This window comes from Natator depressus, chromosome 7, assembly GCF_965152275.1.
Source record: "Natator depressus isolate rNatDep1 chromosome 7, rNatDep2.hap1, whole genome shotgun sequence".
Taxonomy (NCBI): domain Eukaryota; kingdom Metazoa; phylum Chordata; order Testudines; family Cheloniidae; genus Natator; species Natator depressus.
In genome coordinates, this window is record NC_134240.1 from 114,067,125 (window position 1) to 114,211,303 (window position 144,179).

The window sequence follows — 144,179 nt, forward strand, 5'->3', positions numbered from 1 at the left end:
ATCTCCAATATTTTCATGGCAGTCACTTCATGGCCAGTTCATTACCACACTGTAGTATTATTACCTTAGGAACAAGCCAATGCTGATGCTGTAAAACAAACTATTACTTTCCTTTAATGTTAGGCTGTTCAAAATTGGTGTCACAAAACAGCCAGTCCTTTTTTAGGTGCCAACAAGTTACCCTCAAGAAGGAACTTTATTTTTGTCAAGGATTTTATAATAAACAACTATTTACAGCAATGCAGACAAACAAATCTTTACGTGCAAAGGTCTCCGTGATCAACAAGAGCACATGGAATGGTGTCAGCATGTGGACACTGTGTGTTTAGAGTTCATCTCTAAATGCCTTCTGGCTTTCCATTGCTTTGCAAGTCATGGTGACTAATTTTAAAGTGAATTCATTATTCCCAACTGCCGCATAATTAAAAGTTCAACGTGAAATTGCATATTTACAAACATTTCAACTTGAGATAATGAAAACAAACTGCAGAACAACTACTAATTACTTTCTTCAATCATACTTAATTAGTATTATGCAAATTAACACATATCATTTGCCCTCTTGCGCATGGAGGCAGCGTAGTCTAGTGAACTGAACATGGGGCTAGGCGCCAGGAAGTTTTAATGCTAGCCAATGATTTCCTGTATGGCCTATGTTTCCTCTCCCCTTGTATACAACACTGAAAATAAACTTCCTCACAGAGAGGTTGTGAGGAATAATTATGTATTGTTTACACCGGGCTTTAAAGATATAAAGTGCTCTATAGTAAGTGTTGAATATTATTGTTTCTATTAGTCTATTAAGGTTTATTTGATTTTACCAACAAACTAGTGGAGTTATGTACCTTAGACTTTTAGATCAACATTTTCAGAAGTGACTAGTGATTTGGGGTGCCCCAGTTATTGAGTGCCCAAACTGAGGCCCCGTAAAGGGCTTGATTGTCAGAAAATATGGAGCATCCACCCTCTGAAAAACAGGTTGCTCTAAGGTATCAGTTGGGGAAGAAGGTTTCAGTCCTTCAGGCCCGCATTCAGCAAAGTACTTATGCATGTACCTAAGTATAAAGGAAATTTTCATCTAAGTTTTTTAAGTTTTCATCAAAAAATTGAATACCACATTGAAAAATGAAAAAATTCTATTTAAAATGGAAACATTTCAGTTTTCATTTGCCACAAACAGAAAGACTTCGTTTTTCAGCTTTTTGGTTTTTTTGACAAACCCCCAAAATGGTCACCAAAAAACTGATTTTCTTGTGAACATTTCCATTGAACTGAAACAATGTCTCAATAGGGAAAAGATTGGCTAGCTTTAGGATGAGCTAATTTTCTTCTCACAAATTTTACAGGTGGAATGGTTTTGCTCTTCCAGCTTTGTGAGCCATGAATCAAGGTAACTATCAAATCAAATAAAGCGGCAGCTCCCTCTGCTCTTTCACAGGGGCACCATCTTAGACTCTACATCAAGATGGAGCTGTTTTGAATAAGGCCTTTTCCTTGGGCCAAACTCACGACTGGCATAATATGGTGCGACAGCTGACTCTGGTGAAGGTAACATTGTTTATATCAGTGATTAATATGGCCCATAACTTCTGTGACATGCTTAGGAATACAAGATAGTAGTTTGAAAAACAAGAAAACCAATTTATGCTCATGTATATTCTGAGATTATGAGAGGATTGCTATGAGATCACTCGCAAGGGCTAGGAAGCAGGTCATTAAAGTAATTCACTGGGTATGGTTATGCTGAAGGTAATTCAGTTTTCAGCCATATAATAAGATCCCACATGGTTATTTCTTTGTTATATCACCAAAAATAATTAGGTTCATTTTTTTCACTTTATGTGAAAATATATGATGCCTCTTATCATCCTCAGATGAGTGGAATTAACATAGACGACATTTTTTCTTAATTATTTAGAAAAGGAGAAAATCTCAGTTAAGAGATGAGTTATGAAACATTATTATGATGAATTCCAATAGACCTTACAGTGATAGTTAAAACTTTTATTACTAGCAGGAAAAATAGATACCCAAAAGAGCCTTCTATATACCTCCCAGATGTTATTTCCTGGTAAAAGATGCTTGTCAGGTTCATTAGTTAGAAAAACATAAGACATTCCATCCACACTTTCAAATGAAATTTAGGGCAAGATGAAAACAGATCACAGCCCCATCTAATATAACTAAGTGTCTCTTGCAAGTGTACCTGACAAGCAATAGCTTTAGCCATGACTCAGATGAGAGGCTAAAAATCAGATGAAGTGACCATCAGTTTTGATGGGGGAGAAAGAACGACGGCTGGACTCCTAGTAATGATGTATTTGCAGAGAGCACAGTCAGCTTCACATCCAGAACCTATTATCCATTCTGCATTCACCATATAATTTAATGAGGACTTTTTCATTCTTATTTCAGCTGCATGACATAAAATATAGATCAGAGAGACAGAAGCTGCAGATCATTTTACTTTTGTTTTGTTTTCCCTCACATCACCTATTTGCAGCCATTCACTTTGGGTGTTCATAGAATCACTGAGCTGCAAGACAGGAAGAGGCCTCGAGATGGGCGGCAAGTCCAAACAAAAGGACTGGCCTGAAGAGACCCTGTGCAATTTGACACCTCCAAATGTAATGAAAGGTTGGAAGTTACAGAAGACAGAGACCATGATTTCTATGGTAACCTGTGAGGTGTGACACTGTCTGCAATTTGTCAAACACTTATACAGGATGTGATCCACGTGAAAGAAGAGAGAAACTGTGGAGATTTCAACCAGCACAGGGAAACAGCACACTAGCCCAAAATATGGGGGACTGGTTTTCCCTACATTATTCTCTGCCACGGGAGTCTGGCCTGCAGAATAACCCCGGCTAGAGCTTTAGAGTATCAGTCCATTACTGCAATGCTTCAAGCTCACCGCCCTCTTACAACCTTATAACATCTACCTGCGTTTTCCATTTATGTGAGGCTTCAGTGTTACTGTAGCACCACTGTTTGCGAGGCTCTGGTAAGGGTTTGGGCAGCATTTCCATTATGATCCCCTTGTATTTCAAGTCATTTTACAGCTCTGTTCTAAAAAATGGCTAAGATTGAATCTTAGCATGTTTAGCCCATTAATGGCATGTTAGTTCAGTGTCATGCACACAAACCTTTATTATTGTATAGTCTGCAACTAATTAGCCCCTAGCACACTCGGATATTTTGCTGAAGTCCCTCTTTGAGCATGTTAAATCACATTAACCCAGCCTCTATGGTTTGTACTATTTACTAGTGCTCATCACATTATTCATGACAAATAGGCTATCTGAAATAATTGGCATTATCCATTAAATAAACGATTCACTAATAATGGTTTTCATTATCAGACCAGCTGTATAGATGGTTTCATACCAACCCCCCTATCCAGTGGAGTGGTCAAAAAAACCCAACCAATTTAGCTCATTTCAGTGGAAGTTCAGAGCCTAAATACCTTTGTGAATCTGAGCCGAAGTGATTGTTCTTTTAGTACAAATGTTGAAAGAAACAATTACCATTTTGGATACTGGAAACAGTTTGGAGTCCTTTCAGTTACTCCTGTGGTGTTTGGAGAAGGGTCTGAATTATTATTTATTATTTCTATTGCAGTAACATCTAAGTGCCTTAGTTGTGGACCAAGACCCCATTGTGCTAGGTGCTGCATTCCCAGGTCTGAACTGACGTTTGATGATGAAGAGCTTGTTGACAGAAAGTTCTCCAGGAAGGTGGATTGCAGCAGCAGAAATGAGAATCACATGGAGTGGGCAAGAAGTGTTTCACACGAGGTCCTATTGGCCTAGGGAATCTGATTATGGAAGGTGGAAGATGCACCTCCATCAGCAGTGCTTCCATGGAGCCTCCAGTGGAACTTAAACCTGACTTCGCCAGTAGAAATTCCAAAAGAAGGTAGAAAGAAAAGGAGGACTTGTGGCACCTTAGAGACTAACAAATTTATTTGAGCATAAGCTTTCGTGAGCTACATCTCACTTCATCGGATGCATCGCTCACGAAAGCTTATGCTCAAATAAATTTGTTAATCTCTAAGGTGCCACAAGTCCTCCTTTTCTTTTTGCGGATACAGACTAACACGGCTGCTACTGTGAAACCTAAAAGAAGGTAGCAATAGCCAAGAGACCATTTTGCACAGTCATATTCAGATTGTATCTCCTGGTACTAATAGTGATTAATCTGTATACGTGAAGTTACCTGAATATGCAGCAAGAAAATAGTCTACTAATTTCATTGTACTGGATATTTTACATGACAATGATTCATTGTGCAGTAGATTCCTCATAAAGAATGCAAAGTAAATCTAGAGAGTCCCATTGACTTCCAAAGATCTGTGGGAATTTATACCAGCAGAGGATTTGGCACATTTTTTTTACACAGCATTAGCTTGTTTGGTATATTTCCCTAGCCCACACTACTGTCAAACATGAACACACTCTCTGCATGTCAGCTTAATTAGGCGTGGCTAATTTAATGAACGCGCTGTAATTAATGATCATTAAGCCATGTAAAGATCTTATTAAAAAAAAAAACAACTAGACAGAGGTTTTCTTTTTTCCTATAGCAACTACAGCCTGATTGTTTTTGATCAATATGATTTCCAGGTATGTCTACTGATGTGAGTAACCCTTACTTGAAAGCAGAAGTACTACTCATACTCATTTACCACTGCATCGTACTTCTCATGCAGCTAAGGGCTTGCAGGATGGGGTCTATGATATAGCAAGATGGCACATTTGGATCCAGAGTGGGCAGAGGGTTAATAATAAGTGAGAAAGAGAAAAATATGTGCACAGGTATTTTGAAGCTTGTTTGTGTGAAACCAGGGTGGCTGGGTGCCAGTGACTACTGAGTCAAGAGATTAGGGAAGGAGAGGCGATGTTTTGTATGATCTGAAATGAGGCCACCAGTAGAGGGAAAGCAGTAGAGTTATTTGCCCACCCACCTGGCTTCCAAGAGCAGAGCATAACAACGGTCACCTGATCAGTCACCACGCATCTTGCTCTTACTGGGAGAAATGCCAAAATGATGGTGGTTTCAAGGGTGTATCTGTGTTTGAGTGTACTCCCTCTTTTCTGTAATTCCACAGCAATCATTCTTCCTTCTGCCAAAACATATCCTCCTGGAAAATCAAATCAAATCACTCTTATATACACATTAATCAGTTGGGTGAAACGTTATATTGTGACTGGGCTTCTAGTCACCAGCTAGTCAGAAAGATCATGGCTCTTAGTGCTAATATTAATTAAACCATGAGCTTTTGGGGGCAGAGATTGTCTTTCTGCTTTGTGTTTGTACAATATCCAGCACAGGGGGGACTCAATACTGATTGGGGCCTATTGGCGATACTGAAATGCAAATAATAAAATCATCATAGTATGGGGAAATTAGATGTTCTGCTGACTGCTTTCCCTTGGGAATGGTTGAACCGGTTCTGATAAAATAGCTGTTTTAGGCTTTCATAATTCTGCCTTTTTTGTAGTATCTTAGCACGTTCCACAGAAAATCCATAGCAATAGCGAAGTCCATAGTGGACTTTATAGAGTCCAAAATATGACCTAACCCTGAGTCTTTTACCTAGCACTGTGAGCATAACCCAGACTAGAATGGCTCTTACTGTTCCAGCAACATTCAGGTAATTGTATTGTGACCTAAATGTTCAAAAGTGATCAGTGATTTTGGGTGCCTATTTTGAGAGCCCTTAAAAGAATGTAATTTGCAGAAAGTGCTAAGCACCTCTAAAATCACGAATAGCTTTTGAAAATGATGTAGGTTATTACTATTATTCAGTTTCGTGTGCCTCTGTCTGAGGCAGAAAATGAAAGTGGGATTTTTTAGAATTTCAACAACAAAAAAATCTCCAAAATGCTTAATCACTTTTGAACAATCTCTGCTTATAGCTGAGCCTTTTCTGCTCAGATTTCCAGCCAAACTTTGCAGATCAAAGAGGTTGGGATAAAATGTGAATAAATAACCATCCACAGGGCTAACAGCACCATTGACCCTCTGAGGTTCCTCAGTTTCTGCTCTTCACTGTCTAACTTCTAGCCTCATGACTTAACATGATGTCCCACATTGGCTATCATTCATCAATTGCTGCATCTGTAGCACCTTGCAGCATCTTCTGAATGAAGTGTCTCCTCCACATTTAACTGTAGGAAGGGAATCTGTCATTCTGAATTTTCCAAAGAGCTGGAGGAGTCTCATTCTCCCTGCAACTTTGAGGGGAAAGTTCAATTAAAAAGAGAGAGAGGTAAAGGTGGTGTGCTGTGGTCTGATCCAAATGCCATTTAAGTCATTGAAAGGCCTCCAGTTCTCTTCAGCAGGCTTTGGATAAGATTTCTAATGCTCTGTCCGCACTTTCCTTTCTTCTCATCATTACCCATTGTCCCTGATACTCATGAGCCAAACCAGTCACACTGAGAATTAGATTATTATTTTCTCCCAGTGATGGTTCCTTGATTTTTCAGCTGTTTTAACTGGATCCAGCATTCAGAGCTCTTTGAATTGCCTGGTGGCTCCACAGAGTAAGATTTCTGCCCTCTGTTTCTGAGGATAGCTCTGGCTGTTTTCTCATTATGCTCACAGCAAGAAACCTAGGAAACAGGTGATTGGTACTGCACTTTCACGTCTGATGGGATCTCTGATAAATAGTGAGCTACAGCTGTAGAGTTAAGTACATGCATTTTTGCAAGAAAGAAGGATGTGAAATGTCATGCCTCCAAACTCATCTTAGTTTATTGATAAATACATCACGTATAACTAGAGCATTCACTCTTAATTGTATTCTCTCTAATATATTTGTTCAGAATGCTCTTTGACTTGTGGGAATCCCATATATATGTTGTGACTGTTTCTAACACCCTACAAAAGCTAACACAGTCCAGGCTGCTCCTATTTAAGTCAACCCATGTTTTGCCATTGTCTTCCATAGAAAGTGGATTGGGCTTTAAATCTGTAAGGATGTCCTGTTGGTTCAATCAAGTGCAAACTTCTCTACAGCTAGATATATTCATCAGACTATGTTCCAGGATGTACAGTAGAACCTCTGAGTTACGAACACCTCGGGAATGGAGGTTGTTCGTGACTCTGAAATGTTTGTAATGCTGAACAAATCGTTATGGTGGTTCTTTCAAAACTTTACAGCTGAACATTGACTTAATACAGCTTTGAAACTTTATTATGCAGAAGAAAAATGCTGCTTTTCCTTTTTTTTAGTAGTTATATTTAATACAGTACTGTACTGCATTTGATATATTTTTTTTAAATCTCTGCTGCTGCCTGATTGTGTACTTCCTGTTCCAAATGAGGTCAGTTTGTAATTCTGGTGTTTGTAACTATGAGGTTCTACTGTAAGATATCTTGATGCTTTTCAAACTTATGCAAAGTAAAACAGCATTACAAACACACATTAGCTGTAGATGGGATACTTCACAAAGTTTATATTTGTAATTAAATTTGCATTGTTGTTGATGTTCTAGCAACCATTCGGATTTGTTGTTTCTTTAAGAAAATGAAAAGAAAGCAGATTATCTCTGGGAGGGCAAGAACACTGGAACCCTTGATAAAGCTCTCTCAATCCCATTCTTTTGGTTTGTGTCCACGGGGGAAATCCAACACTGGAGAATAGCAGCCATATGCCATAACAAAATCAAAAGCTTTAAGCATATGTGCCCCTAATCTTAACAGATTACTTTTACACGAATACAGCGAAAAAAAACCAGACACATATAATATTAAACAATACAAAGGTGTGAATAAGCACATCCCATCGACCTAATGCAAAATACCTGCCACCGACTTCTAACAGACAAGCTTATGCTGTCAAAATGCAATACACAGAAACTTCGGATTTTCATAGCCGCTCCGGTGCATTCAGCCTGTGGGAGCTGCTTCTCTACGTTTTTATTCATCCAAGCCTAAAATTAACAGCCGGGGTAGTTTTAGTTATTATTCATTATCTTGATGTATAATATTCATTTTACTCTCTCTCCCACTCTCATTTTTCACTTTTACAGTTCAGTTCTTTATCGCAAGATCTTTTGCTCTTTAGAATCATGTCATGATTTCTTTGCCTTCAACTTTTTCATTAGTATTTTATCATTTTTCTCTTATTCTCATAATGCAAATTTCCTCACTGCATCTGTGACCGGGGCCCTAGCGGGGAGCCAGCCATGGTCACTCTATTAGGGTGAACTGCAAAGAATGGGGCAGACAATCCCCATACAGCTGGTGGATATTCCAATACTTAGATTTACCAAGCCAACATAAAACAGCTTCTTTATTACCTCACTGGTTACTCAGAAGTCCAAACGACACAGTTCCCTTAAAGTGATCCAGCCTCAGGCCTCCATCCAGGTACCTAAGTCAAATATGATGATTTCTGAAAATCTTATTTCATCATATAAAAAAAAAGGTTCTACCAATCCCAAAGGATCAGACACATGACCTCCCAGGCTAATGAATATTTCAGCTCTTACCCAAATACACAGTTCAGCCAATTCTCATTAACGAAACTAAAATTTATTAAAAAACAAAAGAGAGAGAGTATGGTTAAAAGATCAATATATATACAGACATGAGTTCAATTCATTTAGCTGCAGATTCATAGCAGAGATCCATAACTGGGACCTCAGTCTTGTGACCCAAACTTCACCTGATGACGCTTAAGCAGATCTGAGATGACAGAATCAGGACCCAAGGATCTTTTATACAATTTCATGCCCTCTTTGACAAGTTGGGATTTCCTTGGAGAACAAAAGGTTATTAGGATGACTTTGAAGGAGGTCCATCACTGGTACTTAGCTATACGAATTAACATAAGGCCATTTGCTTTTTCCTCCACTATTCATGGTACATTTCAAAGAGAGATGAACACCAAGATATCCCATGTTTACAATTCATTTAAATGATATCAGAATACAGCATAGACAGGGACTGTTGATTACATTGTCGACCCTACTCATGCATATGTAACTACACAAAAACACAGACATTATCTCCCCATATGTCTTTTGAGGGTTATTTATTTTGCAGGATTTTTAACCCTTTCTAGCCATGTGTCACAGCATCATATGACCTCCATTATCATTTCATATTTCAGCCCTGCTAACAAAGCTGTTTGGTCTAGTGGACCATGATATGGCACTGAAAGACAGGTGGGTTGATACTTTTCTCACTCGCTTAAATTCTCACTTACTCCATGCAAATGCATTGACTCCAATGAAGCTACATCTGATTTACAATAGTCTAAGTGAGGGTAGAATAAGTCCCAGATGGGTTCTAATTCTACCTCTACTATGGAATGACCATGAGGACCTGGGAATGTCACATTGACCCAAGTCCTGTCCATCTTATGGTTCAAAAGTCAACAACATGGTGTAAAAAGAAAAGGAGTACTTGTGGCACCTTAGAGACTAACCAATTTATTTGCGCATGAGCTTTCGTGAGCTACAGCTCACTTCATCGGATGCATACTGTGGAAATTGCAGAAGACATTATATACACAGACACCATGAAACAATACCTCCTCCCACCCCACTCTCCTGCTGGTAATAGCTTATCTAAAGTGATCATCAAGATGGGCCATTTCCAGCACAAATCCAGGTTTTCTCACCCTCCGCCCCCCCACAGACAAACTCACTCTCTTGCTGGTAATAGCCCATCAAAAGTGACAAAGCTCCACTAGCCAAACCCTACCAAATAGGGATGGAGAGGCATAGAGATCTATGGACTGCACTAATGGGCAGAGAGCAATTCCAAGGCCTGCGGGAAAGATTCCATTCTTCACCAAACTTTGCAGAGTACCCCTGCTCCAAGTCTGTTCAGCTTTTCTGCTGGATGGAGGATGAACCTCTTTGCTTCTCAATTTCCCCAGATGTAGAATGGGTGTAATTATATTTACCTCCCTCAGAAGCATGGCATAAGAATTAGTCAGTGCTTGTACAGCACTAAGAGAAGGTAAAGCACTATACAAATGCTAGGTGCGGTGTGATTAATTTCCCCTATCTAGATTTCAAGTGACAGGCTGCCTGTTCTCTTAAGTGAACAACAGAAACATTTCTTTGATACTGATACTTTTGCTGTAGATCAGTAATGATCACCTGTTAAAATATGTTCCCAGAATTTCTTTGTCTTAGATCCTGCGTGACCTTTAACATCTTGGCCTGATTTGAATTTTTTGAGGTTGGGTGAACCTCAAAAGGTTTGGAGATCCATTTAGTTTATTGCTCAAACATCTTGATGCTTCTCAGAAGGGTGTCCAAGGTGAAGTACCTGAATCTACTGAGTGTAGAAATGTCAGCTGAAAGTCTCATGAGAACAGACTTGACTATGATATCCCTGGTACATTCTGCTTCCAGGGAGACTGGAAATGCCATGAGATCACCCTTTGGTACAATATTTGGCACACTCACAGTCCTGGCAGAGACCTGGAAGAGCATCTGCAGCAATTAAAAACAATGGGGGGTAGGGGGGGAGAAGAGAGTTATTTTAATTTTTTTTCCAGCCTCAGAAAAGGTTTGGTTTGGATACAGTTGAAGGTTCATGGGACTGGAATTTGGGAGATATGGGTTCAATTCCTGACTCTGCCAAGGTCCTGTGTCACCTGGGGCAAGTCACTTAATCTCTGTGTCTCACTTACACCTTCTATAAAATGGGGAAGATGCTAGTTATAAGACCTGCCTGATATGGATGTTGTGGGGCTTAATCACTAGTATCCATAGAATACTTGGAAGGCTTTGGATGAAAGTGCAATAGAATTCAACAAATTATTATTTTAATGAATGACTATTTGGTTCTGTTCTTATTTTATGCATAGTGGTTCTCCCATCCAATGCACCATCAAGGATCTACAACCTATCCTGAAGGACGACCCATCACTCTCACAGATCTTGGGAGACAGGCCAGTCCTTGCTTACAGACAGCCCCCCAACCTGAAGCAAATACTCACCAGCAACCACACACCACACAACAGAATCACTAACCCAGGAACCTATCCTTGCAACAAAGCCCGTTGCCAACTGTGTCCACATATCTATTCAGGGGACACCATCATAGGGCCTAATCACATCAGCCACACTATCAGAGGCTCATTCACCTGCACATCTACCAATTTGATATATGCCATCATGTGCCAGCAATGCCCCTCTGCCATGTACATTGGTCAAACTGGACAGTCTCTACGTAAAAGAATAAATGGACACAAATCAGACGTCAAGAATTATAACATTCAAAAACTAGTTGGAGAACACTTCAATCTCTTTGGTCACTCGATTACAGACCTAAAAGTGGCAATTCTTCAACAAAAAAACTTCAAAAACAGACTCCAATGAGAGACTGCTGAATTAGAATTAATTTGCAAACTGGATACAATTAATTTAGGCTTGAATAGAGACTGGGAGTGGATGGGTCATTACACAAAGTAAAACTATTTCCCCTTGTTTATTTCCCCCCCCCACACACACCCCACTGTTCCTCAGACATTCTTGTCAACTGCTGGAAATGACCCACTTTGATTATCACTACAGAAAGTTTCCCCCCCCCCCCCGTCCCTCCGCTCTCCTGCTGGTAATAGCTCACCTTAAGTGATCACTCTCATTACAGTGTGTATGGTAACACCCATTGTTTCATGTTCTCTATATATATAAATCTCCCCACTGTATTTTCCACTGAATGCATCCGATGAAGTGAGCTGTAGCTCACGAAAGCTTATGCTCAAATAAATTTGTTAGTCTCTCAGGTGCCACAAGTACTCCTTTTCTTTTGCGAATACAGACTAACACGGCTGCTACTCTGAAATCTATCCATTTAGATTCACTTGAGGGAACAGGCAGCCTGTCACTTGAAATCTAAACAGGGAAAATTAATTAATCTTTGATCTCTTGCATTATAAAATCATAGAAACGTAGGGCTGGAAGGGACCTCAGGAGATCATCTAGTCTATTCCCCCTTGCTGAGACAGGATTAAGTATATGTAGACAGTCCCTGACACGTGTTTGTCTAACCTGTTCTTAAAAGCCTCCAATGCCAGAGATTCCACAAGCTCCTTGGTTAACCTGTTCCGCTGCTTAACTTTCCTAGAAAGTTTCTCCTAACTAAATCTTCCTTACTGCCAACTAAACCCTTTGCTTCTTGTCCTACCCTCAGTGGATATGGTGAAATTGGTCACCGTCCTTTCTATAACAGCCTTCAATATATTTGAAGACTGTTACCAGGTCCCCCCTTCAGCCATCTCTTCTGTAGATTAAACATGCCCAAATCTTTCAACCTTTTCTCATAGTTCATAGTTTCTAAACCTCTTATCATTGTTGCTGCTCTTCTCTGGACTTTCTCCAATTTGTTCACATCTTTCTTAAACCGTGGCACCCAAAAGTGGACACATGGCTCCAGCTGAAGCCTCACCAGTGTCAAGTGGAGTAGAATAATTATTTCCCAGGCCCTCCATATGACCCTCCTGTTAATACATCCTAGAACAACATTTCCCTTTTTTTGTATTTCTATGACAGAGGACCGCCCATCATCATTTCATTTTCTTTGTGCTGGAGCTGTATAGAATGTAATTCATAATAAGAGCACAATATGAGTGTTATGGAGTTGGGGGGAGTCAGGGCCCTGCACCCCCCACTTCCTGTGATTCACCGTGACTCTCAGCCAACCAGTAAAACAGAAGGTTTATTAGACGACAGGAACACAGTCCAAAACAGAGCCTGTAGGTACAAACAACAGGACCCCCTCAGTCAGGTCCATCTTGGGGGGCGGGGGGCAGGGAGCCCAGACCCTGTTGCTGGGTCTCCCTCCATTTCCCCAGCCAGCTCCAAACTGAAACCCACTCTGGCAGTCTCACCCAGCCACACACCCCGGCTCCTCCTCCAGCCTTTGTCCAGTTTCCTGGGCAGAAGGTGTCACCTGGCCCCATCCCCATCCTGGGCTCAGGTTATGTGCTCAAGTATCATCCCTCAAGTGAAGTCACTCCCTTATATCCCACCACCATCTAGTATTGATGCAGACAGTAAGACAGTAAAACTCCCGTGCAAGATTACCAGGTTAATACTCCGTACTCCCTACTCCATCACAATGAGTCTATATAACAGCAAGAGATTAAGGAAAAAACAACTTTATTTTGCAGAACAAATTCAATAAGCAAAACAGATTCTGCCCTGAAGCTGCACAAACATGTGGGAGAGGGAATATTTATATGCAATATTTTATATTGCATCTGTCTATATTTATTTTTGGTCAGGTAGTATGTTCTCTCCAGAAGGCTTCTAGTTCTATGCAAGCAGCACACTCTTCCAAATCATCTTAAGGGCCAAGCAGTACTGAACCTGTCTTGCCACTGGCCAGACCACAGGAGAGGGAAGGATTTTATCACCTGCATCATCTAGAAGCAAGGAAAACGGCATTTTCATTTCAATTTCTCACACAGTGAAAAATCAGACTCTACCTCATTTTTTGGCACACAGTGAAAGCAGCTGATACCATTCAATGTGATGGTAGTGATGCATCCATGAGAGATTTGCCTGCCTGACAACTGAGTAAAAGCCAAGTGAGGACATCAATGTTTAGCCCTGAGTAACTGAGGGCAAGGCTGCGGGGGCTGGTGCACGGAGGTGAGTGAGGACACAAGAAGCTTTCCCCACCACAGTCCCACCACGTGTGACCTGCATTAGGGCTGCCAAGAATTCCTCTGATCTCAGGGGAGCACATTAGCTGCTACTGAGATGCTTCCTCCTGGGCGTAACCTGGTCAAAAAGGGGCGAGAAGTAGATGGTGCCTTAGCTCCACCCCCACATATGCACTAGCCAATGTAGTTAGCTGTAAAAGTGCATAGTAATTAGTGCACTCCTCCATGTATCAGGTAGATCCAGAGGCATGCTGGGAACATTTCTGAGTGCCCCTCCCCCAGGGTAGTATAGCTCCTCCTCATCCCTTATGGGTTGTGGCTAAATGCTGCAATCGTGCCCTAATTTACTTCAAAGGGGGAAGGGAAATTACAAGGAGACAAAGAAAGAAAAAAAAGATGAAGAGCAAATGAAATATTCTATGATTCTACAAAATACCTGGCGCAAACAAAATATGGCACGGGATGCTGCAAAGCTTTTATCTGGGAACACCACAGAGCCTGGTGAATGATCTGGCCAGGCCATTTTATGGCCATTAAAATCTATCCATCACTTCTCACCATCGGGGCTTGCCTCATTCACTGCATTTAATGAATGGAGTTAGCAGTGTTTCAGCAGGCTTTTTGCACATGCGTTCTGCATGCTGCACCTCCAGTGTATGTACCCAGGTTACAGGGAAAGCAAAGTAGTGTGGTTCGTGAGGGGAACACTGCTTCGGAGGTTCAGTACACAGATGCGTGACCGAATAGAATATGGTCATGAGAATTCCCTTTCAACCCTGGCAGGTTGGGGCTGTAGGTAATCTGTGTGGAGTTTGCTCTTTCTTAGATTATGACCACAGATATTTTAATAAATGTGCCGGTTCAGTGAATACTGTAAATAAAGCAGCTTAAGGCATTTCCTTAGCTAGCATTCTGAACAGCAGCTGTAAAATGAATGGTGAAATTAGCACGTGCTCCTGCTTTTGTTAGTTTGCCTGCTGCCTCAGTATTTTCTACCAAACTCTTCTTGATAAAGAGATTTGTGATCAGTAGATAATTGTATGGCTATTAAAATGATGTGATGATCTCTACCTACCCATTTAGGGCCTGTCCTCCTCTCCCTTCCACTAATGTTGTGCTTTTTTGTCCCCAGTAACTCACTCTTCATTTCCATCATGGTGAGATGAGCAGGACGTAGAAGAGGACCCTGGGAAGGTGAGAATATTCTGATGGTGATGATGAATTTTTGCATCTATGGCATCTTCGATTGAAGAGTCAAAAAGAACTGTACAAACATTCTTCATTGACTTTAAACCTCCTGCCACCCCTGTGTGCTAGTAAAGAGTTATTCTCTTCTACAGAAGGAAAAGCTGTAAAATGAAGCTTTGGTTCTGCAACCATTAGCAATAGGAGGCCTTGCACGATCTGGGTAATGGAGTCGGGTCCAGGAGATTTGGGTTCAATTTTTGGCTCTGCTGCAGACTTTCTATGTGCCTGTGGGCAAGTCATTAAATTTCTGTGTGTCTTTATTTTCCCATCTGTAAAATAGGATTATAACTCTGCTCCTTTCCCCTCTCCTGTGGTCTGCCTGGCCTGTTTAGATTATAAACTTTTCAGGGCAGGGACATTTTCTTAACATGTGTTTGTCCAGTGCCTAGCACAATGAAACCCCATTCTCAACCAAAGCTTGTAGGAAATATTTTAATATAAATAATAATACCAAATTTGCTTCTTATTTCAAACTTGGATTCATCAAAAAATTCAATTATTTTTCAGTTGCTCTGGCACTTTATTATTGATGGATTTGAAAAAAAACACCCTACAAATTGATCAAAACCAAAAATCAATTGTGGTCCATTGCCTTTGTAAGCAATTAAGTCAGGCACAAGAACCTACACCTGCCTTTTGAGACTTCTGTGTTTTGTTGGCGACTTTGTATATACAGCCTTTGATTAGATAATGTCCTTAATATTGCATTACCGCAGAATTACCTTTATTACAGTAGCCGTTTGCGGCAAGTGTGTTGACAAGACAAGCCTCCCATGTGAACATATTCTGGTCTTTCTAATCTCTTTAGCATCATCAGCAGGGCATTTTATTTGCAATTGATTTTTAAATTTAGGAGTAATTGAAGTTTAAGCGGAGTTACCGCCTTGCAACAGGGACAAGTTGATACTGTTTAAATCCTAATTAAACACTGATTAAAAGTGATTGCATTGCTAAAGTGAGCAGAGGCCACAATTTGCCTCATTCGTAAAGGCCTGCCACAGGGAATTGATTGCATTTCCAGTAAAATGGGTCAACATAAATAGGAAGCAATTAAGAGTTCATTGTTGCATCACAAATTTCCTAACAATTTTTGGAAGTTACTCATGGTCCCAAAAGCAGATATTTTCCAAATCAGACTCCAGTGGTGTCCTTAAAGTGGAGAGGATATTAGTCGTCTGAGGCTGCAATTAATAGTTTTCCCATCTGACTCTGCATTCTTTGCCCATACGAAACTCGCAGACACTTCAATGGGAGTTTTGCCTGAGTGTAGACTGCAGAAGTGGACGCATTATTGGCTTGTAAATATTCAGTATCGCAGTGCTCTAGGTTTTGTTTTTGTTTTCTAAATTTAATAATGAAGTGACAGCCTGCTGATAATTCTCGTGAAGTAGGAAAAACAAAACCTTTGGGTTTTTTCACATAAAAAATCCTCATTTCGTAACCTTAAAAAAACCCATAAAAATAGAACAGCAAAATGTGTTTATATTAATGACACTGAGAGATGAGCCTGAAGCAAATTCCTGCATCTGGACAGCTTAGAGTTCCAGGTCTGGATCTGTGCTTTCTGCTTGGCTCCAGCAACACCAAACTCCAGATTGAAATAATCTCAAACTTTGAGAACGTCCATATCCAGATCTGGACCTGAACTGGGGGAGCTCTCACCCATTTGTAAACACATTGTGTCAGATCCCGATTCCCATATTCACAGAGAAGTCCGCAGATATCATTTGGGTCTGCTTGATGCTCAGTGTTCATAAGAGTCTCAGGATCTGGCCCAGTGAGATTGTGACAAAACAGACAAAAGAGTTAGTGTTTCTCCTCTCACTTATACCAGTTTTGCATTCACTGAACAGGAGTTACTCTTGCTTTACAGCAGCATATGTGAAAGAAGAATCATGTCTGTGATACACACATGATACTTGACACCCTTTGGTGATTCTTCTAATGACCCATGAAAGAGGGATGTGTTAGCTATTAAAGATGAACTACAAAGCTCACCCCCCTCTTCCTCTTCAAGGTGGCAATAAAAACTTAGGGTTGTACTGGTAGGCTTCTGCTGACCTTTCCAGAGAAGTGCTGAAGTATGGAAGGTGGGGTTTGGAAGCTTCACAGCTGAGGTACTTATTCCCCGATGTAATATATTTACTTGCAGCATATGATTCTGTCACTAGATATCTCTGTGTGCTATATGTGTATAGAGTTACAGCCAAAGTGTGGTCCTGTGGTAAACAAAAGAGACATCGCTGTCACTCAAGCTGTGTGGAAGTCTGTGTAATTGTAGCTGTTTTGACAGACACCACTTGTTTGAGGTAGCCTGTGAGTCCATAAATCATGACACCCCCTTGTGGGTGGATTAGTGGTTATTGTTCGAGGAGGCAGATAGGGAAGTTGTGGGGAACAGCAGGTCAAGGGATGTAATGTGAATCTGGGGACTAGAGCTGCTCCTTAACCCACTCTGTTTTGCAGAATAAGAAGGCTGCAACCTAACTGCGGCACCATTTATTTGCCAGAGCAGTCAAAGGGAGGTGATTGGAATTTACTGAACTTGCCAGTCCTAAGGTCAGCCCAGCTGCTGCTGTTGGTTAAACAAAGCTGTGAATGTTGTTAACCAAAGAGGTGGGAGGAGCAAACCAATTCAGCTGAGGGGGTAAATAGCACTTCGGTTTCCTTCAGCTATTTTCCCCAGCCAACCACCATAACCTCTATCTTGTCTGGATTGAGTTTGAGCCAATTTTCCCTCAGGCCCAAAACTACAGAGAATACCAAGAGACTGGGTCTGATCAGAGAGACATTTATAGCTGAGTGCCATTAGCATCTAGACAGCAGTATTATTATTATCGTTGGAATACAGTATCAGTGTACCAGGAATTGTCACTACCTCTGAACTATTGTTGGTTGTCCCTGTGTATTGTGCAGGCGGCATAGGCAAAAGTCCTGGCTGGAGACAAAGTTTCTTTTCCTTCTGTTTTGTTTTTCTATACAAAAAGTGCTCAGCTGTTTTCACAGCTCCCACCAGCCCCCTATTCGGGAAAAAGGCTCCTGTCAAGTATAAAGACGGTTGGCAAGCTGGAGTCAACAGATATTTTCATGACTGAATGAGACATTTGGTGCAGTAGGCGGAACACACAAAAAGAGGAGGTTGGACTATATGACCTCCTGAGGTCTCTTCCAATCCTGATATTCTATGTTTAATACCTTTGAAACAGATACAGCAGACTGTAAATAAGAGAGGCTTCCTAAGGCACAGGGGTGGCTCATGAAAGGAAGGGACTGACGTTGTGGATCAGCAGGAGCGAGGAGCAGCCAAATCAACGTTCTTTATATGGCAATAAGGAAGCAGAGAGAGATTAATACGTAGAACTTTACATTGCTGTGATGTTCTTGCTTTTTTTTTTTTTTTTTGGCATGCATTTTTTTGGCATTATTCAGGTGCAGTGTCATCAGAGACCCTATCCAGAGCCGCAGCTCTCCTGATGCTTCCTGCATTGCTTATTTTATTTCGCTAACTTCCAGTGACGCTATGTTACTCCTGCTGGGGATTAATCCTGTCTCCTGCAATCCAGTGAAATCAATGGGAGTTTTGGGTGTGCAATGAATACAGGAAGTGGTTCCTACTGATTAGATTCTCTCTCTTTTGTTAAACTTTGTGTGTGGATCCAGTAATACAGTGCAAGTCACTGATGTGTTAGAACAACCCTGAGGCTCTCAAGTGTGGTCTACTAAGGAGGAGTAAGGGGTCAGAGGCCTGGGGCTGGCCTGGTTGCCTGATTAGCCCACCTCCGCACCTGAGGAAAGAAGTGGAACTTAATTAGCTGATCCTTATAAGATGAGTGGGAGGGGAAGGGGAAGAGAACATGAGACTGCAAAATCCTCCAGGAAGCAGAAGTGGCTGGGTAGTGCTCCCAAGGGTCTGCCACTGGAGTTATTGCTCCAGAAAATCAAATGGACAACAGAGGAGTCTGATTGGGAAGCCCTGGCGAATTCAGGCTCTGATGAAAGAGCCAGGAAATCTTGTTACAGAAATTACTGGTGCAAGAGACTGATGTGGGGAAGGGACTGCTGCACAAACTTTGAAGTAAGAGGCTGCAAGGGGTGCGATTGTTGAAGAAGGCTCAGATAAAGAAACTACCCCAGCTCATAGGTGCTGGGACTAGGGGTGCTGGGGTTGCTGCTGCACCCCCCTGGCTTGAAGTGATTTCCATCATGTACAGGGTTTACAGTTCAGTTCAATGGCTCTCAGCCCCATCACTGTACAAGTTGTTCCAGCTCCCCCTACCCCAGCCAGAGATGGATTCCTTGAGAAGCACAGACAATGGTTACCCCAGGGAGTGAACTGACACAGCAGAATAAAGCTTCTTCTGACAGGTGGAGGGTGTTGTAAGGGAACCCGAATCTATTATGTCCACAGAGAGCTGGCAGGTCACATGGTACTGGCTTTTGACACAAGTGTCTCTAATTTCTTTGTAATGTTTTAACGTTATTTTGTATGCTACTAATACCTAGAGGCCTCAGATGAGATCAGACCCCTATTGTGCTAGGCCTTTGTGTATACGCACAGCTAGAGATGGTCCCTCCCCCGAAGAGTTTACAATTTAAATAGTGGATCACCCAGACAAAGGGTGGGAGAAAGGCAGTATTATTCTTCCTCTCTTACAGATGAAGAAGCAATTTGCACAAAGTTACATAGGGAGCCCCTTGTGGAGCCAGGACTTTAGCACATAATTACTACTCAGTGCATCAGTGAGTGGTACTTAATTTATTCAGCTATTCTTCCTTTTAGAGTAATAAGATGTACATCCTCTTGAGCCCATATAAGGAGGAGGTGTCACTATTTACAGGTGCAGGACAGGAGTATAATCTTCTTTATACCATCTGGCCAACCTAAGTCAACTGGTGGTCTATACTCCCTACCACCCTTACCCTTCTTCTGTGACTGCCAACAAAGACAGCAATTAGCAGCAATTGCAATGTGGTGGTTTTATCTGGTTACCTGTGAATTAGTTGTTGGACTAAAATCACCAGTTTAAGGTCACTGGGAGTATTCCTGAGCAAGGACTGAGTAAAAATCTTAGAACTGGACCCAATAATAATGACAGTGTAACCTCAGAAAAATAAGCAATGACCAGACTGCAGCTCAGATTCAATGGGATTCTGATCTCAGTCATGCTGGCCTAAATCCAAAGTAATTCTACTGAAGTAAGTATCTGGGACAAACACAGAATGATATGATGTCAGTCACGGTTCCAAACACAATGTGCCATTTTCTGCTCTGTGTTGCCCCAGTTTTAAATCCAGGGTTACTCCAGTTTCATCCTGGTGTAACTGTTTGAGAGCAGAATTTGGTCTGATGGGTGTGAATTCTGAATTTGAATGGTTGGCCAACTGATTTCAGATTAGAATTCATTTTTTCTCCATAGCCGTTTTCTATCTCAATTAAAACATAGACTTTCCCGGTGGCACTACACAAATTGCTACACCATATCATTCCTTATTTGTTGTCAGTGATGGACTAATCTTCTCCAAAGCTATCTTTGAATAATAATGATCAGTTTGCGGGAGTAGTGTCTGTTATCTGGCCTGGGCTTTGCCTCAGGATGTTAATTAACAAATTGATCCTGCCAGGATGTTTTCTGTGTGCATTGTTTCTTAATTGTGTGATTTCTGTGATCCCTCGAGCTCAATTAATCCATTTGCGAAGATGCAAAAAAAGAGAAGGAGTAGTGCAGATGAAAGATGCAAGGAAACACAATAGGTTTCCTTGTAAAGGGGAACAGAGCTCAAAGTCATGAGAGATTCCTTTGTCTTGAAGAGTAGATTTTTCACAATTCAGGCTGAATGAGGACCGCTCCCAACTGGGGTTTTACATGGGGGTTTACAGCCATGCATTCAGATTGAGGGCAATGCAAGTTCCTTAGAAAGAAACTTCTTCAGATATAAGAGGACAAGTGGAATAACACATGTAAAATGCAAACTTTCTTTAGAAAAAAGTGACCTCTCTGACAGCTGGGAATCAGGTTTGTTTACCACTCATTTCAGTCTAATATGCTACCCCACCTTGAGTGTCTAAGGTGAAGACCTCACCAGTTAATATTCTGGTCATAAAAAGAAAAGGAGTACTTGTGGCACCTTAGAGACTAACCAATTTATTTGAGATGAAGTGAGCTGTAGCTCACGAAAGCTTATGCTCAAATAAATTGGTTAGTCTTTAAGGTGCCACAAGTACTCCTTTTCTTTTTGCGAATACAGACTAACACGGCTGTTACTCTGAAACCTGTTATTATGGTCATGTTAGTTTTAAGGCTCTGGGGAGTGAACTTGCTCCAGTTTCTGAATCTTCCGGTTCAGGGTATGACAATACTGGGATTGAGCTTGCCTGAGGAAGGTGACATGGTATCCTTTAGCCTGACCTTCTATCCTGGGAAATACTACAAGTGTGGATTCGCTCCCAGGACTCAGCCTTCCTGTGATTCCAGCACTTCTGGACGGCTCTGCTGATGTTCATATTGTTCAGAAGAGACGGTCAGGAGCAGCTGGCATATCTTATCTAGCTCACCCAGTGACCTTGTAGGAAGCATTCAAGGGCCTCCAGAGCAGGGGAAATTTACTAATAAAGTGGGGTTTTAAAAGGACCCTAAGGGATTTAGGCATAAACTCTCATTGACTTTCACTGGGATTTGGGCACCTATCTCCCTTAGGCACTCCCAAAAATCCAAGCCATATAGTTTTACCTTTGCTACACTAGCTCCTAAAGCCCTTTACAATCTATCAGTCTCCTACAGGTGTACACAAAGAGCACCACTTTGGCTAGCAGGATAGTCCTAGGTATTTTAAAGCCAAATACCCCTGTAATAGCTAAGCTCCCTGGCCCTTGGAATCCCAGGAGAAGTTTACCCAAAAGGAAGGCAGGTGGTGTTGCTGAAGCCTGTGTCCCACCTCCCCCAAGGTGTTTCAGCCAGATGAACAGAGCTTTAATTTCTTCTAGGAACTCCACAGGAACTCTACCATCATCAGATGCAGCTGAGCGATGCAGTGAACTTGTGCATCCCTGACCACAATCTCATGATGGTCAGCATCATGCACATTTTAGGCTCTGTTGGCTCCCCAGCAGAGAGGAAGTTGTGGCTGGTTTGTATATTCACAGTCTCTCCACCCTGGTTGAGTTTCCACTGCCAGAGGTCTCCAGGCTCTATACCAGCTTCTGCCAGTATTGACCCTGTCTGATATAAATGCCTGTGCTCATGTGCACACTCGCTCACCAATGGCCTCCTAAGCTCTCATTGGGCTATCCTGCAACTGCCATGTGGTCTAGTGTATGAAGTCCCAATGCGTTTAACAATAACACACATCAGGTGGCGAGATGGGAGGAGGGAGGCAGTGCTTGCCTCAGACTTTACGAATGCTCCCATTCAAGGTAGTGGTTGGTACTCCGTGTGCATAAAGGGAGTAATATGGAACCCATCATTAGTTCAGAGAAGGCTTGATCCAAAGTTCATTCAAATGAATGGGAATCTTTCCTTTGACTTCAATGAGCTTCTTATCAAGTCCAGAGCATATTTGAAAATCTCATGTTATTTTGGTTTGGAACCACAGAAATATTGATAGTTAGGACAGAGGGACTAATAGGTTGGAGGGTATAAACAAAAAAAAAGACAAGGCTAATGTTTGTCTGTATTCTCAGAATTAAGAGGATTCCAGCACTAATCAAAAGCCTTTCACACACTTCTTTTTTTTCCCACAATCGCAAATGGACCAAAAAACTGAAAATACAATTCCAAGGTTATTATGTCTGCATTAAGATTTTACAATCTATAAACAAGACCTTTGCTTTGTAAGCAATTTCTGCATGGAAAAAAAAACTGTTTCCCATGAAGAGCTTCACTTGAACAGCATGTTCAAAAGCCACTTTCTATTTATTGCACCTCAGAAGCAAGTCTGACCGACTTCCTTTTAATGAAGAAGGATAAATGAAAACACATGCTTGGACATTTTGAGCGTGGCAAGCGATATGTTTTCACGTCTTAAACAGGGAATGGGAGGACAACCTTTGAATCTTTGTAACCGTGCCCGACATAGAGGAACTTCAAATTCAATTTCAGTTTAGATAAGCATCCAATGTTTTGTATTGTCATCCACAGATTTTCCAAACCTTTTGAATCTGTGAAACTGGTCTGAAAGTCTTGTAACAACAGAATTTCTTGTAGGCTTTCCTGAACTTCTCTTTCTAGTTCTGGTTAGACACAGAAAATAGTGAAACACAAACTAGTATCCAGATTATTGATGGTCTGAAGAGAACCACCTCACCAGCTGTGAGATTTTTTTTCATACTCAAGAGTGGTTTGGAGCCAAGTATCATTTGAACTACCAAAATTCTGTATTGGAGAATACACACACACACGCACACACATCAATTCTAAGGCCACAAGGAACCATTAGGTACCATATGCTCTCATAATTACCACAGGCTGTAGCATTTCATCACTAATTCCAATAGCCTGTCTTTGTACTGTAGTATATTTGTGTGTTCATACAGTGCTTAGCACAATGGGTTCCTAGTCCCTGATTGGGCCTCCTGGGCATTACCACAACATAAATAACAGAAAGACTGCCAGTTTTCATGTAAATATTCTCGATGATCGGAGAATCCACCACATCCTTTGAAAAGGTGGCTCCGTGATGAACTATTCTCTCTGTCTAAAAAAAAAAAATGCCTCTTATTTCCAGTTTGAACTGGTCCAGCTTCAACTTCCAGTTGTTGGATCTTGATATGTCATTGTCAAGTAGATTAAAGAGCCCTCTAGCATCAGATGTCCTCTTCCAATGTAGCTATTAGGAGATGTGTTTAGACAAAAAAAACTTTATCTGTGGCCCATCTTCAATCCAAAAATGCCAGACACACACACACAAAAAAATTGCTTCAGGAAATGGATGAAGATTCAGGGAAGGCAAGAGAGTCCTTATTTTCTTCCAGCCATCTTGCCCACCCTTAATCCCTGTGTTCTTCTAAGGACAGCTGCAAAGAGGGGGGTTGCTTTTTGAATGTTCTGTAGCTTTTACACCACATTCTTGAGTAGCCCCATTCTCTCAGTATCTTCACTTTCCTCCCTTCAGTTCCTCTCTCTCTTTCTTCTCCCTTTCCCTCTCCCCCAGTCAGCTGATCAAAGTACAGCAGATCCCAGAGTTTCCCGTTATTTTGAGGACTGGCCCACAAACCTGGGGCACTGCAAGTTTAATGGGTCTAAATGTTGACTTTGCAAGCAACTGAGCATCACCTTCCCCTGTTCTAGAGATAACCGCAGTCACGATGTTGGGGTCTGCCTGCTGCATTTCATGGGTGATGCTTTTTGCCTCTGCAGTGGGGACTTATCTAAAATATGAGGTTGACACTCACACCGGATGAATATATAAAAAGGATCCACAGTAATTTTGTAAACTAAAATACCATTTTGTGACTAAGTAGTTCTGATTTACTGTGGCGGTTATGGGCATTATGCTGATAGTGATCTGATAGTCAGATTTTGTGCTCCTCTTATGAAATCACTCTTCCTGAGCAGTCTTTGGCTGCTCTGTACAGAGAATCTGTTTTACGTTAGAACAGTTGAGAAAGCAACTTCAGTCCCCTTGGACTGCCACCAAAACTTCTCAGAAACCCTTGACTACATGCTTCCCAAAGCATTCCTGAACCGATGATGGGCTGTAATCATGTCCATGCAGTACTTAAAATGTGGACGGGAAGAGGTCACAAGGAATCACAAACCTGAAAAAAAAAAATGTAAATCGAGCCTGGTTGCTGGGGAGCTGGAGGGAGGGATGGACTTTAGGCACTGTCTGACCAAAGTTGCTGCTTCCAGAATATGAGAGACCCCCCACCCCACACCATTACACTTTTTTCAGATCACTTTCAGCAATTGTTTCCACCTAAGTCCATGTAGCATAAAAAGGCAGCTGAACTTGGACACACATGGCCAAATTTTCAACCATTGCTCTCAAATGCAAACACACACTGGTAGGTTGGGTGGAGGTGTCTTTGGAAATATGGCCAAAAGGGTGTTTTCTTTTGAAAAAACAATGAAATAGTCAAAATGCTGCTCCCTTGAAGTGTATGTTCAATCTCATCACAGCATCCAGGATTGAGTGAACTCATTACTGTACCTAGAGCTGTTCAACTATCTGGTTCTGATGGACCTGGCTCAGACTATATGGGATGCAGTGTGGAGAACAAACTTCTATTGTATAGACAATATGGCCCAGAATAACAGGATCCCTTAAAGGTCTTATTTTGCAGTTCTTGAGTTAAATCAGGTAAAGATTTCCGTCTGTGCCTTCAGGGTTTCCCCTCATTCTCAGAGCTGGTTTAGCTGTAATTAACAGTTTGTTCAACAACTATAAAACGGTTGAACAGTTTTACTGATATAATTATTATTCATAGTTGTTCAATAACTTTTGGTGCCACCAAACCTCAGCCTATGGGATGTTTGGAAACAGTTTGCTTTGGCAACTTGCTAGTCAATGTATACAGTGTGAGAATAGTTGACAAAATAAAATATGGCAGAAACCATTCACAGACATTTCTTTGAATACTAGACCATCTCTATGCACCGCTTTATTCTCTGCTTGTGAAATGTCACACGAACACTGTTTGCAGTGATGTTGGGAGAATGCATGTTCTTTGGCTGAATACCTGCATTTGTCTCTGCACAAGAATATTTGTGTGAGGAAAAAGTCTATTTGCTATTCTTTACTCACTATACATTGCTCATTATTATGTTTAAAAACTTTCCATCATCCAGTTAGGGAATAGAAACAATATCATGTGACTTAAGTGATCAGTCACACACCAGGGGTAATGAATAACAACTAGTCAATGTGAACAATTCACAGACAGCCCATCGACAGACTTTGGAGGAACAATTTTCAATGCTGAAGACTTACCACCAAAGAAAATTTGCAAAAAGGGGGGGAAAACTCCCTATATTCATTGGTTACCTTATTCTCAACAAATAGTAAAACTAGTACTCCTGACTGGCCTTTTTGTGGTATGGTATTTTTTTCTACTTGCTGCTTGGATAACTCAAAGTTTATAAACTGGAAAATAACAAATAGTGCATAACATGTCCTCTTGTCTCAGGGAAAATATGAGTGTTAGTATGTAAAAACTACCATTCCCAAAGTGTTCATGAGAACAAAAGTTTAGATGTGCATATGTTAATGAAAAGATGCTTTTCACCCCTGTGCAGAGATCCAACACAAGGCCTGTGCACCTCTTCTGTCCCACCCACGAGGGGTTAATTGGGGCATAGGCTGTGTGTTTTCTTTCTACAAATAACACGGGAAATGAGCATGTTCCAATCAAACTTCTGTATGGAATTCAAACAAATATTTACACACGTCATTTTGTAGAGTTCACCTGCTATAATCATCGTCCTGTGTTTGTGACATCACATTAGCTACCATGGCAACTATTAGAGCATGATAAATTGAAAATTACGGCGTCCAGTGGAGAATTAACTCCAGCAGCAAAATAGCCTGTTTTAAAGCAAATGTATGAGCTCCGTGAGAGAATGCCAAATGAAAGCAGAATTATTTCTAAATGGAAAGTTTTTCAAAGCTTTCCATCAAATGCCAGCTTTGCTTTACGGATCTGATCCTGTGCCCATTGAAATCAGTGGTGAAGCCGGGACACCCAGATGCAGGAGCCTGATGACATCAGAGTCATTCAGAGACACATCTAATTTATTATAGTTGGAACTGGTAGGCAGCTGGCGGCGGTGGCGGCAGGAGTAGACTGGGACAAGTAGCCTGTAATTAAAGAGTCAATAATATAATTAAAGACTATCATTCAAAATGCATAGGTACAAGGGGTTTAATTAATGTGTTTCAGCAACTTTGTCAGCATTTCCTAACTTTTGGGTTCTTGACTTTGTAACCTTAACATTCTTTTAATGTAGGTTTGTGTATGTAATATATAGATAGAAGGAGAATCTGTATGTATTTATATGTAACCTATATATATGATTGTGAGTGTGTGTATACATAGACTTTATATATATATATATATATATATATATATATATAGGCCAAATTCTTTCCACAACATTGGCTACCATTTGTTCCTGATTGTTATACTTATAAACTCAGAAAGAAGGAGAAACCACAGGATTGTGTTTCTTTTGTCCCTACATTACATGACACATCAGAGCTTGGAAAAGGAAGAAGGAAATAGCTATTTATCTGCTAAGCCCAGTGGAAAAAAGAATTAACAATTTCCCCCACCCCCAATCTTGTAATTAAAACCTGTTTTTGACAACCTCCTTTATTTTGTTTTTTAGCAACCTGAGGAGCAAAATAGTTTTCTGACAACAATGTAATAATCTCAAAGGAGATATTATTTTAAGCCATTTTTATTGCCAGATTTATAAAAAGACAAAAGTCAAATATTTTTGGTACATCAGCTCTTAAACTAATAGACTAGATTAAACATATAATTTTGTTTCAAACTATTCCTGAAGAGCTTGTATGCCTAAAAATAAGTATTTAGACAATCTCTGAGGCAGAAACCAACTTAAAACTCTTGACTTTTGGCGATAACATAGGTTAGACAATAACCTCATTTGAAACAAACATGCAATGTTTCCTTTAACTCTTGTGTTCAGAAATGCAGCTGTATGTCAGGGAAATTCACAACATGAGGCGTACGCACTGGGAATGAGTTTCTGTTTAACACTTATCTCTAATGAAAATGATCTCTTCATTTTAATTATTTAAATTACTGTTGCACCTAGAGGAGCAACCTAGATGAGATTACCATTGTGCTAGACACTGCACAAACACATAGTGAGAGACAGTCCCTGGCCCAAAGACAGACAGGGTGGGAAGGGAAACAGTCACAGATAAATGTAGGAACTTGCCAAAGGTCACACAGCAAGTCAGTGGCAGAACTGCAAAAAGCACCTAGGTCTCCTCACTCCCAGCACCATGGAACTATCTGCTTCTTTGCTTTCTTCCAGTTCCCTGGAGTGATCATGTGCTGTTCTTGATGTTCTTTAGAAGGTTGGAGCCACTGAGTAGCACCTTCATGGAATCATGAGTTTAAAGCCAGAAGAGACCACCAAATCTTCTAGTCTGACTGTATAGCACAAGCCACCAGTGTCCTGCTGTCTGGTGTGCATCACAACCATGAGCCAACCTCAGGGCAGACTGTCAAGAAAAAGGGCAAAACCCCCAAACTGCTGTGTGTTCCATACTTAGATTTCTCCAACCAAGTCTCAAATGTGAACTCCTAATACACTGTAATAGCCCTAATATAGTGGTCCTCTTGGGCACTGTAGTCTATCTTACCACCCAGGCAAGCCTGCCTTTTGTGGTAGATGGTCCATGACACCAAAAATCACAGCAATATCCAGGTTACTCCCAGTCCCAAAGGACCAATAACTTACCCCAGGTGAACTGTACTTCAGATCTCAAATCAAAGACAACGCTTGGAGCCAATCCTGTAATAAACTAACTGCAGATTTATTAACTAGGAAAAAGAAATAGGAAAGTTATTTGCAAGGTTAAAGCAGGTAAACACACACACACAAAAATAATTAAAGTCAGGTTTCAAAAGGTAATAGAAACTGCTGTAATATGCCAGCTCTATATGTCCTTTAGGGCTAACCCAAGCTAAACAGCTGGGGACCCTTTGCCTGTGCTTAAAAATCTTTGTCCCTCACTGTTCAAAGAGCATAGGAATTAAGTTTCTTCTGGCCAGCCATATTTATTCCCTTCCCCCAGTGTTCAAACTGTGATGGGACAAGGCTTTGTGCATGGACTCTCTTCAGGGATGTTGGGGGAAGCACTCAACAAAGTCTTTTGTTCATTGCTGTCCTACAATGGCTTGTCTGGTATCTATAGGCATTCTTTTGTTGAGGGGGAGATAACACCTCCTGTAGTAAACTAGTATTTTGCACCTGATAATTCTTCTCCCCTGACTGGGGGAGGTGAGAGTTTACAGTTTCAGCAAACATTTTTATAGTTACAGAGCAAAACACTTACTTATTACCTTATACCATGGGATATAGCTATTATAAATAAGATTAATACATTCAGCATCTTACACATATTTCATAAAGTCTAAACACTAATCACATTCTTATAACTCTAATATCTCTTTTAACAATACTAACACACAGTTGAACCAGACTGGTTTCCAGCTATGCATTTATCAGAGACTGGTGAGGCCCAGCGTCTTGGCATGAGCTGGGACCTGGTCTGCCAGCGTGTATTTCTTGAAAATATGTTCTTTAGAAGGTTGGAGCCTGATTCGGCCACCTTTACTCCGATTGAGTAGCACCTTCATGGAATCATGAGCTTAAAGCCAGAAGGAACCATCAAAGCATCTAGTCTGACCTGATTCGGCCACCTTTACTCCGATTGAGCAGCACCTTCATGGAATCATGAGCTTAAAGCCAGAAGGAACCATCAAAGCATCTAGTCTGACCTGTGTATCGTGAGCCACCAGTACCACCCAGCCACCTGCTAAACTCAGTTACTAAACTCAGCAACTGAAGTTTGATGTTAATTCCCATATAATCCCTCCTGTGGGCCAGAATGTGATTCCCTTACTCACTCCTTTCTCTCCAAGTACTCCTATTGTCACTGGTGTGGATAAAGGGGAATCAGGCCCATTATTTCTGATTTAATACATTATTTTTAATGCTTTCGTTGGTATCCAAGAGCAATTGCTTCTTATCTTCATTGTCGCATTTACCTACCCAAATCATATTCACCCTTCAACAGTCTCTTGTACCACGTCAGTTTAAATTTTTCTGCTCTTTCCCCATCGTCATTCCCTCCCACATCATGTCAGTTGCTCTTTTATCTGTTTCTTTCTCTGTGTTCCTCAAGTGGATTAGTTTGAATAACCATCCATAAAATCATATTCATGCTGACTTTCATCTAGGATTGAGCTGAAAATGTCCAACAAACAGTCTCCCTTGCAAGATGCATCTTCCTGCCTTGGGTCAAGTCACTTTCTCCCAGTGGCTTAGTGTTTCTGCTTCCAGTGCTGGATAAAGGCAAGATGTGCAAAGACAAAGTGGAAAGATGGACTTTTTCTAACATCAAAAATGGTTTGAGTTGAGTTTTGAGGAGGGGGGATAATTACTAATATCTGTTAGTTGTTAAGCATCAGTAACTTACTACGGCTGTAGAGGGCACTGTGTAGACTACCATTACCTTGAAAAACATTACTGTCTAAAGGATCAACATGCAGAAAACAAAAGTACATTAGGAAGTCCAGATGAAGGGCATTACTCAAGGACACGTACTTTATTCAGCTGTATTTACATGTATTTACTCATCCTACTGTATACTCTGACTGCACACTACAAATAAAGCTAGGCATTTTTTTCCTCTCTTTTTTCTTTTTGTCCAACAGTTTATCAGATGGAAGCATGAATTTTTTGGTCAATCAAAACTATTCCGTAATTTGGGTCAATTTCAGCAAATAACTTCAGCCAAATAAACATTTCTTTAATCATAATGGACCATTTCAGCATTTTCAAAATGAAAGACTTCCGATTTTTGTTTTGAATTGATGTTTTGTTTTGAAATTTAGCTAGATTTGTGTTAAAAGGGTAAAGAACACCTGAAAATGTAACAAAACAATCATTTTTTTTGTTTCAAGTGGAACAAAATATTTTGTTTGACCCAAAATTAAATGGGGGAGGGGGCGGATAATGAGGAAGAAAAATAAGTTTGGGTTCAACCCAAAACAGTTATTTTTTCAGATTTTTTGGATTGGCCACTGACCCAGAAAAGCAATTGTTTGCTCCACTTTACCTATGGCACTAAGTCCTTTCAGAAGTGGAGCAGAATGCAACAGTTTAAAGGCTTTGTTTGAAAATGCTTTGCAACCTTTATTAGATTGTAGTGATTTAGCAGCAGGATTCCTCCCTCTCCGGGTCCATGGGAGGCCACTCCGCCTCACTACATCTCTGTGCGTCGCCTATCGTGGGGAATTAGTGGGGCAACAAGAGTCCATAGCTTGGGTCTGTGTTCAGAGCCAAGCAACAAACACAGTTAAGTAGCCCGTATCCTTAGTCAGGGCGGGGCAAGGAGAGTCTATAGCTCAGCCTGTGATCAGGGGCTGAGCAGCGAGGGGTTCAGGCATCCTAGCTCCTGTGGATAGCCAACCAACACTGGCTCCTTGGCCTAGAGAGGGGAGACAGCCACCAGCAGGGATTCTGACCACAACACATTGACCGGATCTACAGCAATAATGCAGCCAGACTAGGGTAGGCTGTCCCTGGGCCACTTCCTAACTCCCCCTCGAGGTGTGCCTGGGTTTGCAGAGGGCTGTCCAGATCATCAGGGTAGAAGGCCTGCGATAGTCCTGGCCACTCCTCCATGGCCTGGTCAACATCTGGCTCTGGCCAGTCCTCAGCTCCACAGGGGCCTGCGGCAGTCTCCCAGCTTGAGAGCAAGCAAGAGGCATCTGGCTCCTCCGGAGGCTGCAGCACAACTGAGCGCCTTTTATACTTCCTGTCCCGCCCACTGACTTCCAGCGGAAGGGGTGAGCATGGCCTGGCTCCGCCCACCATGGCTCAATACGGGGTTCCTCCCTCTCTGGGTCCGTGGTAGGCCATTCTGCCCTCACTATATATATCTTCTGCATTGTATATATCGCCTTTGATCTCAGCTAGGACTTCACTGAAGGGAGCCTGGCTGTAGTGTGGATGTTATCCTGAAAGAGCCAATAGCAGGGGTTATTTGTGGTTCCTCTGATTATCTCATCCTCCCGTGATTACACCCAAGCTTGATTGCTGCTGATGTGAGAAGCCGAAGCTTGACAATTCTTTAAAAGTGCACTCTCTTTAGATTGCTAATTAGGTTTTGCTTTCCTTGCTCGGGTGATTTTTCAAGACTACAGCATGAGTAGTTTTTATCTCCTTGGAAAATAAATTTTAAAACCCAGGACTTATAAGGGGAGCAAGTGAAGCATTACCTTACATGGATTGTCAGTTTCCAGAACAAGAAGTGTACAAAGTTCTCAGTCAGTCTTGAACATACTTTGTGGGTTGTTGCACTGCCTGTGTTCAGTGGTATTGAAGAGTGGCACGAGGTAAAATTGTTGAACAAACCAAATGCTCTTACTTGACAGCAGCATTGCCCGGAAATTAATAGAGTCTCAGAAGGACTGTCAAATAAAGACTTGGAAAGTGGTGTAGTAATAATCAGGCCTATAAATGTGTCCCACTTGTAAACCTAACTATGTGAAAGTGAATAAAAGTTTATAAAGTGTCATAATAACCTACAACAATAAATGTCAATGGGAAAAGGTGCAAAAAGAAAACAGACTGCATCAGTCCAAACAAAAGGGCCTACTAATATAACTTAAGGACTGTGTTAAGATCATGGCTGATAACCAAAAGAAATGTGGAGCTGGAAATCAGTGACTCAGAATGTGCGTGTTGGAAAGTAGGCCTAGTTGGTTGGCAAATGAGAGCATGGGCTATTCCACCCAACATTATGTTTTAGGGCCCTTAAAAGAAGAGACTCTGGGGGACAAAGGAGGCTATTGCAACACTGGCTGACTGGAAGAAGGAGGAGGAGCAAGCTGCCATCATGGCTATCAGCCCTACCATCCTCTGGGATCCTGGACCTTATTTGTCCTAATCCTGAGAGAGATTCTCAAGCAGACCAGGCCACAGAGAGGGACCCAAATGACACCTCCCAGCTCCTGCTAAATCCTGAACACCACCTGGAATGTGAAACTTTGTCCCTTCCCCCATCCCCAAATGTGTCCTTTTCCTTCCCCATCATATTTCTTCTCTTTCCTATTTAAGAACATAAGAACAGCCAAACTGGGTCAGACCAAAGGTCCATCTAGCCCAGTATCCTGTCTTCCAACAGCAACCATTGCCAGGTGCCCCAGAGGGAATGAACAGAACAGGTAATCGTCAAGTGATCCATCCCATCGCCCATTCCCAGCATCTGGCAAACAGAGGCTAGGGACACCATCCCTGCCCATCTTGGCTAATAGCCATTGATAGACCTATCCTCCACGAATTTCTTTCTTTTTTCCTTCTGTCTAATAAGAGTCTGGCTTAGCTGGTCAAGAGTACATATTTTGCAACATTGCAGTAAGCCTGGCAGCTAAATGCAATGCCCTAAACTGCCCAACACTGGTGCAAATTTGCCAGGACTTGGAGTGGCTGATAAGACTAGGTGCTGGGCCTGTGTTTTTCCAGCAGTGAGGTTGCATGTGAGAGTCACCACCAGAGACAGAAGCCACATTTTCTATCTTTGCTGGCTTTTTCTTTCCCTTTTTGTGTGTGTGTTTGTCTTGTTTTGTCATCTATGAAACAGTACTGGACTTTAACAACAGCAATAACAACAGCTCCAGCTCATTTCAACTAACTTTTCTTTTCCCCAAAAAAGACAGTTATTACCATCTTTAATGCCACCTAAAAACCTGTCAGACAAGGGGGTTTTATGTCTAAAAACTTTCTACTGCTAAAGGGAGAGGGATCAAGGAACATTGATAAAATAAAGGCCTTACTTAATTCTTTATATTTCAAATGCTTTAACTGATTTTCCTGTACCTTTGACTCTTTGAGCCTCTTTATTCCATGTAAATTAACACCACAATTTTGTCAGCAACTCCAAGACATGGCAAAATTTCCCAAAGTACATTAAATCTCTCTCTTTAATTGCTTGTTGAAGTAGGTGACCAATACCTGGAAATCATGAGCACGGACAGGAATCCTCTGTGGAAGTCAGGTGATAGGCATTGTGCTCTGGCTGGTGAAGATCTTAAGTTCTGTCCTTTCTGATGACCATGATGCAGCCACTCGTTTGTTATAAACTGCTGCTTAAACTTTTATGGTCTTCAGTCACTCAGGACTAGCGTCAAACATGGGATGTATGCAATAGATTGGCCTAGAGCATAGGCCAAGTAATTTTTAGTTAACCTCATTGTAATCATCTAGGCGTTCAGATACCATGGTACTGAGCATGGTGTAAGAACCCAAATAGAATAGAAATGTTGTCTTCTCCTTCTTCTCCTCCAAGAACTTGGGCTGGAGGACACACCTTTGTGAACAGCCCATCGACTCTAGTTAGAGTCAGCCAGCTCCCCAACCTCCGTCAGGGCTTCTGCCATAAGATGGATAAATTACCATGGCACAGTTGTAGCTCTGTGCTTTTGTTTTGCTTCTTTTAATAGAAAAAAATTCCTCCACTCTCTGAATTAAAAAGTTTTTGGGGAATGAATTTTTTATTAGGAATTTTTCACTGTCAACTGCCGTTCTCCATCCCAGTCAGGCCTGCCTGTCATTGCATCCTTCCTGCAAGCCTTAGAGACAACGCAGTTAGCACTAAAATAATCCCCCCACACACACTCCTTTCCCAGAATGCTCCTGTTCTGGCCAAGCTACTTTCACAGGCCAGAATGAGCCTTGAAACTGATTCAGTGAGGTCAGTTACCTAAGAAGAGAAATAACTACTGCAGAGTTTCCTTTGCTGACTTGCCTGAATTTGTATTTTGCCTTCATCCTGTAGGATTGTGTTGGATTTCAATGGTTCCTTACTTTTTTCACTGTGGGTTGTTGTTACATCGTGAGATTTCCACACGCAGGGCTGTGTGTTTCTATGGCAGTTTCTCTGTGTGTCATTCTGAAATGTAGAATCTATAGAATTTTTCATTTGGATTGATCATTATGTCTTGAATTTTATATGCAGTCCAAAAATCTCTGCCCTGTGTTATGCAGGAGGTGAGACAAGATGATCAAAATGGTCCCTTTGGCTTTAAAATCTATGAGCCTCTTAATTCCAGGTTAAAAGTGGTAGGGTGGTCCCAACTAATTGGTTGAAGGGATACTATTCTTGGTTCTAATGTAGCCCAGGTCAGCACTGAACATCAGTTACCACCATCTGTTGACCTATGTGAAATGTGATAGTGTCCTCCAATCCAGTGTCTACTGGACAATTGTTCACGTCACAAAAATTACCATTATAACTGGCATCCTTATTGGCAATATCAATAAAGGAGTCAAGGACTCATGCTGGAGGATGCCTCTGTGGCATCTTAGGGCTTGACTTCACTATCGGGTAAGTCGACCTAAGTTACGATACTCCAGCTATTTGAATAATGTACCTGGAGTTGACATAGCTTAGGTTGACTTACCCCAGTGTCTTCACTGTGCTGCATTGAAGGGAGACGCTCTCCTGTCGACTTTCCTTACTCGTCTCAGAGAGGTGGAGTACCGGGGTCAACCAGAGAGCGCTCTGCTGTCGATTTAGCAGATCTTCACTAGACCCACTAAATCGACACCCCCTGCATCAATTGCACCACTTCCCCATAGTGAAGACAAGCCCTTAGGTTCTCCTATGTGGGCATGGTCCTCAGCTAGCTGGCTTAGCTGATTTTAAAGCCTCCTTGCACCATTAGAGCATCACAGAAGGGGCTGGGACCCTGTCCCAGATGGTCTAGTGATCCTTATGGCTACTCACCCAGATGGCTTTCTTGTCACAGTCATTAATTCCAGTTTATATATTGCATTATAAAGCTTAAACATTCAGTCAGACACCTGTACAGCCTGCCATCATTACTTATGGGGAAAGACTAATTATGACTCTAGTTGGCTACAGGTCAGAATTCAGTGCAGGAAAGCCCCCCAAAATGCTAGGCTGTGAGTATTAATTAGGTAAGGGGGCAGGACTGCAGAGCTTTGAGGACCAGAGTGAGCAGAATTTTCTACCACGTTACTTTCATTGCCTGTTAAATTAGGCTGTAATATTCCACAGCATGGGCTTCCATCTCATTTAAAACTACCAAGCCTGAAAAGCATCAAGTAAGATCCGGAATCAAAGCAAGGTTTGTATCCCAGGAACTGTCAGTGCGGTTTTATTCCTCAGCCTTTGCTGCTGTTAGTGTTCATGGTGAGGAAGGCCTCAGATCACAGTTGCCAACTTTCACGCAGTAAAGAAGCACCCCAACTTTCACAATAAGCCAAAAATCAAGCGAATCCCATTTCAAAACAAGGCCAAAATAAGCGAATCCCTAAGAACCCCAACACTCTTTGTGACTAGATCCCCCAGCGTGCAGTCTGGGACTGTAGTAGGCCAGGTGTGCACCCCTGACTCTCTCCCCCCCTTGCCCCTGCTTGCCAGGAGCCGATCAAAAAAAAGAAGCAACAAGCTACAACAAGCAACCAGCTACAAGCCAAAAACTAGCCAACAAGCAACTCACAAGCCTATTAAGCCAAAAACAAGCCCAATTTCAGCATTTTTTCCCCCATGGGTTTGGCATGTCTGCCTCAGATTGATTTGTTCTGGCCTCCTTTAATCAGGCGTACTGTGAACCTCTCAGCTCCATTGTGCTTGGCTTCATTTCCTTCCCGGGGAATCAGTCTAGGGAGACTTGCTGCACAGAGGGTCTTAGGTGTAAAGTCATAAGACAGAACCTCGCCTCTCCCTCCTTGGCCTCAGAGGGTACCAAATTCAGCAGAGCTGGTGCCGTTCTACTCCAAGTGGATGGGGAAGGATTTCTGGGCCACACCACCTTTAAGCATGAAGCTCAGAGCCACATGCTCCCTCCCATGTTCCCACACAGCACAGTTTCAGGGGAGGGCCAGGGAGAATCAGGGCTCTGGGACCAAAAATTCCATATCTGTGTGGCTGCTTTGGCTATATAGTTGTTATTTGTATTACAGTAGCACCTAAAGGCACCACTCCAAGTTTGGGCCCCATTGTGCTGGGCGCTGTACAGACCCATAGTAAATCAGCTCTTGTGATTTTAACCCCAGTCATGCAATATTTAGTGTTTTTCTTAAGCCCCAGCTCCTGAAGTCATGTGATTGGGTACGAGTCTCAGCTTTCAGTAATACATGAAAAAGGAATTTCTGCTCCTCATGGTGGCAGAGAAAAGCTAGAAATAATGCCCCTTAAAGGCTCCAACCAGAAGCTCATGGTTTTGGAAAGCGTGTGCTCAGCAATACAGAATAAGTGACAGTCCCTGCCCAGAAGAGCTTACAATTGAAATAGTCAAGGCACACAGAATAAAGATTACTTCCCCCAGTTTACAGACAGGGGGAATAAGGCACCGAATGATTAAATGCCTTGCCTAGGTCACACAGGACTGGTGGGTTTTTTTGTTTTTGCCAGAACTAGGGCATTGAACCCACAGCTGTGAAGTCATAGTGCAGCGCCTTCACCATGACACCCTTTTGCCCCCTGTAGAACAGATGTATAGCTTCAGATGGAGCTAATGGAGCCTCACTATTCTGGAAGAGACTCTGCTGCCTCTCTGAACCTTGTGTGGAGCCTTTGTGGATCCCAGCCATGCCAAGCTTAACTGCTCTGGTTTGGAATGGCTAGGAGGGAAAGAAGATAAGAGGTTGGCTCCTAAACAGGGTTTCCAAGAACTATATAGGACTAATGGACAAGGATGCACGATGATAACTGGCCGCCTTGAGCATTCCTAAGTCAGCAATTCCCAGAAGTCATGGAAATCTTGTTTGCATTTGATACAGTCGTTTCTGTTCTGGTTCTGGGCCGGTCGCTAGTGTGCACTCTTGCCACTCCCTTGTCTCTCTCTCCCTCCACCTCCTTGCCTGTCTCCCCATCCCATTTGCATGTACGACTCTCTCTCTATAATGTAATAATCCTGATTATCACTACAAAAGGTTTTTTTCTCCTGCTGATAATAGCTCACCTTAATTGAGCACTCTCATTATAGTGTGTATGGCAACCCCCATTTTTTCATGTTCTCTGTGTGTGTGTATATATATATATCTTCCTACTGTATTTTACACTGCATTCATCCGATGAAGTGGGATGTAGCCCACGAAAGCTTATGCTCAAATAAATTTGTTAGTCTCTAAGGTGCCACAAGTCCTCCTCGTTCTCTCTATCTCTGTGTTCCTTAACGACTTTGATTCTATAGTGGCCCAAACAAAAGAGCTGTTATTAGGAATCTAATCGCTCCTTCTTCATACTCAAATTTTCAGGGTGCCCTGGGAAATCTTTGCTTGAAACTAGTATGGTCCTATGGGAGATTTTTTTATTATTGTTGTTTTCCTTGATAGGCATGGAGGTAATTTCTTGTTGGGGACGAAGCTGCCCAGCTGTGTTTTTTTCCAAGAGGTTAAAGTATGTTTGTTAGGATAAAATTGAAAAGTCTTTTCATTTTTCTCTCAAGTGCTTTTTATTTTTTTTCTTAGAGCAACGGGTGAAAGTCAATATTCCAACACAAATGGACGTTCATGGATTGTTTGATTGCTCCAAGCAAAGGTGGTTTTCCTGCCTTTTTCTACCTTTTCTTATAATTCCTGGGTCTTATACTTTCTAGCACTGATGTTTCTGCAGTTTTCACTTCTGGCTTTCAGTCTGCATGTATCCACCAACCTCATTTCTATGCATGTGGCCTGGACTCCCTTAAGAGCCCCTGAAGTGGTTTGCAGTGGGCCCGCATGTCAGGGGAACATGCTGACAGTTTTAAAAAAAAGTCCCCAAAGTTGTTGCACTTTCCATTTAACCTATTAAAAATTCAATCCTAAGTGCCCTGAAAACAAGGCACTTGAATAGGTGGATCAACACTGCAAAGAGGGGGAAAAAATGCTTTCCTTGACTAGGGCAGGGAAATTTATGCCAAGAAAACTGAGGGCAATGCGTGAGTCAATACTTTCATTGCCAAGAGGGATGGTGTTGCTGAGATATCAGATGCGATATTTGAGTCACAATGTAATTAAATAATTTAGGCCCCAATCCTGCAAATTGATCCATGTGGGCAGAGTCCCAGCAGGGGTCCATCTGCACAGATCAGCTTCCAGGATTGGCCCCTTTGCGTCTCCCATAGAACAATGGTGCATTTTATTTTCAATTATTATAGAAATAACCTTGGAAAGAAAAGAAGAGGAATATAGTGCTTCTATGCACAAGAGGAGACTTTGGCCTTACACAGTGTCTTTCACGCTTGGGGTACCTCAGTGTTTGAAGCAGAGCAACAGCATAGACACTAATGGACAGATTTTGAAAAGCGCTCAGCACCCAGTGGCCCCTACTGTGATGCTTATGGCCAACGTGGTGAGCTCTCTCGAAAATCTGGCCACAGTAATGCAGCTACTGGTCAGACAAATTTAATGTCAATTATACACTTAACAATTCCTGTGACTCCGTCGTAGCTGTTAGAACCTATTTAAAAGGGAGAAATCCCCATCTTTATAGAGTTTGCACATGAAGCTTATTCACCAGTTAAGCCCCTCCAGGCTTAAGAGGGATGTAGTGAACAGGCTTTGGGGCAGGACTTCTGCACAGGGGTTAATTTTACCCTATCCCATTTCTTTTATATTAAAGGGAAACAACATGAAAGAACAAAACTAAACCAAGCAGAAGTTTTCTACGATTCTCACCAGCTTTAGGAGCCTGACCCAAAGCCCATTAAAGTCAGTGTGGATCTGGGGGGTCTTTCTTTAACATGGAGAATGGTGGGTCTGGCCAGGAAAATCTAGGTCAGTTTTAATAGGATTAAAAGGGTCAGCTGATTTGGATAAAATAAGAATAGAACTGAAGCCTTGCCTGGAATCTGAAATGAACTGAATCTCCTTTGAGGTTTCTTTGAAAAAGTTGAGTTAATTTCTTTTAGCGATAGGCATAGGCTACACCTCTTGAATTTCAAATCAAATTTGCATTTTCCTCCCTATCAGATATAGCCAATTCCTTACTCTGATTCAGGTCCGTGCTTGCTTATTTTAAATGTATCCATCTTTATCCAATTTTCTTCAGTTAGATTCATAGATTTTTAAAGCCAGATGGGACCACAATGATTATCTAGCCTAATGCAGGTGGTTGAATTTCTCTCTGTGATTCCTGCAGTGGAAATAATTATTCATCCCTATTACACAAGAAGATATTTTCAAGCCCAAAACCTTGTGACCAAACTAGAGCATATCTTTTTTCTCTACAGGAACTAAGTGAGCATTTGAATATAATACATAGAGCCCCAAAGATGTTATTTTAAACTTCTGTGCACCTCTATGTGTCCTAGTTTCAATCAGATACAGAAATATCAAAAAACCAAAAGAAAGGCAGCTTCCATGGCATTTGCAGCCCAGCTGAAACCAGGAAGACCTGAAAATCTCACCAGGAAGTCTATTCCTGCAAGATTTCTAACATAATTTGAAAAGCAAGAGACCTGAATATGTCTAGATAAGCTTTCATGTGGAGCACATCTCAAATGGTTTGAAGGTTGGTTTTTTTCTGAGATAAGCACCCAATCAACTTTGGATGTTTATCCATACTGGGAATGCAAAATTGAGCTGCAGATATCATAAAAACTGGTTTCTTGTAAGATTTCTGGTACTTCCTGCTCATGATCAGGCTTGGGATTTGAGGATAACTTTTCTCATCGCATTTCCAGTTCTGGGTCCCAGATGGAACACACAAGTGTCAGGGCAAGAGTAAAATTAATAATTGCTTTGCAATGTCAAAAATGTTTATGTTTAGAGCTGGTTGGGAATATTTCAGTGGAATTTTTGTTAAAAAGTACCGATTTGTCAAAACCGAAACTTTTTGCAGGAAAGAGTCAGTTCAATGAATTTGTCACCTCAAAAAAAGTTGGGAAATGGTCAAAACATCCCACTTTGACATTTTCTAAATGAAAAATTGGGGTTTTCTGGTTCAAAACCATTTTTGTTTTGAAACGTAAGCTCATTATAGTATAAAACCTTTTAAAACATTAAAATATAGTTGAAATCTAAACAAAATGTTTCAAAATTATCAAAACATAACATTTCCATTGAGCCGAACAAAAAAAAATTGCCTTTTTATTTTGCAAAAATGTTTGAGATTTTGACTTTTCATCGTGATTTCGGGGGGAAAAATTCTGAATTCTCGAAAAATTTGTACCACGGGCAAATAGTTACTATTGAGTGCGGGTGTGGGCCAATCCTTATTTGATCAGAACCTTGATTGCCCAATCCCTATGTTTAACAAAATGCTGCAACATTTTATCAATTTAGTCCCAATATCAAAGTCTACAATGAACTTCTGTCCGTACACTTCCAACAAAAATGGATGGGGTTCCACGCAACAGGAGATCAAAAACATCAGACAGACCCTTTTATGAGTTTTCAGTATCATGAGATCACTCCAGAGTCCATTCCCTTCTTCATGCCAGCATCTAAAAATGATGATGCATTTCAGTGAAAGCCAGTGAAGGCTTGAAGATGGGCATTCCGAGCTGTTTAATTATTCTCTATGCCACTGTTGGTTTCCAAGGAATTTCAATTTCCTCCTTGCGGCACATTAGACTCATTTGTAACATCTCAGCAACTTGGTTTTTTTCCCCACTCTCCACTGTCTGTCGTTCACATGTGATGCCTTTATTGCCATACACAGGGATGCTGTTCTCTCTCTTTGATTTACAGATTTTAGTTGGCAGGGGCAACCAGGACATTACATTTTATACACAAATGGCAGAGAGAGAGTCAGGTGAAACTTTCAATTATGTTGCGTATCACGTTGACCATGACAAAATATTGCTCAAATTACAGTTCATTTGGAGGAAACATCAGAAATAACTGCAGTTGAGAATTTATTCCTGCCCTCTGCCATCAAGTGTGCTGTCTTGAGATATACTGATGCTGACATACCTTGCTATGCAGTTACTTTTGGCCCAATGGTTTGCTTTCACAGTACTTGTAATCTACTGAAAACCTCATCCTCTTTCCAGTAATGACTTTAAATGCGGTAAAGACCTGGAAGCAAAAGGTGGAGAAACGTTTCCATAATTCAGATTTATAGAGCCACATAGAATATATTTTAGTTAAATCTTGGGGTCATTACTCATTTTACACCCACTGGTTCAGAAAACACTCAAAGTTTCCTTGAGGACTGAGGGAGTTTAAAATTAGTAAAGACCTTAGGCTTTGACGCATGGTTGATACACAGCCAGGCCTTTCAGACACCTTTTGGCTTTGAGCTCCATGACTATGAACATGACTCTTGATTTACCTCTTTGTTACAGAAGCGGGAGGATATAATTCAATCAGACACACAGCCATTTGAGTTCACTAGTATGTATTATTTCCACAGCTCTGACTCCTTCTTAGCTCATATCAACTCTATTGCCTTGCCTGGAGCTTTCTATTGTCTTTTAGGCCCTGATTCAGCAAAGCACTGAAGCACGCGCTTACATTTGTACAGTCATGACTACTTTCTCTTTCCTGGTTACTATATGCAGCCAGTAAAAAAAATCCAATTAAAAATAATTTAAAATAGGATATTAATCCTAATTAATAAGTATTTATTCATAAATTAAAACCTCTATATAAAAAAGGACAGGTGAGTAAGTAGCCAGTGGATACAGAGGTACTAAGAACCAGTGATCCATCAAAATTAAAATATGGAGAAATAAAAGAGAAATAAATAATAGTAGGATACACGGAATGGGAATCCGAGATCTCTGCTCGTCACTGAACATGGCCATCATGTTAGCGGTGGCATATAGCACGAGCCTGCATAGATTTTCTTTAAAATTCTTATCTCTCTCAGTTCCCAGGAGCTTTAAAAGATCATTATTACCTTCATTCCACTTGCCACGAGTGCCAATTACGAGACCAAAGAAGTGGACATTTATATTCCCGGATATCTTTTTTATATCTTCTTCCAACTCAGAGGAATAGTAGTCAACCTTCTCCCTGTGGGCCCTTTCCAAACTGTCAGAATTGTCCTCCCAATGAATGGTAACATCTACTACAACTGCAAAATCACCCTTCACAAAAACAACATCCGGCTTACACAAATTCCCTTCACTATTTCTAAGTTGTGGTTCCACTGTTGTCTTCCGCCCAAGTTTACTAACTTTATCAATTGCAGCTGAGACTACCCTATTATGTCTCTTAATCTGAGCATCTTTAGTTTCACAGCCCTGCCCAGATATATGTGGAATGATCTCCCTAACCTTTCCACACCATCTACACACAGCATTAACTCCTTCTCTTCCTCTTGCTAAAGTCTCCCTAGTTAGATAAACGTTAGCCCCCATTTGTAATGCAGCAATGAAGGAGGAAGATTTAGCCATAGAAGGTCTCTTCAAGAATGAATTACTGACAATATCATTCTTAAAGTATCTAATACCCACCCCTCTGACACCTCAAACTACACCATCTGGAAAATTCCTCATCTCTCCATTTTGTCGGGTTAAGAGTAGCAGCACTATACATCAAAATCTTATCCACTAAATTTTCTCCAGCATAAATGAAAGATAAATCAATCCAATTATCCCTCAAGACTATATGCCTCCTCCATTTACTAATCAACATATTGGGAATCTGCACACTACATTTTGTTAATGCTAACCCTCCATCTCTTCCCCTAACATAAAGTAACCCATCTGTAGTATACTGTGGGGGATGTAAAATATTTTTAACAAATTTCCTAACAAAAACGTCCAATCCACTTAAAATATAAAAGGGAGGCTCGACTACAAGCAAATTACACAATAGCCTAGGTAAATATATATGTCTGTAAAATCACTAATTTTGGGGCAGGCTTAAGGGGACCCCTGCATAAACTATCGCACCACTCGGTCAATTTAACCTCTAGAGACACATCATGCACCCCAATCCAGGGGTCGATTCTCGCCCCCAGATATTTCTCAAACTGCCCTGGTTGCACATCGTTGATACTCTCACTACCTAACTTCCAATTCTCCTTAGGGTTAATCACATAAGTCTTATGTTTAGGTAATATGTGAAACCCTTTTGTCTTCTTGACATTGACCCATAAACTAGTATTCATACAAAGGCGATTTAAAATCTCAAAATTTTTACTCATCCACTGATAAGAACCACTTGATATAACCACATCATCAGCAAATGCCAACAACGTAATGCTATTTCCCTGAACATAAAACTCAGACCCCTCCGATTCTAATTTAACTAATGAGGGATCCCTAGCTATCTTAAATAAAATCAGAGACAAAGGATATCCTTGTTTAACCCAGTGCCGTATAAAAATGGACTCAGTACTATCATAGCCAACCCATACCTTAGTAGTACAATTACTATATAAATCCCTAATAACGTCTATAAAATGGTCACTAGCCCCCAACCTCTTAAGGCCAGATATAATATGCCCATGTCCAACAAAATCAAAGGCTTTGGCCAAATCAACAAAAACCATAGCTAATTCGTCCCCCTTCTGTTTTGCGTCCGTAATTAAATGATCTAAAATAGAAATACTCTCCTCAGACCCTGGAGCTGAAATAAATCCCTTTTGTTTGTTACATATTTTAACTCCAGTAGTCAATCTCTCTGCTAAAATTTTTGTATACAAACAGATCCATAGTCAGCAGTCTCCACGAGGACAGTTTAACTAATCTTTCCTCATCCTCTACCTTGGGAATTAAAATAGTTCTATTTTCTTTTTAAAAGTCCAGGATTTGCATATTTTAAAACCATATATTCAATTTTTTGAGAGAATCTGAGAGTCCAAATTAAAAATTTCCCATAAATCATTAATAGTTACCCTATCGGTGCCTGGGAAACTAGTTTTACAAATAGTTTGCAAGGCCTCCCTAACTTCCTCTGTAGAGATCAGACTCAGTAATAAATCATTATTCACAGTCTCAATGGCCAGGGGCCATCCTCTCATACTGCCATGTCTAATATTATCTAAAATACCTACATAATATTGTTCAATCTCACTCAGGGGAATGCTACATTTGGCTTTATCTGATTCTCCCATAATTATCCATGGCAATCTTTTCTTATCTTTAATAAACAACTGTTGATAGAATTTGTAATGGGCCTTTTTAGTAGCATACCTTCGAGTAGAGATCAACTGCTTCTTCCTATCTCCATTCCCTTTATTCCTTATCCTATTTTTATTCTTCACCTCTTGTTCCTCAACACCACCATTTAAATCAACATCTATCAATGATTTAAACAGTTCCTCTATCCATCCAACAGAAACTGTACGAACTTCTCTCAATAACATTTCAATTTTCCCCAGACTACCTAAAATTTGCTCAGCCTTTTTACCTCGTCTACCTTGCCTACACAATCTAATCACATTATTCACCGATGGATGCTTTCTTAAAGTTCCCTCGGGGGCAGAACCTCCAATACACACTCACCACTGACACCTTCATTACTTAAATTATTAAGAGTATCCTTACTAATGCTCTTCTTAGCCAATTCACTTCTTTTGTCTGAAATTTGTTAGTTTTGGTCCCTAATTCACTCTCTATACATTTATTTATATTTCTCTTAACCACGTATTTAATCTCTAATTGGGTAAGAAGTTCAACTTCTTGTTCATTCCATACTCAAGAGCAAGTAGACTCACTAACAACCTTCCTTACCACCTTATGTTTCTTCCTCTGCTCATTTCTAACTGTAGGATGCCTATGTCTAATATGCTGGCTCAGTCCAGACTTAGTGTGGAAAGCTGACCCACAAAGCAAACAGGCACAACCCATCTCCGGGTTGGCCACCTCCTTGGGCGCACACTTGGAGTAGTGGCAAGCTATATTATGGAACCAAGAGTTCCATATTTTTTGCATACAACTCTAATGGCCTTACTCTTATGGACCATGTTGATATGTTTAGCCCACGTACCAAAGGCTGCTAAAATCTGTGGGCATATAGGACAATTATAACATTCAATGGGATATTCTGAATAAAAAATTCCATCCTTCCATGAGCTGGTATTTTGTAAATTATCCATATTAGTAAAAACAGTAGTTAAATTAGTGCAAAAATATCCAGTCTCATCAAAATATGGCTTATCCAAAGTATCTAAATACTTAAAACTGGAATTCAAATTGTCCACATCCAAATGATTAAAAAAGGTATTAGTAAAAACCACAGGTAAAGTTGACAAATCATTATCAACCTGGTCCTCACCTAACCAGCCAAAATTCTCCACTCTCATATCAGCTCTGACAGGGAGATCACATATCTCAGTCTCGTGAGGTAACCACTCATGCAAAAATGTTTTATGCATTGGTCCAGCAACCCGAATTAGTTCCCTAACATATTTAACACTGCCAGCCAGGGCCACAAAACCAGCAGCAGGGGCTATCCAGCACCACTCCGGAATAAATATTAAAATTCCTTTTCTCCATAACTAAAAAGATAGGTTTCAGAGTAACAGCCGTGTTAGTCTGTATTCACAAAAAGAAAAGGAGTACTTGTGGCACCTTAGAGACTAACCAATTTATTTGAGCATAAGCTTTCGTGAGCTACAGCTCACTTCATCGGATGCATACTGTGGAAAGTGTAGAAGATCTTTTTATATACACACAAACCATGAAAAAATACCTCCTCCCACCCCACTCTCCTGCTGGTAATAGCTTATCTAAAGTGATCACTCTCCTTACAATGTGTATGTTAATCAAGTTGAGCCATTTCCAGCACAAATCCAGGTTTTCTCAACTCCCCCCTCCCCCCCCACAAACCCACTCTCCTGCTGGTAATAGTTTATCTAAAGTGACCACTCTCCTTACAATGTGTATGATAATCAAGGAGGGCTTGAAAAAACTAAAAAGATGTAACCCTTCACAGGGGGAGGCTATGCCTAACCCCAGGGGGAGACTATCCTTACCTGGGGAGCAGATTTTTGGGGGGATGCCTACCCCCCCCAATAAAGTGGGGGGTTCACCCTCCGCAGTCTGCCTGGCAATCCTTGCCAGTAACCGACTCTCACCATGAGGTGGTGGTGGTAGGACTTGCGTCCAGAGGCTTTCCTCACTGAAGGGTGCCTGTCAACTTAATGTCGAGTCCTAACAGGAGTGTGAAAGAGGGCTCAGATCTTGGTAGAGATTGCCCCTTGTGGCAGGGTTTGCAGCCTTCTCCACCTCAGCAGTCAGGCCCACCGACAGCAATTCCGGGCCCCAGGACCAGGGCCAGGGCCATCTCTAGGGGGAGTGCAGGGCCCAGGGCAGATGAGACAAATCCGTCACTTCTGGGACTGATCACACTGGCCAATTGCACTGGCCCATGGGGCTCCCCAAAGCGTGGGGCCCAGAGTGGTCGCATGCACCTAGGAGCCCTGTGGCCTGCCCGGGTGATTTTAAATCACCTGGGTCCCTGGGCAATTGCCCTCTTTGCCCCTCCTTCCCCCCCGTCAATGGGCCTGTCACCTATTGCCCAATCCACCACAACCTCAGGTATTAAAACTGTCCAGACTGAATAGGGTCCAGAGACACATAAATGGCCTTAAGAGAATCCCACTTACTATAGTGAGATTTCTTGTATTCTTACAGTTAGGTGATTTTAAATAACTTGGGAACTTAATTAGGCTTCTATGTTTTAACATAATAAGAGATTCCATTTTCAGTAACACCTATCTATCTTCAGTGTGTTTACATTTTATACTGCTTCCCAACACCGTAGTACCAGAGCACTTTCTATATCAAATCAATAGCAATAGCAAAGCTCCTAGTGGAGTTCATGGAGTCGCCGGTATTTCCCCCTTTTAGGGGCAAAATCTCTACTTGGGTTTTTTATTTTAATGTTTTAGATGTAATTAATTTTCTTTTCTTTTTTTTTTATTGGTTGGCTGGTTGGGATTTAGTAGGTAGAGTGGAGGGGTCAGTGTAATAAATGCCATTCTTATGGTGCAAAGGCTTTTGAAAAGAGGAAGGTTTTGCAGCATTTCCTAAAGATGGTCAAACTCTGGATTCTCCTGATCTCTGGAAGATTGTTCCATAGCCGGACCCCTCAGCAAAGAATACTTTGTCCTCAGCTGTCACGTGCTTTGTCCTTGGCTTTGTGATCTGCATTGTGCAGTTGTCACAATGGTTCACAGATCAAAATTTGGTCTTTAATGTTGCTTTGACCCATTCACTGCCAAGGCCTTAAACTGGGAGTACACCAGTCCCATGCTCAAGTCTCTCCACTGGGACCCAGTTTAAGGCCTTGGCAATAGATGGGTCACGCGACATTAAAGGCCAAATTTTGATCTATGAAAGCAGACAGCCACATTCTATACCAGCTGGAGCCTGTGCATTGTCCTCGTGTTTAGCTTCAGCACCTGACCTTGGCTATAGAGGATGCTTCATGTTATAACCATGCTGATCTCCCCTGTGATCAACAGTGTATAAGAAGAAATCATTTGTCTCTCTATTATTTTAATTGTGGCGTGCCTCCTGCAGAGATCAGCTCTGTACTGCCCAAAGACACTACCCAGAGAAGAGGCAGTTTCAGGCTGATAAACAGATTTTTATCCTGTTTAATTGGAATTATTCATTTAGCCACTTACCTTTCCGAAACAGAGGTTAATCAGAAACACGTGCACAAAAGGCCCTAAATCACAATCTGAATAGAAAATGTAAAAGTTCTTAGAATTAAAGCTGTTAAGGGGCCATTCTGATCTATCGTCTACAGTCTATCCAGAAAGTGCTTGAAGGATTTTGCTTTAAAATTACATTAAAAGGAATACAGCCGGAGAGCTGCCAAAATGTATAATTAAGGCTGTGCTCTGGTTTGGTCATTTCATGCAGTCCTGGGGCTGTAAAATTCCATTTGTTTCTCAAAGAGGATTTCCTGCACTGCACAATTGCCATTGAAAAACACTGAGTCCCTGTAAAGAAAATGTCACTTATTTTCTGCAGCAGAGGAAGAATTTTAAGGCTTAAAGGGCCACAACCTTGCATGCTTAGTTGTTTTAACTTTAAAGACTAATTGCACCCTTATTTTTTATGCATTGTGACAGAGTGCAGGGAGTTAACAAATGAGCTTGCACTCTGATCACTCTGGCACTAATTAGCTCCCCCAGAGAGGTCTGACTGAGGGTTGAAATGTAATTAGTTAATCAGGATAGCATGCAGGGTGAGCTAAAGGATTAATTAGCCCAGCAGTTGAGGACTGATTTAAATAAAAAGGCACAGGAAAGAAGGGCAAGAGAGAGAAGGGCTGGGCTAGCTGAGTTCAGAGTCAAATAGATATCCAGAAAGGGAGCTCTCTTCTCCTCTTGGGCCCTGGGAAAAGGGCTGAGTTTACAAGGGACAATTGTATATAGTATTGCTGCACAGAACCGTGAAGGTGTTGGTGGAGGGCTCTAAAATAAACAGTACAGTCTGGATATCCAATCCGTGGAGTCTGAGCAGTACCAGAGAGCAGGGGCAGCATGTTGCCCTGTTACATGCAAGCCTATTGATATTTTATTTGCTTTTTAATTTTTATACCAGTGCACATGGAGCAGAGGTTGTCAAAGAGCAGTCCACAATGATGCCCAGGTCTTTTCCCTGAATAACTGCAGTTCGTTTAGGACCCAGTGATGAGTATGGATAGTTTATATTATTCCCTCCAATGTGCATGACCACAGTGAGTTTCATCTGCCATTGTGCTTGCCTTTCACCTAGCTCATTTATGTCCCTGAGGAGTTCCAGGCAGTCTTCTCTAGTCTTGTGATTTCGTGTTTGAAGAGAGGCCCATCCTGATTTAACAACCCACTATAGTTAGCCTGGCATCTCAAACTTCATTGGACCATGACCCGCTTCTGACAACAAAAATTACGACATGACCGAGGAATGGCGACTGATGCCTGAGCCCATCCACCCGAGCGCCACTTCCCCCACGGGGGTACCAAAGCCAAAGATCAATGGCTTCAGCCCCAAGTGGGGGGCCTGTAACCTGAGCCCTGCCACCCAGGGCTGAAGCCCTCAGGCTTTGGTCCCAAGCAGTGGGGGTCGGGCTTCGGCTCCAGGTCCCAGCAAGTCTAATGCCATTCCTGGCACCCCATTAAAACAGGGTCACAACCCAATTTGGGGTTCCGACCCATAGTTTGAGAATGGCTGCTCTAACCTCTGACTGCGTGTCTATCTTTAGCTCATGAGCTCCTTGGTGCAGGGGCCATCTTTCTTTAGGACCCTTTGGGTGCTCCTGTACGTTTCTGTTATTGCCATTTCTTGTGCAATAGCCATTAAAAATAAAAGTGCAGTAATTTGGTGGGCTTCATGATGCCTAACGTTTTTCAAAAGAGCAAAATTTCTCCATGACCTAACTTAGTTATTACCAGCCATGTTTCCAATTTAAACAATATGAAACCAAACTTATTTCTAATGTCTAGCACAGCTGCCCTTGTTTCTGTTCGTACATGGAACTTGATGTTCTGGACTTGAGCAACTTCAGGCCTGCATTCAATTGATCACTTCCATAATTCAGTTTTTATTAATGAAATATCATTGCCTGGCTACCAAAGAAATATAGTGTGCAATATCCCTGGTGTGGATGCGTAAGGAATATCTTTAAGACCAGAACTTTTCACAAACATCAACCAACAGATCATTATTTCTCCTGCTTTGCTGGTTCCCAGGAAACTCTTTGACAGTGAAATACAGTTGTGTTTTGTTTTTCTCCTTTTGTTATTAAATAAGTTTCCTTGACATTTCATTGTATTATGAGCTTCATTATGTTACTCAGACAGCTTGCATTGTATTATATGAAATACTAGGAAGAGCCCTGTACAATAAATACTAAACATCCAATCAAAGTTTATGATGAAGCAAAGTAACTAAAGAAAGTTACAATGCACAAACAGTTCAATTTTCAATAAAACACTGTTTGCAGTCAAGAATACTGTTGATGCATCTTTTTGTTATTTATATTACTAATGTTTCCATGTGAGTTAGTCTGTCTTGTATCTGCCAGTTCTTCAGAAGGCTTTACCCATATCTACCTCTTATTTCAGTGAAATTGAAGGATGGGTTTTAATATGACTGCTAATGAGTTGAGCCTCGAGAGTGCTGGTATTTTCCAGTCTGGCTAAGAAAAGTGGATAGCTCTAACCACTCAACCAATTGTTCAGTGACATATAGTCATTCTTCAGAAGGGTGGGCTGGTAGTAAGGCACTGGAATAGGACCAGGAACGCTTAAGTTCATTTGCCAGCTCTACAACCTAATTCCTATGTGACCATCAGCAAATCACTTCATTTGTCAGTGCTTCAGTTCCCAGCACTCAAATTGGGATAGTAATACTTCCTTTCTCCTACCCTTTGTCTTCCTTATCTATTGAGCTTTTCAGGAAGAGATGGTCTTACTATGTAGTCATACAGCAGCTGGCAAATTGGGGTCCTGTTCTCCGGTTGTGTTACTATAATACAAATAATCGCCATAACAAACCAGTTTTTGGTAATTGGCCACAGGCTTATCAGGAAAATGAAATTCCGAGGGATTGCTGATTTTCTTGGGGCTCACCTAGTAATATTTGCTCCCATTTATGGTGTCCATGAGGTAATGAAGGCAACAAAACACTTGTTCTTTTAAATGTTGTAAAGAGAATTTAGTACTGGTGTAAGGTGCTGGAGTGAGGGGTCAATATTAAAGGTACACAACTCCTTGTGAGAGTCACTTCTACCTTTGCCATTTGTATCTTTGCAAATGTACCTCTGAATTTCTCTTTGGTGAGGCATAGATCTGGTTTGGGGACGCTCAGTCACAGTGCAAGCCTCCTCACATCCCTGTCCTTCGTCTCAGTTAAGTAGGGACAGTCTTCAGGGAATGAGAAGGTAAGTTGCTCTCCATGACCCAGTCAGTCTTCTTGGTCGAGACTGCCAATACAGGTGCCAATGTTGATATAGATACTGGTCTGGATTCCACTAGGAAATAGAGACAGATAAATAACTTTCAGATTGCAATGACAGTCAGTTCATACTGACCTGGATTGTCTTTGAACTGATGACCCGGGCGAAAAAAGTCCACCTCCTCAGCCAGCCAATCCTACATGTTACTATTCTTCATTCTCTGTCAATAAATTAATCCTTTCTTTATTGAGTAGGTTTTCCAAGAGCTTAACTTCCCAGGCTGCATGCCCCATCATTCTGTTAGTTCACACTGCCAAAAGCATAGATCATTGGTTTATAGTGTGCAGTGGGAATACTTCAGGCTCTTCCTGTGAAAGATATGTACTGCATACGGCCTCATACACAAAATGCCGCAATTTGTTAAACAAGAAGCAGTTTTATACTGACTTGCAAAACTATAGAGGTAATAAATAGATACATCTATTACACAGGCATTTGGGTATTTCAGGGCATAAACTAATTGGCTGCAGGGGTCAGGAAGGAATGGGTTTTCCTTGTAGGTGCATAATCAGAGAGGTACGTGTTAAGTAGAATTTCACCTTCCTCTAAAGCAAGAAGTTTCCTGTGGGTAGGATATCAACCTGGATGGGCAAACTGTCTCATCCAATATGCTTACTCCAATATTCCTAGGACATTGAATTTGCTTAGATTATTCCATATATATAGATTGGATTGGAGTAATAATAAACACAAAGATAAGTTAGTGGTGGAGAAGGATTAAAAATAAGTGACCAGAGTAAATCAGCTTAAAAATTACTTCAAAACTATAGCTGGTTGGGAAACTTCCCTGTGAAAATATTCAAAACTAAAAATACTTATTTTTTGTCAAAAAATGTCCTTGCATTTTCTGGGTTTTCATGAAAAAAAGGTTTCAGCTACTGAAAACTGGAAAAAAATATATCATTCTTTGATTTTTGAAAACCATGACTTTTAAATTCTGGGGTTTTTGATGAAAACAGAAATTTTGTCACAAAACCATCTTTTGTTGAAAATAATGTTCAGCAATAAGTTTTCAACCAGCATTATTGAGAGCTTTGAAGGAATCAATCAAGCAGTCAGATTCTGCCCCCGAGGGTTTGGCAGAGGGTGTGAGGAGGTGGTTTTGATACTGGTATGCCTGGATGCATGCATTGAACTAACATATATGTCAAAGGGAATTTTGTGCATTGTTCTAGAGTGGTATATAGCCTGTCGCTGGGAATTATTGTTAGATGGTGAACACCTTATATGAGCTAGTGGTATTAAGGCTTGAAAAAGATAGCACTTAGAAAACAGAGGGAATATTCCAGCCTTTCCCTAGTAATAATTAGAGATGGCTCCAAGCCATTAAGTGCAGACCTGGGTCCAAATTTCTTCTAAGTACAAGGTGTTTTGGATTCCTTGTTCCAGTTTGGATCCATCTAATGAACATGGGCCCATGTCACAAAGTTTGGGTCCAAATCCCAAGTTTGGTGAAGTTTGAGGGGGTTTAGGTCTCACTGTTCCACTCTGGGCCCAACTCCAATAATAATTGTAATATGAAGTCACAGACACCTGGGGCAGTATGCCTATGGAGAGAAATAGGAGGCTCTTAGCACAATCTCTAGCCCGTGTATCATGTGAATATGCCAATAAGCTACTTTGAAGTTCAAGAGTAAAATGTGGAGGCTGTAACTACAGGCAAAAATATTCAGAACTTGGGGGAGGAAGGGGAAAGAAATAACACTAATCATACAAATCTTGTCTTGGACCTGTGGTGTGAACTGAGAATGCTGAATATTAAGATAATTCGCTGCTTGCTTGTCATTGTGCATGAGCAGCAAAATCTGTCTGGATTAATCATAGAATTTCCGTTTTTTACCAGACTATGGATGGCAAAAGAGAAAACTGGGGGTGCGGTCTTTCTGCTTTTGTTTATAATAATAAACATTCCAGGCTTTAGGCTGCTTCTCCCTACCTCTATAGGAGAGCCTCAGACAAAGTCCATAGTTCAGGTTTGCCTAGGGCACATAACCCAAGAGTTTGGACATTTAGCTGAATCTCTCATGACTGGAAATCGCAGGAGACTAGATCAAAGTGCTTCCTCCCTGGTCCCAGATGAAAATATCACATAAACAGGCTTTTGAAGGGAACTTCAACTCTTTTGTTTCCAGGATCTGAATACGTAAAGACATGAGGCAGTGAAAAAGAAAAGTTATCCAAACATTGCAAACATCTCTATGCTAGAAGTAAGTAGCTCACAAGACTCTTATTTTATCTTAAATATTTCACCAGTCCCTAGCCTAGTGGAAGAGGCACCGTGGCTTAGGAGTAAAAAGATCTAGGTTATGTTACCAGCTTTGTCTCAAACTTCCCGTGTAACCTCAAATGACTCATTTAACTCTTCAATTCTCCCACATGCCTCAGTTTCTTTGCTGGCAATATGGGGATGATAGTACTTTCCTACCCCATAAAGGAATTTGGCGGTTTAATTCATCCATGTGTATAACATGCTGTGGGCTTATTGGATCGGTTGTGCTATAGAAGTGCAAAGCATCTATTTATTCATTCATCTCCAGTCACGGAGTAGTGATGAGGAGGCCAGCTCAGACCAACCTTAGCTCACATAAAGGCACTCAGGGATAAATGTATTGTTTGAGCTTCATTCAGTGGAGCTGCAGCTGATTATGTAGGCCCTGTTAAAGGATGTTTTGCCAACGTGTAGGCTACCGCAGCCCGACTAGATCAATAAATCAGAGGAATCTGTGTCCAACTCCAACAGTGATCGGGGGCGACCTCAACACCGTCAAAGGCATCCTGGCAAGGAAGCTTTCTATACAGACTAGTGCAGCCTTCCCAGAGCGGAGGAAAATGAACGCTTGTTTTAGCAGCTGCGCTGAGCCAGTCTCCTTCTGCCCAGGGGTGAATCATCTATTTCTCAGCTTTTGCGAGGCAACGAGGGCTCCATTTGCTCAAAAGAAATCATCCTCATGAGATGCTGTTGTAGGCACTCTGACAAGTGAGCGATTCTCCACTCAAGTTCCCACCAACACCTGCATTTTCCAGACTAGGGGGGATGGATTGCAGAGAACAAGGCAAAACAATTCAATCGAATGACGAACGTTAAAATGAGCCCTCACCAGAGGGGATGGAATTTCCACAGCACCGAGATACATCTCAGAGCAGAGGAACACGTGATGGAGAAGGGGCAGACGGAGAGACAGGAAGGGCAATAAAAGGCAGAAGAGTTTTAAATGAGAGGGGTGAGGAAGGAGAGAGAGAAAGAATGGAAAATTCTGTAATGAGATGAGAGAAGGGGAGGGAAAGAAAAGGAAACCAGTCATCACCCTGCATATGCATATCAGTGTAACCACATAGCTTGATCACGCTGGACCTCAGGCCCTTCTAAAATCTTTACTTCATGGCAGTCCTACAGCAAAGCCATGCACAGTCGTGGTCACTGGTTTTCCATTTTTTGAAATTCCCTTCAGTTTTATGGAAAAAATCATTTAAAAATAGATGGAAAGCTCAAAATCAAAACAAAATGTTTAATTTGACCCCCAGCCAATTTGCATGTACCTTTTCAGAACTCTCTGTGAACCAAAATGTCAGGCAGCTTTATCTCCTACCTGCCCCTCTCCCCTCCCCAGTTCCTTCATGTTACATAGCGTTATTAGCAGCCCTGCAAATTGCCAGCAACCCAAGTATTTTTCCAGTTAGTTCGGTCTGGTTCCTCAGTGCAGTCAGGACCTGATCCAATGGAAAGTCTCTCACTGACTTCAATGGGTTTTGAGTCACACTTTTAAAGAATGGTGCTTTTAAAAATGGCATAGGAATTAGGAGTCTTGGGGATAGAATATCAGGGTTGGAAGGGATCTCAGGAGGTCATTTAGTCCAACCCCCTGCTCAAAGCAGGACCAATCCCCAGTTTTTGCCCCAGATCCCTAAATGGCCCCCTCAAGGAGTGAGCTCACAACCCTGGGTTTAGCAGGCCAATGCTCAAACCACTGAGCTATCCCTCCCCCACCTTAGACATTCTGGCATGCACATTATTCCTTCCATCTGTGATGCTGCAGCAGGTTATGTGGCTAGGAATAATTCCTCCCTTCACATTATCATGGCAGCTACCATGATAATGCAAAGCCTTTGACCAGGGTTGCTAGCTGTGGTATTAGATCGTGAACCTGAGCCTGCTCTGATATTGTAATCACATTAATTTCCGTATTAACCAGCCTGTGTCACACCCGAGATGTTACAAGTATAACACTGGGGTCCAAATGACTTTGATCAGCTCATGTTTTCCAAAGTAGCTAGCTGGAAGGGGGCTAATCCCTTTTCTCCAATTACCACCTGGCAAAATAGACTGCACAAACTCTAGTATGTCTTTGATTAAGGAACATCGCCCCCTAGAAGCAGAAGCCACCTTCTCTACATGGATCTAGCTTCTTGTTCCTTTGCTCTTTTGATTTTTTCTAGTTGTGTCATGGTTTTTTGTTTGCTTCAAACAGGTGATGTAAAACAGCATTGTTCCGTCTACTTCAGTGGAGCGATGGCAATTTACACCAGCTATATATATGTACATATTCTCAGAAGAATAGACTGGCTGAATTTGAATGTAGACACTTAGAATTTCTCCCCAGGCTCTTTCACTTTATGCATGTAAAGACCACCCCATGGGAAAGCCTATTTGCTGTTAAGTTACAATAAGCATTAAGTCAAAGAGACTTTATTAGCAATAGACCCCTGCACATCTCAGTACTATCCTTTCAAAGCTCTTTGGTTTAATCAAGTATCGATTAGGTAAGTCATTGCCACTGAAGAAACGAGTCCAACATCTAGGCTGATTAAATGGAATTCTTAAAGTGATTAAAAAGCTTCTCCTTTTTTGGCAGTGCTACAAAACAAAGCAAAATGTGTCTGTTTGGTTTTTTGAGAAAAACCTTAATTACAAGTTAACCGGAGTTGTGTCCTTTCCTTCCAGCGATAGAACAATCATATTACTTCACACTGTCCAGAGATGTACCACCTGAGATTAAGCTTTAACTATCTGTTCTGTTCCAAGCTCTGCCACTGATTCATTAGGTGACTTTAGGCAAGCCACTTACCCTCTCTGCCTCAGTTTCCCTGTCTGTGAAATGTTTATGTGGGTTAAATAATTGTAAAGCTCTTGCAAATCATTGGATACAAGGAAATTCATTGGTACAAATGGGAGTTTTGCCTGAGTAAGGACTTCAAGGCATATATTCTAGAAACAACTTGGAATCAATGAAAAATATTTTCCTAGGCCCGCTTGGCATTTTTATTCACCTATTTGACTTTTATTGATTGATTGAATTGAATGATGATCTGTAAATTCACCCATCTCTGGGTCCCTCACTCAATGCAGTAATCCTCAGGAGGATAAAAAGAACTCTGTCTCTCTAAATGACAGCCCATGCAACATGCTACCCCTACCACTTTGGGATACATCATGTTATTCAGCAGAACTTTAAAGATACCAAGAAGCTCATAGGAAAGAGAAAATGAAACTTCTATTTTGCTGTAGTTAGAAAGTATTGAGGGTTCTCCCCATTCCTGTCTCAAGAAGCTTGATCTATGCCCACTGAAGACAACTGGAGTTGTGCCATTCATTTCAGTGGAAGCAGAATCAGACCCTAACTCAAGACTTTGAACAGCTTGACACTGCAGTAGGCTCTTGCTGACTGGTGGTAGATTAGTAACCCAATAAAACCACCCTCTTCTGTTGAAGGAAGCACTATAGATGTTTACCAGAGCTGCTATGAGGCTTTGTTTCGACAAGGAGAAAAATAAAACCCTTTATTTGTAAAGATAGCCACGTTCTTTGTTGGTGTGTGGTTCTCTACTGCGATCCATTCCATACTGGCTGGTTTTTCAGTTTAATGAATTAATTTAATTTCAAGGAATTATTCAAACCAGGAAACAAAGCTGGCTTTTGCTTTCTGCCCCCACCAAACAATTCGTGTTGATTACTGCACGTACACCCTCTCTGTTGACAAAAAGGTTCCAGAACTGAATTAGAACTGAATTAGAACAGAACCTGTGAGGACATGATCCAAAGCGCATTGAAGTCAATGGAAAGACTCCCATTTGACTTTAGTGGGCTTTGGATCAGCCTTCCCCCGCCCCCTTGTACTGAAATAGAGAATATACTACCTCACTCCTGGGAGGTTGCTTTGAATTTCAGCTTGTGAGTGCCGCCTTGGCTCTGCTGACCATTCCTTTTCTTCTTTCCACCGTGTGAATAGAGATCACCATGTGCTGGCTGCTGTAGGCTGTTGTCTCCCCAAGAGAAGTAGCAAGGAGGGAGGTGGATCGTAGAAAGGCTCCTGAGGCAAGCTAGCAGAGGTTTTCTCCATGAGCCAGGAGGCTTTAGAAGCCCATCACAGCTGAGTCGCTCTGCTTCACTGAGCCCAAAGGTATCTACGAAGAGATCCACACACAGAGAGAATATTCTGCTGTGGTGAGACGAGACTATTATGTGAAGAGCCATGCTCACTATTCTGTCAGTACATTGCATGTGTTTGCAAGCTGCCCCATGGATACACTTGTCCCTCACTGCACTGGTACGAAAAACCAAAGGAAACTCCTGTTTTAAAAATGCTGAATTTTTCCCCATATAAGTCAGGTTTTCTAAAAGTCCTTCTTTCAATGCAGCCTACATCATATGATTTTTATTTTGTGTCAATCAGCTATGAGCACCTCAGATCTTGAAGTTCAGATAATAATTAATAAGCTCTTTGATTTTAATATCCCATTTTCAAAGTGCTCTGCAAAGGAAGCAAAATATTATTTCCCCAATTGCACATATGGGGAAACTGAGGCACAAATAGATGAAGTGACTTGCCCAAAATCACACAGCATATCAGTGGTAAAGTTTGAAATAGAATCCAGGTTTCATGCCATACTGAGTAGGAATAGGGTAGTATCCCTTTCATTAATTTGTGAGGACTCCCCAAGAACTCAGCGTTTTTTGTTTTAGAAGCTGCCAGAAAGCAGCCAGAGCAGCAGTCTGTATATAGCTAGGCCTTGTTTCTTTGTGTATATTCAGTTAACATGGGCATTTGGAATCCAGCTGTACTCTTGGGGTGTCTTCATGTTGTTTTTGTTGTGTAAAGAGCAAATGATACAACACCTGCCTTCCAGTCCAGTGTCTGGACCGCATGGGTCATAGATTGCAGGACATAAGAGATCATTGGATCATTTAGTCTGACCTCTTGTATAACATAATCCATAGAATTTCATCCAGTTACTCCTGTTTTGAGCCCAACTTATGCTTTAGCCAAAATATATCTTCTAAAAAGGCATCTAGTCTTGATATTAAGACTCCAAGAAATGGAGAATCCATCACTTTCCTTGGTAGTTTGTTCCAATGGTTAACCACCTTCACTGTTAAAAATAGATGCCTTATTTCTCATTTGAATGTGTCCATTTTTATCATCTAGCATTGAATTCCTGCATCCAAACCACGAACCTCTATTGTTTTAGTTAACGATTAAATGGTCTGCGTACCATTTAGATGTGGCCAAAGATGGCAGAACTCTCTTGTCAACAGCTGTTCCTGCAAAATGTATGCCATTTTGAGTTGAAGTCTCATACGAAAATATCATGAGATTTTAGCACCATCAAACCTTCAGGCTAACCCTTGGTTAGGCCTTGAATTCAACACTTAACTTAAACCTAAGCCAAAGACAGATCCAAACACCACCTTTACAGTGATGGAATCAGGCATTGAACTGAGCACTGGTGTTGGCATTACTTCTTACTGAAGTTCCACTGCAAAGATATTGCAAGTTTGCACCAAGGTTGTTTCTTTATGAATTTCAAAATTGCATTCTGAGCTTTTACTGGAGTCAAATCAGTTTATGTCCCTATCCCTACTGAATAAATTACTTTCCTCATTTCCTTTTTCTGCTAATCTGTTGTCAGAATAAATCAGTCAGTTCTTCAATTGGCTTGTAGGAGACACAGTGTTTGCTTTGTATTTCTGTAATGGGCAAACAGAGAGAAATAAAATAGGACAAAATTAAATTCACGCTGCTGGGAGTTGAATGCCACAGGAGACTGGTAATAGATATGGAGCCTCGTCCCACCTAAATCATGGCATCAAATTCATCCCAGGTCAATAGAAACTAAAACTCTTTGCCACATGATGGATGGCTCTTTGGATGTCCTCAATAACTTAGTGGTCTCATTCTAGTTCTTAACCTTGCACACATGAGTCTACAGCAGAACTGGCACCCTTGGTGGTAGTTTCAGTAAAGGAGGCCAGTTGTTCTCAGATGGAGAAAATAAGATGAACTGTTTCAATCAGTACTAGGTAGCAGCTGCCCTTAAAGATTTTAAAAATCAAATACATTTAAAATAAATAATAGAATAAACTATTATCACTATTACATAATATGATATTATGACATGTCATATTATGACATTATTTAACATGATATGATGTCATATTATGCACTAAAACTGACATGTCATGAAATAATATAAACATAAAAGTCATAAAAAATGACAAAACAAAATAAGATACATTTTAAATGAGAATTTCATTTTGAAAAGGTTTTGAAACTTTTCTAAAACAAAATTTTCAATTTATTTTTTTAAATTTATGGAAAATTTTGAAAAAATTCAGTTCAACAAAAATAAAATTTAAATTGTTGACATTTTCCCACAAAACAGAAATTCTGCATTTTGACCAGCTCTGTCCTTAGCAATAATACTAGAGGAAAAAAGAAAAATTGTGAGGAAAACCAAATAATCTAAAAATAGTAACATTTTACATTCATTAGGTGTCTGATACAATGCCTAATGAAGTCAATGCATATCTTTTCTTTGACTATAGTAGGCATTGGATCAAGGTTCACAAAGCATTTCACCCACCTTAATTGATTAAGCCTCACAACACCACTGAGGGCTTGTCTTCACTACAGGGGTAAGTCGACCTAGGTTACGCTACTCCAGCTACATGAATAACATAGCTGGAGTTGACATAGCTTAGGTTGACTTATCCCAGTGTCTTTATGGAGCAGAGTCAACGGGAGACGCTCTCCGGTCGACTTCCCTTACTCTTCTTGGAGAGCTGGAGTACCATGATCAACCGGAGAGCACTCTGCCATCGATTTAGCAGGTCTCTACTAGACTCACTAAATTGATCCCTACTGCATCGATTTCAGCAGTGCCGATGTCCCCGTAGTGGAGATCAGCCCTTAGAGTTAGGTAATGTTATTAGAGCCATTCTACTGGCTGGGAATCAGAGGGACAGATTTTCAAAGGTATGCAAGTGCTTAAAGATTCTGATAGGCACATAGTGGGAGTTTTGAGATGGGTTTCAATGGGAGCTAAGCAGTTAGGAACTTTTCAGAATTACACAAGGCACCTATCTGCTTCTTTAGGTGCCTAACTACCTTTAAAAATCTAGCCCAGACAAGTTAAGTAATTTGCTCCAAAGGTCACACAGCCAGAGTGAGAGAGCTGAGATTAGAACTGAGGAAGTCTGAGATTCAGCTTGCTCTCTGCCCTCTAACCAGGCATTCCACAGAAAAACTGTGGTGGGTAATTGTGAGGGGGTGAGGCCCCCTGCTGCAAACCTTGTGGTCCGGCCACATTCTGTCCCAGAAAGGGGCAGTAGAGATGTCCTCCAAGCTGCCTAGAGCAGCTGTGTGGGAAGCAGCCAATCAGGGCCCAACAGGCTAGTATAAGAAGAGCTGCAGGGCCAGAGTGATTTCAGTTCCTTGCTAGACCTGAAGAAGAGTGGATGGTGCTCTGGGCTGGCTGCTGGGACTCCAACAAGACAAGGTCCTGAGGTAAGGGTGAAGAATGTGCTGAGCCATGGGGAAGTGGCCCAGGGAATTGTAGCAGCAAAACAGTTTATTTAAAGGGACATGTCTGACACCTATTATCTATAGGGTCCCTGGGCTGGGACCTGGACTAGATGGTGGGCCTGGGTTCCCCCCACCAGCCACTGGGACAGTGGCCTGGACTTTGATACATCCCAGAAGGGGAACAGAACTTTCTTAGTGGCCCAGCTGAAGAGCTGTGGCCAGGGAGGCCCAAAGAGGTGAAGAGTCTCCAGGGAGGGAGCCCTGGGGGACATGGCCCCACACAAGAACCAGGACTGCTTAAAGAGCAGGTATAATTCGAGTGAGCCCAGAAGGGTCTGAGAGACAGTTTGGCCAGGGTACTGTGATAGGCCCTGTTGGACTGATTGAAGGGAGAGTCCCAGGATAGGGCTGCAGATCAAAGGACCTTACAGAGGGCACTGCAATAGGCCCCCTGTTGGACTTATATCCCAGAGGGGGTTTGCTTTATTTTTATCTCACAAACAAACTGTGTTTGACTCGGCCGGAGGGCTGAGTCACCGAAGACCCACCACAAACAGAGAGAGAATGCAAGCACACACACACTTGGCCAGGGGGTGCTCGTGAGTGTGACCCCATTGCAGTAATATATTCAGGTTTTTTAAAACAATTAATATTATCTTCCCAGAATTTATGCTAGTTTCTTGCCATTCTTTTATTATGGCTGAGGCAGAGTCTATTTGTCTTGTTAATGCAATCATTCCAGTAGCTGTGGCATTAGAGCAAGACATGAACATGAAATATATGAAGAACAGTTAAGGTTGACACTAACCCCGCAGATTTGAATCTAAACTATCTTGTTATATTCTGCTCCAACTCCAGAGGTGGAATTTAGAAGCAACTGAAGCATGAATTAGCACGCATAAGACACCAAAGCTGTGTCCTTGTAATACACAACTAATTGCAGCATTTGAATTATATATTTCCCCCAAGATTATTATTTTATTCTTTTATTTTTTTCTAGTGCATGTAAAAGTCATTTACAAAGTGTACTATGAATTAAGGTAAATCTGTCAGATTTCCAGTATGAAGGAAGCTAGATCTATAAATATATGGGCCGAATCCTCCTCCTCCTACTGTAATTAATCCCAACTCCCATTGATTCAGTGGGATCTGGCCTTATATGAATGCCAGTCATATATAATCCTTCTTATATTCAGTCCTGGGTTATGCCAGTTTCTGCTGCTATAAACCAGAGTATAAGCCTCCTGTCCTGTTACATACACACTTCACCTGTGGAAGGCCCTTCTGGAGGGGGATTATGGCAGTGTGAGGAGGATCCTACAGCTGCTGAATAGTGGATGGGGCTGGCTAGGGGGCTGATGAATGCACTGATTCAGGACATTGCCTATGGAGCCTCTGGGTTCAAATTGAAGCTGCTTTCATGTAGGGTGAAGCCTTTCCTGTGGCAGAGCAGGGCTGCACTGAGACCTCCAGGTTTAGAAAGGTGAAAAACCCTAAACATTACCTCTTGCACCCAGAATCCTCCTCCCCCCCCCCCCAAGTACCCTTGTCTGTACAGGCCCCTTTAAAGTGAGAGCAATGGCTTTAGAAAAATCTTATTGCTGCTTTGCATTCATTCTGCACCCACACCCATCCCCTTCTGATGTGAAGTACTCAGATATCGCAGTGATGGGTGTGGTACAAACACACAGATAGCTCCGGAGATGGATCATCCTAGGGTACTGGGCAGAATGTAGCCTCCTGACAAATGGTATGGTGATTAGATGGAGACAAATCACTCTGAAACTTGCTTTTGTGTGAAAATGTGCAAGAATAACTTCCCATGGGATATATTGGTCGTTTTCTGGCTAGTTTTGTTTAAAGGTGTTCTTTCCAGATATACCCTGAAAGCACGTAACTGGCCATGCTTGGCTCTAGTTTTACAGTGCTGACTCAAATTTATCATTTCCAATAGCCATGTTTAGCTAGAGGCAAGTGTCTGACCCATTATTAGAGAAAGTTGGCTGCGAACTCTGGGGACCAACGAGGATTCGTAGAGCTGGAGACATTTAAAAGACATTTACATTTCTTTCATATAATTAAACCTCATTTATTTAAACAGAATTGGGAAAGGTTATCTTCTGACACCTGTGGGACTGACCTGTGTGGCTCTGAATGTTTCCCAAAGGTATGGCTCTGATCCATAATGATTTGAGGAGAAAGTGAAGCTGCCCACTCTGAAAATGCTCCAGTTGGTTCAGAATGCAGCAGCCACCTACATAGTGCATGTGTGGAATACCCTATCCAATCCTTTTGCTTTGATTGGCAGGCTGGGCTAGTGGCTATGGCACTATTTTAGGAGATGGAAGACCTGGGTTCAACGTCCTACTCCGCCACAGACTTCTTTTATTTGACTGGCCTGGCCAGATTTTTTTATGGATTTGCCAGTTGCCAGAAAAATAATTTTATCTATTGGTTTTTTATGTGGGTCTAAAGATTTGCATTATTATCACAATACACTGAGATATCTAATGTTAAAAGTTTCTGTGATGCTGCAGAGTTCCCACTTCTGCAGTTTAAGTGACAGATCAAAATTGCTGGAAATACAGCAGCTGACTGCCCACCAACACGCAAGTCCACTGCACGTGTGTGAGGGGGTTTGAGTCACTTGAGAGTGAGGAGATGTGTGATGTTGTCAATCTCATCTATGTGTTATCTCTCTAGATACAATAATTCCCTGTTGAATGATTGCAGTGTTGCCTTGTGGTTGGGGCAGCGGTGGGCTTGCCTTGGAAGGGTGCTGAGTTTTTTGCATTTCAAAGGTGGTAACCCTAACTCTAACAAGTCTGTTCTAATTGAACAATGGAATTGTCCACCAGAAGGGTGAGACTCCTGAGCACCAGAGAATGAGTTTTCCCATCAGCTGGACTAGCTCCAGGAACACATGAGGCTGAGCACGAATCTCACCATGTCCAGAGCAAAGTGCAAAGATCGCTATCTTGAGACAGACCACAACTGGAGCGGTTCTAGCAGGGATTGTATTTCAAGAGGTACAACCCCTCCCAGAGCTTCTGGGAGAGCAGGACACTGTCTTGGGGTAATGGCCTCCAAGTGAAAGTTCTTTGGAGCCAGGACCTTGTCGTCATGCATTTGTTTGATCCTGCATTTTTGGCACTGCAAAAATGATAAAGGCAAAAATAATAATGAATCAATGAACTTCATTTTCAGCCTCTTCTTAATCTCTTGCTGAAATATGCATCCTGTTTCCAGGCTTATGTCCATGGTAATTAACACAAACAAGCAGCGAAAAAAAAAAACAAACCAAAGAGGGGGGCAGGATTGGGTGGAGAACAAAAACAGAACATGGAAGACATAATAACAGAACTGCCTCTAAACAGAATTTATCCCCAAATGTTCATCAGCTGCTCTCAATCTCACTTTGGAATCAACATTTGGAAAAGGGTGAGTAGGAGAAAGATTTGACAAAGATGTTAACAGATCAGAAATGGCAGCCACAATTCTGAGACTATTAAGGATGTGAAGCAATATCTATGTGTAGGACATGGTACTGCTTTCCATGATTAGATGATAAATGACGAGAAGCAGAGCGGGCCCTGTTGTCAATGTCACCCTTTTCATCCATGCAGGACAGGGTGCTATTTTCCACACCATGTGCCAGGTGCATACATGAGGGAGGATATTTTTAAATTTTAATGAGTAAGCAATGTCCACACTTGTCATTTGCTCCTTTCTGAGATGGAACAGAACAGGATTGCAATAATTAACTATTTAGCTTATATTTGTAGAAGACCAGCTCTTCATAAATATCAGTCGGTCCTATTTTATCTACAATGAAACCTGCCTAACGTAGCCCTTCAAAGTTTCTCCGTGTCTTCCTGGAATAAAAGAAAATTCTTCAGGGCCTGCTCTATCTTGTCAGCTGCCTACGATTCCTAGGTTGTATGCAGAGTTGTTGCAGCCATGTGGGTCCCAGGATATGAGTGAGACAAGATGGGTAAGATAATATTAAGCTTGAAAACATGTCTTTCACCACCAGAAGTTGGTCCAATAAAAGATATTAACCTCCCCCACCTTGTTTCTCTAGGATGGCTAGGAACAGACGTGGCAGCTGCAGATCAAATGGCTGTAGCAGCTGCCTCGCCATACCACTTTTTACCCATCCACAACCCTATCCTGGACATAGGAGCTGCTATGCCAGCCCTACGGTACTAAGGCTATGGAGGGATCCCTCTACTATGGTAGGCAGCGAAGAAGGATTTCCGTTTGTTTTCTTTCTGTTGGGCAGCACAAAGCTGACTGAACAGAGCAGGGCACCTGTCCCATTGTTTTTAAAGAATAACTATAGAAATGAAACTTTACCCTGATGGAAAAGCTCACCCATAACACTAATTGTTCGTCTCCTATTAGAAGGAGTGTATTGAGTGCAGGGCCGGCTCTAGGGTTTTTGCCGTGCCAAGCGTGGGGGGTGGGGGAAGGTGCCAGAGTGCCACCCCTTGAAAAGTGCCATCCCAAGCACGTGCTTGGTTTGCTGGTGCCTAGAGCCAGCCCTGATTGAGTGGTAAGAGCTGAGAGTCAAAACTCCTGGCTTGTCACTTACCCATTGTGTGACCTAATTCAGATAAATGCGCTGTGGTAGGTGGAGAGCTAATCCAATACAGACCTGGGTTCAGTCCCTGGGTCAGCCACAGTGTTCAAAAGTACCTCTGCAGATGACTGAACATTGCCTTCTGCAGTGACTCTGAACTTCTATTCAAACTTCATAATTTAGGGTAATATGCTTAACGGCAGTACAATTTTCTTATGTATACTTTTTTCCTTTAAAGGTGTCTGACCTCTACTCTGTTTCTTTCTCACCTGCTCCCCTTCTTTTAGGGAGGCAGTGCAATCTAATGGTTAGCAGAAACCTGGGAGTCAGGACTTTTGGCTATTGTCATTATTTGCTTGTCTAGCTTTGGGCAAGTCATTTGGGCCCCCCCTGCAAGTACTTCCTACCCCCTGAGGTGTGTAAGGATGGTCTAGTGGATTGGCCATTGGACTGAGACTCAGAAAACCGGGGATCAATTCCCTGCTCTGCCACAGAGTTCCTATGTGACACTGGACAACTCATTTAAACTACCCTGTGCTTCAATCCCCCACCTATAAAACAGGGACAAAAGTCCCCTACCTTGTTGGGATGATAAAACTCCAGTAATGATTAGGAAGGGCTCGGCCACTACTGTGATGAGGATGTAGATAAATAGGTTTGACATTTGCCCTGTGGGGGAATAAAAGAGCATAAAGCAGTTAGAGTACAAGCTTCTATGGGGCTGTTAACCCCCATGGAGGTATTGGGCATGAGGCAGAGCATGACTATTACCTATTTATTAAATACATAACTAGCTACAAGCGTACTGGGTGGCTTAATTAAATACTGAAATATTCTTTGCAGCGGTCTTCAGGACCTTGGCTGAGAGAGGCTATAGTACTACAAATTACAGCTATCTCTGGGCACAGTCTCATAACCATCAGCTACCCAGCATGGTGCTGTCTACCCCAATAGTCCCATTGACTTCACTGTAGTAAGAATTACAAGCGATAGTGTACATCATAGATGCCGACTCTGTGGGTACTCCAGGGCACAAGCACCCACCGAAAAAAATAGGGGGGGGCCTCAGCACCAGTAGGGCTGGATTAATCTTTTCTGGGGGCCCCAGGACCTGGACTCTGGCCTTGCTCCCTGCTCCGTCTGCACTCTGCCCTGAGACCCTGCCCCCATTAGGCCTCTTCCCCCTGAGGCCCCACCCACCCCTCTCATGGGGGTGGAGAGGCTGAGAGGACCACCCAGCACAAACAAAAGTCAATGCCTGTGGTGTAGGCAGTATAGTTGTAGCCATGATGGTCCCGGGATTTTAGAGAGACAAGGTGGATGAGGTAATATTTTTTTATTGGACCATCTTCTATTGGGGAGAGAGACAAGTTTTCGAGCCACACAGACCTGAAGAAGAGCTATGAGTGGCTTGAAAGTTTCTCTAACCAATAGAAGTTGGTCCAATAATAGATATTACTCACTCACCTTGTCTCTCTAATCGATAGTGTATGCAGGATTGAGCCTAATCACTCTTACCATTATCATTATTTATTAATACCCCTACCCCAAAGTACTGGAAAAGAATTCTCATTCAACCATCCTTAACTTTTGTAGTTCAGACTCCTTAATAGTTCTCGAGACAGAGAGACAAAGTGACAATATCTTTTATTAGACCAACTTCTGCTGGTGAACGAGACATAGAGCTTTGCTTCAAGCCCCTGAAGCTGGGAGAAGTTGTTTTCTAAGCTACTGAGCAGTGGAAGAGGAAGGGCTATTAGCCACCAATTCATTTAATACCAATACCAGCACTCAAGAATGATCTCACTGTGACATTTTCAGGAGGTTTCCTAATTAAGTGAATGTATTATTGTGGGATGCAAATTGTAGCCTCTGGAAGATAACTAATCCCATGGTACTGGGAGCAATGCCCAAACCATGCAAGCAGCAGCATACCGGATAAGGCGGTCCGGGCACCCCCCGTTCAGGGAGGCTAGACCCCTGTCCTGCCCCTTCAGCCCGAGGCCATGCGCTGCACCACCCCCTCTGTTCAAGGCACCCCCCTCTTGCTGGAATGCCCCACCAGCACAGCCCCAAACTCTGGCTGGCCTGCCAGCAGCCCCCAACCCTGGCTCGCCCAACAGCTCCTGGGACAGCCCACCGACACCCGGAGCAGCCCAGAGGAGCCCCGAGCCCCAGCCCTCCCTGGCGGAGGAGCTCTGAGTCCCACCACAGCTTGGCCCCAGGGCTCTGGCAGGGAGCATTAGCAGCGGTTTGGGGAGGCTCAGCCTCCCCCAGAATCCATTACCTGTGGCCCATGGGCTACACCCACCTTTATATCCTGCCCTCTAGCAGGGAATGTGCATGTTATGACTTTAAAACTGCTAGAAGTTGCTTCCATGTTGAAGCTGGCCTCGAGAGGAAATCTGATATACAGTATCTGCCCTTTTTATGACTTTTATGATTTTCAAGAGTAATTGCCCATCATTAGCATTAAACTGGCTAGAAAAAGGGACTTAATGCAGCATAAGTGAGTAGGGTTTTTTGATGGTTCCCAGGTGGTATGAAATAGATAGTGGGGAGGGGAAAACAAAGAAGAGAAAGAGAGTCCCGAGGTCTGGGAGTTGTTTTATGTCAAGGGACTGTCTGGTGTCCAGAAAAGTGCTATAAATGGTAATAGAGTCCTAGGAGAACTCATTTTTTCCCAAACCCTGAGTGCAGTATTGCACCGATAAGAGGACACAAATCAAGCTTTGTAAGCTGCAAGGTTGTGGCAACTGGTCATGACATGGGTTAGCCTTAAACACAGTCAGGTTTTAACTGTGATACACCGTGGGCTTTTACAGCCATTGCTACTTAAATGAGAGGCAATGCATCAGTGACAGTTCCCAGAGACATTCTGACGAAAGAACAGAGGCCGGCAGAATGCCTCTGGGAGCAATGGAGGAGAGTGAGCATAGGAATGAAAACTGTGGCATAAGGAGTGCATCCTCCAGAACTGGCCTCAGTCACCTGGTGATATGGAGGGAGGGGAACCAGGGCCCTGCCCAGTTCAGAGCTACACCACACTCTTCAGCATGTCTTCATTGTTCTTGGGCAATGCCAGCACCAAAGCCCTAGTCCTGTGACTGGATCTGTGTAGACAAATTCTTGCACCCACGTAGTGCCCAGCTGAAGTCAGTGGAGCTTCACATGAGTGCAAAAATCTGCCCGTATGGACCCCATTAAGAATCAGGGGCCCAGGATATTGGTGCTCTCAGCATACAATCTGCCCTGGATTCTCTTTGCTAAAAACACATGGGCCCCTACCTTTCTCTTCCTCGTGCAATAGTTAATCCTGACTCCTAGAAATATGCCTTAATTGCAGCCTCAGTTTTTAATTCAGTATTCTTTAATGTCAATGTATTTTTTCAGGAGTTCTAAGTCTACTTAACCTATTGAATTTGCTGTATGATATATATTTATTGATCAAACATTTTAGTAGGTTTCAGAGAAGAGATTAGATGTTTTTATGGCTGAATGTGACTTTTTAAAAGCCACCCAATCAAAGATTTTATCTCTAACCTTCCCATTCACCACATAGGCCTTTCTTTCTTAACCCTCTGCTGCCAAATGAGAAAAAGTAGCTACCAAAAGGTTTATAATAACATCATCCAAACTAAAATGAAATAAAATATTTCCATACAGAAAGGAAGAACAGACCATAACATTTGCTTATAACTTAAAGTGAAATTTGTGGGGAAATAGGTGGTGGTCTTCTTATAAACTCCTCCCACAAAATAAGCTCTGTCCATGTGAGTCACCAAAATGAAACACTGCTCATGGTAGGTTGTGCAGCTGTTCAAAGCAATATTGTGCTTTGTGAGCTTCACGGGATTCCTTGGCCTTGGCATATGTTCAGTGGAGCTTGAATATGTCCATGGTGTCTACTAGGGTCTGCAGGCTTGGCTGATTATTGAGTCAAATTCAAGGCTCCTGTCCTTATCTTCAAGGTGTTCAATGATCTGGACCAAGCATATCTAAAAGATCACCTAAATCTCCCAGATGAGGGATAACTCCACACCGGAGGCACAGTGGAACTTTCTAGCACAAGGGTAAAGCTCGTCTGTGCAGGAGACAGAGTTTACGCGGAGGCTGATCCAAGACTGTGGAATGAACTCCCACAGGAACTAAGGACCGTCACACCACCTTTTCTTCCAAGTGCAAGGTGCACTTCTTTGAGCTTATCTTCACTTTTATAAACACTAAACAGCCTGTACATTAAAAACACTACACTGCGTACACAATTCTCTGCCTGGGAAGAGGATGGGGAAAAAAAGAATGAACCACGTGTGACAAATGTTAGTCCCATTGCTTATTGCACTGGAAGGTACTCAGATGGTAAGGTGAGAAGGGCAGTAAAGGAGTTTATTTAGAATAGTAAATTGTGCAAATCTGTGATCTTCCTTTTCCTATCTTAAATAAGGAATGAAATAATTAACAATGGTGATATTAAATTATCCTTGAGCATCTGAGTCAACACCTCGTTTAGATGAATGCGGCAGTTTGCACAAAGGCTATTTTCTAGCCTCTCTGCAGACTCACACAGTCATCACTGCATACATCACACTCACTTCACAATTTTGAGGTTGTCTATATGCTAGATTCTGGCAAACAACACAGCAGATTGAGTGTGGTGCCAGTACTCCCTACTGCCACGTACTGGCCCAATCTAAGCCCTGCCTATGGGCACAAATGTAAAATCATGGATACTACATGGTGGAAATACTCCTCTTTTTCCTGACACGTAGCAAAAGGATGCTGATTACAAGCAACACTCCAAGCCTGCAGCACACATTTCCTAGAATCCTTATACGCTGGCATGCGGGAGATCTGGGTTTTATTCCTGACTCTGCCACTAGCCTGCTTGGGTGACCTTGGGCACATCGTTTCAACACTATGTCCAGCCGTTTCCTCATCTCTAAAAGGGGGATAGGGATACCAACCTCTTTTGTAAAGCACTTTGAGATCTGCTGATAAAAAGTGTTATACAAGAGCTCGATATTATTATTACTATTATAAAAACCTGCCTCTCTTCCCCATCCTTCACACACATTAAATAAGGACCCAGTAATCCAAGCTGGCATTGAACCAACGACATGATGTTGAACTTCATTTGAATTCCAATGAAAGGCAATGAAAAAAAATAACTGCCTCCAGGAGCAGCCGGTTTTTCTGAATTGTAACCAGGTGAGTTGTCCCATTGAAGCTGCACCCATGGGATTGTTCAACCAAGGGACTACAAAGAGGGGTGAGATGATTGGTCAGTCCTCATGAACCTGTCAGTCCTTGGAGTCTCTGCTGAGACTGCAACGAAGGGTACCAGTCAGTGCCTAATGTGGTGGTGCGTTTTATGATTTTGATACTTGTCCCCTGCGGACTGGACTGTGCCCATCCTACTCATTTCACACAGGGCACCAAACATTAATAGTGTTTGGCAGAGCATCTTCGTTATCCCGGCTTTGTTCACTGCATTTAGCTACAGTAGCTTTGAGAGGCCGGAATCACTGATGGAAACCAGTTTGGAGAATACGCTTATTTACTGAATGAATATATTTTGGCTTAGCTTCAAGGTCAATGCTGCTGCTACCTAATAGTTAGCGATGGTTTAACAACTGATCCATAAGTCCTTTATGTTAAAGCATAATATAAAATAAGCTTGAGCAAGCCTTATATATATTGTGGATACTGGAGTGTGGGGAATATGATGGTAGCTGTAGCCTATGGATGGACTGCGGAGGAACAAGGAGAAAAGAAGAACCAATGAAAATATGCTAAATAATACAGTGATTCGGGCTGACTTTGCCTGCATTCTGGGCAGTCACCTCTCTGATTGCAAAAGGCAACAACCATGAATATTAAGGAATGGAGCGGACAGGAGCGCACGACTTTGTACGTGGTGAGCAGCCACCCAATGTGTAGAGCTGGTTGGGAAATGCTTTTAGCCCCATGGAATAATTTATAGAAAAAAAAATAGTTATTTTTTAGTTTTTCTCCACATTTTTCCTCAGAATGTTTCTGATTCTTATCAGAACCCTGCCCTCCCCGCCCCCACCAAAAAAACCTTGAAAATTTAAAATAAAATTGTCAGCTGCAGAAAATTGTGGGAGAGGGTGTATGAAAACCAGATGTATTCAACAAAAGGGGAAAAATGGTGAAAATTTCTCTGTCATCAAAAATTCATGCTAGTGTTGACTGAATATTTTTGGCCAGTTCTAGATATGTGTTCTTTTGGAGAAGGTTATGATGAGCTGCCACTCTGCTATTGGTTTAGAGTCCCTTTTTGTAATCTGATATGTCACAGTCCTAGGGAACACTAGACTGATTCTAAATGAGTATTGACACTATTCACCTGTATAAGAGAGAGAGAGGTATACATACATACTAACACATACAACTCACATGCACACAACCAATATCTCACATATACAGTCATATACACTTGTACAGAGTCACACATATCCCGCATGCGTGCGTGCACACACATGAACACACACAGCATCACAAACTACAAAATAATTCTTTCTTAGCCACTGGAATTGCTATTAAACAAGCACCTCTTCTCATCCCAATTAATCACTTGGCTTGATCATTAGAGCTTTTTCTTGTCTTTATTTCCTCACCTCTCCTGTTCCCGCTGTCCTTCTCTGACTGCTCACCTCTGACCAATCCATTTCTCATTGCAATTAACAGTCCAAAACATTCCCAAGACTCTCAAGTGTCAGACACACAAGCATAGAGTGGGGATGCAGAAATCTCACTAATATAGAAAAGTGTATTCTGATAGCATCCTTCATTTGCAGAACCTGAACACGGATAGGTTTATTTTATATTGTGCTCTCGTACAAACAACTTATGATTGAAAGCCGAATTATCTAGAATTATCTAATCACATGAATACACATGACCCAGAGACCAAGAACACGCAGGGACATGATAATGTGAAATTTCTTGACACTGGGGGGAGTTATTTTCTCTATTAGCCCGTCTATATAGTGAATCTGTTGGACTCACAAATACCATGATCAAGAGGGAACCCACAGCTCATCAGGGCGTGGCTCCAATATGTAGCCACGGCCTCTAATTTAATAATGGGGGCTGCTGCTATCAGACTTCGTTGATCAGCACTTTGCTATAGTGCCTAGTCTTAGAAAGAGTGGGCAGAGTGTGGAACAATATATTTTTATGGCCACTCTTCCTCCTCCCCCATCAGCCTCCCTGTTATGCCTCTGCAGAGAGCAAAGATATAACAACTCACATCTGGGAAGGAAAAAGCAGATCTAACATTCCCCTTCTCTATTAGCTATGGATGTGGGGACAGCAGGTAGAAGTATACTGAGGATAAAAAGAGAGGGATGCCCTCTCCTGACAGCATCTTATGGAAATCTCCATCCTTTGTCCTCATATGTTGGTAGCCTTCTGCTTTCAGCAGAACCAGGAAATGCGCTGGCATGTACAAATAAAAATCAATAATTCTGAGGTTCTAGAATTTGGGGCAATAGGCATATGAGGGTTATCGACCGGGTGGTGCAACTAAATAGAGGGTGTTTTAATCAACTCATATTTCTTATACAGGTTTCAGAGTGGTAGCCGTATCAGTCTATATCACTAAAAACAACGAGAAGTCCAGAATTGCAAGGGAATTAAACTAGATAGTATTATAAGTTAGTTTCTCATGCACTCAGAGACAGATCCAGTTAATTCTTAGCTGGTTTTCAAGGGCCAATCTGTTTATCTTCATTGTCATCTTTAGTTACCCTAGATACTCCAAGTAGTCAGCACATAAATATTTCCATGAAATAAGCTCAGTGGATCTATAAAATGGACCGTGGAAAAATCCTAAGGTCAGTAAGAAGTGAATCCAAATGCTCTAGAGTGATTTTGGAGATGGTGTTAAAGATTGCAGAAAACAAAGCCAATAAACTGGTCACACTTCAGTCTATTGGTATGGTCAAGCTGCCCCATAAACACTGAAGTAGCTTTTGCGTATGAAAACATGCACAAGCATACACATAGAGAAGAAAAACCAAGAGCCCAAGAAATCAGAGAGATTTAATCATAACTTTCATGGCTGATAAATGTGTGTCCTGCAATGGACGATTATACAGCAAAAATTATAAATGATCAAATCTTTCGGGATGCTGAACCTTTCTGGATTAGGCTGAATTCATTGTTTCAAAGGTAATTAACTGACTCACGGCCTGTCCTTTCAATTTGTGTTCTGAATGGTGCAGTAGGAACTGAAGAAACTTGGCAGAGAAATTGAAAGCCCTCTTCTATTTTTGTTGCTAGGCTGATTGGAAGGAAAGATAAATATATTAGGTCCTTTTAGAACATTGCTATAATTTGCTATCAGTTTGAAATGCTACATGTAATGAAATTAAAACACCAACATATGTGAAAGACTTGGAGATATACATTGTAAGTAAAGCATGTTTTAGCTTGACTTGTACTAAGAATTAATTTTATTCTATATAATTATGGCTGTACTGTATTGATTTAGACAGTAATTCAGTGATAGACATTACAGTAGCACTTCTAGCTTTCTTTTGTTCTGTTTTTTTAAATCTGTTCTGCTAGGAAGCCAATCATTCCAGGTCATGCTTGAGGGACATGTTAGGGATAGTTGTCCATGTTCAAGATAAATTGAGACCTTCATTAATATGAGCATGGACATAATTTGTCTACTCTTCTCCCAACACTTCCCTCAACCCCTGACTCTGACCTTTTAGGATCAAAAGATATATTCAATGTCCATGTTCATTGACTCCCCACCCCCCGCCCCTGCCCCGAATTGAGCCAATGTGGATGCTAATTAGTGCTGGTTGTGGTGATATTTTTATGAGGTTGACATTTTTCTATTAGGAACTGGACTGAAACCACCTAGACATAGGCTACTGAATAACCACCAGTTGGATACAACTTCAGTCACTACTAATCTGAATTAGTTACAAACCAGCGATCTAGAGATGAAAAGTCTGTTGACAGGTCTTGAGCCGTCCATCCTCTTTTTTGATGTTTTTTTTCCAAATAGGACTTCTCTGAATCCATTAAAACTACCAATTTTCCACAACCACAATCAGAGGTACTTCCTTACCCCCCCACTTATTTTTTACCACTTTCATCCATCACTGATAAGCACTAATTAGCTGAAGAATCTTTATCTGATGTCAGCAGCTCATGGATAATGCAAGTTGTGTGATCCTTTCATGCTGCTAGTGGTGTTTTTGATTATTCTCATGTCATTCAACATGAAACACTGTGATTCAGAGTCTGGCATTGCATGCCTTTCAGCATTTTGACAAAAATGATCCTTCCCTGGGGCCAGGTTCTTAGCAGGGACAGGTGAAAGGATCTGGGTAAAATATGGACTGATGCGAATCTTCACACAAAATTCAAAGTGACCAATTTTTTTTTGAAGTGCAAAAAAGTTGTGTATGTTTTTCTTTTCATTTTTGTGAACTTCTATGTATTTCTGGGAACCAGCCAGGAGTTGAAGGGCTCAAATACAGTGTTTGCAAGGCACTTAGGTCCACTCCCTAATGAAGTCAATGGGACTTTTTCCATCGACTTCAGTGGGCACTAGATCAAGCACTTCAGTGTTGTAGGTCTCACTATCCAAATGTTAACTTCATGAGGGTTCAACCATCCTGCCCAGTAGAAGGATAAAAGAGTATACTTTTTTGCTGATGATAAATTACTACCAAACAGGTATGAAATAACATTGAGAGGCCTACCTCTGCTTCCCATTCATAAAGCAAACACTTAAAAAGTAATTAAAAGAGCCAGTTTTCTAAATATATTTCTACCAAACATGCACAATGATGATTCTCTTTCTTTCTGTCTGACTCTGTCCTCTTTTCAAGGTAGAAAACATCAATATTGAAGGATAAAGTGAAAGAATTCTAAGAAACTCTGGACTCAGACTTGAATTTCAGACACTTAAAAGTCTGAGTGAATTGTGATCTATGGTTTTGATTTGGTCCTATCTATAATGTATGATCCCAGTGGTAGAGAATACATTCAGTTGCATCTTTGTTTGCCATCACTTTGCTAGCAACAACATAATGTGGCCCTTCGTTTTTAGCCTTTAACTGAGATAAACGATGATGACAGGTAGCTGCCTTTAAGTGAAATTAATGCAGTTGTTTTCCATTCTATAGGAAGTCTTGTTTATTTGGATGAAGGAGAAAACAAGCATAATAAGAACATTTTTTCTCATCCAAGAAAAAGGGTAATAACCTTTGCTGGTGGGGTAGAGAGGCTGATTGCTAAACCAATAAATCTAACAATTATGCAGTAAAATACACTCTGTGCGAAACAACAGGTTGCTAACATTTGGCATGCCAAAGCATGCATATAAGAAGAGAATAGTCAGCAAAAGCTCGGGACATTTAAAGACAATTGCATTGAAACCTGAAGTCTTATTTTAACGAACCATTTTTAAAGACATCCACTGATTTGTATCGAGTATGTGTTTACTGGTGTATGCCAAGAAAATGAAGGCTCCCTAAGGGCATGAAACCAGGCTTCAGAATTAGCAAATGTAATAACGAATCCCATCTGTGACCTGGAGACACTGAGAAAAAAAGAAAAAGAAACGACTTTAGTGTATTTACATGAGATGTTGTATTGAAAGAAAGTCTATGGCAGTGGTTCTCAACCAGGGGTACATGTACCCCGATGGTATGAAGAGGTCTTCCGGGGGTACATCAAATCATCTAGATCAAAAAGAAAAGGAGTACTTGTGGCACCTTAGAGACTAACCAATTTATTTGAGCATGAGCTTTCCTGAGCTACAGCTCACTTCATCGGATGAAGTGAGCTGTAGCTCAGGAAAGCTCATGCTCAAATAAATTGGTTAGTCTCTAAGGTGCCACAAGTACTCCTTTTCTTTTTGCGAATACAGACTAACACGGCTGTTACTCTGAAACCTGTCATCTAGATCGGCGATTCTCAAACTGAGTGAGTGAGTTCGTTTTAATGGGGTCACCAGGGCCCCTGTTAGACTTGTTGGGGCCCAGGGCAGTAAGCCAAAACCTGAGCCCTGCCGTGAGTGGCTGAAGTCGAAGCCCAAGTTTCTAAGAGAGGTAAAACTTGGTGTATGCAGGACAAATCAGACTCCTGAAAGATGTAGAGTAGTCTAGAAAGGTTGAGAGTCACTGGCCTATGGCCGCAGTCTGCTGCATCGCTGGGACCCCCATCCTACTCCTGTTGAAGCAAATGAGAGTTTTGTCACTGAGTACAATGGCAGCAGGAGCAGGTTTCATATCCTTGAAGAGCCATATTAGACACCAGAGCATCTGATCATTTGGTCAACCCATTTGGGGCACAAAAAGTTGGCTGATTTGTGACTACACATTTATTTTTATTTACAGTGCTGCTGGCAATGCACTGGAACGCATTGATATATGCAGGCTAGCAAAATACACTCTAGCTCTCAAATGTAAAATTGAAAAGCTAACGTGATAGCATTTCATAAGAACTAAATGACCATTTATTCATAAGCTGAAGAGGAATTGCATGGCACCTATTCTTTGCTGCCAAATGGTTTTCCCCAAGATGAATGTTATTGCTGAGAGTATTAAAGGAACTAATGATCTCTGCTAATGTTCGGTAACACTTTCCACTAAATTTGATGTTCCTGTTCTGTAAATAACTGTTGCTAAATAAGCTGCTGTGCCCTCTACTCCCAATCTAGACAGAAACTTAAACACATGCTTAATTTTCACCATGTGAGTAGTGTCCAGTGGGACTGCTCACTGGCTTAAAGTTAAGCATATACTTAAGTCTCTTTCTGGATCAGGGTCAGAGTACTGAGACTCTCACAAGGATGAGTCCTAAATATGTAATACATCACTAGAGAGGAAGAAATAATTGACCAACAATTTCTGAATAAGGTTCCTTGCACAGTTAACTGTAACAGTTAACTGATATTTATGCCTTATTAAGTGGGTATGAAATAATTAAACTTTAATCAACTACAAGCATGTTGCAAAACCATTGCTAAATGTTTAACATGTTATTGAACAGGATAAACTAATTTCTATATCCATAGCCTTGTATTACTATCTATTATTATACTCTATATTAATGTGATACATTACACTTATTGCTGCCAGGTATATAGGCTAGTATTTGGATCCAGACCATAGCAGTGATTTTTGGGATGCTAATTAGAAATCTATCTGTTAGATGTCCATTATTAGTTTTTGGGAATCCTAATTAGAGTATCTATCTGTCTAGCCATCTGTCTAGCCTACCAACCTGGTAGCTAAATGCAGACGATGAGATACAAAATTCAGGTACAGATTTCAGATTCAGATACAGATTTCCTTGAAAGTTCAGCAGTGTTTTCATTTGTGATTTTGCTCTGAAGCATGAGCAAGAGAAGTGCAACATATGAAATTCAGATACAAACGCTGATAGATTCAAAACCTCCCCAAAGTTTGTTCAGATCTGGGGTTTTGGTTCATGCCCATTTTTAGTCTCTACAAGTGGCCTGCTAAATGTCTTATGAATATCAGTTGTGCTCTCTCCCACCTCTCCAATCCCAGGCAGACTGCTAGAGCTTCTAGGATCTCATTTTTGGTTTTTACAGGGATCAATGCTAGCTGTCACACCTTTCACCTAGATTGTAGAGGTGTTTTGGAGAGTGATGTGGTCTTTGGGAGCTTCTCCTCTGAGCTCTAGCTGCTTCTCTCCCAAGTCCCAATAAAGGGGATTCAGTATGTGCTTGTATCTACTAGAGATCTTCTTCCTCTCCCAGCACTGGATATCCTGCCTCCTGGTCCCGTCAGAGGCAAGTGCAAGGTGCTGCAAGGGAAAAAGCACCTGTGCGGTAAGGATGTGTCAAAGAGCTTCTTCTACCACTAAGCTTGTTTTGAAGAAGGGCACAGGAGGACTCTGAGAAGATGAGCAGCTGAAAAGACAGACATATTGTATATCACCTCACAGTATTGTATATCACCTCTTAGGCTTCTTTCATCTTGCTGAATAGGGTCACTACTTTTCATATATGGGACATTTGAATTTTGGTTCTAATTGATCATTTATTTTAAACCCTGTGGGCTAGATCCTCACATGGTGTAGCTCAATTGGGTACAACCATTGCCTCTAGCTGAGGATCTGGCCCTAACACTACCTGTAGCACTGCTTACGAAAGTCAGTGAAAATCCCAAGGCAACTGTTTGACTGTTCATAATGAATAACACCACCCAGAAAATGACAGTAGTTGTTCTTTATAAATTATTGCATATGGTTCACAGTGTTGTTCTATTACACAGTTTAACCTAATGAGAGATTATTTGAAGGGCTGTAATTAATACAGATTGGAACACGAATAGCTGCACAAATGAATTAACTAAATTAAAACCCATCCTCTTCCAGTTATTTATTCCTGCAGCTCTTCATGGATCATCAATGAGTGCCATTTTAAGAATTATCACTAGTGTATTGGATGGATCACAAAAGAATTGTATCATAAAGAAGCCATGATGATGGCACATTAGAAATGGATTGTCTAGCAGCACAGGGGCAGAGCTGAAACTGCTAATGGACTGTGCTCTAGTGTTAAGAGTAGGGGACTGGCATGCAAGAGTTCTGGGATTTATTCATGGCTTTGCCACTGACTTACTGTGTGACCCTGGGCAAGCCTTTTAACCTTCCCAGTGTCAACAACATGTATAACAATAGCTAGCCACCTCATATAAGGTATTCTGAGGCTTAAATAACCAGTGCTCATGAATTGTTTTCTTCTCATGGGATGAAAGGAGCTATAAAAGTACCAAGAATCAGCCCCTAGCAAGTTCTTAACTCTCAGCTTCCCCAGATTTCAGTATAACACTCAGTTCTACAATAGACATTTCTCTGTAACATTTAGGCAATGACATACTACACCTGGCATATAGCATTTTGATGAAAACCAAACTCAATTCTTACCCTTAAGGACTATAAATGAATCTCGATATTCTATCTCAGTGCTTATATGGCACCCGTCGATGTAATATCTGAACACCTTACCAGCATTTATTAATTTATCTTCATCAGACCCATTTGAGGTAAGGGAGTTTTTATTAGCCCCATTTTACAGGAGAACGGAAGTAGAGAAGAATTAAGGACCTAACCTAGACACCATTGTATTCGATGGAAAGACTCCCATTGATTTCAATGGCCTGAATGATTTTTCCACAGTTACACAAGAAGTCTGTGCCAAAGCTGGGAACTGAACCCAGATCTTCTGAGTCCCAGTCCACTGCCTTAACCACAATGCACAAAATATGAAGGCAATGTAAATGTCACATGGCTTGGTTTAAATTATTTAGAATGTCTGTTATGGCCATGAATTTTAAAGGCGTAATAGATTTTTCCTTCTAAAATAACATATTCACCAGCAAAGACAAAGGGTTTTTTTATACTCATCATATGACTGTCTTCAGCCAATCATGAGTCAGGTTTTTCTTCTTTTTGTGCGACAATTTAACTTAGCATCAATATTGTGCAAGCAGGACACACTGTTCATTACACCTGCACTAATGGCTCAGGTGTGATCTTATGTTCTCAGTCAACGTGCAAATGATTAACTAAGACAATTAAAACATCATCCTTCGTCAAAATAAAGCTATTGCAAAGAGCTGTGTCTCTGTCCTACAGCAATCAGTCAAAGCAGCTGAGTGTGCATGCTAATAAACATGTCACTTTCATTCTGTTTTCCATAGGAAGATAGGGCAATACCAGAGTAAAGACAGGAACAGCTGGAGCAGATAACACACTGTATGCCTGTTCATTGGCTCCACTTTCACGCTGGGTACAATAATACGTAGTACTCATGGGCGGTTGGTGAACCACCACCCCCGTTCGGGGAGGCTAGCTCACCCCGCCTGACCCTTCTGCCAAAGGCTCTTGCCCCCCCCCCCCCCCCCAACCAGCTAAAGCCCTGAGTGCCCTCTTCCCCGCAGCTGGAGAAGCCCCAGCCTGCCCGCTCCAGCCAGCCCTCCTGAGCACCAGGCTGGCCCCAGGACTGAGCTGCCAGCCCAACCCCTTTCCCCCGGCTGGATTCAGCGCCGCACCAGGCCGCTCCTGGCTGCCGGCGGGTCTGAGCTCAGGGCCGCTGACTGGAGCTGAGCCCCCACCGGCTTCAGGTGGAGAGGGAGGGTGGGGCCTTGGGGGCACAACATGAGTGGGGCACAGCCTCGGTCAGGGGAGGCTTAGCCTGTCCTAGCCAGAGTCGCCCAGAGGCGGGGGCGGGGGGGGGAAGTGGGGCAATTTGCCCCAGGCCCTGGGCAATATACTATACTATAGTATTGCAACTTTTTTTTATGGAAGGGGCCCCCAAAATTGCTTCGCCCCAGGCCCCCTGAATCCTCTGGGTGGCACTGGTCCTAGCCTATGATACCTGCTGCCCATGGTAGTAATGTAGTAAACAGATTTTTCTTCAGTGATGTTGGAGATTATTCTCCTCTCTTCCGAGTTTCCCTGACAGACCACCTAGTCAGGAGCCCACTGAAAACATCCTCCTCTTTTGGGGATGGCAATGGAAATCATGCAGGCCACCAGGGCAGAGTAGAAACTGCTGCTAACATGTCTATTTCTTCACTCGTTAGGCCTGACTTTCAATCTTTCTAAAGTGAAAGCGAGCTCTATTGTCATCGGGTGCTGTAGGATTAATGTCCTGTTCTGGATAAATCCCCTTTGTTCCAACGAAAGAGAGAAAAATGTTTCTAGAATGTTTCATTATTGGAATTATGTATGATTTGTATTATGGTTATACCTGGAGACCTCAACCAGGCCAGAACCAATTCTGTTAGGCACTATGCAGAGAGGTGTTAATAGAGAGTCCACGCCCCAAAGATTTTACAGTCTTAATTTAAAATAAGAGGTGATGAGTGACTGAAAGGGGAAGAGAGGGAGAGGATGGGATAACAGTAATTTGAGCATGTGTTATCATAGATTATCTCAGATCATAAAATCATAGAATATCAGGAGTTGGAAGGGACCTCAGGCAATCATCTAGTCCAACTCTCTACTCAAAGCAGGTCCTAATTCCCAACTAAATTATCCCATCCAGGGCTTTGTCAAGACAGGCTTTAAAAACCTCTAAGGATGGCGATTTCACCTCTTCCGTTGGTAACCCATTCCAGTGCTTCACCACCCTCCTAGTGAAAAAGATTTTCCTAATATCCAACCTAGACTTCCCCGATGGCAACTTGAGACCATTACTCCTCGTTCTGTCATCTGCTACCACTGAGAACAGTCTACATCCATCCTCTTTGGAACCCCCTTTCAGGTAGTTGAAAGCAGCTATCAAATCCCCCTTCATTCTTCTCTTCCGCAGACTAAACAATCCCAGTTCCCTCAGCCTCTCCTCATAAGTCATGTGTTCCAGTCCCCTAATCATTTTTGTTGCCCTCGGCTGGACGTTTTCCAATTTTTCCACATCCTTCTTGTAATGACCCTGAGGCTGGCCAGGAGCCAGCATCGTCACTGGCACAAGTCAGAGAAGCCTCCAGGCTGCTCTAACATCTTTAACACCCCCAGGGCCATCACGCCAGCTGGAGAGTGCCAGAAAGCAGCAGTGCTCCAGCCCAATCCCTTTCTTGATATGCTCCATTACAACAGCGGTGGGGGATGTAGCATAGAAACAGCTCTGCCGGCTCTCTGTTACCCAGGGAAAGCCAGCTTTATGATCTCTTCAAGATTCGGGGAGCTCAGTAGAGAGAAAAGTGAAATGCAACCAGGGCCGTCTCTACAGTTTTTGCCACCCCAAGCAGTGACAAAAAAACTGCCGCCGTGAACGGCAAAAGGGAGAAGCTGCCGCTGATTTGCCGCTGCGTCCGGTGGAACAGAGAAGCTGCCGCCGAATTGCCACGGCCGCCCTTTCTAACGGCTGCCCCAAGCACCTGCTTGGAAGGCTTGTGCCTGGAGCCGGCCCTGGATCTGATCCAGAAGTTTGGATCCGGAGCGTCAGTTCAGGCCAGTTGCTTGTACTCAGGATACTAAATCAATATCAATTAGTCCCGCAACATAGCTATCCTTATTACTGTAATCATTACTGTTTAGCCGAACAGGCTCTGGGCTAATTTTCATAGGCAAAGTGGAACTGATATTCAATCCTGACTTCCAAAACCAACATTTTTCAGTGGCAACCTGGTGTGGCTCTCTTAGCAGACGTCAAATATTTATAGTCATTCAGTACGCAAACAGAGAGCCGGTTGGTAGAGGAGGGAAACAGCATGCAAATTTGCTATTTGCTCTCCTGGAACCAGTGAAACTGGTTTCTGCAGCTTCATCCTGAGCTCTTGCCTTGTCTGTTGAAAAGCTGATCTTTCTGCTGAAAGTCCCCTTTTAGTTCCCATTTCTCCAGTAGGAGCAGGGCTGGCCTTAGGGGTAGGCAGGCTGGGTCACCGCCCAGGGTGCCATGCTCAGGGGTGCGCCTCCTCCCCCCGCTGCTCTGCTGCCATCTGCAGCTCCTGCTCTCCCCTCCCCCCCATCTTGGAGCCACCCCTGGCCAAGCTGCTTGGGACCAGGAGCCTCCTGTCTGCTGTGCAGAGTGTGGGGAGGCTGATGTCGGGGTGTCCCCATCCGCCCGCCCATATACCCGGTCTCCGCGGGGCTGGGCTGGGGGAGACAAGGAGACTGTGTTGCTGCCCCTGGGTCAGGAGTGGGAGCTGCCAGAGTGAGTGCTATGCTTAAAGACACAGTGCACTGACACACACTCCCCCCCACACACACACTCTGTCTCTCTCTCTCGCTCGCTCTTTCACACACACACACACACACACTGCCTCTCACACTCCCCCCAAATACACTGTCTCTCACACTTCCCCCAACATACGCTGCCTCTCTCACACATATACACTTTCACACACTCCCGCCACACACACTCTCTCTGACACATTCCTCTAACACACACACTCTCCCCCCGCCCCAACATGCACTTGTATTATTACTGTTGTTGTTATTACTTCTGGGTACTTCCTCCTGTTAAAATGTGCAATGCACATATATTCTCTGTCACTGTATTCTTTCAAAGTTCATTAAGGACGACAGTGCTGTTGTTTTAGTGTTTGGACTGCTCTGGGTATAAAAATAATTATATTTCTCTCTTATACTTAAATTTAATTCTTTCAGTCGTGAGCTCTAAAATGCCTAACCTGTCCTGGCTGAGGCAATTATCATTATTACTTTTATTACCATATTGTGCTTTGTCATTCTTTACTTAAAGTGGTACAATCAAATAATAGTAGCCTTCTAGAATGTAAATTTAGCTTATACTCATTTTAGCAGTGGCAGTTTAAAAAAAATAGTTCAAGACATAACTTTAAACACTGTGCAGATGAAAGTCGCTTTTCGCAAATTGCATTTTAGTTATATTTGTAAGATAACTTAAAATTCATACAAATATAAATATAGTTCCAAGTATGATACTAGTAGTAATGATGGGGTCAAATGTTCGTACATGATTGTGATTGGTAAACATAAATGCCAAAATAATTAGAAAAATAAATTCCCTTTCTTAATAAAAGAAAAAAAACCCTTAATCATATGTGTTAAAACTAAGAAATACTTTTTTTAGTGGAGTGAAAAACAATTGACTAAAATAGAGTAGGTAATGGCAGTAACAGAGTGTGTCTGTTAGAGAAAGTAAGCAGATTTTATTTATCTCTACTAAAGATAGTATACAAAGTATGTTTCTGATCTCTGTGCTAAACCTCCAGAACTCATACCTCAAGGCTTGGGATTGGGAATATCTTGCTGTATTATCTCCTGATTGTTCTACATGTACGTACAAAATTAAAATATGGCTTTAATTGGAGTTTGTATATTCTTCTTTCTTTATATAGGAATTAGATACAGTGCTCCTGTCAGCTAAGTTATTATTTTCAAAAAAACCTAGAGTTTTCAGGTGCTTAAGTAGCCCCTGGAATCACAGTTAAAGTTGCCGCCTCCCAAAAAAATCTGAAATGGTGCCCCTGGTGAGCCAGGAGTGGCCAGAGGGCTGTGGGATGCAGCCCTCATGCAACAGCGCAGAACCTGCCTTGAGCTGCAGGCCGAGCGCCAGGCACCATAAGCAGCAGCACAGAAGTAAGGATGGCAATGCACCATATGCCATGCCACCCTTACTTCTCTGCTGCTGTTGGCAGTGGCGTTGCCTTCAGTGCTGGGCGCCCGACCAGCAGCTGCTGCTCTCCGGCCACCCCGTCAGTGCTTAATTTCTGCGGGGCTGAGCTCTGGCACCTCTTTCAATACAAATTAAGCCCTGAGGGAAGGCAGTGGGGCCTGGAGGTGATGGAGGTGGGGGTGGGGAGCCTGGGAAGCCCGTGGTAAATGGGGCAATGGGGTGGGGGGGCAGCACCCACAGGCTGAGGGTGCCAAAATGCAAGTTTGCCCAGGGCAGCATTTTCCCTAAGGTCGGCCCTGGGTAGAAGAGTGTCTTTAGTGATTGATTTGTGAAATTTCTAGAGGTTGAAGAGTCACATAAAGGGTCTCTAAGCTGCAGCTCAAGACATGCAGTGTCATCACACTGATACAAATCAGAAGAGAGATAAAAAATAGAGATAGGAGGGATCCAAACACATGCCCTGCCTGGGAAGTCATTGAACAGGGAATAGACAGTTAGAAAGAGAAGCTTGTTTGTCTGAACGCATCACCTGTGCCTTCTTCTGGAAAGAATGTCCTCCCTAATCCTTCTATAGATAGAGGAGATTCAATTCTTCTTCAGCTGAGAGAGTAGAACCCTGTTTTTCTGGTCCTTGGTTTTATCCTGGCTGATGAAAGTAACACGCATGTGTGGTGGCTGCCGTCTTGTCCCACATCAAGAGACTAAACCACAGACTTCTAAAGCAAAAAGCAGGAGTCTTCACAGCTTGAGCTAAAGAGACAGGGTCTGTAGGTCTATGGATTCTGCACATCGTGGGCTACATAACGCATACTGACCAGTGGGTTATATGGGCAGCAACAACACGCAGAACAACTGACAGTCATGAAGCCATAGGTACCCAGAGATCTGTTACACAAGCAAGACCAAACATGGGGCTCACAGCATGAAGCTGTCTAAGTAGAGAACTCTAGGTACTTTACAGTGGTCAAGCGTAGGATGCGGTAGAAAGAGTAACGAGGCTCACTTGGAGGTTGTGAGGGGGAGGGCAGATTGGGCTCACTTGGAGGTTGTGAGGAAGAAGGATCTACGGGGAGGATGCAGGTGAGGGAGCGCATCACCCTTTGTGGATGCTTCACTAAGGCAGCAGCATGGAGCAGGAGATAATTATACCTCAGATAACTCTAGGCAGCAGGATTAAGAGGGCAGTGCCCTGCTTCTCCTCCTCTCCTGCAATGCTGCTGCATTCATTTTTAATCTCTTCTTCTTGACCCTAGTCACCTGGTTCATTCTAATACAACAGAAATGACTTTTCCCTCCCCATAACATTAACTTCCTCAGAAAAGAGTGTCAAAGCAAACAAAATAGAAATAAAAAATGGATCTTCGCTGTATGTCAAGGCAGGGGTGGAGGAGAATGACATTCTCTAAAAAAACGGCTGTGAATAATTCAACCAGCACATTCTAATTCTGTGCAGGTCCTGAGCTAGGCAGAACAAGAGCGTTATATTTGCCTTTATATATTAATAAAGTTTCATTAGTCATTATAGAGATGTGCAAAGCAAAGTCATTAAGCTTATTACCATGTTGTATTAGCACTGCTTCATGGTTCGATTACTGTACAGCAGACAATGACTACAGAGGATTTCAATTCCTCCCACAAGAGCTTCTGGGGCCGGGTTTGCTGTTAGAATCTCTGCCGAGGCAGAAGAATTGTTATGAAATAGCAGCTCTGGACTTCTAGGGTCCAGTTGGTTAAAAGTGATTGATTCATTTGAGGGTTCCGTGCTCTCCACTACTGCAGCGGAATATCTGGGCTTCCATTAAATTGCTCCCTTTTGGCTTGATACTAAGCAGCACTCCCGCCATTGTGTGCGGGAGTGATTGTATAGCAGCTATAATAGGCTGAATCAACCAAAAAGAGTGCTGTTAACTCCTTATCCATTATTAAAATGTGGAGTTTAAAATGAATTGTCATGGCCTTGAAAGGTACAAGAGTGGCAGGTCTGCAGAGCAAAGGGCCTGACCCAGTAAAGAACTGAGAACCTCACAGGAAGTACCAGGTACCCTCAGTCCCTCTTAGCTGCATAGCACTCCCAGGAGCTTGTCAGCCCCCTGCAGGAGTGGGGCTCTAATCTAAAGCATACTGAAGTCCTTCTGCTAACTTCAGTGAGCTTTGGATCAGGCTCAGAGCACTTTATCGACACAAGAAGTGTATCATAGGTCAGAGGCAGGGCAAGTTTTTCCCCACCTCACTGGTCTCCAGTGTGCCTCCACCCTGATTAGAAGGAATCACCGTTAGAATCATAGAATCAGGGTTGGAAGGGACCTCAGGAGGTCATCTAGTCCAACCCCCTGCTCAAAGCAGGACCAATCCCCAACCATACCGTTGTCGGAAGGGAGTTTAGAGACCAAGACCTGTTCAGTTTGTAGCATTTATGGTTGGTCCAAAAACGCATCAAAAAATTTTCACTGGAAATTTCACCAAATTTTTTCATCAATATTGTTGCATTTTTTGAAAAATTCCAACCACTGTGCTGCAAGCTGGTTTTCAAAAAAAATAGAACGTTTGAGAATTTGCCAGCCAGATTTGAAATATTCAAAAGTTTTTGACTCATTTATCTCGACGGAGCCTGCTAATAAGGGTGAGAATTTTCATTTATAAAGTACTGTGAAAGCAATAAAGAACATATTTGTCAATAATGTGCTTGTTACAGCAAAGGTTGTACTAAAGCAGCTTAGCTGTTTAGCATATTAATCAGGTTTTATGCACCCAGTTTAGTACTTTAAAAAAACCAAACAAATATACACCACAGTAACTTGTGTGAGCTTTGGATTCTGTTGTACATATTCTTTTTCAAGAACACCATGTGCCACATTAAATACCATTTGTTAATAAGAGTCTCTGATCCTATTGACAACAGCAGGATGTTAAGGAAAGGTGGGCTGTGAAACATTAAGATAAACTTGGCTGAAGTAACCAGGATGGGGCCAGATTCTACCCTCAGTTACACCTGAGTGTAACACACTGGCTAAATGAGGCTTTGCTCTGGTCTAGCGGCTGGACCGCATAAAGAAGAGGTTTATGAGTCTGCTACTGCCTCTGAGCTAACGAAGCTGGTCTTCTAGCTCTGACTATAAAGGCTCATCCTCAGAGGCCGTTGTGGAGAAGCTCAATGAATTCTTTGCATCTGTTTTCATTGAAGAAGATATGGTGGAGATCCCCACATCCAAGCCATTCTTCTTAGGTGACAAATTGGAGGAATTATCACAGACTGAGGTGTTGATAGAGGAGGTTTTGGAACAGACTGGTAACTTTATCCCTTCACATAACAGAAGAAATAGGGTTCACACAATGAAATCAATAGGCAACAGGTTTAAGACAAACAAAAGGAAATACTACTTCACACAATGCAGTCAACCTGTGGAATTCATTGCCATGGGATGTTATGAAGGTCTGAAGTATAACTTGGTTCTAAAAAAGAATTAAATAAGTTAATGGAGGATAGGTCCATCAATGGCTAGTAGCCAAGATGGTCAGGGGATGCAACCATGGGAGGATATGATTGATGTCTATAACATCATGACTGGTGTGGAGAAAGTAAATACGGAAGTGTTACTTACTCCTCATAACACAAGAACCTAGGGGTCACCAAATGAAATTAATAGGCAGCAGGTTGAAAACAAACAAAAGGAAATACTTCTTCACACAATGCAGTCAACCTATGGAACTCATTGCCATGGGATGTTATGAAGACCAGAAGTATAACAGGGTTCCAAAAAGAACTAGATAAATTTATGGAGGATAGGTCCATCAATGGCTATTAGTCAGGATGGGCAGGGATAATATCTCTAGCCTCTGTTTGCCAGAAGCTGGGAATGAGTGACAGGGAAAGGTTCACTTGATGATTACCTGTTCTGTTCATTCCCTCTGGGGCACCTGGCATTGGCCACTGTTGGAAGACAGGATACTGGGCTAGATGGACCTTTGATCTGACCCAGTATGGCCGTTCTTATGTTATTTCTTATGTTCTTAACCAGGGGCTGACCCAGTATGGTCATTCTTACATTCTTAAGTTAAAGCTTTTTGGAAAACCTCACCAATTCTTGGGTTTGTTTCACAGTATTTTTGCAAGTTAAACTGTATGAAATATGTATGAATTTTTCCAGGAAAAGTAACAGATGCAAATATTTCCCCTCCCCAGGAAAAGACATATTTTTGTGCCCCTCTTCTCTCCTACCCCTAATATACGCCAGCTACACCTCCTGACCTGAAACTCCTGAGAAGTGTAGCTCAGACTAGGGTCAATGGCCTATTTCAGACAGACCAGTATGATACAGTAGACAATTCAAAATGAGAGCAAAGGAAAAACCCTTGTATATACAGCAGTGCAGGAAGGATAAAGTTTGTTCCATCATAAACAATGGTGTGAAGTCAATTACTATTATGTGTGTTTCAGTACTGCCTCGAAACCCCACTCAGAACCATACTGTGATACACACTATAAAAGTAATGAAGAAAGCAGTCCCTGCCCCAGAGATTTTACAGTTTAGATGTCAGTTAGGGCAGGGCAAATGGATGAAATAGAGAAAACAGGCGTGGGAGTGAGTGACAGGGGAATGAGGTAACAGTAAAACAGAGTTTAATATAACTGTATGAGCTGAGGGGAGCAGTTAGGGGAAAGGACTGGAAGGAAAATAAGGTGAAAGAAGAATGGGCCTGATCCAGTTCCCTCTAAAGCTAATGCTAATGGGGTCAGATCCAATGAGAGCAGAGATGGAGAAAGGAGTGGAATTTAGCGGTAGTTTGTAGAGGAGTCTCAAAACTTGAATTCAGCCCTACAAAAGACAAAACCAAGGAAGGTTGTTGAGGAGGGGTAGTGTCCTGGGTGGAGCCTGGGGGGAGGAAGATTCAGAAGTGGGTTCAGAAGTGGGGTATTTTAGGCTGTCTGGAGGAGAGAAAGGCAAGATGTAGGAAAGCTAAAAAGGATGTTACAGGTTTCCTGGGTTTTATGCTACTTTCTGCTTATGGTTCTGCTCATGTCAGCTGCAAAACCGTACAAACATTTAAAAAAAATTAACCAAACTTTTTGGAAACTCAGGTCGAGTTTGATTTTTGAGTGAAAGTTTGGGTCTCTTCTCATTTACTTGTGAGATTAATTCACCCATCCCACAGTAGAACATTGGAAAGATCCAACAGAAAATGCATCAAATATTATGACTATGAAGATTGCAATAAACATGACAGATTATCAGCCCATTCAATGTAGCTACATGTCTGTCACCACCTGAAAATTTACACCACCTAAGAATCTGGTTCAATATTGATATCATCAGAATTTCAGCAATTGTGTTTGCATATTTCAAAAGAAAAAGGAATAGGAAGATGGCTAGATAATGGTGTAGGTGGCTTATTATCTCTGCTGTCCTAAATTAGGGCCCTAACCAGCTCCCATTGAAATCAGTTGTAAAATATCCATTGACTTCAGCGAGAGTAAGGATCATAGTTAGGTTTCAGAAGCATGTCCTCTTTAGAATAACATAAATAGCATATTTAACTGCACTTTCCTTTATTGAAGAAAGAAAATATGTGAGCACTGGAGATGCTGTTGAGCTCAAAACAATTGACCTTTGCTCTCTTGTGCTTGAGTGTCCTAATGTATTGAAACAAGAGAGAGTTAGCTGCTCTGTAAATAGTAAGATTGTTTTTACAATTTTGCTCTTACAGTGAAAGGGGGAAATTCTATGCCAAAAGTAGACAAACTGTATTTCCACTAGGGATTGGAAAAGAGCAATACATGTCAAATGTCTTTCCAAATGATCATATCTCAGAAATCTGGGATTTGTTTTATGGAGGGCAGCACATTTGCCTGAGGGATTTATGTGGCGTCTGAAAACGACAGAGAAAATGGAATAATGAGTGAATGGAAAAATGGAAAATATGAGCAATGCAGCATTTCTACGGGCAAAAGACCCCGCAGTATTCCCTAATGTTTGTTACATGGATTTTATTCCAGATTATTTGATTGGCAAGACATTCCTAACCCACTGAATTTTGAATCAGTGTGGTTGCCTTGGGCTCTGCAATAGGAACAGCTCCATCTCATTGCAGCACTTTGCTTTTAACTGGACTTTGTAAGTTTAGACTTCAATCAGGCGCTCCGACCTCCATTTGAATCAAATGATGTCTCATTCCAAGTTCAGACATTAGGACAGAACCGTATCCTTGTTTTGATGATCCTACAGCCAAATACTCAGCTTGCTTCTTGCATAGCCTCTCATTCCAACCCGGACAATCCAAAGTAACTATGGTATTAAGAAAGATCAGTTTCAAAATAAATGGTCTGAAAATATTAGTGATTATCGATAGAGTGCCAGATCCAAACCTCTTTGCTCAGGGCCTAATCATTCACCAAAATCAGCTATTTAGCAGAGACTATGTGTGGATGTGCTCTGTGCCATGGATCATAATCTCCCGTGTCCCAGATCCCATGGAAAGCCTTTCACTGGGTTAAGGAATAATGTCTCGGAAGGCCACAGCAGGGACAGGAGTTCATTGTTTCCCCCAGGCCTTATGGCAAAAGTGATGTAGTGCTTCCATCCTGGGAAACCTGCTTACAGGGATGGAGCAATGCCAGTCAGGCGAAGTCCCTGAAGAAGCCAATGGTAATTATTAGGGCTGTCAACTAATCACAGTTAATGCATGCGATTAACGCAGAACAAATTAACTAGATTTTTAAAAGTCACTATTAATTACCATTTTAATTGCACTGTTAAACAGTAACAGAATAGTAATTTACATTTATTATAAATATTTTGGATTTTTTTCTACATTTTCAAATATATTGATTTTAAGGTCAGGCTTGACAAAGCCCTGACTGGGATGATTTAGTTAATGGTGGTCCTGCTTTGAGCAGGGGGTTGGACTGGATGACCTCCTGAGGTCCCTTCCAACCCTGATATTCTATGATTTCAATTACAACACAGAATACAAAGTGTACAGTGCTAACTTTATATTATTTGTATTATAGATATTTGCACTGTAAAAAAGATAAACAAAAGAGTATTTTTCAATTCACCTTATACAAGTCCACTCACTCCTACTTCTTGGTCAGCCAATGGCTAAGACAAACAAGTTTGTTTACATTTACAGGAGATAATGCTGCCTGCTTCTTATTTACAATGTCACCTGAAAGTGAGAACAGGCATTCACATAGCACTGTTTTAACCTATGTTGCAAGTCATTTACATGCCAGGTATGCTAAACATTCATTTGCCCCTCCATGCTTCGACTTGTAGGTAGTAAAGGTTTACTTTGTTTTGTTTTTGAGTGCACTTATGTACAAAATAATAATAATAATTCTACATTTGTAAGTTGCACTTTCACAATAAAGAGATTACACTATAGTACTTGTATGAGGTGAATTGAAAAATACTATTTCTTTTGTTTATTTTTTTACAGTGCAAATATTTGTAATAAAAATAATAGTATAAAGTGAGCACTGTACACTTTGTATTCTGTGTTGTAATAGAAATCAATATATTTGAAAATGTAGAAAAACATCCAAAATGTTTATAATACATTTAAATTGGTATTCCATTATTGTTTAACAGTGCAATTAAAACTGCGATGGAGCATGACTATTTTTTTTAATCTCGCAATTAATTGCAATTATTTGTTTTAATCTTTTAACAGCCCTTGTGATTACAGAGGAAGGATGGTCCAAAGCACCGGGCCTACATTAGTCTTATCCATTGCTAATATGGATCCTACAAGATTAATGAATTTGGGAAGCAAACCGCTGTCATTCCCATTGATGAAGTCAAACCCACTACCCCCATAGTGGAGCAATTCAGGGAAATCTCTCTGAGCACACAGAGTTTACCTTCCCTCCTGTATTTGTCCCTATGTGAGGGGACAATCCAGGTGTTTTGGGTTTTTTTTTTAATTGAGTGCTTCCTGAGGCAAACACTCACTGAGACCAAACAGGATTTGCCTTAGTAAAAACACTGTGGGAAAACTTAGCGCCATTGAAGTCAAAGGCAAAACTCCTATAGATGGCCAAGATTTTATCCAATGAGTCCTGGACTTGAACCATAGCTCTCAAATTGGAATGCTGAGAATTCTGTACTTGTAACTATATAGTATATTGAATTTACTGTAACAATAAGCCGGTTATCTCCAGAGATTGTTATTATTTCTATCACCATTAAGTAAAAAGCCACAAGAAGGCTTTAGGAAACCAGGCTTAAATTTGATCACATCAACCAACCATGTGTTTTCTGTCTGACTCTGTACTGTTGTTTTTAAAAGCTGGAATACAGGAGAAAGGCGGTTGCCAGAATTGATCAGTGGTAATTTGATGCTTATATTCTGGTTTTCCCCTGGAGTCAGTGAATTCTGGAATGACGTGGGAAATAGAATAAGCATAATTTCGGGAATGAACACTTTTAATTATCCCCACATTGTGGCAATAAGTTAATTTAATGACCGGAGGGGAATATAAACAAAGCATAGATAAAGTTCCTTTTAAAGACAACAGCAGTGACAAAAAGAAAATGATATGTCCATGAGGCAGCATGAAATTTAGCAATAGCAGACTGCTGCAGATAATTAGGAAATGCAGGATATTTGAGGAAAAGTCTTTGTAAGATAAAGTCCAAGGTAAATCATAGAATCATAGAAGAATAGTGTTGGAAGAGACCTCAGGAGGTCATCTACTCCAATCCCCTGCTCAAAGCAGGACCAGCCCCAGCTAAATCATTCCAGCCTTGGCTTTGTCAAGCCGGGCCTTAAAAACCTCTAAGGATGGAGATTCCACCACCCCCCTAGGTAACCCATTCCAGCACTTTACCACCTTCCTAGTGAAATAGTTTTTCCTAATATCCAATCTAGACCTCCCACACTGCAACTTGAGACCATTACTCCTTGTTCTGTCATCTGCCACCACTGAGAATAGTCTAGCTCCATCCTCTTTGGAATCCCCCTTCAGGTAGTTGAAGGCTGCTATCAAATCCCCCCTCACTCTTCTCTTCTGTAGACTAAATGATCCCAGTTCCCTCAGCCTCTCCTCATAAGTCATGTGCCCCAGTCCCCTAATCATTTTCATTGCCCTCCACTGGACTCTTTCCAATTTGTCCACATCCTCTCTGTAGTGGGGGGCCCAAAACTGGACGCAATACTCCAGGTGTGGCCTCACCAATGCCAAATAGAAGGGAATAATCACTTCCCTCAATCTGCTGGCAATGTTCGTACTAATGCAGCCCAATATGCCGTTAGCCATCTTGGCAACAAGGGCACACTATTGATGTTGACTCATATCCAGCTTCTCGTCCACTGTAATCCCCAGATCCTTGATTGAAAGTTTTAAAACATCTATGTTCACATTTATGAGATTCTCAAATTCTCTCTAAAATCAGTATCCAAGTGAAACCAACATCTGAAATCATTCATGCAGGATGGGCACAATATTTAGGCTTTATAAAGCATGTAACTATATTATCTGGTATCATATATATCCACCCAGAGACTGTTCCAAAGAAATCAGAAAGATGAGCAATGGCTTGCTTAGCTATGGCCTACCCTAAGAATGTGTGGGAAAACAATGGCATCTCAAAATGTCTAATTTTGCCATAGCAATTTATGGATCTGAATCATGGGAAGTTAATGCTGGCAAGAAGTAAATTTAAGCTTTTGAAATATTGTGCTGGTGTACCTGGTGTATTTCCTGGATAGAAAAAAAAGATGAATACCTTGTTGGAAATATTATTGGAAAGAAGCAGATCCTGAAGTTGGAAATTAACAGATGCAAATTTAAGTACTTTGGTAACGTTAGGCACAGAGATGGAAATAACATTGAGAAAGTTATTATGGAAAGAACAATGGAGGGTGGAGGATCATTGTAGTAGGGGAATGACCAGTGAGGAGATAGACACATTGACTTCAAGGTCCGAAGGAACCATCAAGATCATCTAGTCTGACTTTCCACTCCTGTAATATACCCCTAATCTCTGGATGAGTTACTGAAGTCCTCAGATCATGGTTTAAAGTCTTCAAGTTACAGAGAATCCACATTTACCCAAGTTTAAACCTTCAAGTGATCCATGCACCATGCAGCAGAAGAAGGCAATAAAAAACCCAGGGTCTCTGCCAATCTGACCCAGAGGAAAATTCCTTCCTGATCCCAAATATGGTGATCAGTTAGACCCTGAACACGTGGGCAAGACCCACCAGCCAGACTCCTGGGAAAGAATTCTCTGAAGTAAGTCCGAGCCCTCCCCACCTAGTATCCCGTCACCAGCAGATCGGCTACATGCCATTGTAGGCAGTCTCATCATACCATCCTCTCCATAAATTTATCAAGCTCAGTCTTGAAGCCAGCTAGGTTTTTTACCCCCCACTGGTCCCCTCGGAAGATACATGGATGTGTGGCAGATCACTGGAAGGTTAGCTGCTGAATGCTGGAGGTTAGTGATAGATCATGAAGACTTCTGCAAATTCTGCTATGATATCACTTATATTCAGACATGAATAAATGGATTTACTTACTAATTTAACTGTATTTTTCTTTTATCCTTGTACTTTTATCCATTTAAAGCAAATTTGTACTATTTATCTTGTTCTTCTCTACGTTAGCAATAAATATTCTAGTGTGTACCATGCCATTTTGGGGGGTTTCCCACCATTTTACCTATCGCTTTGGTCCTAGGTTGTTTTCTATTACTTTCATTCAGACACTCCATACATATATTGTTCTTCTTAAATAAAGAGAGAAAAATGCATCCTTTATGTGTCCTGTCTGATTATTATTTATATTATTCCCATCATTATGGTATCTTCCCTCCTAGCTGAGAATGTACTCATTTAAATCAGCATAATTTTATAGTTAAGGAGAACAAAGAGATAAGACTCTCCAGCAAAGATCAATACATTCAGCTGGCATACTGTAATTTACATCAAGTGGCTTTCTTCCTTTTTGATTCCAAGTCAATGTCATAAAATTAGGACGGTAAAACTCCTTTCCTATCTGGAATCATCATATCATTTCCATAATATTTCTTCTGCCAGATCATGTCTGATGCATTTGCTAGAGTATTTCTATCCACATTACACTATTGTACGTACCTCCCATTGCACCTTTCTCTCTCTCTCTCTCTCTTTTTTTGTGAGGTTCATAGAATCATAGGATATCAGGGTTGGAAGGGACCTCAGGAGGTCATCTTGTCCAACCCCCTGCTCAAAGCAGGACCAGTCCCCGATTCTTGCCCCAGATCTCTAAATGGCCCCCTCAAGGATTGAACTCACAACCCTGGGTTTAGCAGGCCAATGCTCAAACCACTGAGCTATCCCTCCCCCAAGGTTCATTCATAGCAACACTCCAAATCAGATGAAACTCACCTGAACTGAGTTTCATTACTACCCCCGATCTGGAGCCTCTTTTGCTGACAAAAAGCACCAAAACCTTTTCAGTGTACTTGGGGTGATCTATGCTTTCCTATGATTACCACGCAAAATTCAGCAGTTTTATTTTGACTCAGAACTAGAAGAAATTCAATGAATTTTTTCAAAGATTTCTTTTTGAGTTTTCAGATTTGTTAAAAAATAAAAATTCAATGTGAAGCCCAAGGAATGTGATACAAAAGAAAAGTGGAAAACCAAGGAGTGTGATACAAAAGAAAAGTGCCTATAGAGTTTCACACCACCAAGTTGGAATTTCAGTTTCACGTTTACTAGATTAAGAATTTTTCTTAATATATTTATTCATTATACATGCAATACCCTTCAGAGGGTCAAAGTTAAGAAGAATGTTGACATTGCTGAGGAAATAATTTGCAATTCCTCGTTTGTTTTGCAAATTGATCTTCTTTTTTTGCACCTGAAATATTTATGAGCACACAGCAATTTTCTGAAATGTACTCATTATCTGAATGTATGCAAAAATCCTTTTGATTTATTCCTGAATAGATTGATCACAAATATTTGAAACTATGTTACTTAGTTGTGATTGGTCTATTAAGTTGTGCAGTACTTTTTCTTTTCCCTGATGGGATGAATAAGCAGGCACAAGAATACTTGCATTGCAAATAAAAAAATTGGTTTCTCATTTATTTTTATACCTGTGAATTTCAAGGAAGTTAGGATCTAACTCCCTTAGGATTCTGAAAACCCCAGCATAAAAATCTACCATGAAAAAGAAGGTCTTACAATCAAACATGTCAAATCCCTCTTCCCATAGCTAAAAAGAAAGCATAGGCCTTGGAGCATACGCTGAAAGTTAAAAATTCCTGGTTCTGTTAGGCAAAGTGAGTTCCCAAGTGGAAAATACCCTGTCAACAGAACCTACACTAGATTGATACCAGTGACCTAAAAATGAAAGACTGCATCCAATTACCAAATCTCTGTGCTTTCTAATCAATTCCTATAAAGATGCCACTTAAAGTAATAATAGCAAAATCCCTCCTAAAAACCCCTCGGTTAGAACAATAAGTCAATTGTTTTACAACTACTAAGCTATTAAGATCTAAGTTTTCAGATGCTACACTTGTGATCTATGTGGCATCAATTCAAGTGTCCTTCAACTGGACTGTCTTCTAATCATATTGATAAATAAATAATGTTAGATATTTTAGTTTTTCAAATACAAAAAAACAAGTGTAATACAAAGGCCGCACCAGAGAAATTACCTTCTCAAAGATCCAGGCCTTCCCCTTTGAAGAAACTTAATTTACTCATTGTTTGTTTGTTTTTTAATTTCAAGTAACACATTAATCTTGAGATCCATACATGAGGTACTGAAAATGAGCAATAATAATTTAGACAGTTGTCACTTGACTTCAGAGTCTTGGAGAATAACTTGATTTTAAAGTGCCCATGAAAATCAGCTCTGAACAAGTAGCTGCTTTATGAGTGCTCCAAAAAGCAAGCCATTAGCAAAGGGTCCCCAGTTTATGATACAACATATGGAAATGGATGAGACATGCTAGCAAACAAAAACATTTTGTGAGGGAAAATATTTTTCCTTTACACACAGTAGCATTCTCAGGAAATTGGTTCTGAACTCATGCAAGAAAAATTCAGACTCAGAATCCAGTGCTCCATTGGTTCTTGCTCCCAGACACCCAAAATAATGTTATTTGAATAATCAAAACCAGGCCCTACCCATATATATATCTTTTCATACACTCTCTATGTGTCTGATGTACTGGTCTGTTCTCAAGCAGTGATTTACTTTCTACTCCTCTTTCTCCCTATCGACACAGGGTATTTTGCAGGCTGATATCAAGGCAGAGTGCCTAATTCCCCATCAATATGTTTCAATGTAAATTTGAAGCAGGTGATTATTCCTCAATCTCTGAAGTAAAGAAAGCAGGTGTCATGTTGCCTTTAAAAACAAAAGCAGCCAACTTGCAACTTCTACTAAGAATAATTAGCTACACTCAATAGTCTTCCAACAGTGCATAAAATGCCTGCTCCAAAATTCAGTGGAAATACTGCTGTTGACTTCGATGGGATTTGGATCAAACCCTAATCAGCAATAGATCTGAGACGCCAAACAGAATGTTACTTGGCTGGAAGTGGCTTAAACTTCTTGCAACACAGAATAATGATACTTCACTCTTACCTTTGAAGAGGGATCTTCTATTGTGAACCATTGAAATTAGTAGGCATCTTAAAATCCATTTGACATTTGGAAGCACTGTGGAAAGAAGAAGTTTCTAGAGGTGGAGAAGTTTTGGTAGAGCCAGTCAACATAGTTTTATGGAAAATAGGTCTTGTCATGCTAACCTGATTTAGTCCTTTGATGAGATGACAAGTTTGGTTGATAAAACTAACTATGTAGATGTAATAGACTTTAAAAGGCATTTGACTTAGTATCACATGACACTTTGATTAAAAAATTAGCCTGATACAGTATCAATAAAGATCACATTAAATGGATTAAGAACTGGCTAACTGATAAATCTCAAAAAGCAGTGGTCAATGGGGAATCATCAATGAATGGAAGTGTTTGTAGTGGGGTTCTACAGGGATTAGTACTTGGCCTCATGCTATTCAACATTTTCATCAGTGATGTGGAAGTAAATATAAAATCATTGCAGATAAAATTTGCCAGTGACACAAAGATTGGTAGAGTGGTAAGTAATATGATGATAGGGCAATTATACAGAGCAGTCTGGATCATTGGGGAACCTGGGCCCATTCAAACAAAATGTGTTTTAGTACAGCCAACTCCAAAGCTTTACATCTAAGAACAAGAAATGTAGGCCATACCTACACAATGAAGAACTGTCTCCTGGAAAGCAGTGACTGAAAAAAATGCAAGGATCATCATTAAGCTACGTTTTAGTCACAGGTATTTTTAGTAAAAGTAATGGACAGATCACAGGCAGTAAACAAAAATTCATGAGGGGGTGGCTGCATGGGAGGTGTGTGGGGGGAGGCCCATGGGTGCTGGGGGGTTGGCGGGCCTGGCAGACTCTCTACCTGGCTTCTTGGAAGTGGGTTGCGGGAATTGCGGCCAATGGGAGCTGCAGGGGTGGTGCCTGTGGGCAGAGCCAGTGCGTGGAGCTAGGAGCTGAGGGAGGGACATGTTGCTGCTTCTGGGGAGCCGCCACCCAAGGTAAGCGCTGACCAGCCCTCATCTCCTCTCATGCCCGACCCCCCAGCCCTGAGCCCCCCCCACCCAAACTCCTCCTGCTGCTCCTGCTTGAGGGGAGTGGGTGGGCAGTAGCCTGAGACTACCCCAGCAGTGGCCGGTGTGACTGGCCTAGGGGCTGCCTGAGCTGCGTGGGCAGCCCCGCAGCCAGCCACACCAGCTGCTGCAGGCGTCACGGAGGTCACGGAAAGTCATGGAATCCGTGACTTCCATGACAAATTTGAAGCCTTAATCATCATAGGCAGGCAAGTCAATGTGAGCTCCCGGTGGAATGCTGTAGAAGAAGGAGCTAACATGATCCTTGGATGTGTAAGCAGGTAAAGAGTGAGTAGAAGCAGGGAGGTGATTTTACTTCTGTGTAAGTCATTGGTCAGACTGATATGGGAATATTGTGTGCAATTCTGGCATTCATCTTTTAAAAGGGATGTTGAAAAATTGAAGAAAATGCAGAAAAAAGCCACAGAAATAATTGGAGGGCTGGAGAAAATGCCTTACACTGAGTGACTTCAGAAAGATGATTGAGAGGTGACTGGATTACAGTATATAAGTACCTTCACAGGGAAGATATGAAGGGCTCTTTAATCTCCTGGAGAACCACATAACAAGAACTAATGCCTGTGAGCAAAAGCCAGACAAATTAAAATTAGAAAGAAGGCACCAATTTTTATAGTGAGAGTGGAACAAACTACCAACAGCAATGGTGGATTTTCCATATCTTGCTGTATTCATATCAAGTTGGGATTCCTTTCTGGAGGATATGCTTCAGTCAAATACAAATTACTGGACTCAATACAGGGATAATGGGGTGAAATGTAATGGCCTGTGTTATATAAGACTAGATTATTTTATGGTCCCTTCAGTCCTTAATCTCTCTGAAACTATGAACAGCTTTTCCTCTACCCATAATTCCCATCCCACATTCATCCCAAATATTCTCTGATTAAATGAGCTGCCTGCCCCTATTCTGGTTTCTAGAGGCCAGGAAGGAGTTGAAAAGAGATAACCTTCATCAGAAGAAGGTAGGCCAAAGCAGAGAAGAACTGACACAGAGGCCAGAGCATGAATTCTCTGTACTATGTCCAGGCCTAAAACCAGATGAAATTAGGGTTGAAGGTGTTACTCAACATGAATGTATCCATAGTCAGTTATAATAATTATAGAATCATAGAAATGTAGGGTTGGAAGGGACATTGAGAGGTCATCAGGTCTAACCCCTGGCACTCAGGCAGGACCAAGCAAACCTAGATCACCTCTTACAGGTGTTTGTCCAACCTGTTCTTAAAAGCCTCCAGAGATGTGGATTCCACAACCTTCCTTGGAAGCCTTTTTCAGAGTTTAACTACCCTTGTAGTTAGAAAGTTGTTCCTAATATCTAACCTAAATCTCCCTTGCTGCAGCGTAATCCCATTATTTCTTGTCCGACCTTCAGTGGACATGGAGAACAACTGATCCCTGTCCTATTTATAACAGCTCTTGACATACTTGAAGATTGTTATCAGGTCCCCTCCTCAGTCTTCTTTTCTTACGACTAAAGATGCCCAGTCTTGAGAAAAGTAGGTTGGCTAACACTAACATATTTTGTAATCTTCAGAACCCTTTACAGATGTTAATTAACAAATATGCAGTGCTCCTCTGTGAAGTAGGTAAGAATTATGTGAAGCACTTGAACAAATCAAGGTAAATAGCACAGCTGGCTGAAAAATTATTTCTTATTTCCTCATGAAAAGAAATTCCCCAGGAATATTTTTTTCTGTTTGAATGATTTTTTTTTTAACTTCTCAAAAAGCAAAATGTTTTGGTTTTCATCACTGGAACTTTTTCATGGTCAAAAACTGAAACCATTTTTAAAATTTCAGGATTTTTTTTTTCTACAAAATGTCTGTTTTGCATTGGCAAGCCATTTTCTGTCAAAAGAGCATTTTGATGGGAAATGTTTGACCAGCTCATGTAAGGAGTGAATTATATATTCAGCAAGCAACACAACCATAACAAAATATAGTAAGGAGAGGACACACATGTTCCCTGGCTCGAAAGGTATTGACTGCTAGAAAAGAGATAATATAGTGTAGACAGTGTGGACTTTCTCTGGCTTCTTTTCTTAGGAACAAATCCCTACAGACTTTGAGCTGTGTCCTGCTATCAGATGTACTGGTGTAAATCTGGAGTAACTCCATTGACATCACTGGTGTGTTTGAGAGCAGAATTTGGCCCATAAGGTATAATATTGGATATGATTCTGACAGCTACAGTGTAACTGGCTGTGTTATGAGAGGGAGACTTGGGCTATGTCTACACTAGAGAGCTTACAACGACACAGCTGTACCGATGCAGCTGGGCTGCTGTAAGATCTTCAGTGTAGCCACTCTATGATGATGGGAGAAGTACCTTGAATGATATAGAGATGGTTGGAAGCTAAGGATATGTCTACACTTACCTCCAGAGTGATCAATCCTGCGGGGGTCGATTTATCACGTCTAGTGAAGACGCGATAAATCGACCACCGAGCGCTCTCCGGTCGACTCCGGTACTCCACCGGAGTGAGAAGCGTAGGTGGAGTCGATGGGGGAGTGGCAGCAGTTGATGTACCACAGTGAAGACACTGCGGTAAGTAGCTCTAAGTACATCAACTTCAGCTATGCTATTTTCGTAGCTGAAGTTGCGTAACTTAGACCGACTTAGCTCACCGCCCCCCTAGTGTAGACCAGGCCTAAGAACTCTTTCTTATGGGTCCAATCCTGATAGGTGCTGACCAGTTGCATCTGCCACTGAAGTTACAGAACATAGTGAAATTTTGAATGACAGCTAAGTATTCAGTGTAGCTAAGACCTGAACCGCCTAGTGAACAAATGTACTAGCAGGGACAATCCTGGAAACAGTGACATTTAAGAGAATGTTGGAAAACTTTTACAAAAAATGAATTTTAAATTCATTTTGCACAAGCATGTGTACCAGGAATTTCATTGTAACAGTTATGTTCAACTGACCAGTGAACAGAAACACACTTTATGACTTAAGTGACCAATTCCTCAGATCAATGCACTCTCACTGAAGTGCTCACTAATGAACCAGAGGTCAGGAATTATTCACAGAAATTAGTTGGCATATACGTTTGAATAACAAATGCATTTGAGAAAATTGCAATCTGGTCCTGGAAAGAAAAAAAGAGGTGAAATTCATTGAGTATATTATTCATTATTATGAGTTATTCACCCACCTCCACTGAGGAGACTTACTGTTTGGCAAGGTACAGACAATTCCTTTTCTTCAAGGCAATGTTTTATTATCTCATTCTCTCCAGTGGATGGAATCCACAATGAGGGAAGATAATCAAGATGATCAGACTCTGCTGAAAGTTTTCTCCTCTACAGTCACCATATCTTATCTCTCTTGGGCATTTTGCTAGCAGAATTAATAAGCAACGGTCACAGCCAAAGAAGGCTCACACATTACATTTCAGCTTGCAAGGTGGCTAACAAGATTTCTATTGACAGGGAAATAGTCTTCGGCAAGAAATATGATTCCCTTGGTCCTGTCTTTATGTGAAAAATGAATTGGGTTTAAGAGATAACAAACAACTTTCCGTTCTCAAGACATTTGTTATAGCCTCTTCTCGGTGACTGTAATATGGCTTTGCTCAAGGCAGTGGGCCACTAGTTTGATTGCTGCAATGACAGCACAACAAGAAGGGTTGGTTTATGCAGGGAGCAAGAGAGAACTGGGTCACACATGCTGTCAAAAAACTCCTGCCCACTTGCCACTATACGGCTAAGCAGCCCGTAAAATATGGGCTTAAATAGAAAGCAGCATACACAACAAGACGTGTCTGTGGGGGTGTTTCTGTCTTGTCCCCACCCACCAAATTTGAATCCCACGTGTTACCGGGCTTCCGCAGTTAAAGTCTGGTGAGAAGAGATGAAAACAAACAGCTGTGATTCTTCCTGCAGCTGGGAACTGAAGGATGAGAGAAATCAGCAGGAATGGGGATGATCTTTTCTTTCAGAAACCTTGTTCATCTTATCTCCATGGAGAGAAGTGCTGGCAAGATTTTTCATGATTTGTACCAGCACCAGTAGATCTGGCAGTAATTTGTAAGCCATTGGAACATGGCCAAGGTTGACCATCATTTTGTCATTGTAGCATTCTGTCTTCTGCACTTGGCCAGCAGCACAAAGTATAGCCTGGAGCTGCCATCCCACAAATCTGCACTTCTCCATAAAGTCGTCCTGGTTGAAGTCTGTGGCACTAACCACTTTGGTCCAGACTGTGACTTTAGGCTCAAGCTCTTACTCCCCTGCACAGCTAAATGAGAGATGTGACAATCTAGTCCTTTATCTAAGGATATAGAAGCACTTAGATATAGAACATACAATGCCAAGTCGTATCAAGACTGAGAAGACAGCCTATCCTGGGGGCTGGCCCAAGACTGTGGAATGAATTCCCACGGGAACTCAGGACCATCACAAATGTCATCATTTTCCACTCCAAGTACAAGGCGCACTACTTTGACCTTGCCTTCTCTAACATAAACATAGCAACATCTGTGTGTGTGTGCACACTTCTTCCTCTGGGGAGAGCATGAAAGAACAAATGTGACTGATGATACAGTCTGAGAGCCTTAAGCATTAAGCTATGGTGAGGAGTGTGGTATAAGAACTTGAACAGAATAGAATATCGATGTTTTTGACTGACATCAGGAATTGAGTATAACATTCACAAAGCCAGAGTGAATGTGATATCCATTAGAATAAACCATGGTACTAGCAGAGTGGTATTGCCATGTGGAAATAAGGCTTAACCTAACTGAACTACCAGTGACTGGCCCACGTAAACATTGTATTTTGGTAGTGATGGCATTTGAGATGTTTGAGCAACCACAACTGCTAAATGACCTTGTGGAAATAAGGTGAGATAACCCATATCACTGTTATGGACAAAGTTTCAGCAGTCATCTAAGCCTCTGAAAAACAGATCAGTATATGATCTAAATTTGATTTGGAATGTAGCCTGATAAAATGTCTTTATTAGGGACCAGAATGCTGAAAACTATATTATCATAGAATCAAAGGACCTCGAGAGGTCATCTACCTCAGCCCCCCGCACTCATGGCACATATTATCTAGATGATTACGGACAGGTGTTTGTCTAACCTGCTCTTAAAAATCTCCAATGATGGAGATTCCACAACCTCCCTAGGCAATGTATTCCTGTGCTTATCTTATATGATTAAACAGGCTTAACTGACATCATAGAAATTGTGCAGGCTGCTGAAAGTTTATAAGACTGATGGAAGTCTCACTGAACTGGACTGGTGGCTGGTCAAGAAATGAAAACATAGCCGTGTACAGAATTTCAAAATTACAAAGTCCATTTCTTTACGATGGATTTGAAACTGACCCTTTTCAAACCTTTTATTGAAATGGTTCTTTCATTTTTCAATAATGTCGATAAAAACGTTGATAATAAATGTCACCATTTTTTTGCTAAAATGTTAGTTGATAATATTACAGGGGTTTTTAATAAAAAAAATAGATTAGTGAAAATTGATAGTGTTGACACTCATATGTTTCCAACCATTTTAGTGTCTGGAATTCTAGTGCTTTAGGGAATTGGAGCAGGAACTTGAAATTTGGGAGGCGAAAATTATGGGCTCAGAGAAAGGCTTATTAACTATTATTATTATTTATTATTATTTATTATATACATTGTGGTAGCACCTAAGAGACCCCATCATGGACCAAAACCCCATTGTGCTAGGCACTGTGCAAACACAGAACACAAAGATGGTCTCTCCCTCCAAAAATTTACAATCTCAAGCACAAGACAAGAGATGACAGATGAATGCAGAAAGGCAAATGGGAAGCACAAGGAAGCAATGAGAAAATATTTTTCAGGGTAACAAGCAATGGTCTCAACACATCAATTGCAGAACCATTTGAGGAGGACAATGAGGCAGCTTAGTGGAGATTTACTGGGAGCTCTTCCCAAGCATTAGGGGCAGCATGGGGGAAAGCACAATGGTGTTTATTTGAATATTTAACAAGGACTGGCATCATTGGCACAATGGAGACAAGAGTCGACATCATGATAGTGCATGAGAGATGCTAAGTAGCACAGGGATAGGGTTTGAAGGGCCTTGAAAGTGAAGACAAGCAGCCTATGTTTGATGCAGTGGAGAAGGGCGAGCCAGTGGAGAGATTCAAAGAGAGGAATATCATGGTCAAAGCCAAAGTCTAGGAAAATTATCTTTGCTGCAGCATTTTGAACGGATGGAAAGCGAAAGGAGGTTATGTTTGTCAGGGCTACAGAAGATGCTACCATAGCTAAGACACAAGGTGATGAGAATATGGTAAGTGCCTGGATTTAGCTGTGTGGATGGAGAATGTAATGCAGGACCTATCTTTGAGATGTAATGCAGGAAATCCTTGCTGATCTTAAACACAAAAAAGAAGCTTACAAGAAGGGGAAGATTGGACAAATGACCAGGGAGGAGTATAAAAATATTGCTCGGGCATGCAGGAGTGAAATCAGGAAGGCCAAATCATACCTGGAGTTGCAGCTAGCAAGAGATGTTAAGAGTAACAAGAAGGGTTTCTTCAGGTATGATAGCAACAAGAAGAAAGTCAAGGAAAGTGTGGGCCCCTTACTGAATGAGGGAGGCAACCTAGTGACAGAGGATGTGGAAAAAGCTAATGTACTCAATGTTTTTTTTTGCCTCTGTCTTCACGAACAAGGTCAGCTCCCAGACTGCTGCACTGGGCAGCACAGCATGGGGAGGAGGTGACCAGCCCTCTGTGGAGAAAGAATTGGTTCGGGACTATTTAGAAAAGCTGGACGAGCACAAGTCCATGGGGCCGAATGCGCTGCGTCCGAGAGTGCTAGTGGCGGATGTGATTGCAGAGCCATTGGCCATTATGTTTGAAAACTCATGGCGATTGGGGGAGGTCCCGGACGACTGGAAATAGGCTAATGTAGTGCCCATCTTTAAAAAAGGGAAGAAGGAGGATCCTGGGAACTAAAGGCCAGTCAGTCTCACCTCAGTCCCTGGAAAAATCATGGAGCAGGTCCTCAAGGAATCAATTCTGAAGCACTTAGAGGAGAGGAAAGTGATCAGGAACAGTCAGCATGGATTCACCAAGGGCAAGTCATGCCTGACTAATCTAATTGCCTTCTATGACTAGATAACTGGCTCTGTGGATGAGGGGAAAGCAGTGGACTTGTTGTTCCTTGACTTTAGCAAAGCTTTTGACACAGTCTCCCACAATATTCTTGCCAGCAAGTTAAAGAAGTATGGGCTGGATGAATAGACTATAAGGTGGATAGAAAACTGGCTAGATTGTCGGGCTCAGCAGGTCGTGATCAATGGCTCCATGTCTAGTTGGCAGCCGGTATCAAGTGGAGTGCCTCAAGGGTCGGTCCTCGCGCTGGTTTTGTTCAATATCTTCATTAATGATCTGGAGGATGGGGTGGATTGCACCCTCAGCAAGTTTGCAGATGACACTAAACTGGGAGGAGAGGTAGATACGCTGGAGGGTAGGGATAGGATACAGAGGGACCTAGACAAATTAGAGGATTGGGCCAAAAGAAATCTGATGAGAATCCTGCATTTAGGATGGAAGAATCCCATGCACTGCTACAGACTAGGGACCAAATGGCTCGGCAACAGTTCTGCAGAAAAGGACCTAGGGGTTACAGTGGACGAGAAGCTGGATATGAGTCAGCAGTGTGCCCTTGTTGCCAAGAAGGCTAACAGCATTTTGGCCGGTATAAGTAGGAGCATTGCCAGCAGATCAAGGGACGTGATCATTCCACTCTATTTGGCATTGGTGAGGCCTCATCTGGAGTGCTGTGTCCAGTTTTGGGCCCCACACTACAAGAAGGATGTGAAAAAATTGGAAAACGTCCAGCAGAGGGCAACGAAAATTATTAGAGGGCTGGAGCGTATGACTTATGAGGAGAGGCTGAGGGAACTGGGATTGTTTAGTCTGCAGAAGAGAAGAATGAGGGGGGATTTGATAGCTGCATTCAACTACCTGAAAGGGGGTTCCAAAAAGGATGGATCTAGACTGTTCTCAGTGGTAGCAGATGACAGAAGGAGGAGTAATGGTCTCAAGTTGCAGTGGGGGAGGTTTAGGTTGATATTAGGGAAAACTTTTTCACTAGAAGGGTGGTGAAGCACTGGAATGCGTACCTAGGGAGGTGGTGGAATATCCTTCCTTTGAAGTTTTAAGGTCAGGCTTGACAAAGCCCTGGCTGGGATGATTTAGTTAGGGATTGGTCCTGCTTTGAGCAGGGGATTGGACTAGATGACCTCCTGAGGTCCCTTCCAACCCTGATAGTCTATGATTCTATGAAGATAGGTTCAAATTTTGATTTGGACAGAAGAAAACAAGTATAGAGTAGAGAGGTAGATTTGTGAGTTGTTAGCTGTCCCTGTGAAAATCCAGCCTGATCTGGTTGAATTATAAACCACAGAAAATAACTATTTCCACAAATGCCATGAAACTTATTAGAGGCTTGCTCTGTAATCTTTGGAATAATCCATCTGCATTGAACATACTCCTAGCTCCACAGAACCATCTAAAGAAATGACGAAGACCAGAACAGACGTTCTCATGAAATTTCAAGTTGATATTACAGGTGTCTTGTGAGACTGAGTTGTTCTTGTGTTCTCTCTTCTGTTTCCTGGCCAAGATCTTACAAGCACAGCTCATGAGCATATGCTACCATGGAATACAACACTAAAGCCTCAGATTTAACTGCATGTGGATCTGGACTATAGCTGGTTGGAAAGTTTTCAACAGAATGTTTTGTCATTGGAATAAGCAGTTTTGTTGAAGATGAAAGATTTTGTGAAAATGTATCCATTTCAGCTAAACCTTCAATGGGATGGTTTCTCGTCATGGATGAGAGAGAGAAAAAAACCTGATCTTTTTTATCCATAAACGGACATCCACAAACGGACGCAATTCCCTTCCACAAAAGAGTTCTAATGCAAGGCAAAAACAGATTTTGAACCCTCGAAAGTTGTCACAAAATGGAATTGGCATCCTTCTCTGGCCAGTCCTAACTGGAATGCAGTCTTTCTGCATACCTAATCATCAGTCATTGTCTCTGAACAACAACTGTGGCATACCACTACCAATATTTTGATTGGCTTGAGCACACATTTTTCCAAAATGCTTGCAGAGACTGAATCCATCACATCCTGGAATAAGACAGGACACGCTAAGCAAACATGTCACTTCTAATTATGTGTGCTTGCCATGCCAAGACCTGCAGTACTAGCACTGTTTGAATTTATAAACTAACTCTGTAGTGAAGGGCATAGGCTATCAGTGCATACTGAGATGAAGGGTAATGGGAAACCTGAGTCATAAATTCTGCTTACACCAAACATCCAGAAAATCGGTTATTTGCAACCTGACCCATTGGTCATCTTTTAGCTGGTGGTGATGGCGCTGTGAGCAGGAGGAAGGAGCTAGGTAAGATCTAAGACTACATCAAGAGGAGAGAAAACAAGTCACAACAGTCAAATAGATGTGGAAAGAGGAATTTGAAATGAATGGATTTTAATTACAGTATCTCTCAACACTTTGGATATTTGCTACCCGCAATCCAGTTTTGGTAAGGAAAATCATTGCCAGTCATCACCTATATTAAAGGATGTGCTAGTTGAATAAAGAGGATTCTGGGAAATCTTGAGCAGTGTAGACATGAATCAAAGCTTAAATAGTAGACCACGCAATTGAACCTATTCCCACTGTGGTAGCAACATTGTCATTGATAGCTTCTCTCACATCTGATTCTCGTTCCACCTAATCCTGCTAGTCCTTGTTGTACTGAGTAGCATGGTGTAGGGAGGAGGGGTTTAGATTTATTGGGAACTGGGGAAACTTTTGGGAAAGGGGGAGCCTATACAGGAAGGATGGGCTCCACCTAAACCAAAATGGAACCAGATTGCTGGCATTTAACATTAAAAAGGTCATAGAGCAGTTTTTAAACTAAAGGCTGGGGGAAAGCTGACAGGTGTGGAGGAGCACATGGTTCAGACATCCCTTATGGGTGGATCTATTAATAGAGAATCTCTATGTCCTAGTGAGGACGAGAGGATGGAAAATGATAAAATACAGGCAGGGTCTGATCAGAAACAGTCAAATCAAAAAGAGTCCCATTCAATTACATCGTGTAATGGCAGACAGCTAAAAGGAGACAAGTTTTTTAAGTTCTTATATACCGATGTTAGAAGTCTAAATAATAAAATGGGTGAACTAGAGTGTCTTGTATTAAATGAGGATATTGATATAATAGGCATCACAGAAACTTGGTGGAATGAGGATAATCAATGGCATACAGTAATACCAGGGTACAAAATATATCAGAAAGACAGAACAGGTCATGCTGGTGGGGGAATGGCATTATATATGAAAGAAAGCATAGACTCAAATGAAGTAAAAATCGTAAATGAATCAAACTGTACCATAGAATGGATAGAAATTCCATGCTCTAACAATAAGAATATAAGGATATATTACTGGCCACCTGACCAGGCTGGTGATAGTGACTGTGAAATGCTCAGAGAGATTAGAGAGGCTATTAAAATAAAAAACTCAATAATAATAATAGGGATTTCAATTAACCCCATATTGACTGGGTACATGTCACCTCAGGACGGGATGCAGAGATAAAGTTTCTTGACACCTTAAATGACTGCTTCTTGGAGCAGCTGGTCCTGGAACCCACAAAATGAGAGGCAATTCTTGATTTAGTCCTAAGTGAAGCATAGGATCGGGTCCAAGAAGTGAATATAGCTGGACCGCTTGGTAATAGTGATCATAATATAATTAAATGTAATATCCCTGTGGCAGGAAAAACACCACAGCAGCCCAACACTGTAGCATTTAATTTCAGAAAGGGAAACTACACAAAAATGAGGAGGTTAGTTAATCAGAAATTAAAGGGTACAGCACCAAAAGTGAAATCTCTGCAAGCTGCGTGGGAACTTTTTAAGGACACCATAATAGAAGCTCAACTTAAGTGTATACCACACTTTAAAAAAACATAGTAAAAGAACATAAAAAGTAAAAGAAGCAGGGAGAGGCAAAAAGGCATCCTTTAAAAGTGGAAGTTAAATCCTAGTGAGGAAAATAGAAAGGAGCATAAACACTGGCAAATGAAGTGTAAAATACAATTAGGAAGGCCAAAAAAGAATCTGAGGAACAGTTAGCCAAAGACTCAAAAAGAAATAGCAATTTTTTTTCAAGTACATGAGAAGCAGGAAGCCTGCTAAACAACCAGTGGGGTCACTGAACGATCGAGGTGCTAAAGGAGCACTCAAGGACAATAAGGCCATTGTGGAGAAACTAAATTAATTCTTTGCATCGGTCTTCATGCCTGAGGATGTGAGGGAGATTCCCAAACCTGAGCCACTCTTTTTAGCTGACAGATCTGAGGAACTGTCCCAGACTGAGGTATTATTAGAGGAGGTTTTGGAACAAATTGATAAATTAAACAGAAATAAGTCAGCAAGACCAGATGGTATTCACCCAAGAGTTCTGAAGGAACTCAAATGTGAAATTGCAGAACTACTAACTGTAGTCTGTAACCTATCATTTTAAATCAGCTTCTGTACCAGGTGACTGGAGGATAGCTAATGTGATGCCAATTTTTAAAAAGGGCTCCAGAGGTGATCCTGGCAATTACAGGCCAGTAAACCTGACTTCAGTATTGGGCAAACTGGTTGAAACTATAATAAAGAACAATATTGTCAGACATATGGATGAACGTAATTTGTTGAGGAAGAGTCAACATGGTTTTAGTAAAGGAAAATCATGCATCACCAATCTATTAGAATTCTTTGAGGGGGTCAACAAGCATGTGGACCAAGGGGATCCAGTGGATATAGTGTACTTAGATTTTCAGAAAGCCCTTGACAAGGTCCCTCACCAAAGGCTCTTCCGCAAAGTAGCTGCCACGGGATAAGAGGGAAGGTGCTCTCGTGGATTGGTAACTGGTTAAAAGATAGGAAACAAAGAGTGTGTATAAATGGTCACTTTTCAGAATGGAGAGAGGTAAATAGTGGTGTCCCCCAAGGGTCTGTTCTGAGACCAGTCCTATTCAACATATTCATAAATGATCTGGAAAAAGGGGTAAACAGTGAGGTGACAAAATTTGCAGACGATACAAAATTACTAAAGATAGTTAAGACCCAGGCAGACTGCAAAGAGCTACAAAAGGATCTCTCAAAACTGGGTGACTGGGCAACAAAATGGCAGATGAAATTCAGTGTTGATAAATGCAAAGTAATGCACATTGGAAAACATAATCCCAACTATATATATAAAATGATGGGGTCTAAATTAGCTTTTACCACTCAAGAAAGAGATCTTGGAGTCATTGTGGATAGTTCTCTGAAAACATCCACTCAATGTACAGCGGCAGTCAAAAAAGCGAACAGAATGCTGGGAATAATTAAGAAAGGGATAGATAATAGGACAGAGAAAATATCATGTTGCCTCTATATAATCTATGGTACACTCACATCTTGAATACTGTGTGCATATATGGTCGCCTCATCTCAAAAAAGATATTTTGGAATTGGAAAAGGTTCAGAAAAGGGAAACAAAAATGATTAGGGGTATGGAATGGCTTCCGTATGAGGAGAGATTAATAAAAGTGGTACTTTTCAGTTTGGAAAAGAGATGGCCAAGGGGAGATATGATTGAGGTCTATAAAATCATGACTGGTGTAGGGAAAGTCGATAAGGAAGTGTTGTTTACTACTTCTCATAACACAAGAACTAGGGGTCACCAAAAGAAATTAATAGGCAGCAGGTTTAAAACAAATAAAAGGAAGTATTTCTTCACACAACACACAGTCAACCTGTGGAACTCCTTGCCATAGGATGTTGTGAAGGCCAAGACCATATCAGGGTTCAAAAAAGAACTAGATAAGTTCATGGAGGATAGGTCCATCAATGGCTATTCGCCAGGATGGGCAAGGATGGTGTCCCTAGCCTCTGTTTGCCAGAAGCTGGGAATGGGTGACAGGGGATGGAACACTTGATGATTACCTGCTCTGTTCATTCCCTCTGGGGCACCAGGCACTGGCCACTGTTGGAAGACAGGATACTGGGCTAGATGGACCTTTGGTCTGACCCAGTAGGGCCATACTTATGTTCTTATTCTGCAATCAGACCAACTGAAACTGATGGGACTATTTACATACTAAATAGTGCTCAACATAAGAAAGAGCAGCAGGATGGGGCCCACAGTAAATATGTAGTAGCGAGGGCCACAAGGCATAACTACCTGTACAGCACTTTAAGTTAAACATGATTTTTGATCAATTGAGTTTCCTTAGTGCTGAAGTGGACCACGTGTGAGAATCAGGCTGAAGGAACTAATCCTGTTATGATTTTCTCACTTATTAAGGGCAAGACATTCCCTAGCCCTTGTGCAGCTGCCCACTGCAGCTTCCGCTACCCCTGCATAGCCTGGCCTGCATATAGGCCAGACAAAAATGCAGTCCCTGTGCTTAGAGGAATGAAGGGTCTGCTCCATTTCGACTCCCCTACATGGTACCTTTGAAATTTTGAGTATCACTCAGATCAGTAAGGGGTTCTGTCACTGCCTGCCCTGTACCCTTGTGTGACAGAGTGCTAGGTATGAAAGGCTGAGTCAGCACTCTGTTCACAGCAGCTCCCATCAGGCAAGGCAGATTGGAGCTGACTAACCAGAGCTATGCCTAATTTGTGGGGCAAGACAGAAAGGCTAATTAAGCCATTAGCCTGAGCCTAGAAAGAGGCACAGGAAGGAAGTGGAAAGGGGGGAAGCAGGCAGTAAGGGGAGAGAGTGATTGCTCCCCTGCTTGTTACAGGAGCTGTGTATGTTATGAAGGTGGTGGGACTCCATTTGTAAATAAACTGCACAAGGTGTTGGACCAGCACAAGGGTCTCTGGGTAGTTTGTAGACTGGGACAAAAGCAGGACCGAGGAGGCCCTGTTCCACCTTGGGTGCCTTAATGCTCTGTTGCTAATGGAGGCTGGACACTATAGCTAGCCTACCAGTATAAAGGTCTCACCCTGGCTTCCACCAGCTTAATTACTTCTTGAACGGTGACCCCAACAGCCCTTCCAGTCCTGAGTCTCCCTATATCTGCCTACCCTGAATTTCTAACTACCGATCACTCTGACTTTTCCCCTCTGGTTCGTCACCCCTGAAGAAGTGAAACCTGTCCCCTGTTATCAATCCACTTTGGCACATACACACAGTTTACCGAACAGAGACTTGCTTAGACCTGCAGAAGCTTTATTTAATAGAAAAATCACAGTCTCAAAGATGAACTAGTCAGGGAAAGCAAACACATACAAGTGACACAGAAAATAATCATAAAGACACAACTTCAGGCTTTACGCTTCTATATTAGCTGAACTCTCTTTTCTAATAGTGAGCTGTAGCTCACGAAAGCTTATGCTCAAATAAATTTGTTAGTCTCTAAGGTGCCACAAGTCCTCCTTTTCTTTTTGCCAATACAGACTAAGACGGCTGCTACTCTGACACCTGTCAAATAAATTTGTTAGTCTCTAAGGTGCCACAAGTCCTCCTTTTCTTTTTGCCAATACAGACTAAGACGGCTGCTACTCTGACACCTGCCAAATAAATTTGTTAGTCTCTAAGGTGCCACAAGTCCTCCTTTTCTTTCTCTTTTCTAATGTAAGTTACCTATTTTCTCTGACCGGTTTCCCAGCATACCCCCATGACAGAGGGGATCCAGCATTTCACAGACTGATTGGCCCTCAGTCTCTGGATGTCCTTTACTTCAAACCCCTACTCTTTTAGGGATTTGCAGTGTTTTTTTGTTTTTCTCTCACACTATGGACATTCATGGTGGGGGAATTCCCTCATCGAGTAGACTATGTCTATCCTAGAGCTTACAGCAGCACAATTGTACCAATGCAGCTGTGCCTCTGTAAGTTCGCTCGTATAGCCGCTCTATGCCGACAGGAGAGAGCTCTCCCATTCACATCCTCAAACCACCCACAACCAGCAGCGGCAGCTACGGCGACACCCTGAACAACGTAGGTTTTGCCGCCATAAGTGGTAATGTAGACATGGCCTTAGTTTTCCAAAACTGGGGTTTCCTTTTCAGTTTCAAGTTGTTTCAATGTTTTCCCATGAACTGTAATCGCCCATCATTGTTTTTTTCTTGGCTGGACAATGGAGGGTTACTTGAAGTTAGTTTTGTGTAAACAGTTGGTTTGGGAGGAGCGCCTCCCTGCTGTGAGGTATATTTGAAAAAGTAGTACCGGTCATGAACATACTATTCCATATATGTAAATATATAGATTCATAACCCCAGTCTGTATACATATCTTCCAACGACCACCAAGTCATATTTGGCATATTTTACAACAACATTGTATACAACCACTTAATTCAATTGCTTATTTTGCGGGGTTCAGACCCCTGTTCTTCCATTGGGTTGCCTGGACCTTGATTGTCACAGTGCCCTAAAGGGAGGGCGAAGGAGGTGGGACAGCAGTTCAGTGGCCCAGAATGTGTTAGTCAGATGACCCCCATGAAGGGTATATCAGAAGGAGTGCTGCCTTGTACATCAAAGAGCTTGAGAAAGCAATCTGCCTCCATGACATAGAAAGCTTCCTGCTATGAAGAAGGATGATGTGCCCAACACAGGGTTTGTACCTTATAGGCATGTCCAAGCCTTGATTCATATCTAAGTGTCCTTCATGTACTTTTAAAAATACCTTTTACCTTTGGTAAAAATACCAAAAATGTCCACCTGTAGTTTGTCCATTCAAAACCAGCTCAAGTCATTAAGGACTGGCAGCTGGTACTATAACAGGTGGAATAACATGTTGTGTTTCATTTTGAATCCATCTTAAAGCTGTGGGTTCAAAATTCAGCTTGTATTCAAACTTTGTGATGTTTGCATCCCACCTGGGAAAGAAAGGAGGAGAAGCAGAGTGAAAAGGAAAAAAATCCAGAAGAAAATAGAGCATAAAAGATGGAGCAGGGAGTGAGCACAGTGAAAATTAAAACCTAGCTGGTGTAACCTCAGTTTAGCTCCACGGAAGCAGGTCATCTGGCCCATAGACACTAGATCCCAGCTCAAGATGTTCATGTGGACCAAGACTGCCTTGTTCCTCACAACTCCACTTATTTGGTCACTCTCAGCTTTTTCCCTGATGTGGGCTCTATAGTTCCTTTTCTATGTAACCCTGAGTGGGCTGCATACATGAAAAACATCCAATTCCTTAGCCAGAGAACATGTCTTTCAGAGTATCTATGTCATCCAGGTCCATTTTGAGATTCAAGCTAGAAATAAGTTGCAAGTAGATGGTGGCGACCAGAGAGTTTGGTGAGAAAGGAAGAAGAAGCCTGTGCCTAAATCTAACCAACCGCTACAATTCAATGAAGGCAACATCCATCTGTACTTCTGGTTCCATCTGGGAGCAGAACGTATTTCTAAAGCCAGCTGAAACCATGAAATACATGAAAACATTCAAGCGAGCCTGTTTTTCATGAGAGCTGAACATCAAAGAGTCCCAAACTTCAGGATGTAGCTAAACTTTGCCATGCTTAATGACCCAAACTTTTTCCTCTCCTACCGACTGTTATTGGAAAAATTTGTGTAAGCCCGTACTGTACGGCTAGCCTATCAGCCCGTGAATAGGTGGATCGATATTGCACTGAGTTTTCTCATTTCATGTTTCACTTGACCCTTAAAGTCTGAGTCCATTATATCAGCAAGCTCCAATCTAAAGGGTAATTAACCAAAAAGGGCTTTGAAAAAACCACCCCCATCTATTGGCAATGGATATGAAACAGATACGTTAGTTTTAATGAAAGATAAAATGGTTACATTCAAAGCAAGTTAATTATATACCATATTGCAGCTACTTGAGAGATTTATTTTATTTATACCTTTTTTAGTGAATGGGGAAGTAACCCAGCCTGTTTGAAGTCAATGGGAGCTTTTCTGTTAACTTCAGGGGGCTTTGGATCAGGCCCTCAGAGTATCTGTGTCTTTGTGGTCTTATAGTGGCTGATCCCCATAAGACAGGAGAGTCTACGACTGCTTTTTGTTTGCCATTTTTCATGGGGAATTTTTTCACAATCAGCTGCATTCATGTTAGCACTGCAAACTGAACTAGACTCCTTTCAGGCATGTCCAAAGATAGTAAAACACACTTGATTGGTGTCTGATAAGTAGAGCTGGTCAAAATATTTCTTGAGGAAAAGATTTATTTTCATTTTAAAAAATTGGGTTTTATTGAAAGCAAAATGTTTCATGGAAAAATCTCATTTTTGACAACATTTTTGAAAAAAAACCAAACCCAGTTGAAAACACTGCATTTTTCAAAAAGAAAAGGACATTTTTCAGGGTTTTCCCCCCCACACACATTTTTCATTTCAAAATTGTGGGAAAACACTTTGTCTAATTTTCCCCCTTAGAGAAATGGGGGGAAGGTATAAAGTGAGTAACACTTTCACTTTTAAAAAATGTTTTTAGTAAAAGTAACACTTTCACTTTTAAGTAACATTTTTTTTAATGTTAATACTTAAAAGCAAAGCTGTTAGTTTCAGAGAGAAAGTAATACTTTCAGTACTTTCTGACAGTTTTTGCCAACTTTTGCTGCTTTCCAACAACATCGGAAGTGCGAGAATGTGGGGAAAAGCCCAATTTCCCCATTCTGTTACTGTTCTCCAACTGGCAAAATTTGGAAAAGCCAAAAAGTGGGAAGGTTGCCATGATGTCTTCATTTTTTTTTAATTTTCCCATGGGAAAACCATTATTTTCCAATAGGAAAAATTTTGGATGGTGGTTTTTCTCCTGCCAGAATTCCTCTGGGGAAAAATTCCATTTTCCAGACAGCTCTAGTGACAAGATTTGTGTTTCTGGAATAGGTCATTAAACAAAGCACTTCCCCATTTTATGACACTATGCCTATACTGTCTATGGCTATATATGATCTAGACCAGTGGTTCTCAACCTTTTTTCATTCGCAGACCCCTAAAAAATTTCAAATGGAGGTGTGGACCCCTTTGAAAATCTTAGACATAGTCTGCAGATCCCTGGCCACAGGTTAAAAAACATTGTTCTATGGTAATGACAACCTTTTGTGGATCCATTAGACATAGTCTTCAGACCCCCAAGGATCCATGGACCACAAGCTGAAAACTACTGTGGCCCAGCTTTTTAAAGGTATTTAAACATTGCTGCACTCAGTGCCTAAATCATTTTTGAAAATGAGATTTAGGCTCCTAAATCAAAGAGGCCTTGCAACATTGAGTATGGCGCTGCCTAAATATCTTTAAAAATCTGGGCCTATGGCTGTATCTTAGACACAATCTTGCGGAAGCTGAGACCCCCGTCTGTGTTCTTCTGGTCAGGCGTGTAGCTCTCCAGTGGCTCACGAGAGGCCTTTCATATCATATCATGCACTCCACAGAGCTGAAGTGCTTTCAGATAAAATCAGCCTGACTCTAACTCAAAGAGTCAGATGTAGTATCTGCTGTGAGCCATCACAAATCTTACTTCCCAAACCTGACACCATTCAAATGAGATATGTATACCCAGAGACAATATTCTATAAAGATACACATAGTAGGAATGACTGCTAGGGAAATCATTATCTGCAGCTTGACTGCTGAAATGTGATTTGCAGCAGAAGACTGTCCAAGGCCAGAAAAATAAATTAGAATGCTCATAATGGTTTTCTGTAACATAATTACTACACGGAGATAGCGCTGTCTTTCCCCTCCTCCTTCATTTTCTCCATGAGAATAATAATTAGATTCTTTTGTGTCGTCTTGAGCTTGTTAAACTATTATGAGCATTCTGGGATACTAAGGAAGCCAGCCCTCCGTGTCTTCTCTTATCCAGAAGAGGGTGGCTGACAGATAAACAGACATCATGATTGAAACCCCTGAAACGACAAATCCCAATCCCGAGAGGGACAGTTTATCCCTGAAGTGTTTAAAGAAAGATGTATGGAGTATCAGGTACCTTAGTGGTTAATGCTGTAAAACAGACACATGCTCAACAAGGTTTTTATCTGTTCTATGTGGAGAGTAAAGAGTCCAGAATTTTTGATGTAGGAAGTAGTGGTTTTCCCCATTCTCTCTGGTCAACATTTCCATTCCTCCCACTCTTGTGCAGCGTGTCACCCAGTCGTTGTCACTCTCCACCCCAGAGGTAGCTGTGTTTCAGCAGTATTGTATGTAACATACCTGGCTTCTAAAAATGGACCAAAACTGGAATTTCTAATCCAAATCCCCCTTTTTTACCTGTTAACTAGAGTGATTCAGATTTGAACCCCCAGAGCCAATTCCACTCTTACAATTTTGGCTATGGGTAGTATCGAAAATCAAAAGGCACCTGTTTTCTGGGTCTAGCTCTGTTGTACCTGAAATCTCATGAGAACAGTCCTTTCAGGATGGTGGGAAACTCAAAAACTGCCGAGCTTATACGATGTCAGCCATCTTAGGCCAACATCTCAGGAGAACAGCTCACCCAAGTTCATTGAAATATCTGCTGGATTTCAGGTGAAGCTGAGAAGATTTAGATAGGCGGTGTGATATAGCAAACTGACAGCTTGTCTACACAATGCTTGTCTACTAAGGTTCTGCATATCAGCTGGTCTATATAGACCCACTGGTTTGCACTAAAACTTCAGACTTGGGAACTTTTAGCGCTCACCACCAGAGCCTACACAGACCCGTTAATGCGTAGCATGTTAGGGCACTTCAGAAATCACAGCCCCGTGGTCTGCATCGCCCCGCTGTGTAGACAAGCCTTGAACTTCAGATTAGGAGGTGGGAATTTAAGACCCAGCTCTTTCAATCGACTCACTTGCTGGACTTTTACAAGTCACTTAACCTCTCTGTGGCTCAATGGTAAAATGTGGATAATACCTCACATGGGAGCTGTTAGCTAACGTTTATGAAGTTTTTTGGATATGTAAAATGCTGCATGAGAGCTCAGTATTGGTTGAACTCACTCTGAACTGGCGGTTTCACATAGTTTCAATGCTTCTCTTAAATGTCTGAGTTTGTTCAAGACTAAAATTCAAAGTAAAAATTGGGGCTTGTGATCCCCTATGCATTGAACTATACATATCCCCAACAGGCACTGGGAACTGAAACTACTGAGATGCTCTCCGCTCAAATTGTTAGTCATTAGGTTAAATTGTCCAAATGTAAGCTCTGCCTTCAGTGCTCTTCTTTACTTTCCAGTAACGAATCTAATATTTTGGTAGCATTTTAAAGTCTTCTCTTTTGCAAACTTTTAAATGGGGACTTGCCTCATGACCCAAAATCGAAAAAAATAGTTACCCAAAACCTGAATGGATGGGACTGCTTATTGGAGGGTGCAGTAACTCCAAAAAAAAACTGAGGCTAGTAGATGACAAGATGATCAGATGACAACTCATGGTTAGCATTAAGGCACTTGGGGCCTGATCCAATGCCCATTGAGGTAAATGGGAGTTTTGCCATTGACTTCAATAGAAGCAAGATCAGAGCTCATATTGTTCTCACAAATAGAAGAACCCCTTTAACTGATGGGTATCATTGACACCTGTGAGGGAAAATACCACAGGATAAAAGCTTTAGCAAGTTATATCTATGCTGCCTAAATTCCTGGCACCAGGTAAGTGATTCATAATAATAATAATAAATAATTTACTCACCAGTGAAATGAGAATAATACTAGTTTGTCTATGTTGAGAGACTTAATGCCTTAAAGTCTGCAAAGTGAGAAGGTGAGATGGAAAGCACCCTAGGAATGCAAAATAGGACTTAAGTTTTGTTACAAATCTACTACACTGGACACCATGCCCATTTGGGACTTCATAGCGCTGGTGCTGATACAACCCAGAGCCTCATGCACAAACAAACAAACAAAAGAAGAAGAAGAAGAAGAAATGTGACTTCCCACAACTGAGCTAAAGCAGAATTTCTGTTAGCAGTATATAGCCTATGATGCACAGTTGTGCAGCTCTGATTTAATCCAGTAGATGGCAGAGGTGCACATAAACACTAGCCAGGTCATTGCAGTAGTTATAGTCCCCCAAATGCTATCAGGCTTGTGGTGAGGAGCTTAACCCAGTGTTCAAGGAGCTCATGGTGAAAAACACCTAACATTTCCACCCTCCTTCTCTCTTATCTAATTTTTCTGTGTCTAAAGTTTACTATGACGGGAACTCCTGGATTCTCCTCCTTCCTGTGTTGGGACAGTCCTCTGTTTATTTAGATTGTAAGCATTTTGCTGCAGGGATCTTGTCCTTATGGCTGTCTATAATAATATTTACATTCACTCAAAGGCCCTATTGTACAGAGTACAGTACAGAGCACTGTGGAATGGCTTTAGCGTAGGTCAGCTTTAGGCCCAGGGAGTTTGCTTTTCAAGACAGCAAGTGTCAGACTTCAGTTTTTCCACAATCTTATTGAGTGAGGGCAGCAGCCTCCTAGCCTAGAGGAAAACATTTCCTCGTACATATTAGCTAATCCTCCCACTGCAGGTGGGAGGGATTACAGCCCTATAGCTATTGCTGGGAGAGTGGGAGCAGTTCTTTATCCCTGCCCTTGAGTATTCCAGCCCTCTTCCTTCACAACCCTTTTCCTCATCTGCATTGTGTGAGGGAGCAGGAAACAAAACAGGGAGGTTGATGGCCTGTCTACACTTATAGGTGATGTTAGTAAAGAAGATAAAGGAGAAAGTCCTATTGTTCCATGTTCAGGAAAGGGAAAGAGAACTAAATTCAGTAGTTTACTTCTACTGGCACTGTGTACACTTCAGGTCTAATCGTGCATGGTGATTCTGACCCTGATCCAGGAGAGTACATGAGCACACGCTCAACTTTGAGCACACACTTAACTTTAAGTAGGCTGACCAGATAGCAAGTGTCAAAAATCAGGAGAGGAGGTTGGGGGGGGGGGGGGTAATAGGTGCCTATGTGAGAAAAAGACCCCAAAATTGGGACTGTCCCTATAAAATCGGGACATCTGGTCACCCTAACTTTAAGATATGAATTGTATCACTGAAGACAGTGAGACTTACTCATCTGTTTAAGTGTTTTGCTCACACTTTTCAGAGTTAGGTCCTAAGTAGGAGACTCTGATGCTCAGATAATGAACACGGGCTAAGACAGGCAGACAGATACGTAAGACAGACATAATGCAGTATGGAAATACGTCATGGCTATTGCAGAGAGGCATCTCTGGTTAGGAAAAACTGACTTGCACAATTAATTCAAGAATATATGGTCACAAGCAGAGCAAAATGAGCTTTTTAAAATATAAATCCAGCCCTGTTTCTTTCTGCTGGTAGCAAGTAAAAAAAAACCAAGAAATCTTCTGCAAAGCAGGGACTGCTGGTGCTGACTAATCTAGTCTGAGTGTATAGTGAGCACCAGAATACAAGATTGCGGTTGGCAGGATGTCATAAAATGGTTTGATTAGCAATGGAACAGTTCAAGTGCTCCCTGGCCTACCAGATACTTGGCACGGATGCTGACTCAAACTTCAAGCAGTTGTTCACTGCAATCCTGTTTGAGAAATGTCTCTGGCTCTTGGCAAACAGGAAGAGAATGAAGAAAAACAACAACAAAATGAGAAAGCTGGGGTAACAGGTTTTGTCTACAAATATTGCGCTTTGGACCTCATTTCAGTTAAAGTGATGCATACTTGAAATGAAATGAGATCGCTGAACTGGAGAGATACTGGGGAACCTTAAATTGAATCCTGTGTCTGTAGCACCAGAGAACGTTAATGAGTGGGTGTTCTCTTACTCCTTCAGTTTTACCTGCTACAAAGGTTTGACTAGAGATTTGAGACTCAAATCTTTTGTTGTCTTTCCATACCAATTTAGGGCTTATGCTTAACCGCCTTGGAGAAGGAAGTCCTCCTTTTAATCTATGGGACAAACACAGCATGAGCAGCAGCAGAACCAGCCTCTGTCACCATGCACTGTAGGTTTGTTCTGGAGGGGCCACGCCTAGAGATGGTTTTAGTGAAGAGGATACTTGTCCATGGAAAATAGGACTGAGCACAAAACTTATCCCACACAGACAACAGAACAAGCATAACAATATTTAGTCATTACCAGCTTGGTCTGCTTTTCAACCAGCAATCAGTAGACAAAAGGTATATACTCCACTACTAATCCTCCAGTCCCCAGACTCAAAGCTGATCAGTATTATATTACAATACAAGAAGGATGTGGAAAAATTGGAAAGCATCCAGCAGAGGGCAACAAAAATGATTAGGGGACTGGAACACATGACTTACAAGGAGAGGCTGAGGGAACTGAGATTGTTTAGTCTGCAGACGAGAAGAATGAGCGGGGATTTGATAGCTGCTTTCAACTACCTGAAAGGGGGTTCCAAAGAGGATGGATCTAGACTGTTCTCAGTGGTAGCAGATGACAGAAGGAGGAGTAATGGTCTCAAGTTGCAATGGGGGAGGTTTAGGTTGGATATTAGGAAAAACTTTTTCACTAGGAGGGTGGTGAAGCACTGGAATGCGTTACCTAGGGAGGTGGTGGAATCTCCTTCCTTAGAAGTTTTTTAAGGTCAGGTTTGACAAAGCCCTGGCTGGGATGATTTAGTTGGGGATTGGTCCTGCTTTGAGCAGGGGGTTGGACTGGAAGACCTCCTGAGGTCCATTCCAACCCTGATAGTCTGTGATTCTATGAATACCACCTAGAGGCCGCAACTGAGATCAGCACACCTTTGTACAAGCACATAGGGTTGTGTGCACTGCAGCTGGAAGCATGCTTCCCAGGGCAGGTAGACAGATATGCATTAGCTGTGCTTGAGTTAGCACGTTGAAAATAGCAGCGTAGCCGGGGTGAGCAAGGGAAGTGAAATGACTTGCCCAAGGTCACAAAGAAGGTCAATGGTAGGGCCAGGAATAGAACGTTCTCTTCCAGCTCCCAATCCAGTGCTTTACCCTGACAATAGACAGGCAGACACAAATACAAGGCCAGAGAGAGAAGAAAGAGTAGATATTTTTCTCCCAGAAGAGTGAAATGCATGTATTAACTGATTAACTAAAGCGTGCCTTCCAGCTAACACTATAGACCAGCTTCCACTGGCCAGGCCAATGGAAATTCCCCTTTCAGTTTACAGGTAGATCTTCCTCCTCCGAACACTAAGGATTTGGTTTGAGTTTCTGCTGCACTGTTGTGCAGGAAATTCTCAGAATGGGGCTCCACTAAAGCCTGGTCTGGTCTCTAGCCACGAGGTGGCTCAGAGTTGAATCCAGGGCCTTTGTGACAGATTTATGTTACCAATCTGCCTGGGGCATCAGGTGATCAGGCTGAGGCCGCAGGATGTTTAGGGAGGAGATGACGAAACACACCACGTAACTGAGTTTTAAAGCTCTATTGATACAATAATAAAGTAACAGCGGAGAGTGATGGGTGCTCCCCATGTCACTCAGAGGAAGGAAGAAAGTGTTAGTGCCCCAAGCCCTCACCCACTTTCATACTCACACCTGCACTACCCAAGGCTGGCCAGGCCTGGGAGTAATGTAAGAAGAAGCGGGGGAGGGGTGGACTGGAATTCTCTCCTGTGTGCACAGATCGTCCAGGTTTTGCTGCCAATCTCCGAATTGCTCCAGCTCCTAGGAGGGTTTTAAGTCCTGGGCTCCTTTTGGGGGTGTTCCATTCCATGACCTCTGTTCCTGGTGCTCTTTGTGCCAGTCCAAACCAGCTTTCTGTGGTCTTCTTCACTTTCCCAAAACACAACGGCTCCAGGGTTGCCAAGCTCTGTTCCCCCCCCCATCGTCTCGCTTGTGCTTTCCATCTCTGCAGCCCTGGTTTTCTCATGGCTGGCTGTGGCTGGGTGAGAGATAAACTTCTTGTCTAGTGCCGTGACCTTGGACTGGGGCCAGCATGGCCTTATGTCAGAAATTAATTCACAAACTTACATATGGTGATGTGATAGATGCCGACACCAGCCAGTTATAAACAATCCCACACTAAGTGCTGCTTCGGGAAAGTATAAAAGAGTTTTGTTTTTTCTAAGACTGGTTAAACAGCATTTTAAGGCCTAAGCGGGTCTTAGAAAACGTATTAATAAAGTTTAAAATGTTTAAACTGAATTTTGTACCTTAAAATTATGAGTTTAAAGGACACAGTTACATGCACTTTCCACTAACTGGTACTAGTAAAGTAGCAGGAATAAAGAATTACCAATGTTTGTGTGTACACATGTATACGCAACAGATAAACAGATATAGGCAGTGATGTCAACTCTCACCATTTTATTACAAGCCTCCTGATATTTGGTATTTTCCTAAAGCCCCAGCTCCTGGAGTCCTGGGATTTCAGGAGCATCTCAGGTTTGACTTTTATTTTTAAAGTAAGTTTCTAGCCCTTGTTCAGAGAAAAACTGGGAAGTGTGAATGATAAAGGCTCTAAATCCAGGAAGCAGATAAAAAGAATCCAGTATGTATTATTTTTATACCCTCATGATTATTCTTATTTTAAACTCTCAATCTCATGACTTTTTGGAGCCAGAAACAAGCAAGCTACAGAGGTATGCGTCTGTATGGCATACACACTGTGAAAGACACACAAACTCCTTTGCTTTAGAAAACGTGGTGTAAACTACAAAATACAGGTTCTTCTGCGCTTGGAGATCAGTAGCTCATCTGCCCTCTCAATTTATTCTGCCCTTAGACATAATCAGCTCTCATCCCCTATGCCCTCTCATTACTCTGCTCTAGGAGAAATTCCAGCACTTCCCACCCTGAGGTGTTTTCACTGGGCTATTAATACCAAGAAGCAGATGCTCTGGCTGTTTCTGAAACTAGCTGCAGAGAGGGTCATCAGGACATTCCCTGGTTCTTGCCAAAATTCTGAAGAATGGGTCTCCCCAGACCTCTTCTGCCTGTCTTCTGGCCACTAAAGAGTAAGTCCTTACATTGCTCCCAATTTCTTACATTCAACAGATCAGATCTTTAGTGGGCATACATTGGCATAGCTCTGTTAAAGTCGACGGAGCTCTATTCTGATCTGAGGCTCTGACCTGCTGTATGTTACACTGTAAATATGTACACTGTTTGTACAGACATCGAGGGAGATTGTAACAGAGGTAGCTGAAACAGATATGAATAGCCATCAGAATGGGCTTTTGTAGTTATGTAATTGCTTCCAAATATTGACACCGATTTTTTTCTTCGGTCATTGCTTAGTCTTTATTCGCAGCATAAAGTATATATAAATATATATAACCAAAATATAGATGTACACAGTCATCCATGCACATACGTATATAGCCTTAGAATTACAAGTGTACTGAACCAGTCAATGCAGAGTAGATTCTGAGGTTTCTCTCTAGACACTAGAGATTCTGAGGTTTGATGCTTTGTGGCACATTACACCTTTGATTCCTTCATTATTCTGGGATCATCTGTGATGCTACATCCCTGGAGTGGTGACACACTACTGAGAAACTAAGAGACTGAACCTTTAGATTGCACTGAACTTGCATTTTTCTAAGTGTAACCCCCTTTTTCCTTCCTCGGTTACTCGGGAACAGGCAACACTCACCTCTGTGCCTGGGCACCTGATGTTTTCAACAGTAAAGGGATCCTGAATATCCCCGGGCATAGGTTCTGGAACTAGGCAGCCTGGGGGTGCTACCGCATCCTCTGGCTTGAAGTGGTTTCCATCAAATACAGGATTTACAGTTTGGTTCAATGGCTCTCAGCACCCTGTCCCAGTGGTGATGCTGGGTAAGTGGGAATCCTCTATGCACCCCTCTACTATGGTCCTTTTACTTATAAAGGAAATTAATCTTGGCAGTGCCACTGCCTGGCTGGCCCTGTACACGCTCACTGGCATGCCTTGGGAATCATAGAGTCATAGAATCATAGAATATCAGGGTTGGAAGGGACCTCAGGAGGTCATCTAGTCCAACCCCCTGCTCAAAGCAGGACCAATCCCCAATTAAATCATCCCAGCCAGGGCTTTGTCAAGCCTGACCTTAAAAACTTCTAAGGAAGGAGATTCTACCACCTCCCTAGGTAACGCATTCCAGTGTTTCACCACCCTCCTAGTGAAAAAGTTTTTCCTAATATCCAACCTAAACCTCCCCCACTGCAACTTGAGACCATTACTCCTTGTCCTGTCATCTTCTACCACTGAGAATAGTCTAGAACCATCCTCTTTGGAACCACCTCTCAGGTAGTTGAAAGCAGCTATCAAATCCCCCCTCATTCTTCTCTTCTGCAGACTAAACAATCCCAGTTCCCTCAGCCTCTCCTCATAAGTCATGTGTTCCAGACCCCTAATCATTTTTGTTGCCCTTCGCTGGACTCTCTCCAATTTATCCACATCCTTCTTGTAGTGTGGGGCCCAAAACTGGACACAGTACTCCAGATGAGGCCTCACCAATGTCGAATAGAGGGGAACGATCACGTCCCTCGATCTGCTCGCTATGCCCCTACTTATACATCCCAAAATGCCATTGGCCTTCTTGGCAACAAGGGCACACTGCTGACTCATATCCAGCTTCTCGTCCACTGTAACCCCTAGGTCCTTTTCCGCAGAACTGCTGCCTAGCCATTCGGTCCCTAGTCTGTAGCGGTGCATTGGGTTCTTCCGTCCTAAGTGCAGGACCCTGCATTTATCCTTATTGAACCTCATCAGGTTTCTTTTGGCCCAATCCTCCAATTTGTCTAGGTCCCTCTGTATCCTATCTCTGCCCTCCAACGTATCTACCACTCCTCCCAGTTTAGTATCATCCGCAAATTTGCTGAGAGTGCAATCCACACCATCCTCCAGATCATTTAGAAGATATTGAACAAAACCGGCCCCAGGACCGACCCCTGGGGCACTCCACTTGACACCGGCTGCCAACTAGACATGGAGCCATTGATCACTACCCATTGAGCCTGACAATCTAGCCAACTTTCTACCCACCTTATAGTACATTCATCCAGCCCATACTTCTTTAACTTGCTGACAAGAATACTGTGGGAGACAGTGTCAAAAGCTTTGCTAAAGTCAAGAAACAATACATCCACTGCTTTCCCTTCATCCACAGAATCAGTAATCTCATCATAGAAGGCGATTAGATTAGTCAGGCATGACCTTCCCTTGGTGAATCCATGCTGACTGTTCCTGATCACTTTACTCTCGTGTAAGTGCTTCAGGATTGATTCCTTGAGGACCTGCTCCATGATTTTTCCAGGGACTGAGGTGAGGCTGACCGGCCTGTAGTTCCCAGGATCCTCCTTCTTCCCTTTTTTAAAGATTGGCACTACATTAGCCTTTTTCCAGTCATCTGGGACTTCCCCCGTTCGCCACGAGTTTTCAAAGATAATGGCCAATGGCTCTGCAATCACATCCACCAATTCCTTTAGCACTCTCGGATGCAACTCGTCCGGCCCCATGGACTTGTGCACGTCCAGCTTTTCTAAATAGTCCCTAACCACCTCTTTCTCCACAGAGGGCTGGCCATCTACTCCCCATGTTGCGATGCCCAGCGCAGCAGTCTGGGAGCTGTCCTTGTTAGTGAAGACAGAGGCAAAAAAAGCATTGAGCACATTAGCTTTTTCCACATCCTCTGTCACTAGGTTGCCTCCCTCATTCAGTAAGGGGCCCACACTTTCCTTGGCTTTCTTCTTGTTGCCAACATACCTGAAGAAACCCTTCTTGTTACTCTTGACATCTCTTGCTAGCTGCAGCTGCAGGTGCGATTTGGCCCTCCTGATTTCATTCCTACATGCCCGAGCAATATTTTTATACTCTTCCCTGGTCATATGTCCAACCTTCCACTTCTTGTAAGCTTCTTTTTTATGTTTAAGATCTGCTAGGATTTCACCATTAAGCCAAGCTGGTCGCCTGCCATATTTACTATTCTTTCGACTCATCGGGATGGTTTGTCCCTGTAACCTCAACAGGGATTCCTTGAAATACAGCCAGCTTTCCTGGACTCCTTTCCCCTTCATGTTAGTCCCCCAGGGGATCTTACCCATCTGCTCCCTGAGGGAGTCGAAGTCTGCTTTCCTGAAGTCCAGGGTCCGTATCCTGCTGCTTACCTTTCTTCCCTGTGTCAGGATCCTGAACTCAACCATCTCATGGTCACTGCCTCCCAGATTCCCATCCACTTTTGCTTCCCCCACTAATTCGTCCCTGTTTGTGAGCAGGAGGTCAAGAAAAGCCCCCCCCCCAGTTGGCTCGTCTAGCACTTGCACCAGGAAATTGTCCCCTACGCTTTCCAAAAACTTCCTGGATTGTCTATGCACCGCTGTATTGCTCTCCCAGCAAATATCAGGAAAATTAAAGTCACCCATGAGAACCAGGGCGTGCGATCTAGTAGCTTCTGCGAGTTGCCGGAAGAAAGCCTCATCCACCTCATCCCCCTGATCCGGTGGTCTATAGCAGACTCCCACCGCTACATCACTCTTGTTGCTCACACTTCTAAACTTAATCCAGAGACACTCAGGTTTTTCTGCAGTTTCGTACCAGAGCTCTGAGCAGTCATACTGCTCCCTTACATACAGTGCTACTCCCCCACCTTTTCTGCCCTGCCTGTCCTTCCTGAACAGTTTATAACCATCCATGACAGTACTCCAGTCATGTGAGTTATCCCACCAAGTCTCTGTTATTCCAATCACGTCATAATTCCCTGACATCACCAGGACCTCCAGTTCTCCCTGCTTGTTTCCAAGGCTTTGTGCATTCGTATATAAGCACTTGAGAGAACCTGCTGATCGCCCCTCATTCTCAGTATGAGGCAGGAGCCCTCCCCTCACAGACGTTCCTGCCTGTCCTTCCTCCCGGTATCCCGTTTTCCCACTTACCTCAGGGCTTTGGTCTCCTTCCCCCAGTGAACCTAGTTTAAAGCCCTCCTTACTAGGTTAGCCAGCCTGCTCGCAAAGATGCTCTTCCCTCTCTTCGTAAGATGGAGCCCGTCTCTGCCCAGCACTCCTCCTTCATGGAACACCATCCCATGGTCAAAGAATCATAGAATCATAGAATCATAGAATATCAGGGTTGGAAGGGACCCCAGAAGGTCATCTAGTCCAACCCCCTGCTCGAAGCAGGACCAATTCCCAGTTAAATCATCCCAGCCAGGGCTTTGTCAAGCCTGACCTTAAAAACCTCTAAGGAAGGAGATTCTACCACCTCCCTAGGTAACGCATTCCAGTGTTTCACCACCCTCTTAGTGAAAAATTTTTTCCTAATATCCAATCTAAACCTCCCCCATTGCAACTTGAGACCATTACTCCTCGTTCTGTCATCTGCTACCATTGAGAACAGTCTAGAGCCATCCTCTTTGGAACCCCCTTTCAGGTAGTTGAAAGCAGCTATCAAATCCCCCCTCATTCTTCTCTTCTGCAGACTAAACAATCCCAGCTCCCTCAGCCTCTCCTCATAAGTCATGTGCTCTAGACCCCTAATCATTTTTGTTGCCCTTCGCTGGACTCTCTCCAATTTATCCACATCCTTCTTGTAGTGTGGGGCCCAAAACTGGACACAGTACTCCAGATGAGGCCTCACCAGTGTCGAATAGAGGGGAACGATCACGTCCCTCGATCTGCTCGCTATGCCCCTACTTATACATCCCAAAATGCCATTGGCCTTCTTGGCAACAAGGGCACACTGTTGACTCATATCCAGCTTCTCGTCCACTGTCACCCCTAGGTCCTTTTCCGCAGAATTGCTGCCTAGCCATTCGGTCCCTAGTCTGTAGCGGTGCATTGGATTCTTCCATCCTAAGTGCAGGACCCTGCACTTATCCTTATTGAACCTCATCAGATTTCTTTTGGCCCAATCCTCCAATTTGTCTAGGTCCTTCTGTATCCTATCCCTCCCCTCCAGCGTATCTACCACTCCTCCCAGTTTAGTATCATCTGCAAATTTGCTGAGAGTGCAATCCAGACCATCCTCCAGATCATTTATGAAGATATTGAACAAAACCGGCCCCAGGACCGACCCCTGGGGCACTCCACTTGACACCGGCTGCCAACTAGACATGGAGCCATTTATCACTACCCGTTGAGCCCGACAATCTAGCCAGCTTTCTACCCACCTTATAGTGCATTCATCTAGCCCATACTTCCTTAACTTGCTGACAAGAATACTGTGGGAGACAGTGTCAAAAGCTTTGCTAAAGTCAAGAAACAATACATCCACTGCTTTCCCTTCATCCACAGAACCAGTAATCTCATCATAAAAGGCGATTAGATTAGTCAGGCATGACCTTCCCTTGGTGAATCCATGCTGACTGTTCCTGATCACTTTCCTCTCATGTAAGTGCTTCAGGATTGATTCTTTGAGGACCTGCTCCATGATTTTTCCAGGGACTGAGGTGAGGCTGACTGGCCTGTAGTTCCCAGGATCCTCCTTCTTCCCTTTTTTAAAGATTGGCACTACATTAGCCTTTTTCCAGTCATCCGGGACTTCCCCCGTTCGCCACGAGTTTTCAAAGATAATGGCCAAGGGCTCTGCAATCACAGCCGCCAATTCCTTCAGCACTCTCAGATGTAACTCGTCCGGCCCCATGGACTTGTGCACGTCCAGCTTTTCTAAATAGTCCCTAACCACCTCTATCTCCACAGAGGGCTGGCCATCTCTTCCCCATTCTGTGATGCCCAGCGCAGCAGTCTGGGAGCTGACCTTGTTAGTGAAAACAGAGGCAAAAAAAGCATTGAGTACATTAGCTTTTTCCACATCCTCTGTCACTAGGTTGCCTCCCTCATTCAGTAAGGGGCCCACACTTTCCTTGGCTTTCTTCTTGTTGCCAACATACCTGAAGAAACCCTTCTTGTTACTCTTGACATCTCTTGCTAGCTGCAGCTCCAGGTGCGATTTGGCCCTCCTGATATCTTTCCTACATGCCCGAGCAATATTTTTATACTCTTCCCTGGAAGAATCCAAAGCCTTCTCTCCGACACCACCTGCGTAGCCATTCGTTGACTTCCACGATTCGACGGTCCCTGCCCTGGCCTTTTCCTTCCACGGGGAGGATGGACGAGAACACCACTTGCGCCTCAAACTCCTTTATCCTTCTTCCCAGAGCCACGTAGTCCGCAGTGATCCGCTCAAGGTCATTCTTGGCAGTATCATTGGTGCCCACGTGGAGAAGCAGGAAGGGGTAGCGATCCGAGGGCCTGAGCGAGTGTCTGAACATCCAGGAATACCTTTATTAATCTGTGCAATGGGTCTAATTCAAAAGTACCAATTATAAACAATGTACAACCAATATACTCTTAGATTAGAGTTAACACACCTTTACTTAACAATTTAGAAAAACATGATCACAGATTGAGATGAATTAAAATGTCTCAACCAATTTAAATTTAAGTCGGGGGCACTTCACTAAATCAATTGATAAATGCAGTTTATAGTAGTCAATGAAACTTAACCAATTTACATTTATATTGGCACCATTTACCCCCTCCCCTTCTGAGTCCATGCTCCTCTTAATTGCACAGCTCTAGACACTTGCTTATGTAAGCGGGGGAATAGTCCCGCAATTGTGGGGAACTTTCCTGGCTTCTGCACTACCCCGGTGAAATGGGCTAGCAAAAGGATCTGAGTCCTTGCTCCCACTTCTTTTGCCCAGTTGCCTCCCTGCCCTTGAGGACTCCCCTTCCACTCTCCTGTCTGGCAGACTCCTCGTAACCCCAACAAGTCTGGGCCCAGGATTCTTGTGGGGGCTCGACTCCCAACCCTGCCGTGGTCATCTAGGACAGGGGCTACGGTGTCCCCACTCCGGGGTACTCTCTCTGCACTGGGCACTTCTCTGACCCACTGACCATTACATACAAGTTAAAGCAAATGCAAGTTATTTAATCAACAATTAATTTTAAAAAGAATAAGGAAAAATGGGAAAGGTTAAAGGAAACACATCACCCCGCTCTGTGGCAGGGAACATCACAAACAGTGTCTCTGGAACGTCAGGGCAGTTCACAGTCTCTTCCTTGTAAGTCCCAGGCCTTCTTCTCAGGCCGTGGCTGTGCTGTAGGGATGCTGTGGGTTGGACACACACTCTGGTGGTGGCCACACGCTCTCAGGCTCTCAGTGTCGCCCCCGCCCTGTCGGGGTTACGATCCAAGCCTGGCCTGCAGAGCCTCTTGGCTGAGGCGTCTCCCTGTGCTGGGCCTGTTGCCCAGGGTCCCCCTCGCTCTCCCCAGCTGCTCACCGCACCCAGCTCCGGACTGCTCCAGCCCCAGCTCCACCACTCTGCCTTAGCACGGCTGCTGCTCTGCCTCCAGCTCCCTGGGCTGCTTCTCTGGCCCCTCTGGCTCTGGTTGCTGCAGCTCTGCTCCCAGGGCAAGTCTGCTCTCTGTGGGCTGTGCCTCTGGCTTTGGGGCTGCAGCTCTGCTCCCAGGACAGGAGCTACTCTCTCTGGATCTGGCACAGCTCTGCTCCCCAGCTCAGCTTGGGGCCCTGCTTTCTCCTTAGCTCGGCCCCACTCTGTCTGACCCAGGCAATTCCAGCTCACACGGAGGACGGGACCTCCCTGGTCTCCTGACTCCCTGATTAGCCTGCTCGCCCTGTCATTAAGGCTGACCTGGAGCATTGGCCTCTCCCCATTGTTCCTGGGGACTACCTGATTTGCCATAGACCCTTCCCCTTTTAGTACTGGGAGCTAGCCAACCAAAACACCCCCACTGAATGTTAGTAAGGGGCCAACACTCCCCTTACACTCACATGGGCATGCATGAAGATTTTGAAGCCCCCTGGCCCTTTTACATGTCACACAGAGGCAAGAGGAGGAGTGAGGGGAGACGAGGGGAGTGGAAAAAGACATTGATTAAACAAACGCTCCAGCACATCAGTCAATGACTAGATAAATATTCAAACTCCTCTGGTGCCATGAACGTTGAGGTCACATAAACAGTAAAACCTACTCAAAAGGGTCAACCCCAGCTTAAGCAATCACCTTCAAATAGCTCGATGCACAGTTTTATGTGACCTTCAAGTCAAATCCAACCTCTTTCCGGCAAGTCCCCTCCACACCTTGTTTCCAATGGTGGCCTCACTTAAGATTTCAAAGTGTTTACAGCCATTTGTTTGCCCGGCAGGCTGGAAAATGCCAATGCTCAGAGCCTGTAGTGATGGCTAGTAAAATCTGGCTCATATGAAAACTAGGTCAGTGTGAAGTGCTGGCTTGTGCGTCAATTCTGTATCTTACTATCCATATCCAATAAGGACAAGTCAATAGAGTCAGCCTGATACCAAAGACCATTGACATCAGTGGAAAGAATTGACTTCAATGGGCTTTGAATCAGATTCTGTTGTTGAGACTTTCAAAGCAGCCTAGGGTATTTAGACACGTATCTTTCATTAAAGTTCGGGTCTATTTAAGTTAAAGGAAGATATATGTCTAAATGCTCTGGACTACTTTGAAAATCTAATTTACATATACACTCCACAACTTTAAATAAAAATACCTGCCAACTCTTGTGTTGGGGAAATAATTAAACTGCATGAACAGCTTTTCATCTGTTGATACATAGTGAGAGCGAGACTCTCTCTTGCACCAAAGAAACAAGAGCAGGTATCTGGGAGATGGTTACAATGCCTTGATTTGTACCACTGTCACCTGGAGGAGGTGTACCAGCATAGCCACCTTCACCAGTGGAAAATGCTAGACTGGAACTGTTTGCTGCGGATGGTCCCTTGCTACTCACAAAGAGAACCTCTGCATAAAGAGAACAGCATTTCTGGGAAGCAGTTCTGTCAAATCATACCACTTCCAGCTATGTCCCATCAGAACTTGACAGGATGTGAGTTGACACAACTCAGCCTGACAGATTATTGCATGAGGCTGCATATGATTTCTCAGATGTTGAAAAAGAACACATTGCTCCAGTCCAGAATGGCAACCTACTTACTATTCAGATGCCAGCTCCCCAGAAATGAATTATTATTACTCCTTGGCAGCAGGCTAGAGCAAGGGAATACAATTGCCAAAGTGTCTGTGAACTGAAGATCAGTGGCATGCTCCGGTGGTTATTCAAATTATCAGCCAGTGGGGTGAGCAGCACATTATTCAGTAATGGACTCTCCCACCCCAACCCTCTCCCCAGGGCCTACCTTATTATGTCATTTTTTAAATTAACTTAGTGGTAGGATGTTTCTATTCTTCTTCTTTTTTGCAAAACCATAAATACTAGCAGTAGGCTCAATTCTGACTGGAATCGAGATTTCAAACGACCAAAGGATGGTTGGACCCGGAGGGTTGTTTTTGGCCATTATAAAGATGGGACTCATTTGCAAAATTCACAGTTGGGACTGACTCCAGAGTTGAAACACCTCCAATTTCAAGGTGATTGGATCTGGTATTCTGGTTCTGCTCTATCTCTTAGAAACACAAGTAGAAACATATGGGGAAAAAAATCAGAATGGATGAATGTGATGGAGGTCTGGGGATGGGCCTAGAATTCATAATTTTTAGCAAAGGAAAAATTGCTAGGAGGGAAAATTGATGAAAAGAAAGGTTAAAACAAGATGCATGGATAAACTGGGTTCTAATCAGACACAAGAATCTGTAAAATGTAGTCTCTGAGTGAGGTAGTCAAGTATTTGAAAGATGGCGATGAATCATCATTGTCTGTATCCTCCGTGGGCTACCTCTTAGAAAAAGCAGCTACCAACATGCTATTGCATATGTACTTAACTGGAGAAAACTATTTTGATAGGGGAGTGGTGGACCCACATCTCTGCCTAGACAGAAAGGCCAGGCGGACAGGAGGACGTGTATAGTCAGAGAGAAGGTAACTTTCAAGCGATGGAAGCTATTTGCATTTCTTTTTTACTCTGTAATTAAGCAGAAAATGCCTTATCTTGCATAGCTTATGGGCAGTTTAAGTCTAGACATGTTAAACAAACCATTACTTTTCTTTCAGGTCCATTTTCTCTCTATTTGTAGTAAATCTTGCATTGGGTTAAGATTGCTGTTGTATGGGTAATTTCATTCAGATGCCCCTGGAGAAAAAAAGAACCTGTTACCTCTAAGAAGAGGTGATGAAGGATATGGACAAAGGTGTCTGCTCCCAGGGAGTCGTGTTGTCATCACGCTGTGGAGGGTGAACACCAGGGAATAAGATGAAGTACCAAACAGGAGATAAGATTGGAGGTGGGTTTGGTCAGAATAACCATCACTAGAAATCTCAAGCTGCACCCAGACAGAACCAGTGTTGAGGTTCAAAAAAGTTCCTTTAATTTTAGTCATTATTTAGCATCTCAGCAGCTTGTGCTAACCTCAAGCATAGTGTTTTCCAGTATAATTATTGAGCACCACTAAGGACTACGGTGATGGGCACTGTAGAAAAATCTAAGGGTATGTATACACTGCAGTCATGGGACGTGATTGCAGCTTGTGTAGACATACCTGAGCTGGCTAGCTTGGGTATTGGAGCAGTGAAGCCACGGCAGCATAGACTTCAGTTAACGTGTACAGGCCTGCCCTGGATCCCAGGTAATTACTTGGGGGACTAGTCCACTCTGAAGCCCATGCTGCCACAGCCTCACTGCTCTGGGACCCAAGCAACTAGATTAAAGATAGCTCTGGTACCCTGTGATTGCAGTGTCGACATACCCTGAGATAGATGATAATAAAATAAATGAATCACACAGACTCTACATTATTTCTTCCCAAGTTACTGTAGCAAGAATAAGTCTGAGTATCCCCTCTTACAAGAAAAGCGAGAGTAGAAATATAAAATGTTTGTGACTCAACCGTGAAAGCTATTTTCGAGAGTTCAGATGGCTTTAAGATGCAGAACTGACGTGGTTAATTTGAACATGAGAGGCTATTTCAATTGCCAGATTTTATTACTACTGGCTCATCAAACTGTCACCCATATATTTCCTAAACACAATCAAAACCAGTTTGGCTTAATGAAAATAGACAATGCTATGTCTTTGCTTCTGCTCAAAGTTCGAGTAACAACATCAATGAGACTGGCTGAAATGTCACATGCATACTTTATCTTTTTTCCTACCATTTTCCTTCAGATTCAGTCACAGCTGCAAAGAATCCCAATGACAGGCAAAGATGAGCTAGCCCTCCCAGAGCACCAGGCTATTATGTACCATTACAGTACATCATGTGGTGGCATGTCATACCCACACACATGAAATAATAATGGGCTCACAGATGCAAAAGTCATTTCATTTCCGTTTATTGTTCTTGGAAGCCAAAATAACAACGGCAAAGACATAGATTACTAGATTTTTTTTTTTCCTGAAAAACTTTCTTTGGGAGAATGTGATGTGGTCTGGGATGGGGAGGAGAGGTGGTATTAGCTTTGCTTTCATGGAAATAATTCCAATTCATATTGCAATCTGTATTAATGATACATATTGAGATCAGGATTACATCTCAGCACCCAAAGAATTTCTAAGGAGATGCTTTCCAATATAATAGTCTGGCCTGTGCTTTGTTGTTGTGATATACTTGTGCTGTGTGGTTTTATCGTGCTGATCTGATGGTTTATTTAAATCAAAAACTTCTTCTTTTGTCTTTTGGACACACACTGAAACAGACAATTAGGGCAAATTTGTAATAAAAAGATAGAGAACAGACTTTGTGGTTGGCATTTGGGAACTGGTCAGCAAACTACACTATTGGAGATATATACGAGCATGATGCTGTATTGGATGCTATTTATTTATTTTCCTTTTAAGATAGCTTTAACACATGTCCCAGTAACACCTAATTAGAGAAAGGAGAATAATAAAGGATATACAACCTGTTTAACAATTTTCATTTAAAAAATGAAATTTCTAGGGTGATAATGACTACTTAATTTGATAATTGGCATTATTCATGAGGAGAGAGAGGGTTTTAGCAAGGGTCATGACGTTTGTCTAGTTACAATGTGTGTCCTACCGATCTACAACAACATGAGAACACGCTGAATAAGGTAATTTGGAAGAGGTAGATTCTATTACTGGCTGTGCCCCGGCTTGCTGTGTGATTTTAGGGAAGTGTGCTTTCCCCGTGCCTCAGTTTCCCATCTGTAACATGGAGATAGTAACACTTATCTTCCTTTGTAAAGCGCTTTGTGACCTAGGGATGAAAATCCTATTTGAGATCAATGTATATCTATCTATCTATCTATCTATCTATCTATCTATCCAGATAGATATATGGATATAGATATAGATATATATCTTTCATGCAAGGCTTTCTAGATATCTTAAAAAATTGAACTAATTATGCTTCACAACATATCCTGTGAAGTAGATCCTAATGCTAAGCATTATACCTGGTTTACAGATGGGACAATGAGCCACAGAGACCCACCGCAGGAAAGTACATAAGTATTTTCTTAAATGCAGTCCTGAATAGCTGCTTTCCAGAATTGTGGCCATAGAAATTAGCCAAATTGCCCCGGTCACACAGCAAATCAGTAGCAGTCCTGACTGCCAGACCCCTACCCTAACCACTAGACCACACAGTCTCTGCTGTTTAAATTAATTTCTTATAAAATAGGCAAAAACAAAGCCAGTACAATATCTGATCATGATGATGCCACTTACAGACAGCAGACTCCCTATGCCCTCTTTATTTTCCAGTTATTGTTCTTATCTCAACAGGAAAAGACTCGTAGCCATCCCTTGATGTATTGGAAACACAAAAACCAATAACACGCAATATTAAAACAGACAAGTTAACACTGGCCCAATGCTATTTATGTTTCTACTGAGTGAAAACAACTCGTGCTGGCAGTGATTCATCCAATATTGTTAAAACAATAATTCATCCTACCCCTCCCCTACCCCCACTACAGTTCCTGTGGCACTATAAAATAGCCACAGTGTGTAATTATCCTAAACTCCGTGAGGGCATGTAACTTTTCTCCACTCTTGTTCTGCACATCCCATTGCACTTTCCTGTAATTTACAATGTGCTTCTTCTTTTTATCTATCTGGGATACAACATCTCTTGTTTTATGGAAAGTGTACATAATATTTCCTAGAAAATTACCACCTTCAAATTAATACATAGAGTCAGGTCCCCAACTGGTGTAAACACCACTGAATTCAATTTAAAGCAGCTGAGGATCTGACCCATAGAGTGGTATGGACATAATCCTAGACCCCTTCATAGTTCCCTCTCAGAAGGTAGTAACAAAAATATTGAGTTATGAACCAATTAATAGAGAATAATGACTGTAGCATGCTTAGTTATCCACAGTGATACGAAAGAAAATATCAAAGACTAGAACATAAGAGCAATAAGTAATCTATGATGTGCAGCACTTGGTTGTGGGAAGATGCCTCAAATGCATTGTTCAGACAAATATCTTCAAGCCACCTAAGATGTATAGGAAGAACCGTGTTGAACAATCCCAGTAGATACTCCGGAGCATGACTTTTTTTTGTTTTATTTTATGGTTATGTGATGGTTTTGTTTGTGTATTTGTTTGTTTAGGCGGGTTCTTTTGGAATAATGATAATGCAGATCTTTGCACTGTAAAATACTACTTGTTATAAGTCCGTGGCCACCTAGAACCTCATCTTCATCACTAGACTGAGCACCTGGACCTCTCACTGAGTTCAAGAGGATTTTTGGACTTTCAGCGCTTCTGGCAATCAGACCATATGGCCATTTGGAAATTCATTGTGACAGCAGGGATGTAACTCAGGTGGTCTTTGTGACAAGTATTGCAACCTCCTGCAATATCTTTATATTGTCCCTTTAGGACAGGGATTGTATGCAACTCCTGTCGGGAGGGTTATTACAGCTCCCCAAGAACCAAAGACAGTGTGTGTGTGTGTGTGTGTGTGTATGTATGTATGTGGTGGTGGGGGGGAGAAAAGGGGGCTTGAAGGTGTAAACATCACCAGAGAGGTACTACCCCTTAGGGAGTCTTGTGTATACTGGTTCAAACTGGGTTTCCCAGAGACCAACAGACAAAGAAAGGGGTTTTGATTTTTAAAAAGTCTGCATTTAAATTTCCTTGGGGCCTTCTTTCTGAGCCAGGAAACGGACAGGACCTTCTGTCCAAGCTAGGTCCCAACCCTTATGGAAGGATTGGAAAAACTTTGGGCCCTGTAGGACTGATGGGTGACCTCTGGTAAGTTTTTAGCATACGTATAGGAATGTTTATAGCTTTCTGTGTGTTTTCTCTGTAATTTTGTTTTTATCTTGAGAATAAACGTGCTTGCTTAGAAGAGTTGAGGAGTAACTGGTAAGTGCTGGTAAAAACATGGCCATTGTCCTCTGAGAGAAAGCAATGCACAGGGGCTGGCCTTTAGGCAATATGGGGATATCACAATTTATGTCAGGGGGTTGTGCAGCTTTAAAACCCCTGGTGAGAAGGCAGTGGGACAGAAGTCCCTGCCCTGAGATAGGTCATGGCTGGAGAACTGACACCTGACTGGGCACTCCTGGAATGGATCATGGAGGCAATATACAGGTGCAATGACCCTGAAACTGTGACAGGCTTTTTGGGTGGGATTTTCAGTGTACTTCCCATATCTGGATTAGACCAGGTCCAGGAAACACAGAGGTGCACAAAGATGAAAAAACAATTTAATCTCTTCTGAACTTCCAAGGAGGTTTTGGCTTGGTTTGAGTATGGGGTGTATGATTCTTATTTTATCAAAACCAGTTTGCCCATCCCTATATTCAGCCGCTTTTCAACAAAGCCCTTTAGCCTAGCTTCTCTACTCATTTGCTGTCTCTAAAGTTACTAGCAACAAAAAACCTAAGACTTGAACCAAGTGCCTCCTGGGATGAATTGGGTATAGACACAGATGAGCAGCATGCCCTGTACCAGTCACACATGAAGTATCTCCTGAGGCGTACATGCAGCCATGCATCTGGTAGTGTGAAAGACTTCCAGGTTCAAATGTAGGGGGGGAATGAACGTGTAAATGTTTGGATCCAAATTAACATAACCTATGGAGACCCCTCAAGCACTCCTAATTACCTTCCACTGAACACACTCCATACCTCTACTGGTTGTTGTCTCCTGAAGGAAAGTCAGAAGCTTACTGTCATCTCTATTAATTTCAGGGGGTAACCTCAATACCCTCCTTTTTGCTATTCAGGAATGGCTTGGTGCACTCCCCTATGTTTCTCTAGTAGCAAGACGCAGAAACTTGCTGTTGTGTTCCACCGTAACTGGTTTTTTAAGCCTCATAGCACTCTGAGTAGGGCTGGTTGAAAATTTTCCATCAATACTTTTTTCCAGTTAAATATTGTTGTTGGCTTTTTTTCCCCCCCCAACTAAACGAAATATTTTGTGGAAAGTGCCTGCTTTTCTGAAAAGAAAAAAAAAGATTTTTTTCTGTGTGGAAAAACTGAAAACCCAAAACCCAAAACTTTTTGGCCAAATACTTTCAGATTGCTTTTCCAGTGGAAAGTTGAAATGTTCCACTGAAAATTTCAGCAAAAATTAATTTTTTTCGTTTTTGTCAACATTGTCTGTGGGGGAAAAAAAAATTCTAACCAGCTGTACCTCTACAGTCGAGATGATGGATTATTAGGAAATCCCCACTTTTGTGACCTGAAGGGAGGTAAATAAGTCTACTCGCTAGCATTCTAAAGGAAGTAAGGAAAATTGGGCAGATCAGCTATCCAGATGGATATCTTTGAAGGAATGTAATGAACCCTACCTATAGTCTGAAAGTGTCATGTTTATAAACAACGTTCTTTGAAAGCTCAAGATGAGCCTAACTTTGAGAGCTTAAAAGTGAGTCTGAACATCCCCACAGTTCAAGGGTTTTGATCAAGGCCCAGCTGCAATGTCGAGGTCCAGATCTGAAGTTCTACAAAGGTTTGGGATTACTTTTGATCCCCTCTGTAACATAAACTACTTGGTCCTATGGGGGAAGGAGCAAAAAGGATGGATGATGGACGCTGCCATCTGGGCCTCAATAGGAAAGCGTGACTGAAACACAGGACCTTCCTCCCTTGGTCTTGTGCAAAATTCAATGGAAATTCTCCAGAGTGCTTCAGACCATTCCTTTGGTGCTCACCTTATGTTTTCTTTGCTCCCCTTTTGGCATGCCTAGCATGGCAATACTCCTAAAAGCTCTGCCATACAGGTCTAGAAGAAGGCTTGGAAAGATTAGATTTTTATTGGTAAAAATGCTGATTTCACTGTACACACACAAGCCCGTGAAAAAATATGTCCATCCATCATAACTGAAATGTACAGAGGGGCAAGGCAAGAAAAATGCTGCCAAAGAACTAACTGGAGTTTGATTTAAGGATGTTTGCTTTGTGTATTTTGACATGCAGTGTTAGCAATTTGTGCTTTAATGGTTTGTAATGGGATTTCCAGACTCCCACACTAAGGCTAAGGGAGTTGTGGAGCAATACTGGCTCAAGAAGGCCCCATCCCTCAGCAGCTCCAAAGGGAGAGACTGCCTAGGAGGAGATTCAGACAGGTGAGCAGGGAGAGAGTGAAGGAGAGGCTGTCTGCAAGCAGGAAGCCAGGGTGAAGATTCTAGGAAAGCGAGATCTATGGGGGATAAGACCCAACTGGGATGTCAAGGGCCTGCTTCCCTTTTCTCCTCCCTTCCCCCCATCCCTGACAAAGGGGAACAAGTGGACACTGGAAAGTGAGCTAAACTGACTGAACTATTGAGACTGTGGGAGCAACCTCTGCTGAGAGGGAAACCGAGCACCTTGAATTGAAGAGAGAACAGTGGGAGGAAGGAGGTGGTCCAGGGGAGGCTGGTCTGTTGTACCAGCTACAGGGGATTTTGACTGTCCTCACCCCTTTCCCCTTCGGCAATGGGCCAGGACCCAGTAGAGAAGGAGGGCCTGGGTTTCTTGAGCCTTGCTCTCCCTCCTCTGCCCAACCAGGGGAACCCAGTAGCGGATGGGATACTTTAACTCGACCTCCAGATTGCCTGGAAAGGCCGTCCCAAGATACCGAGAGCCTGTTGAGCCGAGGCCTGCCCACTAGGCCTGCTAGCCCCTAGTGAACCCTGTTATATACTTACAAAGCTTTATCTTTTTGAATCTCAACATCTATTGTCAATACGTTCCCTGACCTCCCCCCGCACTCCAATAATTTCCCTCAGCTGTGAAAATGGAAATAGATACACGTTTTGAAAACGTTTCAAACCCATTATCTGGCATAATTGTGAAAAAATTAAATAGATAAAAATAGAAAAAAAATGCTTAAAAATACCTTCAATATTACATGGCAAAATTATAGAGAACCAGAAATCAAATTCTGCCAAGCCTTTGTATAAGCACACAGGCTTTCCCCATAGTCCTCCAGCCTTACTTTCCCAATCTCTTTGATGCAGCAGAGAACTGAATATAGATGCAGATTCCTTTTCATCATTGATCAACTTTTTCGCTTTTCTTTCATGCTCAGAGTGAGGCAGACACATAAAACATGATCGAGTTAGGCATATTGTCTTACGGCTTTACAGCACCCTCTTGCATGCTCAGAGGAGGGTCAGGTCCAAATTCATCTTTGGTGTAATTCCACTGAAGACAGTGCTGTTACAGAAAGGAGGCACTGGTCCAGAATTCTTACTGGCAGCTCAGGCAAGTTTCCCGCAGATTTTTTTTTCTCTCTTCTTGGTGGATCTTGCTCGAGTGTGAAAAATGTCTCTTCTGCTCAGTTCCAGTAGCACGTCAGGTGCCTTGTATAAAACAAATATTTCCACACTTCCCACAGGAAGAGACTTTCCTCTTCTGACACACTTCCAGTCTGCACATGCAGCATATGGCATCTCCCCCCTGCAGCATTTCCCAAGTCATTTCCTCTGTCTCTGCGCAGAGTTCCCATTATAAAGACATTGAATTTCTTCACGGGGAATGGAGCACGGGGCGCTGGGCAGGGGCACGGGGTGTGGGGAGAAGAACACAGTCTGATTTGTTCCTGAATGATAGAGAGATATCATTACTGGGTCCTAGATGATGATAATGAGTGAACATATTGCCCTAATGGTGTATACTCATTGTTGCTGTGCTTCTGGGCCAGTTGCCACTGCCAGTAAACCTTTGTTTCTTCCAGGAAAGGTGGGTCTCAGGGCTGCAACTTGAAGTCTTGAGATCTCAGATGTGGAAAGCATTTCCTTTTGATTGGCTTGGACATTTTTAAGTATCGAGATAGATATCAAAACTAATACACACACACAACAGAAAGAGAGGTTTACATTTAAGAATTTTAAAGTCTGGGTGCTGCTTTGTTAATTTAAAGAGTATTATCCAATTGGCCAGGCCTAAAAAATACCTTTCTTTTTACTAACCCTCTCTCTTTCCCAGGCAAATGTGATGATTTCTATTGGGGGGGGGGGGGTTCTAAGCAAATGCTTCAATGCTGCTTCAACAAAGAAAAATCCGTGCACGCTGCCTAGTACTCACAAGCAACCAACCCTACAATAACAAACCAGTGTGTATTTCATAGAGGAAGGGAACAATAAGAAATACTTTGAAAATAAGAGCGGCAGCTTCCTCCTGGAGCAAGCTCAGCTTTTTCTACCTCATTAACAAGGTGGTTCCCTTTTAGATTACGAGAGAGCTTTTTTGTTTATGGATTAAGGACAAGACTCCAAAGGGCATTAAATCAT